This window comes from Peromyscus eremicus, chromosome 5 (assembly GCF_949786415.1).
Source record: "Peromyscus eremicus chromosome 5, PerEre_H2_v1, whole genome shotgun sequence".
NCBI classification, from domain to species: Eukaryota; Metazoa; Chordata; class Mammalia; order Rodentia; family Cricetidae; genus Peromyscus; species Peromyscus eremicus.
In genome coordinates, this window is record NC_081420.1 from 48,026,617 (window position 1) to 48,163,543 (window position 136,927).

The following is a 136,927-nucleotide window of genomic DNA, read 5'->3' on the forward strand; positions in this document are numbered from 1 at the left end:
AACATAGAAGTCTATATATTATATTATACATATGAACAATAGTATACATATACTATAGGAACAATAGCATATATATGAACAATAGTAGTTGGTTTTCTCCTAGTTCCCTGGCCTATCTAGTCTCAGGTTCTTGGCCACCTGAGCAGTGTCAGCCATGGGACCCATCTCATTTTTTTTATTTCATTTGTCCATTGGCAGACATCTAGTCTATTTTCAATTTCTGGTTCTTATGAATAGAGCAGCAATGAATATGAATGAGCAAGTGTCTCTAGTAGGATGTAGAGTCCTTTGGGTATATGTCCAAAAGTGGTATCTTACTTAGGATTTCTATTGCTGTGAAGTGACACCATGACCACGGCAACTTTTATAAAGGAAACATTGAACTGGGGATGGCTTACAGCTCAGAGGTTTAATCCATTATCATCATAGCATGGCAGCATGCAGATAGACATGGTGCTGGAGAGGTAGCTGAGTGTTCCACATCTGGATCCACAGGGAGAAGAAAACGACAGTGACATACTGGGTGTAGCTTGAGCATCTGAGACCCCAAAGCCTACCCCAGTGAGCACTTTCTTCACCAAGGCCACACCTACTCCAACGAGGCCACACTTTCTAATAGTGCCACTCCTATGAGCCTGTGGGGGCCATATTTTTTCAAACCATCACAAGTGGTGCAGCTGGATCTTGAGATAGATCTATTCCCAGCTTCCTGGAGAACTTGTCACACTGATTTCATAGTGACTGTACAAGTTTGCACTCCCACCAGCAATGGATGAATGTCCCCCTCACTCCACATCCTTATCAGCCTGAGCTGCCATTTGTTTTATTGCTCTAGGTCATTCTGAGGGATGTAAGATAAAATCTCAAAGTAGTTTTGATTTTCATTTCCCTGATGGCTAAGGATGTTGAACATCTCTTTAAGTGCTTCTCGGCCATTTATGTTTTTACTTTTGAGAATTCTCTCTTTGTATCTATACTCCATTTTTTAATTGGGTTGTTTTCTTGATGTCCAGAGTTCTTAGTTCTTTATATATTTTAGATATTAGTGCTCTATCAGATGTGTAGTTGGTAAAAATCTTTTCCCATTCTATAGCCTCCCACTTTGTCCGATTGATGGTATCCTTTGACATACAGAAGCTTTTGAGTTTCATGAGGTCTCATTGTTTTTCTTAGTGCCTGAGCTATCAGTGTTCTGTTCAGAAAGTCTTCCTGTGTCAATGAGTTCAAGACTACTCCCTACCATCTCTTCTATCAGATTCAGTATATCTGGCTTTATATTGAGGTCTATGATCCTTTCGAGTTGAGTTTTGTACCAGGTGATAAATATGGATCTATTTGCATTCTTCTACATTCAGTCATCCAGTTTGACCAGCACCATTTGTTGAAGATGCTCTTTATTTCCATTGTGTATTTCTGGCTTCTTTACCAAAACCCAGGTGTCCATAGGTGTGTGGATATATATCTGAGTCTTCAGTTCAATTCCGTTGATCAATGCGTCTGTTTTGTGTGCCAATACCATGCTGTTTTTATTACTATGGCTCTGTAGTACAATTTGAGGTTAGGGATGGTGAGACCTCTAGCAGTTCTTTTTTTATTCATGAGTATTTTAGCTATCATGGGGTTTTGGTGTTTCCACATGAAGCTGAAAATAGCCCTTTCAAGTTCTGGGAAGAATTGTGTTGGAATTTTGATGGAGATTGCATTGAATTTGTAGATTACTTTTTGTAGGATGGCCCTTTTTACTATTTTAATCCTACCGATCCATGAGGATGGGAGATCTTTCCATATTCTGATATCTTCTTCAATTTCTTTCTTCAGTGCCTTAAAGTTTTTATTATACAAGTCTTTCACTTAATTGGTTAGAGTTACTCTGAGATATTATATGTTTTTGAGGCTATTGTGAAAAGTATTGTTTACCTGATTCCTTTCTCAGTTCATTTGGCATTTGTATATAGGAAAGCTATTGATTTTTGTATATTAATTTTGTATCCTGCTACTTTGCTGAAGGTATTTATTAGCTGTATGAGTTTCCTGGTAAGATTTTTAAGGTCTCTTAAGTATACTATCATAGCATCTGCAAATAAAGATACTTTGACTTCTTCCCTTCCTATTTGTGTGCTCTTGTTCTTCTTCAGTTGTCTTATTGCTGTAGCTAAGACTTCAAGTGCTATATTGAATAGGTATGGAGAGAGTGGACAACCTTGTCTTGTTCCTGATTTTAGTGGAATTGCTTTGAGTTTCTCTCCATTTAAGTTGATATTGACTGTGGGCTTGGTGTAAACTGCTTTTATTATGTTGGATTACATTTGTTGATTTATATGTGTTGAAGCATCCCTGAATCTTTGGGAGGAAGCCTGCTTGATCATGGTGTTCTTACATTAATTTGCCTACTTGATTCACTGGCGTGATCAGCTAGTTTCCAGGGAGATGGTGTCTTGGGTCAGACAAAGGGATGGTGGGGGGCGGAGGGTAAAGAAGGCTGCAGAAGAAATACACAGTACGCTGAGAATCATATTTTTCTTTTAAACCATACCTAGGTCAGAGAATTGGTTCAGTGGGTAAAAGCACTTCCTGCTAAGCCTGACGACTTTAGTTCAATCCCTGGGATCCACGTGGTGGAAGGAGAGAACCAATTCACACAAGTTCTCTGACCTCCGTATGCCCACGCACACACACATAAATAGTAAATTTCTAAAAAATAAAGCCTAGTTGAGGCACAATTTACAAACAAAAATGCACCCATTTCAGTGAAATTGTTTGGCAACTTTAACAAATGAACATGCAGGTATGACAAACAGAATGTCAGCAACCCTAAAATATTTCCCTGCAGCCTCTGCAATGATATCAGCATATCCTAGCCCCAGGTACCAGGTCACCATACAGCAAAGCTGCATATGTTGAACAGTGTGGACTAGATGGGTGAGGCTGGATGCTCTGCCTGTCTTTTCTGGAAGCATCCATTTCTCTCCAGAGATGGGGCTCACGGATACAACAGTGTCAGGTTTTCTGCACCCCTCTTTGACTGGAAATGAGGGCAACCCAGCTGCCCTTTGGAAGGAATGCTTGGCAAAATTCCTGCGTTTTTCTTCTTTTGATTAACATAATTTTTCACTGTTGTTTTAACGTGTTTAAAGCAAAAAATAAAAAATAAAAAACGTCTCATGTATTTCTGCAGACATGTAATAATCGGCATCTATGTGAGGTATTCATTTCCTTGAAGAGAACAACAAGAAAGTGCTGGCAGGGCCTGTTCCTTCCTTATAAAATCCTTCAAAAATTATTCTTCTTTCCTGACTATCCCAGAAAACTGACCTTTCTAAAAGCAATTAGCTTTGAATATTTAGTAAAGAATAAAGTCAGTCTTATTTTAATCCATAAGATATTTTTGCTTTGAATATTTTGTGGAAAAATTCTCTTCTCTTACATATAAATAGTCATATTTTTGCATAAGCCATATGTACATGTGCTTTTTTTTTAAGAAGTAGAGTCTGTGTAGCCCAGGCTGGACTGGAACTCTTGGGACTCTTGACTTACCCCCAAGTGCTATAATTACAGGTATGTATGCCATGATGCTGGACTCCTCTGCATGCTTTTAAAAGCATTATCAAAATGGAAGTTTACAATGTGATACTGACATTTGGTTCAGTCTGTTTCTGCAGCTTCAGGGGTATATAGTACAGTGCCACTTTTACTTGTAAGTAAGCTAGTACTAGCAAGAAGAACATTAATTCAGATCATATACATATATACATATTATACATATGCATTATATATACATATTATATATTACATTTTATATATATTTAAAAGGATCTCACTATGCAGCCTTGGCTAGCCTGGAACTCACTGTATAGACCAGGCTGGCCTTGGACTCACAGAGATCTACGAGCTTCTACTCTCTAAATGATGGACTTAAAGGCATATGCCACTACACTAGGTGAGGCTCCAGGTTTGATCCCCCAGCACCAGCACCCACCAAATAATCTTCATATCAAATGATTATTTATATTTAAAGTATCTAAATTTGAATGCCTATATAAAATTAAAGCTATTTTTCACTTGTTTATAAAATAAATCTTCCTACTGGACAGATGGCTCAGGGATTCAGAGCATGTACTGCTTTTGCAGAGGACTTGAGTTCAGTAACCAGCACCCATCTTGCAGGGATTCTACCCACCAGCTCCAGGACATTCAGCACCCTCCTCTGGCCTCCAAGGCACCTGCACTCATGTTCACAAACACACAGTCACATAATTGAAATAAAAAAAGTTCTCTTTCTCCTAAGAATCAAATGCAGATGATAAGGACAACATTTTAAGTAAAATTATTTAAGTAAGCCTAAAGTTTTAGTCCTTGATAAATAATACCTTAGGAAATATATCACAATAATAATTATAATTTTATTATTTAGTATTGAGTCATATAAGCTGTTGAATATTGCTAACTATTCTTTAGCTGCTGCATTCCATTGTTGGGAATGCTACTCTAATGTCTGAGTACACCCACAACCATAAGCTGGAAATACATAGGGAGACTAGAAACTGGATCTTTGCGACTTCTTAGAAATCATTTCCACTATTCTAGAATATGTTATGTTATGAGAGGAAGGGTGACTAGTTCCCCAGTCCCTTCTCACTAAGAGCTACTAATTGAGACCCCCCTCCATGTAGCCTGAACCCGTGTCCAGAAAAGCACAAGCCTAGGAGCATCCAGCCTGCTGTCTGTTGTGAGGACACGGGAAAAGAGCTGGTTCCAAAAACTTCAACACATGCATATTTATTTTTAATTTTTTATTTATGTGTATGTGTGGGTGAGTGCACATATGTGTAAGAGTATATGTGTGTGAGTGCATGCATATGTGTGTGTGTATTTGTGTAAGTGTATTGTTGTGGGATATTCACCAGAGAAGACTGCTCGGACATAGGCTTATGCCAATAGAAAATCTTTATTAGCTGGCTGGCGACTATGCTAGACGTTCAGGATCCCAGTGTAGACCCAAGCCTTTCTCAGGATGAGCTTTTAAGCACAAAAACCATGTTCTGGATTGACACACTTCAGTTGACAAGAACAGTTAGCCAGGAGTGGAACTAGAAGCCAAAAAGTAAGGTTAGTACATTTAGAGACTTTCCCAGAATGATGGACTTTGATGGATCAGGTCTTTGTTTTAGTTTTGGCAGGTGGTGCTGTCTACCTGCTGAGCTTTACAATCTGAATGGTACTTCCATCAATTGTGCTAAGATCTGGGGGCCCACTAAGGTCTGGGGCCCTGTTACATGTGTGTGTGTGTGTGTGTGTGTGTGTGTGTTTGTGTCTGTGTGTCTGTGTGAGTATATGTGTGTGTATGTCTGTGTGTGTGTGTGTGTGTGTATGTATGCGTGTGCACACGCGCACATTTTTGCACGCACCAGTGTTTGCAAGTGCTGAGGAGACAGAATGCAGGCTGTCAGGCTTGGCCTCAGACACATTTTTTTTTAACCTACCCAAGTTTATCTGTTGTTGACAAAAAGAAACGAGATTAGCTGGGCACATCGACACGTGCCAGTGATCGCAGACGTGGAGGCAGAGGGATCAGGAGTTCAAGGTCATCTTCAACTACACAGCAGGTTTAAGGCCAGCCTGGGCTACATGAGATTGTTTTTTAAAAAGAAAGGAAAGGAAAAGAAATAGAAAGGGAGGGAAGAGGGAAAGAGAAGGGAAGAGAGGGGAGAGGAGGAGGAAAAGAGAAGAAGGAAGGGGAAGCAGGAGAGGGGAGAAGAGGAAAAGAGAAGGAGAAGGAAGGGGAAGGGGGAGGGGGAGAGAGAGGGAGGAATATCATTAGCAAAGTAAACCCAAAGTGTAAAGTCTACGCTTTGTCCAAGTGCTAAACATGTGTAACTAAAAGATTGAGGAGTTATTCATGTTACTGTGAATTTGAGCACCTAAATAGTCTTATCACTAAAAATTATTTTTTAGACTGTTTTAAAACTAGCTGAGAGGGAGATAGAAGTTGAAAAAAAGTATTTTAAAATGGTAAAAATAATTTAATAGTTAATATTTCAAAATAAATAATAGTATTAGAAGCAATAGAAAAAACAAGATCTTAACAATAAAACCCGCAGTATCAGTTTTAATAGTTCTGATCACTTATTATTGTGGGACAGTCTTAATATCAATAAAATGAATTAAAAATGGAAAAGCCAAAGAAAATTCTTTCCCAGCTTTCGGAATATTTTACTTAAAGCAAAATAAATAAATCAAACAAACAAACCCCCCTGAGACTTATGTAGCCCAGGCTGGCTTTGAATTCCTGATCTTCTTGCCTCCTCTTCCCAAGCTCTAAGATGAAAGGCATTTTTCACAACACCCACATAATATTTTACTTTTAAAATAAATATTTTAAGTTTTGAGTTTGAGTTTGGTGTGTGTGTGTGTGTGTGTGTGTGTGTTTGTGTGTGTGTGTGTGTGTGTGTGTGTGTGTGTGTGTGTGTGTGTGTGTGTGTGTTTGGTTTTTTTTAAGAAAAAGATTTGGAAATACACATTAGCAAGAAGTGCCGGTTATACCTCTGGAGACCAGCAGGTGGCACTAAAGCCCCTTTCATGGACCTTCCGGTGGTCAGTAGCCTCCCCAGCTGCCTTATTGAAAGCAGCCTCTTTCAAATTAGAAATGTATATACTGTTGTCTAAATATTGATTCATTAACCCTGCACATGTTGTAAAATTCAGTAAAACAATGTTTAAATGCCATTTAGGGAGCTACAGATCTTAAAAATGTCTAGCTGTTCTTAGCTCGTGAGAACCATTCAGTCATCTGCTTAATAAACCCATTAAATTATAGGTGTGTAAAGCCCTAGTCCCTTTCTTTCCTTCTCTCTGCCTCTTACTATGCTAACTTTTGCTGGCTACTTGCCACCACAAATATTGATTATTGATTAATTGAAAAAGACCAGAACTGACATAGATTTTAGAAATGCCAGCTAATGATAATAAATGGTTTATTATATTTATGTTCCACATCTTTAAAAAGTTAAATACAGGCCAGGTGGTGGTGGCCCATGCCTTTAATCTCAGCACTTAAGAGGCAGAGGCAGGCGAATCTCTGAGTTTGAGGCCAGCCTGGTCTTTAGCGTGAGTTCCTGGACAACCAGGGCTACACAGAGAAACCCTGTCTCGAAAAACAAACAAACAAACAAACAAACAAACAAACACAAAAAGTTAAATACAGGGGCCAAGGGGATGGCTTGGTGGGTTAAGAGCACTTGCTGTGTATGCATGAGGACCTGAGTCTAAATTCCCAGAACCTTTGTGAAGAAAAAAAAAAAAACAAAAAACCAAACCAAAACAAAACAAAACAAAAGCTGGGTATGCTTGTAACCACAGCACAGAGTCAATGGAGACAGGAGGATTGCTGGGGCTTGCTGGCTGCCAGCCTAGTCTAGATTCAATGGGAGACCCTGTCTCAAGGGAAAAAGGCAGAGTGACAGAACAGGACACCTGACGTCCTCCTCTGCGCCCCCCCCCATACACACTAACAGGTGTGAAAGATATGCATCTTATGTACATCATGTATACTAAACTAGTAAACGTTTAAGTAGCTGGGCAGTTGTGGCACACACCTTTAATCCCAGAACTTGGGAGGCAGAAGCAGGCAGATCTCTGAGCTGGAAGCCAGCCTGGTCTACAGAGTGAGTTCCGGGATAGCTAAGCATACACAGAGAAACCCTGTCTTGAAAAGCCAGAAGAAGAAAAAAAGAAAAGTAGAAAAAGTTGAAGTAATAAAATATATAGAGTAATATTTATTAATTTATTATCATTTAATATTTAATAACATTATTCAAAGTGATATTACTTGTTCCTGACAAAGACATATTTTAACACATTACCAGTAATATGGTAAGGAATTACCACTCTTTAGGAAGCAATTTGGAAACATGTGTCTGGAACTCGACATATGTGCATTCCAATTAATGCACTAATTCTATTTCTGGAAGTCTTTAACAAGCCAACATTCCGGAGCCAGGAACAGACCATTATCATCCTATTGTGTGGGATGTCGGATTTTTTCAATTATAGGGACTAGAGAGAGGGCTCAGTGGTTAAGAGCACTGGTTGCCTTGTCACAGAACCAGGGTTTGTTTCCCGGCATCCACATGGCAGTTCACAACCTTCTGTAACTCCAGTTCCAGGGCATCCGACACTCTCTTCTGTTCTTTTGGGGCACCAGGCATACAAGTGAACATATATTTAGGCAAGATGCTCATACACGTAAAATAAAATTAAAAATTAAAAATATAAGTTGTATATCATTAAATATAAATATAGTTAATAGAAATACATAATCTTCTCTTTCTTTTTGAGACTGAATCTCACTATGTAGTCCTGATTATCCTGGAACTCACTATGTAGACCAGGCTGGCCTTGAACTCACAGAGACCCACCTGCCTCTGCCTCCCCCAGTGCTGAGATTAAAGGTGTGTGCCACCACACCCACCATAAGTATAAATATTTAAATATAGTCTTCAAAAACTATAGTTTGATAACTTTAAACAAAAGCAACCAAAGATATTTTTCTAGTTTATCCATGCATATCAATAACTTTTTGTATAGTGTCATATTTTTGTCTTAAATCAACCTCTAAGGTTTTAAAGCTTAATATGCATGATTTTTTCCTATAAATAACTTCATGTAAATAACTTAGTGGAGACAATATACCAGGACTTCAATAGGGCATATTTTGGGTCACACTATTTTAATGGCATTCCTTAGATGGAAAATAATTGTACCCTCTAAAGAAGGCTTTTAGTGCTGGGGTCAGTTTTCTAGAGAAAAGGAGCCAGGGACTGGATGCAGTCCTGTTAAAGACACTGGGGGCTGGGAAAACCACAGTAGCCGAGTGCCTGCCTAGCATGTGCAAAGCTAGGGGTTTAGGGGTGTGTGTGTGTGTGTGTGTGTGTGTGTGTGTGTGTGTGTGTGTGTTAAACATTGGGAAATTTTGAATTCAGTATCTCAGAGGAGCTTTCTGGAAAAAAAACAGTATTGTACAGGCAAAACTTTCAAACTTGTTTCTGTTTATTTATTTTGTATGTATAGGTGTTTTGCCTGTATATATATTTGTATATCATGTAAAGTATCTGGTGTCCTCAGAGGCCGGAGGAAGGCATCAGATACCCTAGTTTGGAGTTAGAGTTGTGAGCTACCTTGTAGGTGCTGAGAATTGAACCTGGGTCCTCTTGGAAGAACAACCAGTACTCTTAACTGCTAGCCATCTTTCTAGCCCTCACTATTTTTAATTATGTGCATGCACATGGTACATGTTACATGCATGTGAGTGCTGGTGCCCAAGGTCAGGGACAGCAGACCGTACACTCAGGGAGCTGGAGTTCTAGCAATTGCAAGCTGCTCCATGTCGTGCTGGGAGTTAATCCTCTGCAAGAGCAATGATTGCTCATAACCTCCGAGCTATCTCTCCAGTCCTCAAATAACCTTTTTTTGTAAATTGCCACTTAAGCTGGATGAGGTGATACATGGCTTTAGTCCCAGCACACAGGAGGCAGAGACAGAGGCAGACAGATCTCTGTGAATTCAAGGCCAGCCTAGGGTATATAATGAGACTCTGCCTCAAAAAAAAAAAAAAAATCAGAAAAGGAAGTGAATATTGGTTCTATGGCTTCTTAGAGAATACTAACAAAACATTGTCGTCATCGTCGTCGTCATCATCATCTGTGTGTGTCCTGGGATCTGAACCTTGGTCCTCATGATAGAGGAGCAGGCATTTTTAACGACTGACACATCTCTCCAAACACAATTTCTTTTTTCTTTTCTTCTTATTCTTTTCTTTTGAGACAGAGCTTCATTTTCCAGGCTGGCCTTGAACTCACTGTGCAGCTGACCCTGGCCTTGAACTCTTGGCCTTCCTTGCTCTACCTCCTAAGTATTGGTACCACAAGCACAGGTCTGGGCATTTGTTTATTTTTAGTTGAACTCTTCCAGTATCCTGGCCCCTTTCCTTGAATCTTCTTTTGTCTACGGACCCAGTGTCTCAGAGCTCTTGTGTCACAGCCACACCCTTGGCCTAGGAGTGTGACTGCAGCCCACTCCTCCGATGGCTGTGCTGGGCTGTTCTTTCAGCTGTGGTGTCCTGTCCTTAATGATGATTTTACTTCTTGTTGCTGTTTAGTGACAGTGTCTTTTTATGTATCCTAGGCTAGCCTTAAACTCACCATGTAAGCCTAGGCTATCCTTGAACTCATAATCCTCCTATCTCAGCCACCCAAGTGCTAGGATTACAAGCATGTACCATCACTGCCACCAAAAGTAAGCCTTTATTAGGACATCATTTACATATAAAATTGTGACAAAAAATCCAGATTGATATTTTGCAGTATGCTCTTCTTAACAGCTCCTAAGTTATATCTGTTCTCTTCATGTATACATATGGTGAACTTGGCCTCTGGGTATCACTAGTGAATTAGTGTAGCTTTACATCACACTGTATGTGGGTCAATGACCCTTGGTGCATCTCTGACCTCTTTTGCATTTCTCCTGCCTCTCTCCCTTAACGTGAGCCATTCTAAACACGAGATATACTTCCACTTGAAGACCTTTGCAGTTATTGTCCCTTCTCTTAGTTCTGTAGGTATTGCCCCTGTCCTGGTTAGCCTCAACTGTCAACTTGACATAACCTAGAATTATCTGGGAAGGGAACCTCAGTAGAAAAACTGCCTGTGGGCATGTTTCTCGGGGGATTCTCTTGATTGCTGATTGATAAACGAGGGCCCAGCCCACTATGGATGGCATCATTCCCTAGACAAGTGGTCCTCAACTGTATAAGTAAGTTAGTTGAGTCTGCTTGCTAGCCAGAAAGCAGACTTCTCTATAGTCCCTGCTGTACTCCTTCAGCTATGAAGAGAGTTCCTTGGTTGGATATAATGCTGTGTGCACCACCAAACAGGCTTGCCTTCAGGTTCCTACCTTGAATTCACTCCTTGATATATACCTCAGTAATGGACTGTGACCTGGAAGTGTAAACCAAATCAACCTTAAGTTGCTTTTGGTCAGATTCTTTTTTTTTTTTTTTTTTGGTTTTTCGAGACAGGGTTTCTCTGTGTAGCTTTGCGCCTTTCCTGGAACTCACTTGGTAGCCCAGGCTGGCCTCGAACGCACAGAGATCCACCTGGCTCTGCCTCCCGAGTGCTGGGATTAAAGGCGTGCGCCACCACTGCCCGGCGGTCAGATTCTTTTAGCACAGCCACAGGAGGGAACGTAGGGCGGCCTCTCTGTAGGTCACTGTTTGAGTACCCCAACCTGTTTTTGTTGAGTCCTTGCCTGAAGACTGCACAAGAAGCTCCAGGCCATCATCACTGGCATGGCACCTCTTCTCCTTTCTTTAGCACATACTGCTCAGCGTGCCACATGTATCTATCAGGCTCGTTTACCTCCTGCCTCTCAGTCTGAACTGGAAGTGCTCTGCATGCAGAGATCGATATCTGGAACACTGGCTGACACAGATCAGGTACTCAATAATTATTCTTTGAACTTCTTATCAATTTGACAAAAGCGTTTCATTTTTCCATAGTACAATCCCCCATGCCCTGCCCAGATTGACAAGATGATACTAAACTGCAGGGGTGACTCACAATTCTGCTTTAATGCTTCAGCCCTTTTTGGCTAGAAGTTCTTGATGCTAGATGAGTGAGACAGAAAGAGCTAGAACACAAGGGATCCGATGCCTAGCCAAAGATTCCAAAAGTTCACTTGGAAGTCAGTTGATTGGACCTCCTAAACTTACTTTCAGAACACCATGGGCACAAAGGGACAACTTCAGAGAAGCCTGAGAAGATTGAAAGGTGCCAGAACTGGAAACCAGATCTGCCCTCTGGGAAAGGCTGGCCCTGGAAGGACAGGAACAGGTACATTGAATGCCAAGGGCATTTGGTGCATTTGAGGAGATGTTGTCCTGAAGACAGGGGCATCAGGGAGCATTATAGAGGGCCCAGAGGAAATGACAACTCTGTTGGGAAGGAGACATCAACGACTCACAGTCTAAGAGTGATGGTACTTAGAAGATAAGCTTGTCAAAACCACCAAGAGAAGATATACAGAGGGGGTGCTGAGGATGAGCTCAGTGGGTGAAGGGCTTGCCCATCGTGCATGAGACTCTGGGTTCAATCCCCATCTCTGCATAAACCGGCATGATAGTGCATGCCCCAAATCCAACACTTGGGAGGTAAAGGCAGGAGGATCCGAAGTTCAAGAACATCTTTTTGGCTACATAGTGAGCTTAAGGCCAGCTTGTGATACATGAGACCCTGTCTCAAAAACAAAAACAAACAAAGAAACAACGACAACAAAACAGCAAGAACAAAAGTATATGAGGGTAGCCGGGCGGTGGTGGCGCACGCCTTTAATCCCAGCACTCGAGAGGCAAAGCCAGGCAGATCTCTGTGAGTTCGAGGCCAGCCTGGGCTACCAAGTGAGTTCCAGGAAAAGGCGCAAAGCTACACAGAGAAACCCTGTCTCGAAAAACCAAAAAAAAAAAAAAAGTATATGAGGGTAAACTATAGGATATGGAAAATCATTGTAATTCATATACCTAACAAATGGCTCATAGTGAGAATATTTAAGAAATTATTCCAAATTATATACATATATTCATATGTGCAAATTTGTGTATGTATGTATGTATGCAAGGGGATGCAGTAAAGAAATTACTGAAATGGCCACTCCATTATTAGGGGAGAAGGTTTTTATTGTAGGTAAGAGAGAGAAAATATCCAGAGGCTTCTGGAAGAGTCCAGAGCAGAGAGAATAAAAAAACAGACCGGACATGGCCAGGGCTAGGAAAGTAGAAAAATCATGCAGGGATGAATAGCTAGGGGAAGGGAAGCTTGTGAGCTGGAGCAGGCCTGGGGGTTTATGGTAGAAGTGGAGGTGAGTGAGAGATGCCAGCAAGCTAGCATGGATTAGAAATGTGTAATACATACTTGGGACTAGAGACTGCAGGAGCCTGGAGGCCAGCATGGACTTTGATATGCTGATAGGTACCACAGGTATATGATCCATATGTTTCTTCTGCAGGGGAAATGACTCCTTCTGTCGGACAGAAAACAAGTTCCTGAGGGACTCCGGCTTTTCTTTAATCACAAAAGGTCCTTCTATAGTCCATCTTGAGCACATTTCTAGATACATGCATCTCCCCAGACCTATCCAAACACACACACACACACACACACACACACACACACACACACACACATAGAGTAGGAAAATGAGAAAGATACCTGAACAGTCAATAAAACAACAGTGATGTTCTCCACGTTAGGTGTAGCCCATCAATCAAAGCCACAGTAGGGTTTCACTTCACATGACGAGCATGGCTGATACAAGAGAGATTGTCAGGGTCTGGGAGTGAAACTCTGTACTTGTCTAGCATGCATGAAGCCCCAGGTTTCATCCCCATGGGGGAAAAAGAAAGAAGAGAGGAGAGAGGGAAAAAGAAGAGAGAGATAGAGAGAGGAAGGAGAAAGGGAGAGACAGATAGACTAGCATATAGGAGCTGGGCGTGGTGGCGCACACCTTTAATCACAGCACTCAGGAGGTAGAGGCAGGCAGATCTCTGTGAGTCTCAGGCCAGTCTGGTCTACATAGAAGGTTCCAGGTCAGCCAGGACTTACATAGTGAGGCCCTGTTTCAAAAAAAAAAAAAATCTAGCCAGGAGGTGGTGGTGCACGCCTTTAATCCCAGCACTCGGGAGGCAGAGCCAGGCGGATCTCTGTGAGTTCGAGGCCAGCCTGGACTACCAAGTGAGTCCCAGGAAAGGCGCAAAGCTACACAGAGAAACCCTGTCTCGAAAAACAAAAAACAAAAAACAAACAAACAAACAAAAATCTAATGTACTGCTGGTACAAATGCAAATTGGTACAGATACTTTGTTAAATTATTATTTCACAATTAATTAAATCTTAGGTGTGCTGTTCAGAGCAGAAATATGGATGTATATGACCAGAAGACATGCCTAAGAAGACCCACAACAGTATCATTTGTAACATCTTGACCCAGGGCCAAGCCAGACATCCAGCAGAAGAATGGACACATGTGCTTGGAATGCCACACGTGGGAATCCTGCTCAGCAATGAACCAACACTCCATTGCTCTGCGCTGTAATTAGACTTTCACAAGCATCCTGGTGAGCAACAGGCATCAGATATGGAAGGATGCACATGACATAATTGTACACATATGAGAAAGTCAATGGCTGCTTGTGCCTCTTAAAGAACTAAACTGTGCAGCAGGGATAGGAAGTTAATGGGCAGGGTGAGGGGTTTCTGGGCTCCCGTGATGGTCTCTTTCTTGATGTGGGTGATAAAATGTGCTCACATTGTGAAAAAAAAAAATCTTCAAGCTATACATTCTACTTTTCAATATACAAGGTATATACTAATAGAGTACTTTTTTTTTTTTTTTTTTTTTTTTTTTGGTTTTTCGAGACAGGGTTTCTCTGTGTAGTATTGCGACTTTCCTGGAACTCACTTTGTAGACCAGGCTGGCCTTGAACTCACAGAGATTCACCTGCCTCTGCCTCCCGAGTGCTGGGATTAAAGGCATGTGCCACCACCATCTGGCTAATAGAGTACTTTTAAAAAAATTATTTAAAGAGGAAAGACAGAACTGGCCTTAGGCAACACTCAGTATGTAGCAAGGCCCAGATGCCAGGCAGAAGGCCCAGGCATGAGAAGTAGCCTCAGGCAAAGGCGAACAATGGGAGTTACACAGTCCCACAGCCAGGAAGAACGAAGTCACTCTGGAGAGCAGAGCTGAGCTACACAGACGCCTTTAGCACAGACAGTCAGCTCAGGGCACAGAGCTGCCACTGACTGCTTCCCTTGCCCCCCAGTGGCATATCTGGATCTCAGCTACTGTGGTTGCAAAATAGAAATATTACAGAGCTCCCAAGATTTCTATGATATGGAGAATGAGTTTACCAAGTATTCGCTATGGTAATAGTCTCTTTACTTCAACAGGGACAAGAGGTCAAGTTTAGGTCCCATGAACAATGTGGAAACCCACAAACACAGAACAGGGGTCAAAGGTAAAGCTGAAGACACACTGAGAGAGACTCAGGTGTGTTTCTGAATCCTGGGCTTATGATGCTCCAAGTTCAGAATGTAGACTCTGCAAGGTTGGGATCAGGTTGGGAAGAGGATGAGGAAAGAGAGGGACCTGGACCTGGCAGGGTATTTTGTCCATAAATGTGACACGTGATAGTTTTTCCTGCCCTGGTATGCTTCTTCCATCATGTATAATGGAGTCTGTTTTAAATGAACTAATTTTATTTTATATATGTGAGTGTTTTATCTGTGTGTATGTATGTGCAGCACATGTGTGCTTGCAGAGGTTAGAACAGGGTGTTAGATACCCTGGAACTGGAGTTTAGGGATGCTTGTGAACTACTTATTCTCCTAGTGCAGGAATCCAAATGGTGGTCTTCTGTAAAGACAAGAAATGATCTTTTTTTTGTTGTTGTTTTTTTGTTTTTTTTGTTTTTTTTGTTTTTTTCGAGACAGGGTTTCTCTGTGTAGCTTTGTGCCTTTCCTGGAACTCGCTTTGGAGACCAGGCTGGCCTTGAACTCACAGAGATCTGCCTGCCTCTGCCTCCCGAGTGCTGGGATTAAAGGCGTGCACCACCACCGCCCGGCCCAAGAAATGATCTTAACCACTGAACCATCTCTGCACCTCTCCCTACTTACTCCGTTTTCCCTCCTGAGCCAGCACTGGCCCTGGGACTTGCTTTGACCAATACAGTTAAAACAGCCATGATATTCTTCCTTGCCATTTTCGGTTTGCTTTCTTGGAGCCCAGCTGGCAACTATAGGGAAGGGCAGGATCCTCTCCTGGAAAGAGAGACTACATGGAGAAGCTAAGGTGACAAGGAGAGCCAAGTTCTCCAGCCAAGGGTCAGAGCCAAGACCCTCAGCAGGTGAGAGAAGATTTCCTTCTAGGAAAGCTCAGTGACCCACACAACCCAGATGGATCAGCAGGTCCTGGCTAACATCTTAGAGAGCAGAATCGTCCATTCAACTCATGGAAGCATAAGAAATAAAAAATACTTGCTGTGTTAGGTTTGGAATTGGCTCAACATGTTAGGTAGGATGGTTAATGTTACATTGTCAACTTGACAGAATTGCCTGGAAGATGGGCCTCTGGGTGTGCTTGTGGGGACTGTCTTGATGGTACTAACTGAGGTGAAGGAATGTGCCCACTCTGGGTGGCACCATTCCCTGGCTGAGAACCTGGATCACACAGATGGAGAAGAGAAGCTGAGCAGCAGCGTGCATTTGCTGCTCTTCCTTCTGACTGTGGACATCATGTGACCAGCTGCTTCCCGCTCCTGCTGCTTTGACATGCTTGCCATGATGAGCTGGACCCCGAAAATGTCAGCTAAAGTAAACCCTGTCTTCCTTAAGTTGCTTTTTTGTCAGGCTACTTTATCAAAGCACCAGAAAAGCAGATGGCTTCCATATATAACTGCCATCAAAACGAGTGTCTCACAGTGAACAACTGCTAAGGAAAACACAGCCCATGTGCAGTGGCGTGGGGTCAGGGAGGAGGAAGCTGGAAAGGATGTGCAGAGCTGATAGAGCGGTGAAGAGGAGCTGAGAGCACAATGCCAGGACCACATTAGAAGCTGGAAGAAGGGTAGCAAGGGCTGTTGGTGACCACAAGTCCTGTACCGCGTTAGACTCCTGCCTGATAGTCTTGTGAACTTTGCAAGGAGATTTTCCGACACAACGTGGAAAGTACCAGTTGCCACGTTTTAACTGCCTGTGATAAGACAAAGGAGCAAGATGAGATGAAGAAAGAACTGCCATGCTACTGTGATCAACAGTTGACAAAGATTACCTGAAGCAAGGGAGGGTTTGGGTTCATTATATCTGAAGGGATACAGCCCACCATGTGGGGAAGGACATGGTGGCAGGTGGCGCCATGGTGGCAGTAGTGTGCATCTGGGACTCTTTACCTCCTCACATCTTGTCAGAACAGGAAGTAGAAAGTGGACAGGAAGTGAGGCTGAGCCAAAAACAATCTCAAAGACCACCCCCAGTAACCCATTTCCTCCAGAGAGCCTCCACATCATAAGAAGTCTTCCAAAACTGCATCACTTGTTGGGGTACAAGTGCCCAAACACTTGAGCCTATGGGAGACATTTCGGGATACTGTGAAATTCAAACTATGACACTGTGCTAAAGTGTTAATCTAATTAATCTTATCAATAAAAAATCAGGAGTTAGAAACCTGAAAGATCAGAGAAGCTGGGGAGCAGCCGCCAGTTGCTTCCTACCTTTCCTGTTCCTCAGTCTAAAAGGCCAAGATCCTCTCTCAGCCCTCTCTCTATAGTCCTCCAAACCTCTATGGTCGGCTAGTTGCTAGCTCCACCTTTGGACTCCAAGCTAGCTTTATTTATCAGAACACAACCAAAACATCACACATTTCCCCCTTTTTGTCTAAATAAAAAGCAAAGGCTTTAGCTAGCATAGTAAAACTATATACAATAAGTATGATAACTACATTCAAATATATACAGGCAATAATTACACTAACAATGTCTAGTACATTTGCATTTGACAAATTCAGAGAAAATATTCCATTATCTATCCTATCTTTGGTGAGTCCAAAATGTTGTACCTAGTTCACTTTCTACCCTAACTTGCATTACCAACCCAAAATTATTGGTGTCTCTCAACCTTATACACTTTATACCTCTTTGGTGAGTTTCTTTTCTGAATTTGTTAACAAGGAATACTATAACTATCTAGTCTTCAACTCCATCAGAGACCTGAGAAGGAAATAATATTATCTGAGTAAACAGGAATTACAGAGCAAACAAATTCCCAAATTTAAGAAATGACAGAAACAGCTGGCTGCCTGGACAGTCACCCAAGATTCCTCTGCAATGTTGGGGCATCCATCTTCGGCCTACAGGCCTGGAATATCTGATTGACTTTTCTATGAAGCAGGATTTCTGAAGGACTGTCCCACCTTGTCTTGGCAAGGTTCAGCAGTCACTTCCTTTTGTGTCCTGCTTGTCCAGTTTGTACAGTGTACTGTCAGCAGTTGATAGAAATAGCGTGAACACAAATATAAGTGGTGTGATAGCTTAAATGCAGGGAGGGTGCTGGGATGAGAAAGGGTCACAGACATTGCTGATGAGAAAACGGACCCAGATTATAAAAGGGTGTGTGTCACAGTGAAATGTGCACTATGCATTGTAGAAGCAAGAGAAAGACCCCCAGGAACAGCTGCAACGCGGGAAATCAAAAGCCCATGTCTCTATTTCTGCCATCCTCTGGGTAGGACTGCAGCCTTCTACACAGCCCGCTTGACTTTTCCATCAGTAACAGACTACCTGACAGAGGCAACTTAAGAGAAAAAGGACTTTGTTTTGACTCACAGTGTGAGAGGATGTGGTTCACCGTGGTGGGAGAGGCATGCTGGAATTCGGGGTGGCGGGAATGTGCACCCACTTCTCCTCACACCTCAGCAAAGCGAGAGAGCACGATGGCCAGACCGTGAGTATCACCGCCGATGCAGGACTCCTAGCTGTCCCACCAGGTCAGCCCCAATGTCCCGAAGCAGCAGCAGCAGCCGGAGACCAAGTATCCTGACACACGGGACATTCCTAGTGAAGCCTGTCTGACTGTGAGCCAGAGTGAGTCCTTCCCAGAGCCGCCTCTGCGAGGTGTCGGCTCTTAGTGGTGAGAAGAGTTGCCACACACTTTCTTCTCCAGCAGTTCTCATGGCAACCCGTGTTTCACTGTCCTTTAGTAGCTAGTGTCAATCCTGCACTGTACTCTGGCTGCCTGTGGTTTGCCTTTAGCTTCCCTACCCAGACCCAGGTAGACCTGGAGAGGGTGGGGAGAAAGCTAAGCCATCCGGGGCAAAGAGTCACAAATGATTAATTCTTAAAGGGCAGCCTTCTTCTCTCTGTTATCCTTGTGGAATTTACCGTGAAACAAAACAGCACTGCCTGCTGACCTTATGCGAACATCCGATAAAAATGTCATCCATGGGCGGGGGAGATGGCTCATTGGGTAAAGGTGCTTGCTGCCAAGCTTAATGGCCTGAGTTTGATTTCAGGGACCCATATTGTGGGTCTCTTGAAAGTTGTCTTCTGATCTCCACAGGTACTCACACAAAATAGAAAAATGAATGAATGAATGAAAATGTTAAAAAATGTAAATATATCAGCCATGGCCAGAGGACATGGCTCCATGAGTAAAGATGTTTGTTACCAAACTTGACAGCCTGAGTTCAATCCTGGGACTGGACCCACATGGTGGAAGGAGAGAATGGACTACCACAATTTATCTTCTGACCTATACACCGTGGTGTACCTGCACACACACAAATACACACATACATAAATAATATAATTTTAAGTCATTCCTTTAGTTCCATAAGAATCTACAAACCAGCTTACAGAATTTATTAATTTTTTACATATTTCACTGGGTTTTGGTGTGTGTATATATATTATTTTATTTTATGTGTTTGGATATTTTGCCTGCATTTATGTCTGTGTACCACATGGGTGCTTGGTGCCTACATAGATCAGGAGAGGGCATAGGATCTCCTGGAAATAGATTTACAGACAGTTGTGAGGCACCATGTGGGTGATGGGAATCTAACCTGGGTCCTTCAGAAGAGCAGCTAGTGCTCTTAACCACTGAGCCATCTTTCCAGCCCCTAGTTTTGTTATATTAACAACTAATGTCTGCCTACTAAAAAGAAGGTGTTGCCAGGCAATGGTGGCACATACCTTTAACCCCAGCACTCAGGAGGCAGAGGCAAGCTTAATTTACAGAGTGAGTTCCAGGATAGCCATGGCTGCTATACAGAGAAATCTCAAAAAACCAAGTAAATAAATAAAAAGAAGGTGCTAGAATCCTGCCTTGGTTTGCAGAATTCTGGGGGGAAATGGTGCTAGTAGAATGCTATTGTGTATCTTCTGTAAGAATAGTTCATATAGGTATCCCTTAATGTGTTCCCTCTTCTGCAAGACAAGCCTGTAAATACTCATGTATGTTTCTGCATGAGATGACTCTTCACATGCTTTCTTCTCACTAGCTTATGAACCATCTTTGGAAAGGTTCCAGGCCTGTTGTTATGTACTTGTCTGATCCTGAGTCAGTGCCTTCATCATACATAGTAAGTATGACAATGGGCATATGTTGGCTGGTCTGCCGTGTGCAAATGTTCAAGATGAGCACATAGGCGGCTGTGCTGGGCTGAACAAATTTTGCCAAAACAAATTCACCCTTTAAGTGCGTAAGCATTTTCTTCCAAAGCATATTTCCCGCATCAAATGTTGATACAAGCTTTACTTCACCTTCTCCATGATGAGTAGGCTTGCTAGGGAGGACACCCAAGGCAGAGAATCACACTAGCATCCTCAAATCACGACGTCATCGTATGCATTCAGCCCTGTTCTCTTCAGCTTATATAGCCCTGGCCAGCGGCATCATCTGAGGTTACAATGCCACTCAGGTGGCTCACGTCACCACTTTCCATTCCCCCCCACTGCTGGAGTCTCATTTTAGCCTCGGGGATCACGAGGCACGGAGTGTCCCGAATGTCACTTGTAGAGATAACATTACTGTTTGCCCCTACTGTCTAATGACCCTGCGCTAGCACCTAGCATCACGTGCTGTGCGTGTGACTTAAGAGGAGGGTGTAAGCAGAGGGCTTTGCTTGGGGCTGATGTGGCCAACAGAAAATGCAAACAAGGCAGTTTCTTGGTGCTCAGTTACAAACTTGGCGTCAGTCCCCATGTGGCTGTAGCCCACATCCCACTTTCCCTGCAGCAAGTGACAATAGTATTTAAATACTCCATTTCCAAGCGTTAGGAGTCCTCCCTGTGTTCTGGAGTTCCCACCGTCTGTGTGGTGGAAGCAGGCATGGCAACCCCCACTCTCCCACCCGCGAACATCTCTTTGGGACCACCACTTCCATTTTATGGCTTTTCAGTTTCAGCCCCATAAACATCCCCTCAAAGGGAAATACAGAAATAGAATCAGAGAGACAAGGAGAGAAGGCGGGGCGACGGAGAGCTTCTTCAGAGCCCCATGGACTGTTTGGAATTTCCTTTCTCAATAGTCCGCAGATCATCAAAAATAGGGTCTGTCTGCCTTCTGTGGCCATGCAAAGTTTTAGGTCTGGACCCCTCCTAACTCAGACATGCCACTGGTGTGGTGGGGAGGGCCCATGGGGCAGGGGTCGCTTAAAAGCACAGCTGCTTCTGAGCTCGGGAGCTTACCCTTGCCAGCCAGGAGCCGTTGCCAGGTTTCTGGAGTGTTAGAATAGTAAACAGTTGTTTCTCAGAAACAGAGATAGGGTGATCCACAGCCTCACATGCTAAATTTAAATTTCATTGCGCTCTTTCCTAACAACAGGGATCAGAGATTTTTCCAGCAGGGTGGGGTGGAGGGAGACGTAGCTCTAGGGGGGTTGGAGGAAGGAACCACTAGGAGATTTGGTATGTCCAAATCCCAAAGGATGCTCTGCTCATGTGCTCACAGTGTTCCTGATGTTTTCAGATGAGCCTAGAGGCTCTCAGGGAAAATTAGACTGGGAGGTGTCATAAGTTCTCGGCCACTGGGCCCAGGGCTGCCCCTGTGAACTTTCTCACAGTTAGCAGGAAGCAGCTAAAGGCAAATGATGTGGACCTAATTAAATGCTGACAACAGTCCACTGAGAACCTCAGGGCTGACTGAGCCTTGGGGCTGTCGAAGACATAGAGGGTAAACTTGGGTGTCATCAACCATGTCATCAGAACAGGGATGGCTAAGCAGATGAAAGGCAGTGGAGGGACTGAGGACATGGCTCAGCCAGTCTGCCTTATGAGCACAAAGTCCTGAGTTCAATCTCTCCAACCTACATAGAAGTCAGACATGGAATACGTCTGTAACCCTAGCCATGGAGAGGGTGGAGACAAGTGGATCCCTGGAGCCTATTGTCCAGCCAGTCTAGCTAATTGGGGAACTCCAGGTTCAGGGAGAGACCCTGTTGAAAAAAATAACATGGAGAGCAACCAAGGAAGACAACAGAGGTCAACCTTGGCCTCCATATGCACATGCATACACATCTGTGTGCTCAAACACATATGTATGTATACACACAAACACCACACACACATACAGACAAAAATAAAGTGATAGATAAACAAATAACAATGTTTATAAAGCCTGGAGCTTGGAGCAAGGCTTGATAGAAGAAGCAGAGGCATCCTCCCAACCACCCACATCTCAGCTCACCATTATGCTCCACGCCCTCCCTTACCTGTGCAGTTGGGATAGACTTGAAGAGAAGGGGAAGCACAAAATGCAGACATTTGTTTGAGCCATGACCTTTGAACTCTTAAAGCAGAGAAGGAAAAAAATCTCACAGAGAAGGACAGAAACTGCCAGGAAGAACAGAGACAACATTTCATCTGGCTATTTAGTTACATAAATACAAAGTCAAACCCAAAAGTGGAAATGGGAACACAGCAGGCACTCTTTTCTTTTTATTACACTTAATTGATCAATGGCTGGCTGGCTGAAGTGTGTGTGTGTGTGTGTGTGTGTGTGTGTGTGTGTGTGTGTGTGCGAGGGGAGTGAGAAAGAACAGGATCCATGGTGAGAATGTGGATGTCAAAGGACAACTTGAGGGAGTCCTTCCACTATATGGGTCCCAGGGTCTGAACTGTCTGTCTGTCTGTCTGTCTATCATCTATCTATCAATCTATCAGTCTAGCTAGCTATCATCTATCTGTCTATCTTTTTTGAGTAAAAATCTCATGTAGTCAAGCTAGCCTTGACTATGTAGCCAAGGATGACCTTACATTTCTAATCTTCTTGTTCCCACCTCTGAAGTGTTGGGATTACAGGTATGCATCACCACACCATTTTATACACTGCCGAAGAGGGAACCCAGGCCTCTTGTATGCTGGAGAAAGAACTGAGCTCCAGCCCCAGCCCTTCTGAACTCTCTTGGTATAAATACTGGGACATATTTGCCTTTCCTCATGTGTTACTTCACTTATCACTGTGACAAATGATTGACAAAAATGACCTAAGGGAGGAATGGTTTTGTTCAGCCTGTGGTTTCCGGGGAACCATCGTGGGGAAAGCATTCATGGAGGAGTTCATGCCAGCTGGAGTGTGGAAGATCAGGTAGCTTAGAGCTAGACGAGAACTAGAGGCTGCTCTAATCTCAGTTTATAAGACTCAGTTTAGCAACCCTTCGGCTAGCTAGGCCACATCTCCCAAAGGTCCCACAACCTCCCAAAACAGCGACACCAGCTGGGGACCGAGACATTTCAAGATGCAGCAGTAACAGCCACTCTTCTGTTCTTGTGAGGAAGCCAGCACCAGGTTTCTAGAATGTTTGAATAGTAAAGAGTTCACCCCCACACAGGAAGTGAAATGAGAGAACAGAAAGTAAGGTCAGCAATAAAACCTCAAAACCCGATTTCCAGTGATGTACTTCCTCCAGGCTCTACCCCCTAAAGGCTCTATAACCCTCACAAACGGCACAAGTGACTGGGAACCAAGTTTTCAAATACATGAGCCTATGGGGGACTGTTATTATTCAAACCACCACAATCTCCAGATGAACACCTATCTTCAGATATCAATTACTATTGGTGGCAAAGAATTAAGAAATATTTGTTTAATCCTTATAACCCATTAAGTATGACCTACCAAAGCAATGTGTTTTTAGGGTTTATGTTCTTGTTTCAATTATTTTTAAAATAGTTGATATCACTTTGTTCTAAACCAAGCATGGCCATTTTTGGAAAGAGCAGAGTTTGTGAGAATTCTCATTTTAGCTTAATATAAACAATAGTATTTTCCTTGTGTACAGAGACTGGGTGTTGACCTTGCTTGGCACCTGCCTCAACTTGAGCATCAATAGACAAACACTCCTCCCCCTTACTATTACATAGAACACTTCTGCTATCCAACATACAGGGTTTGACACCCTACACTCAAACAATTCTCCAAGACCTTGTTCATAGCAATTGGATGCTAATAATAGTTAATATTGATGGTGAACTCAACAGAATCTAGATGTACTTAGACGATAAGCCCCTGCTGGGCGGTGGTGGTACACACCTTTAATCCCAGCACTCGGGAGGCAGAGCCAGGTGGATCTCTGTGAGTTTGAGGCCAGCCTGGTCTACAAAGCGAGATCCAGGACAGGCACCAAAACACCACAGAGAAACCCTGTCTCGAAAAAACCAAAACAGAAAAAAAAAAAAGAAGAAGAAGATAAGCCTCTAGGAAAGGCCATGAAGGATTATCTAAATGAGGTTAACCAAGGTGGGCAGACCCATCATATCTGTGACTGGCATCTTCCCATGGGCAAGGGGTCTGGACTAAAGACAAAAAGAAGGCAAGTGGAGCACCAGCATCCATCTCTGTCTGCTTCCTGCTGCAGGGGCAATGTGACCAGCTGCCTCAGGCTCCTGCACCATGACTCCCTTGCTGTGATGGACTGTATGAGTCAAAATAAGCCCGGCTTTCCCAAGTTGCTTTTCCCAAGGGTTTTGTCACAGCAATAAGAACAGCAAAGAATATAGTGCCCTGCAACTCCATGCTGTTTTGACACCAACCAAAGCTAGCACAGACCCAGTGATTAAGTGCTCAGTCCCACAAGCCTGTGGCCCTCTTCAGATGTCAGCTGCAAGCTTCCACTTGTGACTCCTACTTCTACCTAGTTGTACCCATAGATTTCAGATGGTATCTGGTTGAATTCTTAGTTTTAAGATTGGTGGAAGTTAGATTGGTTGAAGTTAGATTGATGTAGTGATGCATGCCTTTAATCCTAGCACTTGGGAAGCAGCTGGAAGATCTCTGTGAATTCGAGGCAAGCCTGGTCTACATAGTGAGTTCCAGGTCAGACAGAGCTACATAGAGAAATCCTATCTCAAAACAAACAAACAAACAAACAAAAAACAAAATAAATAAAACCAAAAAAATTGGTGGAAGTTAGTGGTCTGCTAAGTCATACAATCCAAAAGTGTTTCCTCATAGTCATAAAAACATTAATTTAGTCGTGGATGTTGAGGATAAGTGACTACTAAGGGAACTAAAGACAGCTAAGGTAATTTTGGTTCTAGATCTTCGTGATGGTTAATTTTCATTGTGAACTTGACTAGGTTTGGAGTCACCTAGGAGACACACCTGTACCAGCCCGTGAGCTGGAATCTTAGACTGAATAAAAACAGAAGAAAAGAGAAAATGAGCTGAGCACAGCATTTATCTCTCTGCTTCCTAACTCTGGGGCCACCTCATGCTTCTGGTGCCATGTCTTCCCCACCATGATGGACAGTCTCTTCAAATTGAGCAAAAATGAACCCTCTTTTCCTTAAGTGACTTTTGCCAGGCAGTTAGTCACAATAACATAACAAATACAATCTGCAGCATTCCATCCCTTTATAACCTCACAAGTTCTGGTCAGTATCGGCAGGATCTTCAACACAGACATCTGTGACTCAGAAAATTTCAGTTGACAGTTCAGAGAAATGGCAATAAATATCAGTTCTTTGCTCATTGAGTCCTTCCATAGTCTTGCCAAGGTGATCATGCAACATGTGTTAAGTGTGTGTGTGTGTGAGAGAGAGAGAGACAGAGACAGAGACAGAGACAGAGAGACAGAGATAGAGACAGAGAACAGAGACAGAGAGAGCACTTTACTTGCATATATGTGTGTGTACTACATACACGCTTGTTGCCCACAGAGGCCAGAATAGGGTGAGTTACAGATGATTGTGAGCCACCAGGTGGTTACTGGGGATTAAACCCAGGTCCTTTGGAAGAGTAACAAGTGCTCTTAAACAGCTGAACCATCTCTCCAGCCCCAACATGTGTTAATTCTTGACAGTGATCTGTAGCAGCTTTCAGAAAGGAGACAGCAGCTACGTGACAGATCTGCCTAAGATCCCTCCAACTGTGGGTCCTTAGGGACTGCAGCCTCTCTTTAAAGGCTGCACAGCCCCAGGGTACACCATCTGCTTCAGGGACAGGGATGATGACAACTTTCTGGCTTGTGACTGTGAAGCATCCCAAGGAAGGGGTTTCCTACTCTAGTTACACTGACTCCTGGATACAAACTTTGGAACTGTGCGGAAAGAGGGTTTCATCACTTGTTTCTTTTCTAGTGGTTTCTCCATGGTGGATGAAAGATTACATCCTTCCCTCTCTTGTCTGCTGACACCACATCATTCTGGCAGTCTTGACTAGAATCAGAAGCCCACACACCAGCAGACTCACTAGCTCTCAGTGAGTGTGTCCTGGTGACCCTTGGCTATCATATTGGATTCTTCCTCATTCCATCTAATAAATGTTGCCTTGGGTAATAACTTATGCATTTCCTGCCCCTTCTATCCTTATGGGAAAACTTGTCTAGGTTGCCTGTTCCATATGTGAAATGACAGTCGCTGGGGAGAAGCAATATACATGGATTTTGCCTTTATATTTCTGTACACTGTCAACACTCACAACCATGGGGCTATATAAAACCAAGCGCTATTATCAGCTCTGACTGAAGGGAAAACAAGCCAGAGAGGTGTGCCAGGGTAGGAAAACCCATCCTAAAAAAAGATATGGATGTCTTCAGTTTGTTGGTAAGAGTCTCCAATCTTGACTGCTCACGTCAGCTTAGCCATGCTGCGAGAGTCTTCCTTGGTGTGTTTCCAGGTTAAGCACTGAGGCTCTTAAAGGACAGCATTGGGACAGGGCAAGAGAGCAGCTGGGTGAGTGTTCTATATTCAGTGAGTTAGAGGGTGAAGCCCTCCACTTCAAGTATAATGCTGTGGCTTCCTTCCCGGGAGTATTCTGTTTTTTGTTTGTTTGTTTGTTTGTTTTTGTTTTTTTGTTTTTTGTTTGTTTGTTTGTTTTGTTTTTTCGAGACAGGGTTTCTCTGTGTAGCTTTGCGCCTTTCCTGGGACTCACTTGGTAGTCCAGGCTGGCCTCGAACTCACAGAGATCCTCCTGGCTCTGCCTCCCGAGTGCTGGGATTAAAGGCGTGCGCCACCACCACCCGGCAGTATTCTGTTTTAAAGTGGACATCTCTGCTAGAAATCCTGGGAGCATTGTTGGCTGAGGACATGAAGGAAGATAGGCCCATTAGATATTTGGGGGTTGGGGGAGAGCTAGATCACACTCTGTCCTGTTTTCATCCAGGGTTTTGCCTGGTGGATTAGCAGATAGATAAGACACTGGTGACTGAAAGAACAATTTCCAAGGAAATTGGTTTCTTTGGGTGTAGAAGTAGCTTGAAGCTTCTTAGTCATGTTTAAGGATCCTTTTGAAAATAAAATTTGTTCATTGCTTTTGTTGTTGTTTGTGTTGTTTTAATGGTTAAAACTACCAATAGGACCAGCTACCCGATTGTCAGGGCTCAATGCAAACTAAAAATATAGAATGTCTTGCTTTAAGGGATTTAGTGATTAAGGATTTTAAGGGTGAGATGGAGGAGGATGCATTCAGGAGGGTAAGGCAGGAAGGTATAACCTGGGATAAAGTGAGTTCCAGAGAAGCCTGGCTATAAAGGAAGGCCCTGGGTGTGGAGGGGAGAATGGGTTGTTGGTTATAGCAGGGTGTCCTGTGTCACTGGGAAGGAGGGAGGGAACGGTGGTCTTGCATCATTTGCACACACAAGGGATGCCTGGAACAGGAGTAAGTACCCTAAGCCCACCCTCCTTGGATTCTCTCAAACTCCATATTGGCTCTCAAGGCAGATTCCAGGGCAGGAGTACGGACCATATTAGGAACTTGACAGAAGTGCTCGATTTGGGGCTGGGAGATGGTTCAGTTGGTAAGGTGTTTGCCATACAAACACGAGGACCCAAAAGTTTGACTCTCCAGCTTCCACATATATGAAAGCCAGGTGTGGACATGGCCAGCAAGTTGACTCAGTGGGGCCTTCTGTGCAAGCCTGGTGACCCAAGTTCAATCCCAGGAACCCACGCAAAGGTGGAAGGAGAGAACCAACCTCACAAGGTTTCCCCTGACCTTCACCTGCCCACACCATACACACGAACACTAATAAAAATAAATAAATCGCAAAACCGTGGACAGCTCCTGAGGAACAAGAGGTTGACTCTGGCCTCCACAGGTGTGTGCACTGCCATGCGTGTGTACCCACTCACACATGTGGTCCTGTACACAGATGCAGACATACACAGGAAGATCTCCACCTATGTTTTAACAAGCTTGCTTCCTCTTCCTCACGCGATTCTACCTTGTGCTCGGGTCTGACAATCCCTGCCATAGGCAACAATGAATGAAATGGATTTCAGAATAGAATCAGGCTTTGGTATCACGTGGTCTCACCACATAAGGACGCCCTTAGCTATGAGAAAACTAGAGCATGGCGAGGCAGGAGGAGCGATGGGTCTTCTTCCTACTGAGGAGACCGTCCCAAATGTTTCATTTTCATCACCCATGGTCACCCTGCCTGTAAAGCCAGATCATACCCCAGTTTTAAAAATGAGGAAATCCAGATGCCAGAAGAGTTTGATGAGTCAAGTGGCCCTGGGATTTAAGCCCAGGGCTCCTGAATCCCCTCTCCGTGCCCCTCACCCAGCCTTCAGGTAACATGAGCTGGCTGACAGGTGGGCCAAGTTGTTCTCCCCTGGGGCCTAGGGCCTCAGATTGCAGCTCCAGGCAGCCAGGCTGGTTATCCCAGGAAATGTCCTGTTCCAAGTGTCTCATTTAGGGATGGGGAAGAGACACAGTAGATCTAAGTACTTGTCTTGCAAGCCTGAGGACCTGAGTCATCCCCAAAACCGATGTTTTGAAAAAAAATTGGTGGGACTGGCACTTGCCACCAAGCCTGACCACCTGAGCTTGACCCCTGGAACCCACGTGGTAGAAGAAGAGAACTTCCACAAGTTGTTGTCAGACCCCTCCACATGGGTATGTGTGAACACACACACACACACACACACACACACACACACACACAGAGAGAGAGCGCCACATACCCACACCCACATCCATGCCCCAAATAAACAAACAAACAAATAAATGGACAAAACAAAACACAAGACTACATGTGCTTGTAATCCCAGAGTTGAGGAGGAAGGTATAGATGGATCCCCAGGTCTCACTAGCCTGTCAATGTAGCCTAATATGTGAGCTCTAACAGTAAAAGACTGTCTCAAAAAAGAAAAAGAAAGACGGCATCTGAGGAGCAGTATGCACGAATGCCCGCCCACACACAGGCGTGGTCCCCCTCCCCACATACAAAGTGGACAATTTTAGTGGAACCGCAAGGACTTAGGAACCTGTTGCTTTGAAGAAGTCTATTCATGAGACACACTGAACTCAACACCCCATAACTCACATCTTGGGATTTTCTAGCCCAATGCAGGGAGGCCTGAGGGTGGGTGCAGGGACTCTGTGCTCCACGGGACGCCTGCTGCTCTGCAGCCCCATGTCTGCCTCCTGCATTCCTGTCATGAAGTCACTTTGAAGGCCTTGGCCATGGCTTATCATTTTTTCCATTCTCAGGCCAAGGCTATTTGCAGTCCCTCCACCTGTCACCATATGTGTTAGTCTGAAGAAGGCCGAGGGCAGCTTCATTAATAGCGTAAGACCGGCGCAAACTCGCCAGGAACACCATGCTTTCTTTGAGGGCAGCATCCCAGGGACCCGGGATGAGTCTTCACAGCGTCTCAGCTGCGCTGGCTTCCTTGAGTCAGATGCACATGGAGTGAGTGTGTTTCTCTCAGGGCCTGAGCTATTCCCATTTGTGAATGAGGAAAGTGTAATCACTTACTAATTGTACACTATGCTAATGACTACAGAAGTCACCACCAGTGGCCGACAATGCGGATGCTATAGTAGCTTGCTACTCAGGAAATAGTTGTGGGAAAGTCATGAAAAAGCATGCCAGACTAAAAGTGAGAGGAAAAGCCTGATTTTCAGAGAGCAACACGGAAGTGTAAAATGCTAAAAAAAAAAAAAAAAAAAAAAAAAAAAAAAAACAGCAAAACAATTAATATGGGAACTTGTGGTGAATGTTAGTCAGCAAAAATGAAATGTAGCAAATACTTAAGAATAAAACATTAAACTGTAAAACTTTACAGTAGGAGAAAATCTAGTTTATATTGGCTTTTTAGATAGATCACCACAATTGTAAACAACTGAAGAAAAAAAATAAGTTGGGCTTCATTAAAATTAAATTAAAACCTTTGTTCTGTGACAGGCGGAGAGGCTGAGCCAGCAAACAGGAGGAAATATTTGCAAAGTGTGAATCTCAAAAGTAGGTGGGGGCTGTGGCGATGGCTCAGTCTGTAAAGGTCCTTGCCGCCAAGCCTGCTAGACGTGAGTTTGATTCCCAGGACCCACCTGATAGGAAGAGAGAATCTGTTCCCACAATTGTCCTCCGACGTCCATCTCTCTCTCTCTCTCTCTCTCTCTCTCTCTCTCTCTCTCTCTCTCTCTCTCTCTCTCTCTCACACACACACACACACACACACAATGGATGAATGAATGAATGAAATTATTTCTAGAAAAGGTCAGATAACATTAATCCTCACAAAACACTTCAGGATGCTAGAACTTCAAGCAGCATTACAGATTTTCAAGCCTGGATTTTTCATTTTCTACATATATGGATGTCTAGTCCAGAGTGGTACCGAAGAGCTGCCTGAAATCTCACCACCAGAAGGACCAGAGCCTGAGTCAGCCTGTCTCTGATGCCAGTTCTCTTCTGCCACCACACCCTGCCTCTCCCACCCCCGGTGATGGTTAGAGCTGAGGAGGAGGCGCCTTAACCACTCAGCCTCAGGATTCTTATCCTCACAGTGAGAGAGCTGGGTGTGTCCCGAAGATTCCTGATAGAACCTAAAAGTTCCAGCTCTGCGTGCTTTGAATATGAAGCATCCCCCACAGGCTCGCTTGGCCCCTGGGTAGTGCTGTCTGGAGGGGCAGTGGAACCATTGAGAAGAAAGTCTAGCTGAAGGAAGTTGGTTATTGAGGTGGTAGGTGAGCCTGGAGGCTTATCGCTTGGCCCCAGTTACAGCTGGGTCTTTCTCTTCTTCCTGGTCCCTGGGAGTGGGACTAGCTGCCTCCAGGTTCCTATTGCTTACCTACTGAACCGCCATGAATACCGCTAACATCTTCCCTGCTTTGAAACTGTGAACTAAAACAAATCTTTTCCCTACACTCTTCCTGTCAGGTGTTTTGTCCCAGAGACAGGAAAAGTGGTAAATATTTTGCTTTCTAACACTGAACATTAGTGGATGGCAAAAATAGACAGCTCGGCTGTTAGAGAGCTTCGGACCCAAGGCAGTTAGTAACCCAGGCACAAAGTGCTTTTTCGGTGAAGTGCAAGGTGACCCAGACTCGGGAAGAAAATCACCGCATGTTCTCCCTCGTGTGTGGATCCTAGCCTATGTTGTACATAAACGCTATAAATGTGGATAAAGTACAATTTAGAAAGGAGTCTGCGAGAGGGTGATAGTGGGTGGTGGGAAGGGCAGGGTATGGGGAAGAGTACACGCGGTCATGGGAAAGGACACTGGGTGAGTATTTTCCTAGTTTTGATTCTGTCATTGCTTCCCCCTCCCCCCTCCCCCCTCCTCCCCCTCTCCTCCTCTTCCCCTCCCCTAAGCTGGGGCTATGAATTCAACTTTCTGTGTATTAAAGTACTTAGAACCATTTTTGAATTTCCAAAGGAGCCTGACAAGTGATATCCTTTGCAACAATGACTACAAGAGTTGGCTGTTCTTTTTAATTCCATCAGCCGTTAATGCAACAGGAATTAGACATGACTAGTCACTGGATATATTTGTCACAGTGACCCACTTAGAAACAGGGATTTAAAAAATCTGTTATTAGGGGAAGAGTTTTGTAACCTTATTTTTCCCCTTTTTCCTATCATCCTGTTACAGTATTATTTAGTATATAAATTACACTGCCATACACAAAGTAAAGTATGACTTTATTCTTAAAAATAAAGTAAGATTTCGAAGGGAAACGTGTCCTGTCCATTGCTAGAAGAGTCCCCAGAGTCTCTCAAGCCTTTTACTGCTGAGCTCTGGTCATATTTTCAGTTGAACTGTCTTAAGGATTAAATTATAGGGGGGACTTGGAACACGGCTTTCTGTCAGTAGGACAACCACTGCAAACCTGAATCATCTTATCTATCCCTTTGTTGTTGCCAGATCTCCCCCAGAGGGGAGTTTAATAGCCCTTCAGTGTTGCTCAGACTTCCTCTACCGCCTGGCTTCTTTCCATTTAGAATATCAGATTCTTAAGGAGAGATTCGGAAAGTGACACATAGTGTAACTGGTATCTGAAAGATGTGTTTGAGGATTTCTCTTGGAAAAAGGAAATAAAAGCTGCTAACAATTTTGTCCTTTTTCCAGAGAGCCAGCATATCTGTATACAAGTGAAATGGGGACAACGAAAGTGTATCACTCAATACCGCAGTTCAAAAAAAGATAGAGAAGAAGACTAAGCAGAGGGATGGGGTATGGCTAGGAGAGGAGTGCAGTGCTTGCCCGGTAGGCAGAAAGCCCTGGGTTTGATTCCTAGCACTTCAGAACTGGATGTGGTGACATATGCCTGTAATCCCAGCACTTAGGAGGTGGAGGCAGGGGGATCAAGAATTCAAGGTTGTTCTCAGCTACATTTGTATTTTGAAGCTAGTTTTGTATAGCTAAGATCCTCTGCCAAGCAACCAGAAAGAGGGCTGGAGAGACGGCTCAGTAGTTAAGAGCACTTGCTGCTTTTGCATAGGACCTAGGTTCTGTTCTCAGCATCCAACCATCTGTACCTCCAGTTCTAGGGGATCTAACACCTGCTTCCTATCTCTGAGGACACTAGGCACATCTGTAGCATACACATACACATGCATGCATACATACATACATGCAGTTACTCACACAGAAAAGTAAAATTTCAGACCTGCCGAAGAGAAGCAGCTAGCCTTCCTGTCCACTCAGTAGATCTATATATTTCATTTATAAATGGAAGAAGTAATGGCGGTTTTTAATCTCCACCAGTGACAAGTGTTCCCTGAACATGCGATTTCATGTATGTGGGCATACCTGAACAGCCTGTACTCAATGACCAATCTCGTTTCCACCAGGCCAGATCCTCCCTGAACCAATCCTTCTCTCTAGCCCAGTTGCTCTCCTGGTTAAAGCTGAGTTGGTCACGGTTTGGATGTGAAATGCCCCCAGAGGTTCATGTTTGAACACTTGGTCCTCAGACGACGGTGCTGGTTTGGGGAGATTGTAGAATCTTTCGTAGGTTGGGCTTATCAGGAGGAAGTGGATCTATAGATGTGGACCTTGAGGTTTATAGGTTGGTTGTGCTTCTGGTCCACTTTCTGTGTTCTGGTCTGCTAAGGTGTGAACAGGTAGCCTTACGTCCCTGCTGCCGCCAGCATGAGTCACACTGTCACGCCTTCTCTGTGATAAACTGCACTTTAAAAAAAAAAAAAAAGATTTATTTATTTATTATGTATACAATGTTCTGTTTGCATGTATCCTTGCAGGCCAGAAGAGGGAGCCAGATCTCATTATAGACGGTTGTGAGCCACCATATGGGTGCTGGGAATTGAACTCAGGACCTCTGGAAGAACAGCCAGTGCCCTTAACTTCTGAGCCATCTCTCCAGCCCCGATGAACTGCACTTTTAAACTGTGAGCCCCAATACATCCTTCTTCCCTTCAGTTGCTCTTCTCAGGCGTTGTGTCCCGGATGAGAAGATACCTCTCCATGTGGTTGCTCATTGAGAGTGAACAGGCCCCTCAATACAGGGGACAACTACTGACGATGTCTACATTCTGCATTCTCTACCTCTCCCAACCCTCTTGCATACCTCTGTGTGAGCTCTTTTCCCTGTGTCTTCTCAAGGAGTGATGCATCCACCCACTATGCATGTCAAGAATTTAGAAGGACGCCTAGGGACCTTCCTCTGTCTTCCTACGCCTCCATAGAATCAATCAAGACATCCTTTTCTTCTACCAAACGTCACTCAGGCCCACTCCCTTCCCTCCATCCTCTTCTCCATCCTCCTAGGATGTTTTGAAGGAATTATTCTAGTTACTACCCATGTTCTAGTCAAAATTACAAAATACAGGTATGTACTAGTTAATGACAGTCCAGCCAACAATGGGTCATATATCCTATGGCGGCCCAATGAGATCAGTAGCAGAGCTAAAAAGATTCCTATATCCTAATAATACGATAGCCATTGTAGCATCTTAGCCTAACACATTATTGGTGTGTTGTAGTGATTCTGTTGTAAATGACATAACTGTACTATCAATAATGTCAAGAATAGAACATACCACAAAGAAACCCTGTCTCGGAAAAAAAAAAGAATAGAACATACAATTACATACTGAATATAATACTTGATAGTAAATGACAATTTTGTGGTTTATGTATTCCTATTCTATGATTTTTGTTGTTGTTATTTTAGAGTGTACTTCTACTTATAGGAAAAATGGTTCGCTGTGAAACATCATACCATGTTACATCACAGCAGACTCATGCATCTTATGTTCCCTGGGTCTTTTGGCTGCACAAAGAGACCCTGCTGAGCAATTGACCTTGGCCGTGTGGGCTTGTGCGAGTGCACTCTGTGACATCCACACAGCCCCAGAAGTCACATGCAGATGCTGTGCTTAGGAACTCCCCTCTAAGCACAGGTCTTCAGCTTCTTCCCTTTCTTCCTCCTTCTTTCCTGGCATTATGCTTAGTCCTTCCCATCTGACTTCCTGCATTTCACCTACCTATATTTTTCCCCTTTAAAAAAGCCTAAATAAAATCTCATCATCTAAGAACTAAAGTAAAGAAAAAAATCTATCATGCCTATCTCAGACATTGTCCAAACAAAGCAATTGGCACAAACGGATGGAGTGGTGGTTTTAATGAGAGGTAACCCCCATAGTCTCAGGAATTTGAAAACTTGGTGGTAAGCTGGTGACACTGTTGGGAAAGGTTTAGGAGGTACAGTCCTGCTGCAGAACGCCTGTCGCTAGGAGCTTTGAGATGAAAAGCCTCATGTCGTTTCTAGCTGCTCTCAGCTTTGTCTGTTCCTGCTACCCGTGCCGGCTGCTTGCTGCCATAATGGACTCTTAGCCCTCTGGAACCGTATTCCCAAATAAGCCGCCTTCTGTACGTTGCCTTGGTCATGGTATTTAACACGGCAACAGAACAGTAGTGAATACAGACCGTTTTGAATGGGCAAGTTTAACAGTGCATGCCATCTAGCCCCAAGCCCATAGGAACAGGCGTACTCTCCTAGTTACCTGGCCAGGGTGGATCTTGGACAACTCCAGCAAGGACAAGGTCTCCTCTACAGATATTCAAGTTTGCCAAAATGGAAAACCAAGGAAATAGGATCAGATGGAGATGATGAGTCCAAAAGCTTTGGTGGACTAATGCAGATACTGAAATGGGGGTAGTTAGGGAATACAAAAAAATGCAGGAACCCAGGATATGGAGTTATTACTGGATGGGCTGAGCAATGGCATAGTGCCTTGCTCAAATGCTAGGGTCATCTGTAGAAACAATGGCAACATTCTTTGTATAGAATCTCTTGGTTCAAATGGCTATCTAGGCATAGGAGACTGGTGGCTGATCTTTGTTGTCAAGTTGACACAACTTGTGAAGAGAGAAACTCAGTTGGTGGACTGCCTATATCACTTGACCTGTAGGCATATCTGTGGAGCATTTTCTTGATTGCTAATTGGTGCAGGAGGGCCCAGTCCACTGAGGGTGGTGCCATTCCTAGGCAGATCGGCCTGAGCTATGTAAAGAGGCTAGACAACATGAGTCAGGGAACAAGTCAGTATACAGCGTTCCTCCATAGTTCCTGCCCTGGCTTCCCTTAGTGACTCAGTGATGGACTTGAAGGTCCAGGAATATAGGAATAAAAAAATTATAAGCTTAAGGGATGGAAACCGACAGCCATCAGCTTGGCCAGAATAAAGGGATTAACCTTTAACTGGGCCCTTCATGTTTTATGATGGGCATCTCTGTCAATAACCCAAATGTTAGTTTTCTTTTACCCCTTTTCAGTCCTGGGGTTAGCTATTCTTTGATAACCACCTTCCACTCACTACCGAAACCAAAGTTAACTTTCAGTGAGTTCTATGTGACAACCTGCCTTGCATTGTTTTGTACCCCGCCCCCCACTATGGGAACCCAGTTATGTCAGAAGTTGAAGGTTTGGGCAAACATCAATTAACCGAGTCAGGAAGGGCTGCAGGAATATGCAAATATTGTTTAGCTGAAACCCCCTAAAACCTTGTTAATGGAAAATTGTAAAAACCTAAAAACAATTTGTCTCTAAAAGTTTAACTTTGCTGGGTGAGTGGTGGCGCTCTCCTTTAATCCCAGCACTTGGGAAGCAAAGGCAGGCGGATCTCTGTGAGTTCGAGGCCAGCTTGGTCTACAAAGCGAGTCCCAGGACAGCCAGGACTGTTAAACAGAGGAACCCTGTCTCGAAAAACAAAAACAAAAACAAAAAACAAACAAACAAACAAAAATTTAACTTCAAAATTGTAAAAATTCCTTTGTCCATGTCTAATGCTTTCCCCTTACTATAAAAAGGGGCTCATAATCCCCCTTGAACTGCCACAGCCTCAGAATCTCCAGCATTGGCTGTGGTCTCAGCCAGCTGATAAACTTTTGTGCTCCGCGGTAATTTGATTTTTTTTCTCTTTCTTTTTTCTTTCTTGTTGTTGCTTTGTTTTTTTGAGACAGGGTTTCTCTGTGTAGCTTTGGAGCCTGTCCTGGAACTCACTCTGTAGCCTAGGCTGGCCTTGAACTCATAGAGATCCTCCTGCCTCTGCCTCCCAAGTGCTGGGATTAAAGGTGTACGCTACCACCACCCGGCTCTGTGTGCCATTATTGAATGACCCTGGGCCCAACAGACTCTGATCAGAAGTGTATGCCAAGTAAACCATTTCTTCCATAGTTTCTTCTTGTTGTGGAGCTTAACACAGCAACAGAAGAGCAAACCAGAACAGAGACTTCGGAATACAGCTTTTGACCAGATGGACTTCGGAAATTCCCTGTCTTGTGAAACTTCAGGAGAAACTGTAATTCCTTCCTTTCTCCTCTCTGTCACCACTGTTCTTACCCCTTTCTCTATCCACACAAGGGCCAGTGGTCAAGGAGGCAACCAACAGGGCTGAGACAGTGTTGCTTGCAGAAAGAGTGACCTGTGTGTTAGCTCCTCTGCCCATCTCGGTGACCAAGTATGCAGCAGAAGCGACCGAAGGGAGAAAGGATTTATTCTGCTCTGTGGGCTCTTGGAATACCGATCCATCCTGGTGGGGAAGGCATGGTGGCAGTGGCTTGTATCTGGCTTTTGGGCAGCAGAGCCACAGGGCGGGAGAGAAGTAGAGCTGCACTATAGCCTTCAAGGCCTGCCCCCTCGGTGACTCACTTCCTCCAGTGAGACTCCACCACCTAAGTTTTCTGCAAATGGCGTCAGTGAGGGACCAAGTGCTCAAACGCATGAGCCCATGGGGTGCATTTCACAAGCCATAACGACCTGTGTGGGATGACGTAGAGTGATACCCAATACACAGTCACATCAGAAAAGGAAACTGCACAATAGTGACTATTGTGTAACCTCAATTTAAGTTTTACAAAAATGATATTTATGCCTGAATATTCATGGAAAAATTCCGGAAGCATTCACAAGTCTCTGTTAACGTTGAATGTTTGTAAGATTAGGGAAAGTATGTATACAATTATTTAAAAAAAAAAACAAACAGACAAATCAAAGCACCTCTAAGCACAATGGAAATTGGGTCTGCATGCCACCCACCTATATTTTCTCACCTTTTTAAGAGGGGACTGTGAACCCAGAAGCAACTTGAGAAAAATCATAAACATCATCAACAGAAAAGGGAAGGTGGGTTGACATAGCAAAGGCTGAGGAAATGTCAAGGATTTCCTGTTGGTTTAAAGTTGTTCTCAGCAGTAAGTAACAATAATTGGATTGGTTTTAGCTTTTGTTACCTTACCCACGCTCTTTCTGGGTTTGGGAAAGGGACCCAGGTGTCTTAACTGATGGAAAGTTCAATAGAAGTCTCTGTGGGAGGATGAAATTCGAACGCAAACTTGAGCTACTCAGAGAGATGCTGTGTTCCGTTCTTGATGAAGCATTGTTCGCTGAGCTGGCAGGGACACAGATGGAGTAGGAGATGTCGTCATTTGTTACAATGCAACCTGTGCTCACCACAGGAAAAAACAAATGGTAAAGATTGTTCGAAATCAATGGCAAAAACCCCACATCTGTGCACCCCCTACCAAATCCCCATGGTTTGTTGAAGAGTTTGGGATGTTTTCTTCCAAATACAGACTTTTTATAGTCGGATATAATTTTATTACCTCTCCTTTCCTTCCTTCTTTCCTTACTCCCTCTTTCTCTCCCTCCCTCCTCTTCTTTACTCCATCCTAGCCTCCCTCTTCTTTCTCTTTCTTAAGACAAGGTCTCATTCTGCGGCTCAGGCTGGTCTAGAACTCACTATGTAGACCAGGTTGGTCTTGAACTTATGGCAATCCTCCAGTATCAGCTTTCCAAGTGCTAAGTTTACCGACGTGAGCTAATATGCCAGACTTGATGGATCTAATCAAGTGATTATATGAGTGATATACGTGTTCATGTGTGAACATACACACAAAATAACTTTTGTAATTTGCTTTTCATTTCTTTGCTTTTCATTCGTGTCTAGGCTTAGACATTTTCTATAAATTCCTTTATTGTCCCCATATACATGGACATTTGATGTATTTGTTGGGTAGGTTTAACAAACCTTGGAATTTCTGAGCCAAAGAAGACAATTGAAATTTGGAGACAGTAATAAAAAAACTTTTTCAAAAGTTGTGTGAGAGGACCTGGCAGATGAAGGACACTCACACACCTGCCCCAGGGTCACTTGCTCTGAGTGGGGAAGAAAAACCACAGTGCCATTATGGTGAGCCAATATATGATGGAGCCTGGGAGAGACAGAGAGGCCAAATAGTTCATGTTCTGTGGAGGGAGGCAGACCTGAAGCGGTGCTAGCAGTAAGGAACAGGCTGATGTGGGAGGCCTGCTTGCCACTTGAGGCCATGGTGACATCCAGGCTAGGGATGCCACCAAGGGCCATGTCTGGGTCCATGGCCCTGCCACAATCGCAGTCTGTGTTGATGTCTGTGGCTCCTGCTATCACCAAAGACCTTGAGGTCACCCAGAGTCTGAACCGCCACACATGCCACGTTGGTGCTCAAGGGTTATGCCACTACAGGGGACACCTTGATTTGAGCAGCCTGTGCCGACACCTAGGGCCATGGAGATGTCTGAGCCTAGGCTGCAGCCAAGGGTCATGTCTGGGTCCGGGGCGTTTACTGCAGTTGGGGTCCGTGTTAATATCCATGGCGTGTGTTGCCATCGAGGGCTGTGCAGATGCCCAGGGTGTGCGCCACCACTTGGGGTCATGTTGGTGTCCAAGGGCCACCCTGCATTGGGTGATGCTGATCTGGGGGGAGCTGCGCTGCTACCAAGAGCCATGTTGTCATCTGGACCTGAGCTGCTCCCAAGGACCATGTCTGTGTCTGTGGCCCTACCACAAGCAAGGTCTGCGTTGATGTCAGTGGCTCCGGTGGGCGTGGCTTGACACCTAAGAGCATGTTGGTGCCTAAGGGTCAGGCTGCTGCCAGGGTCATACAGATCTGGTTGCCTGCACTGTCACCCAGGGCCATGGTGACAACAGGGCCTGAGCTGTGGCCCGGGGTCATGTCTGGGTCCTTGGTCCTACCAGCTAGGGTCTGTGTTGATGTCCATGGCCCCTGTTACCATGGAAGGCCATGTGACCGCCCAGGTCCATGTTGGAGTCTGGGGATCCCACTACAGATGGGCTCATTCTGATCTGAGAGGCCTGCACTGCTACCCGGGGCATGGTGACAACTGGGTCCAAGCTGCTGCTGCTGGCCATGTCTGGGTCCATGGTCCTGGTGCAACTGGGGTATGTTGATGTCTGTTGCCACAGGGGCCCACTCGAACCATGTGTTGAGCCAAACTTTGAAATACAGGGCCGGGCTGAGCTGGCCTTCCCCTTCACTGGCCCAGGGAGAACTGCTCCCCGCCCCCCCCCTCCCCCCTCCCCCCACCCCCCCCTCCCGCCCCTCCACCCCCTGACACCCCCCCCCCCATCAGAGAGCCAACCCTGCCTCCTGCTGGCCCCGCCTCTCATAGGAGAGCTGGCCCCACCCTCACCACAGCCGTTGGTGAGCTGGCTCTGCCCCTCACCTGAGGGGGTGGTTTCAGCAGCCTGACTGATCAATTTAGGTACCACCCAGGCACACATCCAGGGCTTTGAGTTGGCCCACCCCAACAACTACCCCATCTATGACCTGCTGGAGTGTATGAAGGGACTGGCTCTGTGAAACCGTAGCCACAAGATCTCCATGACTTAGGGCAACAGCAGGATATCCAAGAGGAGTCTCGGTGAGGGTCCATTATTGATGATGAACTAGAAGCCAGGGCCTTGAACCAGACCAACAACTCATTGCAATGAACATTTGCAAGTCAAGCTGTTTGGACAAAAGAATATACTGTGTGACACAGGGCAGCTCCTAATGCCACTAAGACGAATAAAGAGATGATGGAGAGGCAGGAAAGATGGAGTGAAGTTTTAATATTCTTATTTGTTTGTTTTAATATTCTTATTTGTATTTTTTTAAGTTTTCCTTTGTGTGTGTGTGGGAATGCTACAAGGGTAAAAGGCAGATACGGAGGGACTGGGAAACAAGTTGGATTGGTATGCATGATGTGAAATTCCTAAAGAATCAATAAAAATTATGTTTAAATTTTTTTTAAAAAGCTGTATGGAAACCACATTACAGAAAAATTAGCTTCCCCCCTCAAGAAAAAACAACAACAACACTTAGCCAGGTGATGGTAACACACATGCACACCTTTAATTCCAGCCCTTGGGAGGCAGAGGCAGGTGGATCTCTGAGTTTGAGGCCAGCCAGGTCTACAGAGTGAGTTCCAGGACAGTCAGGACACAGAGAAACCCTGACTCAAAAAAGCAAGCAAGCAAACAAACAAACAAACAAATAAAATATGCACAAAGGAAGTGTGTCTAGAAGAAAAGGAGACAGTAGTGCGACATGGCTCTTGACTGTGGACGTGGGTTTTATAATTGTCTACTTCATGTTTGATCAGAGTGACTGGGCATGACATGTCAGCTTACTGCATTACAAGCTGGAAGTCATAGCTCCTTCCTCCTGGGTGGCCACAGTTGTTAAATGAGGTAATGCTCATACCCCCGTACTCTGGTGTTCAGCACACAGGGAGTCGCCATGTGAGGGCTGGGAACTGAACTCAGGTCCTCTGCAGAGAGAGCAAGTCCTCTTAGCTTCTGAGCATATCCTCAGCCCTACCTTAAAAACATTTATTTTCTTTGTGTGTGTGTGTGGGGGGGGCACACAAATATACATGAAGCTGCCCACAGGGGCTATTGGATTCCCTGGACCTAGAATTATAGCTGCTTGTGAGTTATCTGACCTGGGTGCTGGGAACTGATCTGGAGTTCTATAGAAGAACAGTAAGTGTTCCTAAGCACTGGACCATCTCACTACGCCTGGTTCATCTGTTTTTTGTTTTTTGTTTTATTTTAATGAAGCACACAGTTCAAGGTATAGTCATTCATGTGTGTGTGTGTGTGGGGGGGAGTCAAGACAGCAGAAGCTTGAAGCATCTGCTTACATTATTGCACCACAGCTAGAAGAAGAGAGTAATGTATGCATATAGATAACCTTCAATAAATCTTTTTTTAAAAGATTTATTTATTTATTTATTATGTATACAGGGTTCTGCCTACATTCGAGAAGAGAACACCAGATAATATTATAGATGGTTGTAAACCACCTTGTGGTTGCTGGGAATTGAACTCAGGACCTCTGGAAGAGCAGCTAATGCTCTTAACATCTGAGCCGTCTCTCCAGCCCTCAATAACTCTTAAATTCCTCAATTTCCCTGGATCTGAAAGCTGTTAGTATGTATCAAAATGTCCTAAATATGTGCATCCCAAAGAAGAAAGAATAAGTCAGTTACAACAAGAATTATTATTCCTTAAATAGTCAGTAGCTCCTAAAACTAAAGTTTCTCTTAGGAAGGAGAACTGGAAAATGGCAGTGCAGAGGAAGTGGAGAAAGGGGGCTGGGAGGACCCAGGGGAGACACAAGGGAGGCTCAAGACCCTGGAGGAAGGAAGGAAGGCTACTGGGAACACTTGAGGCTGAAATTAGGATTTGTGCACATGTTAAAGAGTATTTCAGAAGAGTAGAGACATTGAAATTCTTCAATCATGGAATTTTAAAAAAATTCTTTCTTTCTTTCTCTTTCTTTCTTTCTTTCTTTCTTTCTTTCTTTCTTTTTCTTTCTTTCTTTCTTTCTTTCTCCTTTCTCTTTCTTTCTTCCTTCCTTCCTTCCTTCCTTCCTTCCTTCCTTCCTTCCTTCCTTCCTTTCTTTCTTTCTTTCTTTCTTTCTTTCTTTCTTTCTTTCTTTCTTTAGCTCTCTGTTGAGGTCAAAGGACAACATGTGAAAGTTGGTTCTCCTTTTTCCATGTGGATCCTGGGGACCCCTCCTTCCCTCTCAGCCATCTTGCCAACCCAATCATGGGATTTTTTTCACCACCCTAAGTGTTAGCTTGGCAGTTGACCTGAATAAAAATGACTTGGAGATATTCCTGTGGAAATGCAGATGTGACTTCCATTTCTCTGTCCCAAGTTGACCTAACTAGGCCCTCTGGCTCCTTAGCAGCGACTACAACAGCCCTCAGGTCAAGTTCTTGGTTTACCACCTGTACCTGTCAGGCTTCTCCAGAGAAATAGTCAATAAAACATCTCCTACTGAGAGTGAAGTCTGTAGGGTCAGACGCTGAATGGCTTGCAGGATCCTGGGCAAGGGAAATCAGCACTCAACTGAAGGAACCCAGAACTAGGGGGACCAATAGTGCAGTTCTAGTCAGAGGCTAAGTTCTGGAAGGCCCCTCGAGAGCCACTGATATGAGGAGTCCATGTTTCAAGGTTGGAGAACCTGGAGTCTGACAACCACGTGTGAAAATCTCAAAAAACAAAAAAGAAAACAAAGCAAAACCCACATTAGCTCAAGGATCAAGTGTGCACATACACAGGCCCCTCCTCCCAATCTCGTCCTTTTCCCTTCCACTCCGGCCCCAGCCTATTGGGTGATGCAGCTTCTCTGCTCGCTTTTGGGACCACATGTTAATCTGTGCACACAGCAGAAATGGGCTTTCCAGATTGTCTAGGTTCCCTGTATCTGGTCAAGATTAAACGTATCAGCAACTATTAGTTGGACGATGGTGGGGAAACTGCTTAATTCATGTTTGATTTCTCTCCTGTGTAACTGGAGGTGGTTATCTTACTGCAAATATAAGGTTGTTGTGAAATTAAATTAGCTAACATCCAAAACACTCCCAGGGGCACATGGCACAAAATTAGTGTTCAACATGTGTCAACTATAGTTATTAGTTAAAAACAAACAAACAGAAACAAAAAACATTGTGTTCTGAGACTAGAGAGACGACTCGGCAGTTAAGAACACTTGCTGCTCTTCTAGAACTCCATGAGTTCAATTCCCAGCACCCATATCAGGTGGTTTACAACTGCCTGTAACTCCAGCTCCAGGGCATCCAATGCCGTTGGCTTAAGCCTGGCTTTGGGCTGGCAGGTTGGAGCCCAGGCTTTTGCCCTAAAATCTCTGATTGATTACAGATATCAAATGTTTTTGGAATATGGAGGCGAGTGACGTCATCAGGAGTCATATTAGAGGGGAAGGCTTTAGAAGCGTTAAACATGGGCAGAATGTCAAACATTGGAATTTGTAAGACATACTGAAAGAACCACCATCTGTGGGTGCTGAGCCCATCCAAATTGCTAGAGGAACAGAGAAATACAGAGTTTTTCAACAGCTTTGTTGAGATATAATCAGTGTAAAATGAACTCCGCATATCTAAAATGTACGATCTGTTAAATTTTGATATGCATATGCACCTGTGAAACTATCAATATGACAAGATAATGAACAAATCTGTCACCTCAAACATTTTCTTTAATTTTTTTATTATATCTATTTATTTGTGTGTGTGTGTGTGTGTGTGTGTGTGTGTGTGTGTGTGTGTGTGTCTTACCATGCATACACATGAAGCGGTAAGACACATTTTCAGGAATTCTCTTCTTCCACCTGTTTGGGGCACAGGGTCTCTCTTGTTTTTGCTGAGATGCATATCTGAACTTCCATCTCACTGTGGGACTGTTGGAATTGCAGGTGGACACTACTGTATCTGGCTTTTTGTGTGGTTTCTTTGGACTTGAACTTGAGTCATCAGGCTTGGGTGGCAAAGGCTTCTATGTGCTGAGCCATCTCATGCCCCTGTTGTTATCATTTTAAATTCCTACCATAGGCTGGGCAGTGGTGGTGCATGCCTTTAATCCCAGCACTCGGGAGGCAGAGCCAGGCGAATCTCTGTGAGTTTGAGGCCAGCCTGGGCTACCAAGTGAGTTCCAGGAGAGGCGCAAAGCTACACAGAGAAACCCTGTCTTGAAAAAAAAAAAAATCCTACCATAGTGTGTGAGAATTTGCATTTTCCTGATGACTGCTGCCACTGAACACCTGTTGGAGTGTTAGATTGCTGTCTTTTTGGGACCTGTATATTAGACCTATTGTTTCTCTACTGTTGTATTTAAAGAATTTCTTACATATTTTTACAGTCTCTGTATGTAGCCCTGGCTGTCCCAGAACTCATTTGGTAGATAGATTGGCCTCAGACTTACAGCTGTCCCCCTGCCTCTGCCTCCTAAGTGCTTGATCACAAGCATGTGCACTATACTCATCTATATGTTAGATATAAGTCTTCTGTTCGAAATACAATTTGCAAGATTTAAAATTCTTATTACACATTACTGGGTTCAGTTTGCTCACATCTCTTTGTGGATTTCTGCATGTCTGTTGATGAGGGAACTTGGTCTACAAACTTCCTTTCTTGACACTGTTCTTGGGTTAGGTGCAAAGGTGTTGTTGGTCTCGTAAAACAAGCTGGAAAGCTGTATTCTGAAAGAAATTGCATAGGATTATAGGTATTTTTGGTTTTATTTTTTATTTTTTTTAAAATTGTTTTGTGGATCTTGCTGGGGAAGCCATCTGAGCTGGAAATGTAATACAATTGGTTTTTGTATATTGACCTTGTTTGCATCCTATATCTTTGAGAAGCCAGCTTAGTTAATTCCAGTGGATTCTTTGAAGGTTCCAACAGCTTTCCTACATAAAAGACCACACTATCACAGTTTCATTGCTCCTTTCCACCGTAAATGACTGCTTTTTCTTCTGCCTGGCTAGAGCCTCTAGTGTAAGATTGACTAGAAGCTGGCAAAAGGCAAGCCTGTGAGTGTTATGGGTTGTTTGTTGTTGTTCTTGGTAGGAGTCTCTTGGTTGTGCTCAGAAAGCAGAAAATTTCTTCCTCGTTTCCTAGGAGCTGCTGTGTCTATAGTAATACTGAGTTCTGTCAAATGTGGGTTTTCTTGTTTGTTTTTTCTATCTATAGAGATGATCATATGCTTTTTCTTTATTAATCTGCTAACATAGCAGATTAAATTTATTGATTTTTAAGATATTAAACTCGTATTTCACTTATGGAATAAGCCCATTTGATGATCATGGATCCAGTTTACAAAAATTGTGTTAAATGTCTTTGCAACTGATTTTCCTGAAGAACCTTGGAGGTATATATATATATATATGTGTGTGTGTGTGTGTGTGTGTGTGTGTGTGTTATATAAGGGCATATACGTGCATTACTGAGGAGCACAACCAACAACAGGCAGAAATCCAAGCTTGCCTAGGGTGAGAGTGTTTTTTCAAACACTAATGCAACACATTTGTTGATTGCTTAAGTTTTTCTGCAGAAAGGTAGATGTCAAATGTCTAAGGAACTTGAGAGTTCCAGGCACACATATTTTCTCTTGCAACGTGGCAGCAAATTGGCAGCCTTGAGACACAAACAGTCCTGTAGCACCTGCTGGCAACGTTTACCAAATTGGGATATAAACTTAACTAGAGGTACCTACCCTCTCAGATGGCCTGTGTTACTGGGCGCCTAATGCTGTATGCAGCTTATAGCAGTGGTTAATACATGATTGATTTGAAACGTCAACCTTCTTGTCCCATGGCTCTTGGCTTTGCTTCCTTGGGTGGCATAATTCACGGGGCACGGCTAAGCAGGACTAGTAGATGAGAGGGCACAAGTGCAGCACTGCAGAGAGAAACTGGCCACCAGTCTGTCATTGTCAGTTCTTAATTTATGGCTGGCAGATGAGTACTGGACACTTCCTGCTTTGGCATGGTTCCTGACGTTTTGATATAGTTGGTCCAAGTTTTTTGCCTTGAGCCCTTCAGGTGACTCAAGGGAAGGCAAGAAACAGGGTATTCCGGAGCTTTTAAATGAGGAAGAAAGGATAGAATGAGGAGGAGAGAGGGCTGGGGGTTAGCAGAGGGAAAGATGAAGACAGAAAGGAGAAAGGAGAGGGGAGCGTTGGAGGAAGAGGAAGAGGGAGAACAGGGAGGAAGGAGGGGAACAGGGCGTGCAGGAGAGGCAGAGAGGCAGAAAGAGAACTAAATCAGAGGAGGAAAAGAGAAGGGAGAGACACAAATAGAGGGAAATGAAAGGGAGGAGAGAGAGAGAGAGAGAGAGAGAGAGGGAGAGAGAGAGAGAGAGAGGGAGAGAGAGAGAGAGAGAGAAAGAGAGAGAGAGAGAGAGAGAGAGAGAGAGAGAGAGAGAGAGAGAGAGAGAGAGAGAGAGAGAGGTGGGAGAGGGGGAGGAAGAGGAGGGGTGAGGGAGATTTTTCAGCTAACTCTTGGAGACACGGTAAACACGACTTTGCAGCGGGTCTTTGGAACCCGTGGGTGCGCTGCAGGAGGTGGGGCTAGGTCCACAGGTGTCAGCTCCCCAGTTGTCGCCCTCCTTCCCCCTCGGTCCCCCCTTCCCTCCAGGTAGCTGTCCGAGGTGCCCCTAGGTCATCCCTGGGAGCCAACCCGGAACAGGGGTGGGCGGAGTCAAGGCGGTGGGACCCAGAGCGGGACGATCCTGCCAGCCAACCGCACGTGGTGGAAGCGGGGGAGTGGGCGGAGCCTGGGTGTGGGCGGGGCCTTCCACACGTGACTCTCAGTGGGCTATTAATCCGCTGGTCGCTGCTTGCCGGCGTGCTGGTGCTTCGCCGGAGACTCTGCGCCCAGGCGTGCCGCCCCAGGAACTGCACAAAGGTCACCGCAGCCTGCTGCCTATCCATCCATCATCCGCCCATCCATTCATCCATCCATCTTCCGTCCGTCTGTCCATCCCTCTCGCCGCGCTCTCTTCCCAGCCGCCCAGCGCCATGAACCAGATAGAACCCGGAGTGCAGTACAACTACGTCTACGACGAAGATGAGTACATGATCCAGGAAGAGGAGTGGGACCGAGACCTGCTCCTCGACCCGGCCTGGGAGAAACAGCAGAGGAAGGTGAGCAGGGTCCCTCACGCATGTCTGTGTTCCAGTCCCTATGGGGCGGGGGTGTCGCCGGTTGTGGCCACTGGAAGAGGCCCCCTGGTGGAGGCGCTGTGGTCCTCCCAGCTTCCCACCACACCCGCTCCATCAGAAAGGACAGCAGATCCAGGGACAGGCAGGACACCCGGTGTGTGTGTGTGTGTGTGTGTGTGTGTGAGAAGTTAACATAAGTCAGAAAACAAATGATGTTCAAAAGATTTTGTTAGCCTAAAATCTGAGAGTCTCAGGTCTGCTCTCCTTCATGACCTTGGCCTAAAGTTGTTCTGTGACAGGTCCTGCTGTCTTCATTTGCCCCAAGCCTGTCTCCCCACTAAGACACAAAATGAAAACCCGCTCTTTGCAAACTTTCATAGGTCTGGCCCAAAGAGTGGTTGAAGACCATTTGTTAAACATGTTGGGCTCTTTAGAGAGGGATTCTGTAGAACCCTAGACATTCACCCACAAAGTAATAATCATTTCACACTCTATTTATAGTTCATTGAGGTAAGCACACTGGGATGAAGGAGGCAGCCAGCTCCCAAGAGCTCCCTCCCCATCCTGGTTGGTGCTCTCTGGGGCCTAATGGAACATTCCACTATTTCAAGGTTTCTTCTTGATCCTCTTGGCTAAGCCAAATAGGGGACACTCACCAGGAGGCTAAGTTCCACCTTGATTTGACTGGGCACAGAGCCTGGATGGCAAGGCAAGACAGCAGACTAACCCAGCATTGTGACAAAAGCCAGTGTCCCAAGCCAGTGCCTCAAGCCTATTCTTATTTCTTCTGGGCATGAGGAAGGTGGATTTCCCTCCTAAGAGCCTACTTTTAAGTCAATACTTAGTGCGACTTGTAGGGTGCCTGAGGGTTTCTATAGCTGCTCCTGTGGATGATTGTGTGACAGGGTGTGGGCAGTAAGTGTTAATGTTGGAAATCTGTGTGCCATCTCACCCAGTGGTGTGGGCAAGAAGGAAAAAGGCCTCGTGCTTGGGTAGTGATCAAGTAACCAAGCGCTACTTTTTACACCATTATTTCTCTTTTCTTGTCTACTCTCTCTTAAATTCCCAGTAACAGTCCTGTTCTTTAACCTTTCCACTCTGCCTCATTTCCTGAGGTGTCTGTCATCACCCCCTTTCTTGGGAACAAGGGGTTGACCGATACATTTAGAACTGGAGTCTTGTTAAAGGGCTTACCGAGAGGGAGGCTCATGGCCCTGAGACTTACACCATCTGGATGTGTCGGTGTGGAATCACTTGGTAAGAAGTTGAAAAGTGACTTTAATTCTAGCAATGAACATCTCATTTCCTTTTTTAATTTTCTCAACAAGTTCGATTACATTTTTCATAGCTTAAAACAGAACTTAGCTTCTATGTTTTTGTTTTGAAGATTGGTCATTTCTTAGGAGGAACAATAAATACCACAGCTTAGGTATGGAACAAGAAGAATGCCCATCATTTTTGAAAGCCAGAGTCTATTCCAGAACTTTCTGTTGATTCTAAGAAAATACAATACAAAGCAGGTGGAGACATTGTCAGTTTCTGGGGTTGTGTCGTTATGCTTCCTGACCTATTTAATTTAAAAATATATTCACAATATTTTTACATAAGTAGTATTGTCCATTTTTTTTTTTAGTTTTAGGATTCCTGCGTGACCTGTTATTACAATTGTAATAGCACTTGAAGTATGTTATTCAAAAGCTGAAATATCACCTGACCCAGTTCAAAAAAATTCCAAAAAGTGTAATACAATCATTATTTCCCCCCTTAAGATATATTGAGCTGAATGTGGCATCACATGCCCACAATCCCAGCACACAAGAGGCTGAGCCAGGGGGATTGCTGCAAGTTGGAGGCCAGCCTGGAATACATATTGGAAAAAAGGGGGCGGGGGGAAGATAGCTTAGGTGTTGGAGATGCTAGGGGAAGCAAAGTCCTGACTTGCTCAGAACATAGACCTGAACGGATGTGCACACAGCTCTTTCCACTTTTGGTAGAGAACCTGCTGCACTCAGTGAAATTGTGTGGAGCCATGAGCTCAGTGCAGCCAGGGCAGTGGCCTCTATATTTGTCCTATGAGCCACTGTTGGAACCGGGAGCGGACAAGATGCCATTGTTTCTATTGTGGGCCACCTTCTCTGCACTTGCCATTTCAGTGATATGCCGGGTATGTGATCTGTCAACAGATGCTGGTGGCTCTCAATGACGTTGGTGGCACACTAATGGATGGGGTGCCTAATTATACCCACAGTTCAGAGGCTTGGGACTGCGGTAATCCCTGCCCCCTGGTGTGGAATGCCTTGCTGCAGAAGGCCTCAGGAACAGTAGAGTGCTTTTTTTAAAAGGTCACTCGAGATGTTGGACTTAGAATGTGTGTGCTGGCATGCCCACCTTATCTGTGAGGGGATATTGGGACCATGGAGTAGACGCTACACGGTCTATAAGGAAGATTGTGTTTTAAATTTAACTACGACTCAAGGAGAGGAGAACAGTTCCTGTAGTGCTGAGATGGAACATTTAAAATAGTATTGAAGGCTAGGAATGTAGCTCATTTGGTAGTGTCTGTCTCGTATCCAGTGGGTCCCAAGTCCAATACCCTACATAAACAGGGTGTGGTGGTATATGTCTATAATCCCAGCACATGGGAGGTAGAGACAAGAGGATCAGAAGTTCAAGGTCATCCTCAGCTACATAGTTGGATTTGAGGCCAACCTGGGATGCAGGAGATTGTCTCAAAAAACAAACAAACAAACAAACAAACAAACAGGAAACAGGAATGTCAGCAGAAAGTATCAGGTTTTAGCCGGGGTGAGAGAGAAAAACTATCATTCAGGACAGTTTAGGGATTCTCGTTTCCAGGTAAGTCAGGCTGCCCTCCAGGGCTTGTCAAAACCTTTAACACTGATCTTCTCCCACACACGTGGGAGTCTAGAAACAGGCTTCCTCTAGATCAAGCAGTATGCTCAGCCTTAACCTCCAGGGAAGCCTGGGCAGATGGAAACCTGTCACAGCAACAGTCCTGAATGTGCGCTGTCCCTGAAAGTACAGGACAGCTCTCTTTAACCTCATGGGAGGTGAGAGCAGGTCTTTAAAGAAAACTTGAGTGTTTCCATACCTAAAGGGTTCTTCCGTCTTTAATGTGTACCTGATGCCATGATCATGACTTTTCTAACCTGTGGACATTCTGGTGTTGCTGTATTCTTTCCAGTTTAGTTGGCTTTGTTCTTCATGGAGCGGTCTCCTGTCAGCCTGGCCACCCCAATAACATGTGGCCATGTTGGATCAGGCAGCCTGGAATGATAGGTGTGTGGGAGCAGCTGGACACAGGGTGGGGATTAGACTGAGAGGTCAGGATCTTTTGGACTGCCCCTTCTGTGTTCTGTGTGGGCTAAGGGCACTTAAGGGCATGAAGTCCAGGCCCTCAATATTGGGGATTGAACCTGTGGCTTCATAATACTAGGCAAGTGCTCTACCACTGAGCCACATCCCCAGCTGTGACATGAACTCTTGTGTGAAGTTTTTATCAGGAGAAAAGGAACTAATTGGCCAAATGAACAAGCTTGTGGAATTTCTCAGATTCAGGAGGCCCTGATGGTTCTCAGCTCTACTTGGTTCTTTCTGTTGAACTGCAGTTGAGTCCACACATCTTTCAAGCCTCAATTTGTTTATTTATGAAACAAAGATAAAATTCTTTCATACATCACCAGATTGTCCCTCAGTCAAGTGTTTAAACTGAGTTAGTTTGAAGGGGCTTTATATACTGTAAAGGGATCCATATGTATTAAACAGTACTGTCAGCCTTATAAGGCAGTACTTGTTAATTTGACCAATTGGTCTGACAGTCATCGGCACTATGCTTGGACTTGGGAGAGAGAATGAAGTGTAAAATTCAATCCTTGGTGATTGAGATGTACTATTTGATAGTAGTAAAATGTATACAGCAGGAGCTGGGCATGTAACTCAGTGGTAGGACACTCGCCTAGTATGAGCTAAGCTCTAGATTCCATTCCCAGCACCACACACATCCACATCCACTCATCCACATACACACACACACACACACACACACACACACACATCCACAACATATACATACACACGCATACACATACACACACACACACACACACATCCACAACATACACACACACACATACACATACACACACACACACACATACACACAAACTCAATAAAAATATACACTATAATATACCACTTTATTTTAATATTTATTTTTTTAAAAACATACCACTTTAGCTATTTATTCTAAAAAATTTAACATTTGGCCAGGTGGTGGTGGCGCATGCCTTTAATCCCAGCATTTGGGAGGCAGAGCCAGGAGGATCTCTGTGAGTTTGAGGCCAGCCTGGTCTACAGAGCAAGATCCAGGACAGGCACCAAAACTACACAGAGAAACTCTGTCTCAAAAAAAAAGTTTAACATTTGTTTGTTTGTGTCTAGGTGCACGCATGCTATAACTATGCATGCCATGGATGCTAGAGGATAACTCGTGGGAGTCAGTTTTCTTCTTTCATGATATAGATTATGAGGGTCCAACTCAGGTTATCAGGCTTGGAGACAAACACTTTTACCCACTGAACCATCTCACTGGCCCCCAACTTTAACCATTTTAAGGGCACAGTTCATAGGCATTTGCCAGATCTCTTCTATCATCCCATCCAGAAACTCTACCTCTTTCTATGCCCCTTCCCTGGTGTACTTTTAAAGATAAGATTTGCATGTGTGAATATTTAGATCACAGGAATGTTTAACAGCAAATGCTGGATGCTCATCTAAAGCTTAAAACTTCTGGGAGGTGGAATAAGGAGAATCATTGTGGGTGGAGAATGATGGGAGAGGGTTTACAAGAGGGTAGAAGTTGAACTGGGTTTGCACCGAAGTAATTGTTAGCTGAGCGGAAAGGGGAGAGAAACAGCCTTCTTGAGTCGAGAAATGGTGTGAAGCCCTGTTGCAGGTTTGGCGGAGAGATAAGGAGGGATGATTGCTGGATGAATCTAATTAAACAGATGTGATCTTCCCAGTGAGTGTCCCTGCACCTAAGACTGGAGACAGGCACTGACAATAGCAGTGTCTAATGAAGAGCATCCCTTTATCATCCAGAAGACTGGATGGGAAGCTGTTTACAGGATGTATCATCATTCTGCACAGGGCATGAACGGCTGTGTCCAAAGTGGCTAGCTCCCATGTCTAGGGAGGAGAGACTAGAGTTCTAGATAGTCTTACAGGCCAGAGAAAGCTTTTAAGAGTGGAAGGATAAAGGAAGAGGTGAGGACAGACTCTTATGTGAGTTTTAGGAAGCCTATACATCCGACCCAAGGAAATAGTTCTTACAAATACATGCTTAGTTTGCCTGAGAGGTTCTAAGATGCCCCAAATCACTGTTTTTGTCTTCTGTTGTTGGGAATAGGATGTGCCCTGTCCTTTCAGGCAGATTCACAAAGTAAGAAACGTGAGACCAAAATACGATTTTCTATGCACGGGGGAGGAGGAAGAGAGTCTTAACTGGGAACCTTAATTAACGCAGTCAGTGTCAGAGAGCTGTCAGAAGGCCCTGCAGTTGGTTGCTGCAGCTAGGAGACGCCCACGGAAAAGGCGCAGGCTGGAGTGGGCGGGGAGCCGCGCAGAGGAGTTGGTATAGAATCCGTTCGTTGGAGGACAGTCAGAACTCTGCCTCCGTTTCCCTGGGAACGGGACTAGTTCTTCCAGAAGGAAGAGAAAGCAAATGGTGGGGAAGTAAACTTAAATGCCGCTTTCAAAGGAAGGGAACTCTTAAGTGCAGGAACGTGGCCTCCTGTGTGTTCAGTGTGTGCAGGTGCACTTGGGTGTGTGTGGGGGCGGCGGCAGAGGTTGATATTAGGTGTCTCACTCGGTTTCTTCCCACCTTATTATTTTGAGACAGGGTCTTTCATCAATGAGAGACCCGGAGCTCACTGATTCAGCTAGATTGCCTGGCCTGCACCAGAGAACCTCCTGTCTCAGCCTCCCCAGCACTGGTTTTACAGACACGTGCCTTTGCAACTGACTCTTTATGTGTGTGCTGGGGATCTGAACTCAGATCCTCATGTTTAAGCAGCAAGCTCTTTATTGACTGTGCCCTCTTGCCAGCCCTAGATGTGGGTCTTTCTGTAGAAGTCCCAGGAATGTTTTAGTGTAGTTTTATGTTGTGTTCTGCACCAGCACACATCTGAACACAGGCTCACCCAGGCATCACCACACACTCTTTCTCCAGTGTTCTAAACTAGAAAGTGGCAAGTATGGGCACCTAACCCTGGTGATGAGGAGGTGATGAGTGGACACAATGTGAATGTCACTCTGTCATTCTCTTCCCACAGTCATTGATTACTGTATCAAGATGCCGTTCTGACTCCTACACGTGCGGTCCATCAGTTCCCGGTTCCCGTGGTGTCACTTTCTAGACCTACCCCTTCTTCCTCTTGTCTCATTTCTAAGTCTTTCATGCTTTCCAAATTCCCTAACTTGGCTAAAGGTGGTGGCTTCGTGTGCAGTTCTTCCCCTGTGCTCTGGCTTGTTACCAGCTTTTGTCCATGGCTCTGGCAAGAATGATCTTGGAAAGACACGAGCCGAGCTGAGGTGTCTGTGGCTGCTACTACCACCTTCTCCTCCCCCTCCCCCTCATTCTCTCCTCCTTTTTTGTCAGTATTGGAAACTGAACCCAAGCCTTATGCATCTCAGGAAAGGACTCGACCACAGAGCCTCTGGTTGCCCCTCACTGTGTTTCACCTGCTCCTTTATGTTATGTGCACCCCCCTCTCCTCCCTCCACTTCTAAGAGTCATACTCCCCCATCTCCCATCCCAGCATCCCCACTCTGGGAGGCCTGCCTGCTGGGATAGGAGTGTCTTGATGCCCTGTCTCCTAACCAGGGCTCAGAAGTGTCACTTCTCTGCAGCCCCAGGCCCCTAATTGAGCTTGCAGAGAGAGCTTACTCATACTTACTGAATGGGTAGATTATGAACCATCTTTCTGAAAACAGTGAATCTAATTAGCTTTTTAATTAAAAATTTAATTTTAAAAAGTTTAATAGTTTTTAAAAAGTTGTATATATATGTGGGTGGGATATATATATGTATATGTGTGTGTTTGTGTGTATGTGTGTGTACAGGGTTTTTTTTTTTGGATGCCAGAAGGCATTTGACCCTTGGAGCTGGGGTTACAGGTGGTTGTGAGATGTTTCCAGCCCTCCCCACTCCTTGTTTTTTTGTTTGTTTGTTTGTTTTACAGTTTTATAACTCTTTGAATTCCTACTAACCTTGTTTTGTAGTGCTTTTAAATATAGAATGGGGCCAGTGAGATGACTTGGTGGGTAAAAGCACTTCCTGTACAAGCCTGATGACCTGACTTTGGCCCCCAGAATCCACATGGGTGAAAGAGAGAACTTCCCTCTGCAAAGTTGTCCTCTGACCTCCACTTGTGGCACACAAGCGCGTATTCACAGATACATCACACACACACACACACACACACACTCACACACACACACACACACACACGCACGCACACGCGTGCCGCGGGACGGGGTGGGGAAGAAGGGGGACTTGTTGGGACAAGGAATGGGATCAGCAAGAGTGGGAATGGGATAGAAGAAGGTAATAGAAGGTGAGCATGGTGAAAATACATTGTGCTGGAGAGATGGCTCAGCCATTAAGAGCACTTGTTCTTGAAGAGGCCCCAGGTTCAAATCCCAGCACCCACATGGTGACTCACAACTGTCTATAACTCGAGTTCCAGGGGATTCAACAGCTTCTGATCTCTGTCAGCACTGCACACATGCATGTGGTGCATAGAATGCATGCAGGCAAAAATACTTATATGCATAAAATTAAAAAATATTTTAAAAGTGCTTGTATGTATTTGCACATGTCATAATAAAAACCATTATTGAATAACTAATATATGCAAATAAAAAGAAGAAGAAATAAGAAATGTATTTTGTATAAAAGAAAATGAAGAATAGATAGAAGTGATGTCACATAGTATGTGGGACCCTGTAGCCGCCCTGGCCTGTGCAGCATTAGTGTGTATCATGTTTTAGGCCATGAAGTTAACATGACTGAGTTGTCATGATTCATTTGTTTTGCCAAGGGGGAAAATAAATTTGTTCATCGTTGTCTGTACAGATTGCTGTCTACTTTGAAAATAGATCCTTTGTGGTGTTTGGTATAGTAGTAAGTGTGTGGTGGGGTGGAAGGTGAGGAGCCTGTAGCTTGGAACAGACTCTCAGTGGTTGTTAAAACATGGTTCAGTGGAGGAGTATGAGGTTGTTTGGGGCAAGTGGGAACTGTATGTAGAAAGAGGCTACAGTTGAGTTCTGTGCAGGTAATTGTAACTGAGACCACAGGGGCGCACAAGAAACCTCATCTTTGAAAGTCACAAGGAATCTTCAGACTAGGGAAGTAGAGGAAGGAGGATGGAGTCCAAAATCACCCTGAGCTCCTCACTGCATTCAAGGCCAGGCCAGGGTACTGGGAGATGCTGACTTTGAACAGCAACAAAAAGTTTTCAAGTGACTTTGTAACAGTGAGACAGATGTGAAGACAGTAATCGCTGGGGAGGGGGATCTCGTTTCTCTCTCGAGATACTGTGTATGTCTCGGGCGGAACCGATGATCCTGACTCCCCCAAACTGCTTGTTGTTCAACCCCATGAAGCTACTTTACCCATATTGTCACTCAGACTCTATTCCAAGTTCACTGCCAGGACCACGAGACAGCCGGGCTGTAGAACGGTGACCATGCTACCTTGATTTCCAGTGGCTTTAGTGTGTGTTTCAGGGAGTGAGGGAAGTGTTGGGGGTCTAGGGGAAGCTAACCTGTGGGATGTGGATTGAGGAAAGATGAGGCAGAGGTGGAGACCAGGGAGGGGCACAGGGGACGCAGTAGAATGAACTAAGAATGGAGGACTCCAGAGGAAGAGGTCACAACAACTGAGTGTGGAAGCCATGCTTTTCTGGATGAAAACGTGCATGAGTTACACAGCTTGGGACTGTGCAAATTTGTCAAGCTGTCTTTGGTTTTTCCTTCTGGAGAAATTGCACCTGGTACCCTGATAGAAGATCAACAGTGATCCCAGATCTTCTACTTCCTGGAATGGAATATCTCTTACTTCATGAGACAGTTTACACCTTCAAAGCAAACTAAAGCTGTGAGGGATTATTTGAGGGTACATGCTCAAGTCTGTGGCATAACCCCGAGTATGGCCACTGGTAGGCTTTATTGAGGGTGACATCATTGAAAATTTGTAAGGATTACTGAAGAAACTAGATTTTTGTTTCATCTTAACATACCAGGTGTAGAATTAAACTTCAACATTAATCATTAATTTACACACACACACACACACACACACACACACACACACACACACACACACTTTTCCCCCTTCTTTCCGAGGCAAAGTTCCAGTTCATCTGTGGTGACCTTGAACTCTTGCTACTTCCTGCCCTGTCTTCCAAGTGCCAGAATTACAGGCACAAGTCACCCCTTCAAGCTCCCTATTTCATCATTTGAAAAATTACAGACGGGTTGTCCTTACACAGGTATTTTATCTTAGGATTAAAAGACAGAACTATTTTGTTTATTGGATAATTTCAGTCATGAAAATGGTAAATGACACATAGGATTTTGCCAGCTTAGAGATTCCCCTGTAGAGAATACTTTTTTGTTTGCTTGTTTGAAAACACATTGGGTCAGTAAATGGCTCAGGAGTAAAGGCACTCTCCACTGAGAATGACAACTTGAGTTTGAATCCTGGGACCTACATATAGGAGAGAACCAACTCCTGAAAGTTGTCCTCTGACTCCCACGTATGTACTGCAGCACACACACATACACATAAATAAGTAAATGTAATCTTAGGATTGTTTTTAAAAGGAAACAGATACACTGATGAGAGACAGGTGAGTTGGAGAGATATAAGCTGTGGGTTTGCATTTACACACTGACTCTTCCGTTCTACTATTTCACGTTTATGCAATCTGAGGTGATTGATGATTCTGTTGACTATTTTGGCCATGTATTTAGATTTTTGGAGAAGGACCTCTTTTTTCTTTTGATATAACACTAATCCCCAAATTAAAAGCAAAACCCAAGCAGACAGTAAAAGTGATATTTTAATGTATGGATTTTCTTCTCTTTTTGCCAGTGGGTTTTTTAAAAGGTGTGTGTAGGAAGGGATTTTGGCACATCATTCCTGGTACCCTAAACTCTTCACTGTATGGAGCGAAGGCACAACTGTTTTGAGAATTTCTAGACATCATTTTAACCATATATGTATCACTGTTCGATTTCACAAAAATCGTGCAAGACACACATTTTTATCTTCAGTTTTTGCTCAGAGATGTTGAGTCACCTGCCGAATGGCTGCCGAAGATGGGGAAATGGTAGCTAGAAAATGCACATAGAATTTTGTCTGGGTGAAAAATATGCATTTTATCTTACAATTAAAATTTTGTGAAAGGATAGAGTTGCCAGTTACTCTGTTGCATATTTTTTGGGTTATAAGTGGTAAAACTAGATTTCAGGTCCAAGCTTCTTAACTATAAGGGTAGATTAAAAGCGGGAGCGGGGAGGGAGGGTAGCCTAGAGGTGACTTGGTGGTTAAGAGCACTGGCTGCGCTTACAAAATACCCAGGTTTGGTTCCTAGCACCCACGTGGCAGGTTACAACCATCTGTAACTCCGGTTTCAGGGAACGTGAAGCCCTCTTCTGGTCTCTCTGGGCATTAGGCACTCTCAAGGGGTGCACAGATAGACATGTCGGCAAGATACTCATACAAATAAAATGAAAAAAAAAAAAAAGATATTAAACTAGTTCTGTTTGTGTTGCTGTCTGCTCAGATCTATAACCAACAACCCAGAGCAAGTTGTTGAATTTTGGCTGGGATGAAAATTGAATTAAAAGTCTAGAATTTTGCGCCGGGCGGTGGTGGCGCACACCTTTAATCCCAGCACTCGGGAGGCAGAGCCAGGCGGATCTCTGTGAGTTCGAGGCCAGCCTGGGCTACCAAGTGAGTCCCAGGAAAGGCGCAAAGCTACACAGAGAAACCCTGTCTCGAAAAACCAAAAAAAAAAAAAAAAGTCTAGAATTTTAGCTAGGGCTATAGCAGAGTTGGTGTAGTGCCTGCCCCAGTGCACAAAGCCCCGGGTTTGATCTCCAACACTGTATACACCCTCTGTGGTGGCACCTACAATCCAGCACTTAGCAGGTGAAGGCAGGAGAATCAGAAGTTCAAAGTCACCCTCAGCTACATAGAGAGGTCAAGGCCAGCCTGAGTTACATGACACCCTGTCAAAAATGTCTAGCATTCAGTCCACCTGGTTTTTCACTCATTGGAAACCTCCCGCCCCTGTGGGAATGTCTGTGCATCTGTGCATTTTTAATTTCAAACCTTACTAACTGGGAATGTCTGATGAGAGTGGAGATCCTGCATTTTAAGCTCTGAGTACACTATCATGCTCAGGCTCTCTTCAAGCAGAACTCTAGTGGTTTCTTCATCCAAGAGAAATGCCATGGTAGGAGGAAGGGACCCCAGGAAAAGGCAACCAGCCTCTCTCACAGTTTTCAAGGACATCCCACACATAGCTCATGTGTGGGGGTAACTGCTTGTATGTTTGACTGAGTTCCTGAAGCAGAGCCAGGGGCCTAAGTATTCGAGCATGCGTATGCATCGCGTGAAACCATAGGAAGTTCAGGGCCAGCAAGATGGCTCAGAGGTAAAGGCGCTTGCACTTGAGTTTAATCCTGGGAACCCAAATAGTGAAAGGAGAGAACCGACTCCTGAGTGTTGTCCTGTGACTTCCACAGTTAAATTGTGGTATGTGTACAGCCACGCCCTTCCCCCACAACACAAAATAAATATATGTGATAGAAAAAATTAAAACATGAAATTCTTAATGCTGACTCCCAAAACTACATTGTGTGTGTGTGTGTGTGTGTGTGTGTGTGTGTGTGTGTGTGTGTGAGAGAGAGAGAGAGAGAGAGAGAGAGAGAGAGAGAAAGAGAGAGAGAGAGAGAGAATGGTCCCAGATGTCTGTCTGCGTACAGGAAAACATTCCGAGGTCAGAGCCCCCTGGAGAGTCAGCCTAAAGTGTTAGAAAATCATAGTGCAGAGAATCACATTATGTTTAGATACATTCTGCTTTTATTTATTTGACTTCTTGTTATGAAAAATTTCAAAAATGTGCAGAAACAGGGAATAAAATACATCCATCCCTCTCTTCATGGGGAAGAGCCAAGTTTCACAAGTAGGGGCTGTTCAATTTTAAAAGGAAGAGGGATATTTATGGTTACAAACACTTTTTAGGAAAGCAGCTAGGCACTGGGTAATGGGCACTGGTGGCCTACTCAGTATTTACTATTCATTTTGTATTTACTCTGTCTTTTTTGCAGTGTAGGAATTGAATCAAGAGCTTCACTCACTGAGCTACATTCCCAGCCTCCTTGATATGTTAACACAGGATCCCAATAAATTGTCCAGGCTAGTCTGGAGCTCACTCTGTACTTAGGCTGGCCTTAAACTCATGATTCTCCAGCCTCAGCTTTCCAAGGAGATGAGACAATAGGCATGTGCCACTAGGTCCTGCTGTTTCTCCTTGTTTGGAAGTCTTCCTTCCTCCCCAAGGTCCTGTACTGCCTGCTGGGCTTCCTCTGTGATCCATCCATACCCCACAACCCCTAAGTCCAAACTAATCTCTGATGCTCTTTACATGATGTTTTAATCATGGGGAAAAAAGGTTCCTAAGACCTGCCTTTCTGGAATAACCAGTATTTTATTTTATTTTTAAAGATTACTATTTTATATGTAGAGATATTTTGTCTATATGCATGCCTGTGCGCTATGTGGGTGCCTGGTGCCCGTGGAGGCCAAAAGAGGGAGGTGGATCCCCTGGAACTGGAGTTACAGACCATTAGGAACTGCCATGTGGATGCTGGGAACTGAACCTGGGTTCTCTACAGGAGCAGACAGTGTTCTTAATGGCTGAGCATCTCTCCTGCTGGGGACCAGCTCAACTCTGTGTGTCTTTATTGCTTTTTGTTCATGTTATGTGCTGTGTACCTGGTTTCATAAGCATTTATTCTCATGCTTCATACAATTTGATATTAATCTGTGCCAGACATTAAGGATACTTACTTGTACATTTGAAGAGCTAAAAGTTAAATATTATTTAAATACATGAACCAGGAAGCTGAAGAGAAGACCCAGTGGTTAAGGGCATGTTGCTGCCCCTCCTGAGGACCTGAGTTCAATTCTGAATACCCATTTTGGGTGGCTTTCAGTCATATATAACTCCAGCTCCAGGGATCAGATGCCCTCTTCTGGCCTTCTTAGGCAACTGCACACACATGGCACACACACACACACACACACACACACAAATAAAAACAAATCTTTAAATATCTGAATCAATAGCAAAGACAGACATCTTGCTTTGTTTTTCTAATGGTTTTAGACTTTTCTCAGAATTACAGGAATTTGTTTCTAAGTTTGGATGCTTGAAAATTTAAGGATAAAGTGGGAATAAGTTTATTTACTGTAGTCTAAAATCATCTTGAAGGAGGCATTTCCCCTTAATTCCCTAATGAGACACGGGTGGTATGTCACTGTTTGAGCCCTTTAAGGACTTGGTCAGGAAGCAGGAAAAACCGTGTCAGAGATGCCTGATGTGTGACAGTGGCCTCTATTGCTGGAGCTGGCATCTGGTAACTGGATCTGCAGGATTCCAAAGGATTTATCTTCCTCAGTACCAAAGCCCAGACAGGGGTGTACCTTCGTCCTTAGGACTATAGCGTGTGGTGTTGAAGTACAGGGGCTTTCACATGAATATGAAAACTCTTGAAGTAACACCTTAGTAAGAGATGAACTTCATCTGGCCTGGTAGCACATGCCTGTAGGCTCAGGAGCTCAAGGTTACCCTCTGCTACACAGCAAGTCCAGGGTGAGCCTGGGCTGGTTAAGACTCTATTTCACAAAGAAAGGAAGAAGAAAGGAAGGAAGGAAGGAAGAAAGAAAGGAAGAAAGAAAGAAAAAAAGAAGGAAAGAAAGAAAGAAAAGGTAGACTTCAGAAAACTAAGGTTTCTGGATTGTAACTAGTTTGGGAATATGGGAAATTAGTACAGTAAAATAATTAACATAATTACAGATAAACAGGGAAGAGGAAAAATTGTGAATCTGGGCTAACAAAATATAACAAAAATATATAATTTTGGGGTTGGCGTTAAAGCTCAATTGATAGAAAACTTGCCAGTTGTACATGATGCCCTGGGTTCCATTTACACCTCACACAACCAAGCTTGGAGATACATGCTTGTAACCTTGCACTGGGAATAGAAGTAAAAAGATCAGCGAGTGATTCGAGGCCAGCCTCAGCTACATAAGGAGTTTAAGGCCAGCCTCAGCTACACAGGGAGTTTAAGGCTAGCCTCAGCTACACAGGGTGTTTAAGACTAGCCTCAGCTACACAGGGAGTTTAAGGCCAGCTTGGGAGATAAGAGACCCTCAAAATTTTTGGTTTTTCCAATTCTTTTTTTTTTTTTTAACTTTTTTTCCATTTTTGCTGCTGACTTTGAACCAACCCAGGGCCTGATATATTCAAGGCAAGTGCTGTACCACTAAGCTACATCCCAGCACTCCAAATTACTTACATTTTTAAAAAACCTTTTGTATTTATTTTGCATTTGTGTGTATGTGCACACCCATGTACTATGGAGATCAGAGGACAGCTTTCAGGAGCCTTTCTCCTCACCATGTGAGTTCTAAGGACTGAACTCAGGTCATCAGGCTTGAGGTAAGTGCCTATACCTACTGAGCCCAGTGACTTGCTGGCCCTCCAAATTACTTCTCTAAGCTGTGTTTCAAAGTAGTTGCATAAGTGACATGTGTTCATTGTGAAACACAAAGGTGAGAAAAAGTTAAAGGCACACGTCAGAGAAGAACAGAAAACATTTTGTCTCAGTGCCTCCTGGCCGACGATGAGCAGTGGTGTAGGAGCATGTGCTTATCTTTAAACCACAGCGTGCAATTGTCTGAAATGATTCAAAAAACAAAGACTTCATCCTGCACTTTTGTGAGCATTTCTGGGAACCTTGCCTTAAAATTAAACACCAAAATATTTCATGTGTGTGGGTGTTTTGCCTACATGTATGCCTGTGTACCAAGTGCATGCCTGGTGCCTGTGAATGCCAGAAGAGGGCTTCAAGGTCATCTGGAACGAGAACAAATGTTGTGAGTACTGGGGACTCAGGTCGCCAGGAGGAGTAAGTAGTCAGTACTCTCATTCTCTGAGCCATCTCTCCAGTCCTTAGGGAACCTTCCGAATGAAGATATCCCAGCCTGACTACCTGCTGGGTGGAGTCAGCAGGATGCTGGAAATGCCCGACTTCCCCGTGTTTTTGCCATATGGTAAGCATTCCCCGCATATGTAAGGAAAGCTGTGCCCGTACCTGACTGCGGTCTGGGGCAGCAATGCAGACAGTATGGTGTATTCCAGAAAGCTGCTTCCTCCCAAATGAATGCTTTCATCCCTCTGTGTAGGCAGCCATTTATTTGGGTCCCCCAAAATAGTAACAGTATGGATGGTGAACTTGAATTAAAGAATATTTTGCTGTCTGTGTGGTACAAGCTGCTCCCCCAGTTGCTGGATGGGCTGAGGGGAGAAGCATCAATGTGCTTTTCTTTAAGCTTTGACTTCACCCTCAGGAAGAGAATGAGCAAAGTATAATAAACTAAGCAACAGTTGGGCTGCCCGGACAGGGAGCTTCGTGTCCTGCATGGTTCCCTGGCTCTGAGGGAGCAAGTTATTTCAGGAAGCATAGCTCAGATCGATCAGATGTAGCCTTAATATGGTTGCTCACCAGTAAGTCCTTGGAGGAATTCTCCACCCATCTCATGCCAGAGTTGGGAGGCAGGTGTGACCCTACAGAACACCAGGCTAGTGGCTGAGTTTGGCTCTGGGCCTAGCACAGCGTTAAAGCTTGCATGATCAGGCCCCAGTAGCTTTCATGTGATCCTCAGTGTTTACTCCACCCCTTCATCTTTTACAGAGAAAATGGATTAGACTTTCATTATGAAGATGTTTGCAGAGTTTAACATAATGTGTCTAGCCTTAAAATAGTTGGGGAAGAATCACACAGTTCTTGTCAGTTAAAAGGAAGGGCTTCCCCAAGATCAGCTGTGACCCTTTGTTAGAAGAGAAGATGCATGGGCCTAGGTGTGGCTCAGTGATAGAGCACTTACCTAGCCTGTGCCAGAGCCCTGGGTTCCACTCCCAACAGTGAAAAAAATAGCAGAAGAGATCATATATATCAGCTTAAAGCTTTTGTAGCGCGCACACACACACACACACACACACACTTGTAAGCAGGTGAACTTGTACCAAGGCGTGTTTATGGAGGTCCGGGGACAGTTTTCAGGAGTCAGTTCTTTCCTTCTATCATGTGGGTCCTGGGTGTCAAACTCAGGCTTGGTGGCCAGCCCTTTTGCCTGATAAGCTATGTCACCAAACTCAGGGTTTTTTGTTTTGTTTTGTTTTTTAAATTTTGTTTTAAAGCCAGGTGTGGTGGCACATGGGCAGGAAGATCTCTGTGAATCCCAGGCCAGCAAGGACTACATAATGAGACCCTGTCTAAAAACCAAAAACAAACAGAATTTTGTTTTGAGAGGCTGGAAAGATAGCTCAGCTGTTTAGTGTATCAGATGCTCTTCCAGAGGACCCAGGTTCGAATCCCAGCACCCGCATAGTAGTTCACCGCTACATGTAACTCCCTCTTCTGACCTCTATGGGCATCAGGCACATACATGGTGCACAGACATACACACAGGCAAAACACCCATATGCATAAAATAAAAATAAATAAATAAAATTTTAAAAAGTTGTTTTGAGAATTTTGCAATGTTCCTTGAGTGAGCTTGCATTATCAGCTAGCCTTGGGACTCTGAGCCTCAGAGTATTTGTTCTCATTAGAAAGCTTAACTCCAAGGTAAGGGCGGCAGAGGTGGGGATGAGTAATCGCAGCTGAAAGACAAGAATCAGGAGCATGAGTAATGGACTTCTGTAAGCTGTGCTGAAGTGTTGTGGAGGCTTCTCCTGAACAGGAGGAAATCAACAGATGGAAGCTGCTTGGCTTCTTGATAAATGTAAGATCTTTGTGAGGCAGAAAAAATGCTAAATAAGTCAACCTAAATCCAGCATCAATTAATGAGTTCAGTGTCAGAGGGAATGTGAGGATACCCATTGGGTTTCATTTATTTTTGACATTTTGAGACTGTCCTCACTGTACAGCTAGAGCTCATTGTGTAGCCCAGGCTAGCCTGGAAATCACTGTGTAGTCCAGCTCGGCCTCAAACTCCTGATTCTCCTGCCTCTTTGTCCTTTATTTTAGGATGTCAGGTGTGTACCACCATGCCTGGCTATGTTGTGCTTTAAGGGAAAATTTGACATGGAAAAAGGATGTAGAAAACCATGATTTAGGACAGTTACTGGTTTTGTGGGGCAGAAGAGGTGGACTGTGATATAAGATCAACAAGTGATAGATGCCTTGCTCCTGTATGAACTGCTGCTTACCTTCATCAAAATCAATCAAGTTTCCATTGAGGGAAGAAGTAGATCATTGGGTAAAAGCACTTGCTGTGCAAGCATGAGGATCCAAGTTCAAATCCTCAGCACTCATGTAAAAGTTGGGTGTGACTGTGCACACCTGTAACCCCAGCAATGTGTGGGAGCGGAGAGGGGACTTGTTGGCTGCCAGCCTCGCTCCAAGTTAGTGAGAGACCTTGTCTGAAAGGAACAAGGAAAAGAGTGATAGGGACACCCAGCATTCTCCTCTGACAGGCACCCCTCCAAACACATATAAACTGTACACATTCATCTCATGAAGTATATATATGTGCATATATATATATACATATATATAGTGTATGTGTGTATGTGTGTGTGTGTGTGTGTGTGTGTGTGTATGGTAAAGAACACTGTTGCTCTTGCAGAGCGCTAAGTTCAGCTCTCAGCACCCACATTGGTTGGCTCACACTACCTGTCATTCCAGCTCCATATGTATATACCCACACACAGATACATACACACAATTAAATAATAAAATAAATCTTTAAAAAAAATTACATTTTAGCTGGGCGATGGTGATGAATGCCTTTAATTCCAGCACTTGGGAGGCAGAGGCAGGTGGATCTCTGAGTTTGAGGCCAACCTAGTCTACAAAGTGAATTCCAGGACAGCCAGGGCTACACAGAGAAACCCTGTCTTGAAAAACAAACAAAACAGAATGAAAGATTATACTGTAGACTGGAGTAGTGAGTATTTAGCCTGTCTGCACATCTTTAGAAGGGCTCTATTAATAAAGATAGTTCTTAAATAAACCTATGTAATGGTAAATCCATGTTAAAGATGTTCATTGGACTTGAGCTAGTGGCAGTCCCCTGCCTCAGCCTCTTAAGTTCTTCCATTACAGGTGTGAATCACCATACCCAGATTAAATAGGCGATTTAATTAAATTGATGTCATGTATATGACTGTAGACCACAGATGAGCATATAAGGTAATTGATGTCATGTGTATGACTGTTGACCACAGATAAGCGTATAAAGTCATTGATGTCATATATATGACTATAGACCACAGATGAGCATATAGGTCATTGATGTCATATGTATGACTATAGACCACAGATGAGCATATAAGGTCATTGATGACATGTGTATGACTATAGACCACAGATGAGCATATAAGGTCATTGATGTCATGTGTATGACTGTAGACCACAGATGAGCATATAAGGTCATTGATGTCATATGTATGACTGTAGACCACAGATGAGCATGTAAGGGGCTTAGAAGCCCAGCTCTCTCCCTGTGGAACTCCACCTTGCCAGCCATTTCCCACCTCTATGTTCCATAGCTATGATTTCTTTCATCCTTTCTGGAGGTTATTTTATTTGTTTACTTTTGTGTGTGTGTTGGGAGTGGGTGGGGTATATGCATGTGTATGTGAAAGTCAGAGGTCACCCTTAGAGGTCTTCCCTATCACCACTCTTCATCTTAGTTTTTGAGGTGGAGTCTTACTGGACCTGGGCTCACCGTTTTTATTTTGGCTGGCTAATGAGCCCCCAGAAGTGGGTACTGGGGATCCAAACACAGGCCCTCATGCTTGGACAGCAAGCATTTTAACCACTGAACCTTCTCCCCTCTCCCTTTTTTCTGGATGTTTTGAGGAAGATTCCCACATATCAGAGAGATCACTCCTCAAACCCCAGGTCATCCAGGCTAGGTTCAGCTTTGTTGAAAAACCCAGAAAGCATTACTTCTTGCTACACAACTTCTTAGCACTTGTGTTTCTGAATTCTGAGCAGCCTGTGGTTTAGACGGAAGGCAGACTCTTGAGTTTGGCAGTTGAAGCCTGAAGTTCCCAGTTCGGAATTTCTGATTAAGGCCAGATCTGGATAAGACTGCCTTTCTAAGTGCTGGAGGAGCCATGCTTAGCCTGCCCACTTGGTCACCCATGAGTGGATTCTATTTTTATAAACATCCTGTCCAGTAAAGTTGCCTGTTATTTTTGCCCCCTCCCTTCTCTCTCAGCTTACAGAGTCTTTCTTGATGTTTGAGAATTCTACAGTTAAGTTTGGCATGATAATTTTTTTAAATGTAGAATTTGAACAGATACATGTTCTGAGCATTTTTGGTTTTTTAAAAAGAACTTGGTTACAATTTGAAAGCTTTGGTAAGTAAGATCATATTCAGCAACAGACTTCCAGGCATGGTGGTAGCTCATGCCTGTGATGCTGGGAAGCTGAGGCAGGAGGATTGCAAATGTGAGGCTAGCCTGGGCTACAGAATGAAACCCTGTCTCAAAGAAAAAAACATGGGCTAGGGATGTATCTCAGGTGGTAGAATGCTTGCTTAGCATGGATAAAGCCCTGGGCTCCACACCCAGAATACCATACATTAGATTTACTGTAATCCCAACACTTGCTCCAGAGGTGGAGGCGATAGGGGCAGAAGTCTGGTTTGCACCACTTAGGGAGTTTGAGGCTAGCCCGAGACACACGAAAGAGACCCTGTCACAAACAACCCTCAAATAAGAAATGGTTATGATATGCCACTGGACTCCAAGGACTGCTCCCATTGAGGTCAGAGAACCCTGGTTTTCTGCATCATTGGCTTCACCAGCTTCTCCTGAGTGTTCAATGAAGATGGCAGGGCTTCGGGAAGCCCTGGAGATGTTTGCTGGCATTCCTACCGTGAAGACTTCGGGGTGCATCAGCTTTAGATAGAAAGCATCCAGAGTGAGTCCCTCCAACTAGGGTGTGCTGGACTGACTCCACAAAGGTCTTCTTCTCTTTTCCCTCTCTCATCATTTCCACATCATTAAATATGCTGCCAGTGCTAGCCTTGACCCCCACTTTTGCTAATGAAATCCAATGTATTTGTGGCCGAGACTGTGGAAGTTGGGATGGACAGGCCCTGGTCCTCTGGGTGATATGAAGGCAGTATTGGAGGTGTATCCAGTGTATTACAAACCATGTCCTGATTTAAATGTAACTTTATTATTTTAATTGTCCCTTGGCAATAAGGCTCTTCTTTTAAAAAAAAATTACATAGGCAAAGATAACTCTTATCAGAAAAAACTAATGATCTGAATACTTTTTATCAGATTAAGTTAAGATATGCTAATATTGACCAGAAAATTGGTAAAGGCTCTTGCCAGCGAGCCTGACAACCTGTTTGATTCCTAGGACCATGTGGCAGGAGAGAACCAACTCCCACAAGCTGTCTTCTGATCTCCATATGCACACACACACACACACACACACACACACACACACACACACTAAATGCAGTTTTCAAGGATATGTGCTAATGACAGGACTGAGGGTGTGACTCAGTTGGTAGACTGTCCACTTAGCCATGCATGAACCCGGAGTTGGAGTTCCATCCCCAGCATGGTATAAACTAGACAAGGCAGTGTAGTGCATACCTATTCCCAGCACCTTTGGCTACTGGAGCCTGTCTTGAAAAAACAAAGATACAGTAACAATGCTGTTAGTTTTCTGAACAGTGGTGTCAGTGCTCTTTATAAATCTGGGAAAGATGAAGACTTGGCAGCCATCCAGGTGCTGGGACAGAGACCTTGTATCCCTTTTAACCTGGTAGCAACATCCTGTGAACTGTGCTAAGCAACTGTGTGTTTATTTTCAGATATCAGAGGTGGGATAGCTCATAGGCTCAAGCAGGCTTAAATCACAGCTAGGGGTTGGTTGTCTCTGAGAAACCTATCCCTACCTGAGCAAGACTCTAAAGTGGCTTGATTCATTTTCATTCATTCATTCATTCATTCATTCATTCATTCATTTTTCTCTCCCCTTCTCCTCTCCCTTTCCTTCCTCCCTCCCTTTCCAATCCCTCTCTCTGGTTTTCTTTCTTCTCTCTCTCTCTTTTATAAGACAGGGTCTCACCGTAGATTAGGCTGGCCATGAACTCACTCTGTAGTCAGGGGTGGCTGACCTGTGCTTCCCCATGTCACAGTGTCTAACATGATCTTGGAGATTAAGCAGAGGTTTGTTAGCAGAGAATGAAAGAACTTCCTACTGTGTAGCTTGATACCTGGCCATGTAAATTATGAGAACACTGGAGTTCTGAACGAACTTCAAGGCATCCTGGAGATTGATGGTAACCGGCTTGCAGGATCCTTAGGGTTAATGTTCCTGATGTTGTATACTGTTTGCTTTAATTTACTTATTTTCAGCCTGGGGATGGAACCCAGGACCCTGTGCATACTAAACTAAACAAAAACTGTATCACTAAGCTGCATCCCAGTCCTGCTTTGGTGAAGTTTTTAAGATTCTATGAATAGTTGAAATGTGCACAACCTTGAAGGTGTGAGTTGTTTATTTTTTCCTGTTGGATGATTATTGAGTCTCATGGTTAATGTTTTGTCACTCCTGTGAGTGCTTTCTGAGTCCAGAGACTTCCTGAATGAAGTAGAGGCCTGCAAAACACTTTCCTTGATCTTTTCCAAGATGGTGAAGTGTCTGAATATTTAATTTTGTTTGTTTGAGAGAGAGTCTCTCTCTGTAGACTTGCTTGCCCTGGAACTGGCTATGTAGACCAAGCTGGCCTTAAACTTGAAGATATCTCCACTTCTGCCTCCCAAATGCTGCGATTAAAGGCATGTGCCACCACACTCAGCTGGATATTTAAATTTAAGGCCACACTGTTGGCTTTTTGGTGTGTGTGTGTGTGTGTGTGTGTATGTGTGTGTGTGTGTGTGTGTGTGTGTGTGTGTGTGTGTGTTGCTACACTTCTATGCATGCATGTGTGTCTAGAGGCCAGAGTCAATCTCAGATGTCTCTTCAGGAGCCACCCACCTTGTTTGTTGAAAGATCTCTCGCTGGCTTGCAACTCTTCAGGTGGCCTAGGCCAGTGTGCCCCAAGGATCCTCTTGTCTCTGCCTCCTCAGCCCTGGGATTACAAGCATGTGCCACCATGCCTGGCACTTTATTAAACATATTTTTTGGAGGGTTTACATGGTTTTTATATGGGTTCTGGGTGACTAAACTCAGTCCCTCAGGCTTGCAAGGCAAGCTCTTCACCAGCTAAGATGTCCTTCAAGCTGCTATCAAGCTTCTGATACGGCTTTCCAGGTACTTATTGGCTGGGGTTGGCACTGTTGCATTCATATGGACGACACAGTGTCACTCTTTGTGTGGTGTATACACTATCAAGGCTTTTCTATTTGGGGGTGTTCAGGGAGGTTCATAGTGAGGCAGTTACTTCTTGTGGCAGCTGCATGGATGAGTGGCAGGGATTTCCACCCTCAGGGTTAGACCACCTACTCCCTGAGAGAGCAGAGTGTCCTTTCTCAGTGGCAGTGCTGAAAACCATCCCCTTCAGAGAATGAGCTCTGTCCTCCTTCCTCTACCTCCACCAAAGATGCTGAACACATGGGCAGCTCTCTAGAACTCCCTTTCCTTCTGCAATAGTGATCAAGAACCAGGAAGGTGATCAGTGATTGTGGCAAATTAGGAATTCATGAAGTAGAAAAGAAGACACTGTGAAAGCAATTGTTATAAATAGAATAGTAAATAGAGCATCAAAAAAATCAACTTAAAACAAAATTGTGTTTTTAATATATAGGTTTAAATTAATTCAGTTTTTCTTTTTTGGTCAGAGCGTATTCAGAATCATCTCTCCAGGTAACACTGGCCAGCCCACTCCTTTATTTCTCCTCCTAATAACCATTTGAACTATTTCAATGCTGATCATGGCAGTTATTGTACCTATTTTATAGCTGAGCAACCATCAAAATGTGAAGGACAAATAATTGCACAATGTCACAGTCAGAAATAGAATGTGAGTTCTGAGCCATGATTTCAGGCTGGATTCGGCTCCCTGCCCATCCTCCCTGTTCCTTTTTGGGAAATTTTGGCTGTCTCACCTGAAGGTTTCAGGCCAGGGCAAGTGTCAGGGCAGGCTTAGAACACACGGTGTGTGCTTCTTGACTCCCTGAGGAAAGGTAATGATAAGTAACTTCAGAGTCACGGCATGCTTTCATGGTTCCTGACCTTGCCCTTGTAGACCATTCTGTCTTATTGCTAGTGAACTGACAAGACCTCCCTGCCCTTGACCTTCATTCTGTGGAGCCCGGTCCATTGCATTCAGAAAACACTAAGGAGTTTCCATTTTAGAGAATGTGTCTGAAATGGGTGTTATATGTAGTAGTTACTGACAGAAAAGGTGAGCAAAGGAAAGCAAAGAAATGTGTTAGTATATTGCCCACATTTGTCTGGAGAACAGGCCGTGGTGAGGGTTGAAAGACAGAGCGGGAGCGGACTTGGAACCTTTTTACTGAGAGTAACCAGCCAGGTCTGGTGACACAGGCCTATGATCCCAGCTGCTTAGAAGTCTGAGGCAGGAGAATCACAAATTCAAGACTTGCCTGAGCTACAGCGTGAGTCAAAGTCAGCTTGAGTAACTTAGACCCTGTTTTTACCGAGGAGGTAGCTCAATGGCAGAGCACCTGCCTAGCATTTATGGAGTCCTGCATTCAGTCCCAAGTACCATAGCAAAGGCAGGGGAAGGGGGAGAGAAGAAGAGGAAGAAGAGGAAGAGATGAAACAGACTCTTCTAGGTCATTGATTAGTCTTTGTGTCCCCAGCAACAATCTTTTCAGGTACACATGTGACCAAAGAAGAATGATAAAAATAATTACATAATAAAAGAAAACAAGCCAAAAAAACTACATGAGGCTGGAGAGTCAATGGTTAGGAACAATGGCTGTTCTTCGAGAGGACCTAAGTTCTGTTCACATGAGGACACACATGGTGACTCACAACCAACTGTCACTCCAGTTCCAGGGGACCTGACACCTTCCTCTGGTCTCTATGGGCACAAGGCATGCACATGGTGCACAGATGTGCCTGCAGGCAAAACACCCATATACATAAAATAACATTTTAAAAAATTTAGCTGGGCAGTGGTGGCGCAGGCCTTTAATCCCAGCACTCGGGAGGCAGAGGCAGGTGGATCTCTGTGAATTTGAGGCCAGCCTGGTCTACAGAGTGAGATCCAGGACAGGCACCAAAACTACACAGAAAAACCCTGTCTCAAAAAAACAAACAAACAAAAAAATTCCAGTTCCAGGGGATCTGATGCTGCCTAGGGCTGGAGAGACGGCTTAGAGGTTCAGAGCACTGACTGCTCTTCCAGAGGACCTGGGTTCAATTCCCAGCATGCACATGGCAGCTCATACCTGTCTGTAACTCCAGTTCCAGGGGATAGATCCAACATCTTAACACAGACATACATGCAGGCAAAACACCAATGCACATAAAATAAAAGTAAATTTATAAAAAAAAATTAAATTACAGATGAAACTACTTTTCCTTAAACCATTCCTCATAAAAAATTTAATAAAATATTTTATGAATGGATGGAATGTTAATCCGTGTATTTGACTAAAAAGTGAAGGCAAGTACCAAGCAGAGCAGCTGAACAGCACATGTTTCTCTCCTCGGTTAAGCGAGGACCTAAGTTATGTTCACCATTAAGCACACACGTTGTTCTGTGTTATAATTTCCCTCTGGGAAAATCAGTGGATTGAAGTCGTCGTTTGTGAAAGATGGAATGGCCCCTCCTGTTCTCACACGTGCTCCTGGAAAGCCTCTTCAGCTGATCCTTGGCTGCCGTGTTTCAAGGTTTGAGGAGCATTTTTTCCCGGAGCCTCTGGGTTGTATTCAGGACTATGGCAGAAATGGAGACTGTTGGTGGTTTGAGTGTCCCACAGTCTTACCAAATGGAAGCAGGTGACTGACATGTTACCAGAACAGGACCAGAATCTTGGCCCTACTCTGCTGCTTCCTGGGCCTGGAGAGCTCCTCTATGGTCCAGGGATGAGCACCACTGGAAGGGGAAGCCAGCTTGTGCCTGTAGACTGCCCACAAAGCACCTTGGCGGTTGTGATTCTCTGTGTTCCGGGAAGGGATTCTGTACTTACTCCAGTAGTCTAAGGACCACACAGCATCTTTTCCTTTACTTACTCCAGTAGTCTAAGGACCACACACAGCATCTCTTTCCTTTACTTACTCCAGTAGTCTAAGGACCACACACAGCATCTCTTTCCTTTACTTACTCCGGTAGTCTAAGGACCACACAGCATCTTTTCCTTTACTTACTCCAGTAGTCTAAGGACCACACACAGCATCTCTTTCCTTTACTTACTTCAGTAGTCTAAGGACCACACAGCATCTTTTCCTTTACTTACTCCAGTAGTCTAAGGACCGCACAGCATCTCTTTCCTTTACTTACTCCAGTAGTCTAAGGACCACACACAGCATCTCTTTCCTTTACTTACTCCAGTAGTCTAAGGACCACACAGCATCTCTTTCCTTTACTTCCTCCAGTAGTCTAAGGACCGCACAGCATCTCTTTCCTTTTGCTGTGACAAAGCCCCTGGGGTGGTGCTGCTCACAGACAGGGTGTATCTTTCTTCCTCCCTCTCTTCCTCAGACAGGCCCAGCAGTGTCTCCTAGGTGATTCCAAATCCAGTCAAGTTGACTGTTCATCTTCACACCCAGAGCAGCAGTGCCTGTCACTGCACTTCTATCTGTTATCTCTGGGACTTTGAGCTTAGTTTATTTGTCTTCCTTTCTGGCTTGTGGTTCTCTGAATTCTCGATCTCTCTCTCTCTCTCTCTCTCTCTCTTTCTTTCTTGTTTTTTGTTTTTTGTTTTCGAGACAGGGTTTCTCTGTGTAGTTTTAGTGCCTGCCCTGGCTGGATCTCACTCTGTAGAACAGGCTGGCCTTGAACTCACAGAGATCTGCCTGGCTCTGCCTCCTGAGTGTTGGGATGAAAGGCATGTGCCATGGCCGCCCGGCTTGGTTGTTTTTAATATTTTTTATTACCTTTATTTATTTATTGTGTGTGTGTGTGTTTGTATACATAACTGTGTGTGTGTGTGTGTGTGTGTGTGTGTGTGTGTGTGTGTGTGTGTAAGTTGGAGGACAACTTTTAAGAGTCAGTTTTCTCCTTCCACCATGTGGGTTCGTCAGGCTTGACAGCAACTGCCTTTATTCCCTGAGCCATCTTGCTGACCCTCCCTCTAACATGTTTTTATGTTTGCCTCACTCCCTTGTTTTTGACACTGGTTCTTGGTATGTAACCCAGACTGACCTTGAACTCATGAGTCTCCTGCCTCAGCCTTACAAGTGACTAGGATTACATTCACATGCCACTGTGCTTAGCTATGTCCCTATTTCTGAGATATCTAAAACACTTGGATTTATCACTAGGTGCAGAGGAATGGGGATAGTGAGGTGGAAGAGGGTTTGAGCTGGAGGGAAGATGGTGGAGGGTCTCAGACTGGCTAGGCAGCTTCTGGGGAGAGCTGTGGGGTGGGAGATTTTTGTGTCTTTCCTCCATGGCCTATCTTTAGTTCTCAGAGTGCCACTTTTCTTTAATATGGGGCATCTGACTAGGGGATCTAGTTCTGAGGTCCCTCCTGGAGTAATGTGGTCCTACCTTTGTGGCTACTTGAGTTCTCCAAGGCTCAGTTCCCATGGACCTTAAATATATAAATATATGCATGTATATTGCTGTATATTTATATATCACTAAGCAAGAACACCTACAAAGGAAGTTTCAGAAGGTTGTAGAGTTTTGTTGCTGTCTTGTGTATCCTAAGGATCCAAATACTTTTCCCAGAAGCCCCTGTGATGGCAAAGGTATAGGAACAATGTCCCTAGGCTGTGGCAATTAAAACTGTAAATAGAATCCACGTTAAACATTCTAAGAAGCCGTATAATTCCATTTCAGTGTGCATTGGCCTCTTTGCCAGTAATTGTCATGGAGCCATCTGAGCTCCCTTCCCATGGTACTCAGCCACATCCTTTGTTGGTGCTTTGGAGAACTCATTTAAAGATAGGATGCTTCCTGGGGCTGCACCCTGCTGAACACATTGGCTGTTTAGATTACACTCATTCTCTGGACTTGCACAACCTTGTAATATGTTATATGTAATAACAGAAAGCCTCCACTGTAGTTGTGCCCAAGAAAAGACATTATCAGTGTGATTTTCACAGCACTCCATGGGGTGTTAGAAGCCTGTGCTGATGTCATGAGCAGCTTTGGGGATATGTACAGAAGTGCCTCTGATACCCTGACTTCGAAAGGATTTAAATGATAAGACACGAAGTACCACAGCTAGTCCTTTTTTAAGTAAAGCCTAAATAAAAGCAACTCTATAAATGTTTACATTGTTATGTTTTCCTCTCTGTCAATTTTTAGGTGATCTGGTATTCTGTATCTTCCCTGCAGGATCACATACATATGTAATTAATCTTGATGTTGTCAGTTAAACAAATAAGAGCACCTTTCAGGTAGTTCTGTAGTTGTGTAATGTTAGTTCTTAAAAATTCTTTAAATTTATAAGTGTGTGTGTGTGTGTGTGTGTGTGTGTGTGTGTGTGTGTGTCTAGGTCAAAGGACATCTTTCAGGAGTTGATTCTCTCCTTCTACCCTGTGGATCCCAGAAATCTAATTTAAGTCATCAGGCTTGGTGGCAAACTCCTTTACCTGCTGAGCCATGTTGCTGGCCCTGTTTTTTGTTTGTTTGCTTTTTGTTTGTTTTATTTGTTTGTTTTGACAGAGTCTCATATAGCCCAGGCTGACTTCAAACTGTATGTAGTCAGGAATGACCTTGAACTCCTAATTCTCCTGCTTCTACCTCCCAGTGCTGGGATGAAACCTTGTTTTTATTTGGTACTAGAGACCAAACCCAGGGCTAATACATATATACCATGCAAGTACTCTGCCAATTGAGCTAGTTCCCAGCCCCTAAGTACGTACAGTGAAGTTACACTTAAGTAACATTCTTGTAGCCATCTTACCTCCAGATAGCAAGTCTGATATCTAGAGTGATGCTGGGAATGCTCCGTGGCTGCACCACCTCACACTGAGCCCTTGAACGATGACTGGTGTAACTTTGAGGCTACATAAGTCTCAATAGCCACTTGGAACTAGACACTGCCCCATTGATAGGATCTAGGTCTATTGGGGCTTCCATGTTTATGCGTAAAGCTCAAGTGTGTTTAGGAGAAGCAATTATTCATTTAGACTCTCAGGGCAAATTTGATTTCTGTAAATCTGAGAAAATGCTTACACATTTTGCCATTGAATTTGTATCAGCTTCATGTAGTTCATGAAACAAATGACTGATAAATTCAAACGTCCCCTTTATTACCTGGGAAAGTTGGTTTGTATGGGCACCGTGCTTTTTCCTGGGCCTGCTTGGAAGCAGCCTGTTTGGGAGAGGCTGATTTTTCTCATCATGAGTACAGACCCTCTCTCTTTATGTGTCCTCTGCCTGCCCCTCCCCCTTTTATATGCTGGGCACTTTGTTCCTGAGCCCAGCAGCTGTTGTGACAGGGGGACAGTTTGCATTCTTAGCCAGCAGCTGCCTGAAGCATTTATAATCTGGTTTTGGCAGGAAATAGCACACAAGTGGAAGCCAAGTTAAAAGAAGCTTGAAAAATAGCAGAGTAACTTAGGGTGCCACTAATGTGGGGTCCGTTTTCCTCTGCAAATTGTGCTAGTGACTTGTTAATGTGATAGGACCTAGAGGCATTCCGGGTGGGGCCGTGTTTAGTCAAGTTTAAAATCCAGAATCTAGGCGCTGGAGACATGACTTAGTGATTAAGCCCGTGTACTACTCTTCCAGAGGACCCAAGTTCAGTTCCCAACACCCCTATCAGGTGACTCACAACCAGCTGTAACTCCAGCTCCAGGTGATCTGACACCTTCTTCTGAGCTCCTGGGACTCTGCTCTCTTTCTCTCTCTCTCTCTGAGCTTGTGGGACCCTTCTCTCTCTCTCTCTCTCTCTCTCTCTCTCTCTCTCTCTCTCTCTCTCTCTCTCTCTCTCACACACACACACACACACACACACACACACACACTTTAAAATAAAATAAACCTTTAAAAAATACAGAATCTGAGCTCAAGACATAGAATAAGCTCCTAGGAGGTTATTACTATTTTTATTTTTTAAATAATATACTACGTTTGTTTTAATTGATTAAGCTAGGAACTTGAAATTATTGTTCTTTCAAGATAAACTGATAATTGGTAGTTAGGGGTCCCTCCCCTCCTCTGTGCTCTAACAGTGTCAGCCACCCTCTACAGAGAGCGGTTTCAACATTCCTTCGGCATTATTTACGTCTCTCTTCAGCAGGCAAGCTTACTTCTGCTGAATTCAAGGACTAAAAGCATGCCCTTACTGTCTCTTTCCTTCAAAGTAAGCGTTCATCCGAAGGCTCAGGGACTGGGTGTCCGTGTGGAGCCACTTCTCACTGAAGGTGAGAACCCCTCAGAGGCAGAGCGAGGGCTCAGCAGGCAGAAGCACTGGTTGCCAAGTCTGCCACCCTTAGCTCTGTTCCTGAGGCCTGAGGTGGAAGGAAAGAACGGACTCCTGCAGGTTGTCCTCTGACTTCCACGTGTGCATCCTGTCACTCATGTACCCCTCTCCCCCACAAAGTAACTAAACAGATACGTAAGTAAATACATGTAAACATTTTTAAATTCCTCAAGTTGTAGTTGCAAACAAATGAATTTTGTCCCTGAGGAGATTTTACTGAGTGTTCACCTCTGTGTGTCCGATTCTTCTCTACATTGAATTCTGTTTCCTGTAGAAGGCCAGGTGGCCCTAGCCTCTGACAGACCCTTTCAGCGGTTCTCAGCCTTCCTAATGCTGAGATACTTTTAATACAGTTCCTCATGTTGTAGTGACCACCAACCATAAAATGACTTTGATGCTACTTCATAACTGTAATGTTGTTACTGTTATGAATTGTAACGTACGTATTCGATATGCAGGACATCTGATACATAGCCCCTGTGAAAGAGCCATCTGACCACAAGGGGTCGCGACCCACAGGTTGAGAACCACTGCTTTCAAAGGAGCCAGGTGCTGTCCATGAAGAAGAGGTCTGCCAGCTGCCTGGCCTGTGCTCACTGAGTCTGGTTTTCTTTGCAGACCTTCACTGCCTGGTGCAACTCGCACTTACGGAAAGCTGGCACCCAGATCGAGAACATCGAGGAGGATTTCAGAAATGGCCTCAAGCTCATGCTTCTTCTGGAAGTCATCTCAGGTGGGTGTGCAGGCTCTGCACTATGTCTAACATGGTCATCTCAGGTGGGTGTGCAAACTCTGGACCGTGTCTAACATGGTCATCTCAGGTGGGTGTGCAGACTCTGCACCATGTCTAACATGGTCATCTCAGGTGGGTGTGCAGACTCTGGACCATGTCTAACATGTTCATCTCAGGTGGGTGTGCAGGCTCTGCACTGTGTCTAACATGCTCATCTCAGGTGGGTGTGCAGACTCTGGACCGTGTCTAACATGGTCATCTCAGGTGGGTGTGCAGACTCTGCACTGTGTCTAACATGGTCATCTCAGGTGGGTGTGCAGACTCTGCACTGTGTCTAACATGCTCATCTCAGGTGGGTGTGCAGGCTCTGCACTGTGTCTAACATGGTCATCTCAGGTGGGTGTGCAAACTCTAGACCGTGGCTAACATGGTCATCTCAGGTGGGTGTGCAAACTCTAGACCGTGGCTAACATGGTCATCTCAGGTGGGTGTGCAGACTCTAGACCGTGGCTAACGTGGTCATCTCAGGTGGGTGTGCAGACTCTGGACCGTGTCTAACATGCTCATCTCAGGTGGGTGTGCAGGCTCTGGACCGTGTCTAACATGGTCATCTCAGGTGGGTGTGCAGACTCTGCACTGTGTCTAACATGGTCATCTCAGGTGGGTGTGCAGACTCTGCACCGTGTCTAACATGCTCATCTCAGGTGGGTGTGCAGGCTCTGGACCGTGTCTAACATGGTCATCTCAGGTGGGTGTGCAGACTCTGCACCGTGTCTAACATGCTCATCTCAGGTGGGTGTGCAGGCTCTGCACCGTGTCTAACATGTAACCTACAGGGCAGGGTCTGTGAAGATGAACATGTTCTTTGAAGTTGGCTGGCTACAACATGGCAAAAAGCTGGGTGCAGTTAATTCTAGCACTGGGTAGGCAGAGGCAGATGGATTTCTGTGAGTTCCAGACCAGCCTGGTCTACACAGCAAGTTCCAGGCAAGCCAGGGCTACATAGTAAGACCCTGTCTAGAACAAGGCCAAGGCCAAGAAAAACTTTTTCAAAGAGCAATCTGCCTGGGTTGTTTGTTTGTTTTTGTTTTTTGTTTGTTTGTTGGTCCCCCCCACCCCCCCACCCCGTTCTAAATGAATGGATTCTGTGTATAATAGACTTTAAAAATGTTTAAGGCTTGATGTGACAGTGTAGCTCTATAATTCCAGTCTGAATCAAAAGGATCACCATGAGTTTGAAGCCATAGGAAGTTGCAGGCCAGCCTAGGATACATGATGAAATCCAGACCCAAAAAACAAAAGAAGATAAAACAAACAAACAAAAAACCCAGTAAAACAAAATAATATACTGAACATCTCAAAACAAGAGAAAAAATGGACACTTGTATGCTCCCTGCCACGCTATCTGCTTCATCTCTAGTCCACCTAGTATAAATTACAGAAATAAATGACCTCTGGTCCAGGCCAGTGCACGTGTTTCACATGACTGGACTTGTGCAAAGATCACCCTGGGCTTGTCATCGGGTACAGACCGGGCAGGATGAGTGGGTGGCCCTTAAGATGTGACTAAGAAGGAGAATGGCGAGCCCACTCTGGTCCAGATAGCCTCATAACCAGATGTCTAGGAAGCCCTGGCAACTACTCCTGTGACTTCAATTAGGCTACCTGACTTCCTCTAACAGCTAGCCAGCAACTTTGAATGCTCTAGGGTCACTAACTGGCTTTTCTCTTTGTGAATGTGAAGCCTGGCTCATGGCCAGACCTGACATACTGATATGTCTGCAAAGAGTGCAATGTCCTTAATGCCATAGCTCTCTTGGTCACATTGGCCTTGAATGTGTTCCCTCTTTGTCATTTGGGGAAACCAGGAAGATGTCAGAAGCAGCGGGGTGATCATTTCCTCTTTAAAAAAAAAAGCCTAGATTCTAGTATTTAACCCCTTGATTCAGAACCAAGGCAGTACTCTGAATGATTCTCTTTTCTTCCTTCAGGGGAAAGGCTGCCCAAACCTGACCGGGGCAAAATGCGGTTCCACAAGATTGCAAATGTCAACAAGGCTTTGGACTACATAGCCAGCAAGGGGGTGAAACTGGTGTCTATTGGGGCTGAAGGTAGGTGAGAGGCGACCTCCTAAGGAGGAGGTGGCCTCTGCCTTCTGTTTCCTCCTCCCTCCCACCATGCTCCATGCCTGTACCATGCTCCCTACTAGGCACGGCCTATAGACCTGAGAACCAGGAGTGGGTACCAGAGTCTAGACTCACTGGTAAAGAACAACAACAAGTATCACACCTTGTCTTCTTCAGACCTGTTACTGGAATGAGAAAGAAGATTCATGTCTGAAGGACTCTAGGTTAGGAACTGATCACTAGGACCAGGTGTGGTATTGAGACATGTCTGTCATTCCAGAACCTGAGAGGCTAAGATCCATTTAAATTTGAGCGCAGTCTGGCTTCATAGGGACTTCAAGGCCAGCCCTGGCTGCATAGTAAGACCTTGTCTCAAAAGAAAACAAAGCAAAACTGAATAAAACTCCCAATTTCTAGGAAGGGAGCGGCCTCCCCATTGTCTGTGGAAGACTGGGCATGAGGGGAGGCCAGGAGCTGGATCAGCTGCATGTCACCGTGCATGCTGAGTCCTGCAACTGCCATTTAGGGAAGACTGCAAGGTGGGGCAGGACAGAGATGAGAGAAGAGTGTCTTCTCTCTGATGGAGTCCTAGAACTCCTAGGTGGTCTGCAGCAACAGAGCATATACAAAATTGGTGCTTATTATTAACTCAGAATTCATTTAAACTAGAACCATTTGCAATAAATGCCACACAAGCAGACACTCTGCAACACTTGTTTAAACAGACGGGTCTGCTCATGTGTATCCTTGCCAACGAGTTGTGTACTGATTATGTCATCTGTCCACTAACTTGTTTTTCTCACCCCAGAAATAGTCGATGGCAATGTGAAAATGACCCTGGGTATGATCTGGACCATCATCCTCCGCTTTGCCATTCAGGACATCTCAGTGGAAGGTAAAAGTCTTGAATGGTGATCCAGTTGTCTATTTGGAAACTGTGCTTGTAAATTAAAATTTGAGTAGGATATTGTGACATTGAGTAGTCATTATCAAATGAGAGGCATCTAAGTTGAGTTTTCAGAAATGTTATATTTCTGTGGGAAAAGCCCCTGGTGGTGCTGTTCTATTCTTGAGGTGGAATCACTTTGCAAAAGATGAGCACATGTTCAGAACAGACGTTATTTTTAACACGGGTCTCTGTACTGCATATTGCACTAGGAAGTTCACAAATTAACTAACAAAATAGGCAGAGGGTTTTCCTTTCTTCTTTGTTTTCTTTATCCTTCCCTCTCTCCTCCTTCCCTCCCTTACTCCCTCTCTACTCCTTCTCTCTGTCTCCCTTCACTAGGGATTGAAACTGGAGCCTTGCACATGTGAAGCACATGTTTTGCCACAGAGCAAAATTCTTCAGGCTTATAGCTAGAATACCTTGTTAATAATAATAACAACAACAACAACAACAACAACAATAATAATAATACTGAAAGTTGGGTATGGTGGTTGACACCTATAAACCTAGCTCTGAAGAAGGTATGGCAGGAAGATCACAAGTTTGAAAACACCTTAGACTTCATAGTACCAGGGCTACGTAATGAGATACTGTCTCACCCCCAAAACATTGTCTACATTCCTCCAAATAAAGAAGAAAAAGAAAGCAGGAGATGCTCCTAGCTCAGCTAATGCAATGGTGTGAATCAGTCTTCAAAATAGTATCTACTCCATAAAGTGGGTTTGACTTTAAATATTTAAATTTAGTGTGTAAAGCTGACACAATTATGACAAATTACTGTGTTTTTAATAAAGTGGGAACCTTTAGGAAGCATCTTGTTATTTTCATTAGCATAAAGAAATACACTTTTATAGAACCACATTTGCAGGAGTTTTTAAATGCAGACTGTGCGTTCTTCAAACTAGCTGTCATTTCTGAGCCTGAACTGAGGTTTGAATGTCATTATATCTTAGTTTGATGTTTTGGATGACATAAGTGGGTTTGGGGTTCTAAAAAGAGAATCCCAAGTGAATTAGAAGTTCTCTATGGGCACATACTGCGGGCTCCTTGTCAGCTAGTACAAAAGCAGGCAAGTGGAATTTTTAAAGATTTATTTTAGTTTCAATTATGTATATGTATGTGGGGAGTGGTGTGTGAGTGTGAGTGCAGGTGTTCTTGGAGGCCAGAAGGGAAGTCAGAAGGAAGTCAGCTCAGCATGGGGGCTGGGAACCGAACTCAGGTCCTCTGGAAGAGCAGTATGAGCACTTGACTGCCAAGCCTTCTCTCCAGCCCCAGTGGGTGGTTTTTTAGTGATTGCTGACTGATGATGAGTCACTAACAGCACCAGAAAGACCAACATCAGAGCCTCTTCTAGCCTGGGAAGAACACTCCACCTCTTCCAACTGAGGCTTGGTTAGCTGTTAGTTACCAAGCTAAAGGAGGCTGAGTACTCGGCAGTCCCGCTTGCCCTTAACCTGTTCTGCAGGTACACATGCTGTACTTTGAGAGTTAAGTAGGCAGTTCTAATTCTCGGAATGTCAAGTTGACATTTGTCAACAGCACTGAATTCAGATTTAATTACAAGAGGTGCTGATGAGATGACTTAGCAGGCAGTCTGAGCCTGACAACCTGAGTTTTCCTTCCTGGAAGAACCCACAAGGTGGAAAAAGAGTACCGACGCCTGAAACTGGCTTCCACATGTCCACCATGGGGCGCGCACGCACACACACACACACACACACACACACACAATTTAGTTTTAAAAAATTTTAAAGAAATAAACGTTTAAGAAAAAGATTTAATTACAGTAATCAAACACTTGTTAGGCTAAAAGGCACAGTAATAAATTTTGTTAAAAGTGAAAAAAAAAAAAAAAGAGCAGTAATAATGACATGCAGGGCCAGGGAAGGAGAGAGGTAGCAAGCACATCAGACCGGCACGTGCTGGTAGGTATGAGTGCTCTGTTTAGAGATGGCCTTGGTCTAGAACTCCTCCTGCCATCTCCAGCAAATCCTTCTCCAGTCAGCATTACAGACGTGAAGGGTTTGTTTGTTTGTTTGTTTGCTGAATGGTTGTTTTGGTTTTTCTTCTTCGTATTTTTGTTGTTGTTTGGGTTTTGGTTGCTGGATATTGCACTCAGGGGCATGGGAACACTAACCACTCAGGTATTCTACTCCTGAGCTACATCCCATAGCCTTGGTTACAATTTTGTAATCAGTGATAAAGCAAATTTAAAAATTTCCAGGTGTAGCTGTGAGAATGGCATGTCTGAGTTTCCCCTAAATGATTGTTTTGTATGTCTAAAAGAAAATGGCCTTTTTCCGAGTGCTTTTCCTTCCAGACGCCTTTTCTTGGTGTCATTACAGAAACCTCTGCCAAAGAGGGTCTGCTGCTGTGGTGTCAGAGGAAGACGGCCCCCTACAGGAATGTCAACATCCAGAACTTCCACACCAGGTGCGTGCCAGGGCTGTCAATCCCTGTCTGTCCCCGCAGAGCCCAGGGAGGCCAGGAGAAGCACATGGCTTTCACTAGGATCTCTCCTGTCCAGGGGGTAGTTTCCACCGCAGAAGTGAAGTTATCTTTTCCCAGTACTTAAGGTCTCCCAGAGGAAACAGTCCTTTAGGGTTTGCAAGCAAGGGGGTGTGTTTATAAGTGGAGGCTGTGCTGTGCCAGGGTCCTTCCTAGTCTGATTTGGGGCTCCTTGTGGCAGGAGTGGTGGACTCTTATCTGTGACAATGGGACCCCAGCAGACTCTGCAACCACTCCGGGCGCTCTGCCAACCTGGTGCCTCCTGCTAAGTCCCTCAGCTTTAATCACTAAAATTGAGAACAAATAGGAAAATCACATTTTAAAAATGGCAGGGAACAGGACAGATGCAACCCAGACTTGGCATGGGAGTGCAGCGTGGCTCTGGCTGCAGGCTTAGCTCCCAGGAGGTTTTCTAGTACTGTCACATGTGAGCAGAGGCTTGGTCATATTTTCATCCTTTGGATGGTGAGTTCCCATGGGTCTGTGGGTAGTGAGAGAAAGGAAGGACAAGGTCACATCACAGTGACAGACGGGGAGGTACTTCTAGCTAGAAAATTATTAGATTAATGGCTATGGAGAGGGAGGGTCATTTTCCTTGAAGGGTATGACCCTTGATAGGTCAATCATACTCCAGTGGCTGGTCCTCCATGAGTATATGGACAGCCCAGTTGGACTTGATGGATTATTTTTTAAAAAAGAAAGAAGAAGGAAGAGGATTAGGAAGATGGGGATAGATCTAGGAAGAATTAGGGAAGAGTAGGGAATGAGGATTAAACTGTATACCTGTGTGATTCACTCAAAGAAATACTTTAAAAATTATATTTAAAAATACGTTAGAATATCTCCAGGATGGTAGCACCAAGCTAGGCCTTCAAGCAGAGGAGAAAGAAAGCATTCCCTGTCCCAAAGAAGCCAGGGAGAGCTGAAATGGCCAGCCAGGGTGGAAGTCAGGCTTCCGTGTTTGCCTGTATGTAGTTGTCTCCTCTTCTCACCCTGAAGCCTTTCCAAGTGATGTTTCCATCAGGGTCTTCCTCCATTTCTAACTCCCTGAGGGATCCCTTCCATGCCCGCTCTTGCTGACTCTGCTGTCCGCAGTACACTCAGAGCTGAGCATCCAAGGGCCATTAATAGTGGTGTCTGTCCCTGCTGACATCCAGGTTTGTGACCTTCTCACCTACAATCTTTGGCCTTTAAAAAAAAATAAAAGTAAGCTCAGAATGGTACCATCCATCTGCATTCCCAGCACTTAGGAGGCTGAGGCTGGAAGGGTGAGAGTTTGAGGCCAGCCTGAGCCATGCTGAAGAATCCCGTCTCAAAATAAACAGATAAATCAATGAAAGCAATCCCCCAAGGAAAGACAGAGTAGCTGGGGGACAGTGTTGGCTTTGAAAAGTACCATAAGAACTTTCAGAGGGGTGCATCTCCCACATGGGGTCAGTATCCTCGGGGAAGGGGGTTACTGGGCAGTACCAGGTATGGACCAGAGTGAAGACTGGGTAAAAAAATGAGTAGGAAACCCCAGGATTAAAAGGGTAGGGACAGTGGTAGACTTATCTCATTTCCCATTGCTGTCTGTGCCAGCACAGAGTGGATGGGGCCAGGGTCCCTGGCAAGGCTGAGCCTGCTCAAAATGGAAAGGAGAGGGAAGGGAATGGAGATGTGTATGGGAAAGTACAAGGCGGGACCATCTGGGGCCATTGGTGTCACTCATTGGGGAGGTCCCTTTGGTACGTGACATCAGATGGGAACAGCTGGTGTCTCACCCAGGGGAACCCCAGGTCTCTTCATTAACCCACGTTCTTCTCCTCTGTGCTGTGAAGCTGGAAAGATGGCCTTGGACTCTGTGCCCTCATCCACAGACACCGGCCTGACCTCATTGACTACTCAAAGCTTAACAAGGTCACTCATTTGGGGTGGTTTTCCGTGTCACCCACCCATCACGCTCGGCATGTCACCCTGAGAATGAGCACATCAGCACTGACTAGCATGGATGTGGGCTGCCCAGAAGGCTTTACATGGTAAAGGTTTTACAGGCCTAGATTACAAAGATGGACAGTGGCTAGGGTTGGGGGAAAGGTTCAGTTGCTCTCCTCCTTTTTAATGGCACCAGGAGACTGCATATGTTAGGGGAGAGCTTACTAGTGAGCCGTATTCCTTGCCCTTAAAAATTCACTTTACCTTTCTGGAGGATTCTTATGTATCTGTTGAGAACTGATTAATTTGTTTCTCACACAGGATCATCACAACTATGCCATTGTTGATGGCAAGAATTAGTTTTTTGTCTTACAAAAGAAGCTTTGGAAATTTGGGGTGGGGTGCGGGGGTTAACCTTAGAAAAAATTCAATGTTCTAGGTCTCAGATGAGGTTGGAGTTCAGTGGAGTAGTGTGGGAAACGGGGCTCTTGTAGCTGAGGCTGGCTTTGTTTTTGTTTTTGTTTTTGTTTTTCGAGACAGGGTTTCTCTGTGTAGCTTTGCGCCTTTCCTGGAACTCACTTGGTAGCCCAGGCTGGCCTCGAACTCACAGAGATCCGCCTGGCTCTGCCTCCCGAGTGCTGGGATTAAAGACGTGAGCCACCACCGCCCGGCTGAGGCTGGCTTTGAACTCTTCAACTTCCTGCCTCTACATCTTAAGTACCGTGACTGCAGGAGTGCTCCTCTCACAATTCCATCTTTAAAAGTAATTCTAGAGTGAGGTATGGTGCCCAGCACTTGGGAGGGTGAGGCAGGAGAGTTGTGAATTTGAGGGCAGCCAACCCGGACTATCCAGCAAGAGTCAAGGTCATTTTAAAACATAGGTTGTGGAACAAAGAGAAACCAGGCCCTCCTCTGGAATTGCCATGCTTCAGAAATAATAACGCAGGAAGATTTAGGGCTGAGAGTATGGCAGTCTCAGACATGCTTGCCTTGGGTTGTAGCCACAGATTTCCTGCTGGTGTGCTGAGCTGGCCGTTCATGTGTGCTGTGTATTTTGGGTTGGAAACTGGCTCTCTTGCATGCTGCCCTCACGTGTGTGGCATGTACAGTTGTGGGGCAAGTGCCCTCTGGCTTCCCTCAATCTCGTTAGTTATCACTTGCCCCACCTTCAACCCCACTCCCACCCCGGCCTGTCCCAAAAGATGAGGACGGAGGTACCATGGTAGAAAGTAGCTTTTCAGGCTAGCCAATGCTCATAAGCATATATACATTTTCCCTATGAATGTTTATTGCATTTATAAAATGAAGAACTTGTTCTAAATAGACTGTTTCACTACCAATTTAGAGTGATCAGTTTTTGGTTTGGAAATGAATAGACTTGTGGAATTAGTCATCCTTAGTGGGTAGAAAATTAGTAATATATAATGACAACAATATAATGTAGTGCTTTACATTCTTTATATCAGAATCTATTCTGAATAAATGTATGTATGCATATATTCTCAATATATGTAAGCATGTGCATAAAATCATGCATACATATTCATTGAAGTTTCACACTAAAGTCAGTGCTTTAGTTTTTGTTAGTTTGTTTGACACAGGGTCTGGCTGTGTAGCCCAGACTCCCCTTAAACTCAGGGCAGTTCTCCTGCTCAGCCTCTAGAGTGCTTGGATTATGGACATGAGCCATCACACCTGGTTCCAGTACTTACTAGTCCAGCGTTGTAGACCTAGAAAGTGGGAGAGCCAGGGCTTGCCCAGGGTCACATGACTTCCTGTGCTAGGAAGTACTGAATTGCCACATTTCATCTCTTTAAATAACAATCTAAACCAAATGGTTGCCACAAAGTCTCACTTAGTTTTGGGCTCTGGAATCTTGCTTACATATTTTTTGAAAAAAAATTTTTTTTCATCTAACTAGTAAGGTTCATAAACATAGCCATAAAACAGGCAAGTAAGATTTGCTTAACAAGATTAATCAAATGAATATATGCTTTATTGAAACAATACTTGGTTAAAAACCATTTTTGCCTGATATAATCAGATACTCTGTGAAGTAAAGGACATGACAGTGGTGTTCTCTGTGGGCACATCTGGAATGTGTTTTTGAAGCCTGAGGCTTTCAGGTGGTCCCTTGTAGTAAAGGGGCCTGAGAACACTGCAAAGCAGTGCAGTTTCTAAGATGTTCAAATGGGCAGACGAGATGGCTCAGCAGGCAGAGGTACTTGCTGGCCAAACCTCACAACCTGAGTTCAACCCCTAGACCCGTGATGGAAGGAGAGAACCAACTGGAAGTTGTCCCCTGACCTGCACACATACTCTGTGATACATATGTGCCTGCCCGTGCGTGAGAGACAGACAGACAGACAGACAGACAGACACACACACACACACACACACACACACACACACACTAATAAATTTAAAGAAATTTGAAATATTTAAATGACACTAAAAGTTGGTTGAAGTTGTCCCTGAACTAGCACTGTTGATCATTTGGATTTTTCTCTCTTACCTTCATCCATTTCAGATTTATCATAGTTCATCTCTTTAAGAGATTAAAACAGTTTATGTCAAGTCTTTAGTTTTTCAGTTACACATCTCTAGTTAACCTTGTTATGCATGTTTAGCCAATTCCACAAGGTGAAAAAACATAATTTCCTGTAAAAAGAACATGACCATTGTGAATTCACTTGAGTTTTTAATACTGTCATTTTCTTACCTTTAACATAATAGAAGAATCATTTCTGCTCTTCATAGCCACCTAGGACCTCTCCAGTGAGCTAAGCATTCACCCAGGATCACCTGCCTTTCATCTTCCTGTGCCCCAGCTCGCTTATATTCTAAACCAGCGTATCAAGCTGAGTGTGGTGGTGCATACCTGTAATCCTGGCACTTGGGGAGTAGAAGCAGGAGGATCAGTTCAAGGGAGGACTTGTGAGGTGTGTCAAACAAACAGACATCACAGTATGATTGGGGTAAACATCCTCAAGGTCACCTTCCACATCTGGAAAATGGCTTTCATGATTTAGAATGGTTGAGGCTTTTTCCATAGCCCTAATGCATATCAGGGTGTCCTTTCTGACTGATGACAAAATATCTGACCCCCCACCTCCTAATCCAGCATTTGCCCTCTTACACCCTGTGAGGTGGAGCTGCATGGGTCCTGTGGTTTCTGTGACTTCTGATGTTTCTCTCGGTGTCTCATAAGAAGGAACGTTGTGTAATTCTAGTCCTGTGTGAGCGGGAAGGTACCCTTGCTGCAGTGACATGTGTGTCTTGTTCATTGCTTTGGTATTTTAAAAACCTGGTTGTCTTGTTTTCTACACAGGATGACCCCATAGGAAACATTAACCTGGCCATGGAAATAGCAGAGAAGCACTTGGATATTCCTAAAATGTTGGATGCTGAAGGTGAGATGAAAGAATGCCTACCGAGTTACACAAAAACAAAAGCAAAAAAATCCTATAGGTTGTAAAAGCTGTGGCTGTGGATGGGAGCTTTGTAAAGCTATAGCCGTGTTACATCTGAAGTACTTAGGATTCCAACAAAGCTCTGCCCCTCAACGCATGAGTATTAGAGTTTTGTGTCTATCTTGCTCATACATGATCTTGCTAAAAATGGGCCAGCAGAACTGTAGAAGCAGGATTTGACAAAAATTTCAGCTTTAGATAAGAACTAGAATGTAAGCCAGGCGGTGGTGGCACACACCTTTAATCCCCACACTCAGGAGGCAGAGGAAATGGATCTCTGTGACTCTGAGGCCAGTCTGGTCTACAGAGTGAGTTCCAGGACAGCCAGAGCTACACAGAGAAACCTTGTCTCAAAAACAAACAAATGAACAAACAAACAAAAAACAAAAACAGAATGCTTTGGTAAATAGATTGAGATCTAGAGAGGTGTGTGTGTGTGTACAGATACATACATATACACACTCTCAAAAATATGTATACATATCCCAGGTGTGTATAAATATGTAGTATGCATGTACTGTAGTGTTTATACATACCACATATTTATACACATCACACAGATAGTGCTACAGTACTGGAGATTGAGTTCAGGGCCCTGTGTTTCTATGCAAGCACTCTACCACTGAGCTGTATTCCCAGCCCTCTTTTTACTTTCTAGTTTTGAGTCAGGGTCTCAAGTCTCGTTAGGTTACCCCGGCTGTCCTTGAACTCACCCCACAGTCCAGCCAGGTCTTTTGATCCTCCTGTCTCAGGCTTTCCAGTAACTGAGATTGTAAGTCCACACAGCAGGCTTTATTGGTTTGCTGTGTTTTAAAAAGACTTTCTGTGTTTTGTTTTGTTTTGAGTAGCAGATGCTTTTCTCTTCCCTGTGGAGAGATACATTTAGCAGATAAATCCCTTTGTGAGATTTAGCACTTAAGAGAAAACAAGTCTTCCCAGCTAAAAGCTGTGGAACAGAATTTAAAATATGGAACATTTGGCCCTCAGTGTACTAACCAAACTTTTACGTTTTGTTTTGAATTTATCTAAATGAAATTTAATGTTGACAGACCTTTTGTATAGTTTGCAGTTTGCCAGTTCCCCTTCTGGGGGCTTGTTTCATATACTTCTTGTGTCCCTTTGGAGTGGCAAATTCATGCGGGTTGTACCTGCGGCCCACTGTTCAAAGGCATTTGGAGAGGATGCATTCATTTCATTTATCCGTGAGCAGTTATCCCTTAGCAGACGAGTACTGAACACTTACTGTGAGCCAATTTCTGTCTGCTGGGAACTGTGGGATCCTGAGCTGTGTAAGTTTCTGCTCTCTGTGGCTCTGACTTTGCTTTTGCTTTGTTGTTGTTCGTGCCATTATTCCGTAATGGGAATTCTAATTAGTCATCAGTCAGTTCTCTTCGTGCTGAACAACCACAAGCTGGGTGGCTTAAAGCACCAGAGCTCCTTTCTCCCCACAGCTCTGTCTGGACTCAGAGTGTTGGTCAGGCCAGAGGCTGAGGGGAAAAGATCTTTCTCTACCTTTGGGGGCTTGAGAGCCCCAGACTCCTCACCCTGTGGCAGCATTGGCCCAGGACTGCCTTCTCTTGGAGTCTGCCACCACCTGTCCTTGTGGTATAAGGACACCTGCTGGGCTAAGGGATCTGTGTACTCCAGCCTCAGTTCCTCTTCACTCCCTCCCCTCTGGGGTGATCCTTCTGCATGAGGTCCAGGCACAGTTGCTGGCTCAGCCGTTCAGTCCATGGCAGCAGCTTCTCAGTTAGCAATACTCTATTCCACACCCCATGTGGGTGCTAACACTTGAACTCTTTGGTGTTCTCACAAGTACTCAGAACACAGACAGAAGGAAGCCCTCCTGTGCTTCCTGCCAGGCTCTCTAGAGGGAGAATGCAGAACAGGAGCATAGAAATGCCCCTTCCAGTTGTCCTCTCCCCACCAAGAGCTCTTGAATTAATATCCAACGTGGATTAATATGTTCATCTCTCTGCTCATTAGTGCCTCTTGAATGCCTATCCTGAGTGGAAGGGCCAGGGTTGCTTTCATTGCACACTGATGGTGGTAGCAGGATCACCATTACCGCCCTGCCACTACTCACCTCCTCCTCTGTTCTGGTTCCCCTTAGTCTCTGGGTCCTGGCTGGGAATGCAGTTATCCTTCACTTTGTCATCTGGCTGCAGGCATGCTTTAGCACTTGTATCATTTCTTCCTCCCTTTCTCCCCCTACCTTCTCCTTTTCTTCTCCCCTCCTTTCCTTGGCTCCCTCCCTCCTTTACTTCCAGTTCTCTGAGCAAGATCTTTCTATACATTCCAAGTTGACCTTGAATCCACTATATAACCCAGGCTAGCCCAGAACCAGAGGCCAACACCCCGCCTTAGCCTCCCAAGTCCTGGGGTGTCTTAGGGTTCCTATTGCTGTGAAGAGACACCACAACCACGGCAACTCTTGTAAAGGAAAACATTTAATTGAGGTGGCGGCTTACAGTTGCAGAGGTTCAGTCCATTATCATCATGGTGGGGAGCATGGTGGTGTGCAGGCAGACAGGGTGCTGGCTACATCTTGATCAGAAGGCAACAGGAATCCCACCGTGACACTGGGAGTGGCTTGAACATGGAACTCGAAGCCCACCCCTACAGTGACACACGTCCTCTAACAAAGCCACACCTACTTCAACAAAGCCACACCTCCTAATTGTGCTGCTCCCTTTGGGAGCCATTTCCTTTCAAACACCACATGGGGTTACAGGCATGTGCTGTTCTGCCTGACTATTCCTTTTCTTTGTCGTCTCCTTTAATGATCCATAATGTTTATACACTGCCTTAACTATAGCTGTAGGAGAGCTGTGCAGGAATCTTGTGACGGTTAAGATTGTGATGGTCTTGGGTGCAGAGCGAGCCGGGATGTAACCACTGCGGATCATCATGTATTACCAGAGGGGTGTTGTGGTCTGCTCTCAGCCCAGCTCTCACCATGGCGTTCAGTAGCCTTTCCTCCGCTCATTCGCTGTGCTGACGGGCCCCCATCTCCTGCTGTCAGCTTAGCCCTGACACCCGGCAAGTCCTTGATTTCCACCTGCTATTGTCGCTCTCATCCTGGGATATTTGTGTTGGTCTCTGAATCCACGTGTGGGCTATCATGAGGCTAACTGACCTCCTGAGCCATGAACTTCCCTCGAAGTGGAAACTGGGGGCATTCTTCTCATCCTGTCTACCATACTTTCTACCATTGGTAAAAATTGTATCCACCTTGAACCTGTTTGAAGGTGAGCTCTGAGTTTAGATCTGTGGGCACACATGCTTCTTGTAGACCTGTAGACGGGATCTTGTTGACCTCAGCCCTCCAGATCACAGAAAGCCTGTGAATGTGCTAGAATTCTAGGAGCCTCGTGTGCTTTCTTATAACTTAGGCTTTTCTGGATCTACCGTACTCTCCTCTCTGCAATCTTTTTCTTTCCCTTGGCGGTTCTCACAAGCTCTCAGAACAGAGACTGCAAGTGTGACTTCTGTGATTTGAGCCAGACTCAGACAGCAACTGCATGGTGGGGGCAGGCTCTCTTTGAGACTCCCAGAGGAAGTGCTTATCAGAAGCCTGTTGTTGGAGCATCCAAGCACTTAGCCCTCTTTTCTCCACATAGATTTAGTACACACTGGCAGACCTTCCCGGATGACAGAGCGGCAGTAACTCACGTGTCCTGTTACTATCATACCTTTGCTGGTGCACAGAGGGGAGGTCGTGGAGCACGTCACCACTCACCCATCACCTTCTGTGTCTCATTTTATTTTCTATCATTCCCCTCACCCTTCCTGGCCCCCTCTCCTTAACAGGGAGACCGTCTGGTTCTGAGGAAGCAGTCCTTGGTCTTTTTTTTGTTTGTTTGTTTTTGTTTTTCGAGACAGGGTTTCTCTGTATAGCTTTGCACCTCTCCTGGAACTCACTTGGTAGCCCAGGCTGGCCTCGAACTCACAAAGATCTGCCTGGCTCTGCCTCCCGAGTGCTGGGATTAAAGGTGTGTGCCACCACCGCCCGGCCCAGTCCTTGGTCTTTTATAGTCTAGTTTTCTTTGAAACTTTCTGCTCGAATGCTGGTCATGTTGTTTTCCAGAAGGTTCCATATGCTTACAGGATCCCACATTCATTTACTCACAGCTTCAGAAAACCCAAGGTCAGAGTTTCACTGTAAAGAATGACAGGGTATCATTTTATCTCCCTGTGTGCATTGGCCCAACCACGTCTATGGACAGGTAAAAAAGCACTCACCAAAAATGATATCATAGGAGGAAAGCATGTGTGGTCAGCAGGTTCTGTTTCTCTTCTATATGGTCTGCAGCAGCTAATACAAATGGTAGCAATAAGCACAGCCATGTTTGCCCCCTTCTTTAGATGTTTCCTTACTCTTTGTGGGAAGGTAAGTATGTTTTGAAGGTGTTAAAGACAACCCACCCCCACAACCACACACACATAATGAGTTTCGCTTCTCTCTCAGGGTGGTTTCCAGAGCAGAGAGCTCCCAGGCATGTGAGGGTGGGACTGGGAAGTAGGACAGCCCTGCTGTGGCTCTAGCATCTTTCAAAGTAACCTGTCTTCCTCAGAATCAAGGTTTTGAGAGTCACAAACAAGACTAACAAAAATGGGATAATGATCCTGATAGATGCCATATGAATCCCCATGTTAACATGCTATATATACTTTCAAAAGCCCATTGAAGGGATGCAGGGCACAAGCCCTCAGTTGGACCATTAAAATATCCAGTTTCCAGGACTGGCAAGATGACTGAGTAGATAAAGGCATTTACCAACAAGCCTGATAACCTGAATTTGGTCCCCGGGCTCCACCTGGTGGAAGGAGAGAACTGACTCTCAAGAGTTGTCCTCTGACCTCAATATGCGTTCCATAGAATGTGTGTGGGGGCACACATTCCACGGAATATGTGTGTGGACACACACACACACACATTCATATACTGAACAAATGGGTTAAAAAAAATGTAATTCCCAAATTCCTATTCTGGGATCATTTCAATGCTGTCCGGCTGCCCTGAGGTTCCGGGTCGTGGGCCCATGAAATGCGAAGCAAAGTGGTCGTGTAAGCTGATCAGTTCCTCCCTCCGTTCACCGTGGTTTCTCCTCTTCGCCTGTGTGTGTCTGTGTCCCGTGTTATTTTTGCCCCCTCAGACATTGTCAACACTCCCAAACCCGATGAAAGAGCCATCATGACTTACGTTTCCTGCTTCTACCATGCTTTCGCGGGAGCGGAGCAGGTACTCGTCCCTTGTGCACGCAGCGGGCTGCGCTGCGCTTCTGTGTGCGCGCGTGTGTTTCTGGGTGTGTGTCTGTGTGCTTCACATCTGACCTCGGAATCTCAGTGTTTCATAACGACCTAACACAGCAAGTTCCAAACTACAAGTCATTTTTTTTTTAACTTTAGACAATAACCAAAGTGTTTTTCTCTACTCTTTCCCCTCCTAAGATATTTCTTCTACTTTGTTAGAAAATTGTTAGAAACATTTGTACATTCTGGGGCGCGGAGTGCCTCGAAGAGTGCGCTGCATGCATCGAGTGGCAAGGGAAGGTGACTAGGAGACATGAAGACTTCTCCCATGCTACTTGTTCTCATTGGCCTGGAAATGACCTCTATTTAGTGGTTTGCTCCATCACTCAAGACTAATTGTATTTTTAGTCAAAGGGATAAAAAGGTTACAACCTCAGAAGCATTCACATACCTCAGAACAGTCTGAGGGACACTGTGAGAGAACAGTCATCCACCTTCTGCAGATTCACCTGTCCCCTTTACCTGGGCAACCCGTAAGGTCTGGATGGGCAAAGTGTGCCTTGTGTCTCTCCTCTGTAAAGGCCACCGTGGAGAGATGAGGGTAATTGGAATCAGCGTGGCCAGGAGAATCAGGGCTTTAGAAGCCAGGCTTTGGGAAAGTGTCCAGTTGGTTAGCTTCTCTGGGCCACATTGGACAAAGATGGATTGTCTTGGGCAGCACAGGGGTGTCCAGCCTGTAGCCCAAAGGTTGCAAAAGCATGCATATATTTACTTTGCCTGACATTGCAACATTATGTTGTCACCTACAAAGTCCACACTCAAGAACCATGCAATTGAGCTACACACACACAATTTTTTTCAAGTAGGATTGATGAGATGGCTCCATGGTAAAGGTATTTGCTGCCAAGCCTGACAACCTGAGTTCAATCCCTGGGACCCACATGGCAGAAAGAGAGAAGACACTGCAAGTTGTCCTCTGATATCCACATATGTGCCTTGGTACACATATATCTGTACTTACTTGTGCACAGTCTCTGTACATGTACACACACACACACACACACACACACACACACACACACAGAGTAAAATGTAACAACAAACAACAATAAATATGGGGGTACACTCCTTTAATTTCACCACTTAGGAGGCAGAGGCAGGCAGATTTCTGTAAGTTTGAGGCCAGCCTGATCTACATATTGAGTTCTAGGGCAGCCAGAGCTGCATAGTAAAACTGTCTAAAAACAAAGAATCTGAAGAGTTTACAACGTGATGTTGGGATACTATCATTGCTGTCCTGGTTACATGTGGCACATGGGCCATGAGTTGGACACCCCTGCTTTAGGACAGACAGGCACATACCTTTTCTTGATCTATTGGAGGAGCATATTATGAAACACGTGACCCAAGTTCCCTTCAAGATGATGACAGAAAACTATTTATTGCTTCGATGATTCCTCTTGTAGATTAAACAATGGATCAAACAACATCTTAAGGCAAACTTGTCTCTAGTATCCTATCTAGAAAGTTCTACCTGTTCCTGAAAAGAGCTGAGGTCTTTCCATGGATTCAAGGTCAATGACATGGTAACAGGACCCAATCACTTCAGCTTTGAGTTCTGAAGCCAGTGTCATTCCACCCCGTAGTGACAGGGTCAGTGTTCAGGAGCATTTAGGTGGACAGTCAGGGACCTGAGATCTTGGTGTCCTTTGACCCACATATTTCTGTTACTAACTTGCTCAATGTTTTATAAAGCTTGTGCTTTAGACTAATGATATCTCCCCGTTATTCCCTACAGTGTATTCAGCCTGCCCTGTAAGTCTGTGTGAAAACTAAAAAAGGTGTGAACTGATTCATCCCCTCTATCTCACCCGACCCTGACCCAGACTGCACCATTTTCAACACACCATCTCCTTCAACCTGCCTTGCCCGACCATGTCTTGCTTTCTGTGTGTTTGCACGCATACCCTTGTCGACCAGCCATCCTGTTTACCTATTGTGTTTTGCAGGCCGAGACAGCAGCTAACAGGATATGTAAGGTTCTTGCTGTGAATCAAGAGAATGAGAGACTGATGGAAGAATATGAGAGGCTAGCGAGTGAGGTAAAGGAAATGGGTGGCCCCAGCTCTGTCCACCTGCAGCCAGGGGTGAGGCAGAGACTGCCAATGGATTGTCCATGTTTATTTTTGTACTTTTCATCTCAGACAGAGTGAAAGCAGAAAACACACCTGGGCTCAGAGGTTGTTTATCCTGTAGCAACATGCCTAGTGCCAATGCGCCCCCCACACCCCCATGGTCTTTGCAAAGACTGCAAAGCTTAGTCATAGTCTGCATGTTTGGAGGTGGTAGGAAGGGGACTCTAGTCTTAGCTCTGCCCCTGCAAGGTCAGACCCTCAAGGCAACATCATGCACCTTGTTTTTTTTTCCCCCTGGCTTGTGGGCTACTGACATCATGTAGGATGCTCTTTGTGTCAAGAGCCCTGTTCAGCACTGTGACCCCATGTGAAAGGAGTTTGCATAATCTTTTTGGAGGAGGAGGTGTGTACACAGGCCCAGAGTGGGATCTGGGCTCACCTTCCAAAACCTTGGAGCCTCGGGGATGCATTTCTGTGGCTCTTTATCCTGATTTTTGATTTGAGCAATGCTTTTACAGTTCTTTTTCTTTTCTTTTTTCTTTCTTTTTTTTTTTTTTTTTTTTTTTTTTTTTTTTTTTTTTTGGTCCTTATCATAGCAGAGAGGGTACCAAGACATCTTTGTTGTGCTTCTGTGTTCCTTTTGTGACACAAGCCAAGGCCGAGGGACCCCAAAGCTGTGTCCTCAGAGACAGAACTCAAGTAAAGAGCCATATTTAAGACCAGATAACTTAAACTACATTTTAAAAATAGTTTAAAAGGTTAAAAAAAGAAAACAAAAATAAATACAAGACTAAATAATTTTTGCCTTAATTTGATTGACCTGATATTTGGTCTGTGCTATGAAAATTATCAGCCTAAGTGGGTTTAATCTTCCCAAATAGGTATTTGGTGATGATTCAATCAAAGTAAATGAAATGTATACCTTCATGCTGCTGATACAAGGAAATTTTAGTTGTTTGAGTCCTACCACTCTTTTTTCTTTTGTAATTGTTATTATTGCTGTGGGAAAAAAATCAAATTTGTTGGCAGTAAGGCCAGTCTCAAACTTCAAGAGTTTAGTATGTTCATCACAGGAAGATGGTTAATTGTCAGGATTTTTCTTACTCATCACGCCATTAACTTAATTTCGCTCTCATTGGTGTGAAAAAAAAAACAAACCCACCTTACAAAAGTAACTTACAGGAGAAATGGTTTATTCTGACTCTAAGTTCCAAGAGGACAATAGTCCCCTTGGAAAAGGAGGCATGGCAACAGAATCCTGAGGTGAGCTGGTCACATTGCATCCACAGTCAAGAAACAGAGAGCCAGGCGGTGGTGGCGCACGTCTTTAATCCTAGCATCTGGGAGGCAGAGCCAAGTGGATCTCTGTGAGTTCGAGGCCAGCCTGGTCTATAGACCAGGACAGGCACCAAAACTACACAGAGAATCCCTGTCTCGAAAAAACAAAAACAAACAAAAACAAACAAACAAACAAAAAAACAACAGCAACAAAAAAAAGAAAGCAGAGAGAGAGAGAGAGAGAGAGAGAGAGAGAGAGAGAGAGAGAGAGCAAGCAGGAAGGAAGGCCAAACTGTGAAAACCACAGAGTCTGCTTCCAGTGATTCACTTCTTCCAGTGAGCTGCTTCCTCCTAACACTTTCCTGAACAGCGCCACCTGCTGGGCAGGAAGTGTTCAGACACATGAGCCTGTGAGGGACATTCATATTCAATCTGCAAGTTTTTCGTTTACTCTTGTGAGAGTGGGGGCATCATCACTGTAACTAGTTTTCATTCTAGTCTGCTGACACTTTCCAAGGGATCAGTACACATATGAGTAAATTAAATAAATAAGTAAATGAAATGAAAGGGGGGCTGGAGAGACGGTTCAGCAGTTAAGAACCTGGCTGTTCTTCCTCAGGATCTGGGTTTGAATGCAGTTTGAACTGTCTGTAGCTCCAGTTCCAGGGGCACCTGAACCCACTTCTGGCCTTTAAAGGCACTTCATGCATGTGATGCACAGATACACCTGCAGGCAAAACACCCATACACATAAAATAAAAAGTAAAATCTCAAATTAAAGAAAAAAATATATACGTGACTAGGTGTCCAACAGGTCATCTCTGAGACCTGGGTGGTGACTCAGGAGAAGGGCAGATACTAGTTTTGGGGAATTCACTACCCTTTTTACTCATAGCTTGTGGATTTTCATGAAAACTAGATGATAAATCCTCCTCTGCCCCAGAGTCTGTCTTAGGCTTATAGTACATTCTCTAGGAGTAAACTCATTAGAGACCTGAGCTTGTTTTTTTTCAATGAAACCTTTGACATGCCACCCAGTTCTTGCTGAGTGTATCAACACCATTCTTTGCTTTGCTTTGTTTTTCTTTTTAGAATTTGAAAGCTCCATCAGCATTTGTCTGCTAGTGTCTGGTTGCTGTGTTTCTTGTACATGTCACATTTTTGTCAAACACGACTTCGTGTGCTGACCTGAAGTTCAAGTTAAACCTGTGTGTGGTCTCATTGGGGTGGTCACTGTGGCCCTGGGTGGACACTGCTATTCATTGTACCATGCACAGAGCTGTCTCCCCCCTTGAAGTCAGTGCAGTTGTGACCATGTTCAGTCATTTGGGAGCCTGAGGGGAACTGGTTCCAGTCATTGGGCCCCTTTATTTTTGAACTGGGAGCAGTTTGCTAGTATTTTCAGCTCCACTTTTATGTTTGGAAACAGCTCTTGGAATGGATTCGGCGCACAATCCCCTGGCTAGAGAACAGGACACCTGAGAAGACCATGCAGGCCATGCAGAAGAAGCTGGAGGACTTCCGGGACTACCGTCGTAAACACAAGCCCCCCAAGGTGCAGGAGAAGTGCCAGCTGGAAATCAACTTCAACACGCTGCAGACCAAGCTTCGGATCAGCAACCGGCCAGCTTTCATGCCCTCCGAGGGCAAGATGGTGTCGGTGAGTGGCCACAGTTCAGCCCCCACTGCCTTTGGTCTACTGAGGAGGCCTTTACTTCCTGAGTGTGACTGTTAGTGAACGGCCCTGTAATCACTCCGTTTTTTGTGGGTTGAGAGATTACTGAGGTTGGACCCCAAGACTTTGCATGTACAGGGCAAGCACACCAACTCTCAGCTACCTCACCAGCCCTTTTCAGATCTTTCTTTCTTTCTTTTTTTAATCTTACAGCCCAAGTCACTAGCAGCCAGAGTGCTTTATTTATACAAAATTAGGTAAGCAGGGATAGATTCACGTTGTTCCAAAACATAGATCATATCATTTTTGGTTTTGGACGTGTGTTTCACTTTCTCTTGTTCATCTTTTAGGCATCGTTGGTAAATTATGATAGACCAGATTTATCATTTCTAATCATTTTCTCTCAAGTTTTGATGGACTCTGGACTGTCAGCTGGGGATCAAATCTTACTTTTGAGAAATGGTCTTACAAAGTTGGTAGGCTGACCTCGAGTTCATTAAGTTCCCCAGGCTAGACTCAAACTTACATCCCTCCTGCCTCGGCCTCCTGAGTAGCTGGGATTATCAGTGTGCGCCACCAAACTTGGCCTTCGTTACTGATACTCTACCCTCTCCCATCATGCAGTTCTTGGTGTCCTGAGATGGTGCCCTGCAGGCTTTCAGCAAAGCCTCTGCTCCTCCCCGCCTCCCAGACTTGTGACCTTGCCCTTGCCTGGGTTTCTCTATAATTTACATCATCTAGCTCTTCCCGGGCACTCCCCTTCCTGCCGTTACCACCGACCCTCTCCACCCTGTGGGACTTGGTCCACATTTGGAGGGGTGTCTGGGTAACTGATAAGAACAGCTGTGCTAATTTAAAAGGCCACCCTGGTGATTTAGACATTTGGAAACCAAACCAGCAGGATGGTTAGTTGTGCAGAAGAAGCAAGGAAAGATGCAACCAGAGGACATCACTGTCAGACACGTGTCGGGGGATTCATGGGAGCCCTAGAAGCCCACATGTGATACTTGTGGCCTCAGACATTTTCTGTTCCTCAGGACATTGCTGGTGCCTGGCAGAGGTTGGAGCAGGCTGAGAAGGGCTACGAGGAGTGGCTATTGAATGAGATTCGGAGACTGGAGCGCTTGGAGCACCTGGCTGAGAAGTTCAGGCAGAAGGCCTCCACGCACGAGACGTGGGCCTATGGTAAGCGCATGAGATTCCCGGTCCGATTTTACAGCATCTGAGTGTGGGCCGGGGAGATGGCTCAGTGGATAGAGATGCTTGCCGCCAAGCCTGACACTCTGAGTTAGAACCAGTTCCTGCAAATTGTCCTCCGTCCTCCATAGACACACTGTGGCATGTGTGTGCACACCCCACACACAACAAACACACACATACAACATACATATAAATAAATAAATGTAAAAAATGTAATCCAAGTTTTGCTGGGCTTGGTGGTGTGTATTCCTCTAATTTCAGCACTCAGGAAGCTAAATCAGGAGGATCTCAAGAGTTCCAGCTCAGCCTGGACTACACATTGAGTTCAAAGCTAGACAGGTCTCTAGGAAAAGATCTTGTTTCACAACAACAGCCAGGGGTTTGGAGAGATGGTTCAGCAGTTACAGCTGTGCTCTTTCCCGGCAGCACCCACAGCAGGGAGCTCATAACCCTTGTCACTCCAGCTGTAGGGCATCTGGTGACCTTTCCTGGCATCCACAAGCACCTGCACGTACATGCACACACCCACACAGAGACACGTACATACCTGAACACATAATTAAAAATAAAAATAAGCTGGGTGGTGGTGGCGGTGGTGCACTCCTTTAGTCCCGGCACTCAGGAGGCAGAGGCAGGCAGATTTCTGTGAGTTCAAGGCCCGCCTGGTCTACGGAGCGAGTTCCAGGACAGCCAGGGCTACACAGAGAAACTCTGTCTTGAAAAACCAATAAATAAATAAAAATAAAAATAAATCTTAGAAACAAACAACCAAGAATGGACATACTGTAACTGTTGCCCTGCTAAGGCTTCTGTGAAGCATCAGTGAGTTCATATGATAAATATTTCAGTCGGTGTCTGACACACCCTAACTGCAGTGTTGTCATTGTTGACGTGCACATTTGCTTTCCATTTCCTGCTTTACAGAATTAAATTGTCACTAGTCAGAGAGTAAATGTAGATCTGGGTACCCGGTCGTAGCAGTACTAGATTTAAGAAATACTTACAGAGAGGGCTGGAAATATGGCTCAGTTGGTGGGATGCTGGCTTAGCATGCACTAACAAAGCCCTGGATTCAATCCCCAGTAGCACATAAATTGGGCGTAGTGGTACATGCCTATAATTCCAGCACCAAGGATGTAGAAGCAAAAAGATCAGAAGTTCGAGGTCATCCTTGGCTAAATACTGAGATCAAGGCCAACCTGCACTAGGGACTCCTTGTTCAAACAAACATTAATAAAGAAAGTCTTATGGAGGAATTAGTGGAGGTTCCAAGAAGGAAATCTCTAGTGTTTAGAGTCAGAATAAGCAAAACAGGGCCACATTTCACCCCAGAGTGTAGCTTTCAAATATAAAACCTGGGGCAAGAAAAACCGGCTGACAGGCCGTTTTTTGAGACCGGGTCCCGCTGTGTCACTCATACTCAACATGAATTCACAATGCTCTTGTCTCAGGCTCCTGGGTGCTGGGATTACAGGTGTGCACCACCATGCCCAGCTAGCTGAATAAGGGTTTTACTCAGTCGTCCCCTGTGGCTCATGGAATAATTTCCAACTGAACTGTGTGTTGTTGTAGGAAAGGAGACATTTGTGACTTAGAATGATGCAGAATATACTTTGTAAAATGCATGCTTCTCCCACCCCACCACCTTTCTTGCTGGGCACCTCCCCTGTGAGCACCTAGGGGGCTAGCTGTTGCTTGCAGACTGGTCCCTATCCTTCCTTGAAATCTCAGTATTCTCTGAGCACATCCTGGTGTGGGAAAGCTGCTGTGTGACTTTGACTTTTCATGCTTATTTAATTGATTAATATATTTAGGCAATACTGGGACTTGAACTTATGGCCTTTGCATATCCTAGGCAAGCGCTCTACCACTGAGCTGCAGTCTTCTGTTTCTTTTTTATTTTGAGACAAAGTCTGACGGAGTTGCCCAGGCTGGCCTTGAACTTGTGATCCTGCTGCCTCAGCCTCCAGATTAGTTGGTGTAACAGACCTGGCCTCATGCTTCTTGCTGTCCCCTTTGCAGGCAAAGAACAGATCTTGTTGCAGAAGGATTATGAGTCAGCATCCCTGACGGAAGTGCGGGCCCTACTTCGGAAGCATGAGGCCTTTGAGAGTGACCTGGCTGCACACCAGGACCGTGTGGAACAGATCGCTGCCATTGCACAGGAGCTCAAGTGTGTGCTGGTACCCAGAGTGAAGGCCATAGTGGGCTATGGGCACTATACAGGGCCTCCAGGGAGCAGGCACTCTTCCCTGCTGAGTTCTAAGGGTCAGGCTGGAGCCCCCAGGGATGGTGATTTTGGTATTTAGAAATGTAAAAACAGGTTCATCCTTGCTGTGTGCCAGAGTCCTTGGGTCCTCCCATCCCTCACACTTGACCCTCATATAAACTATTCTGCTTCCTAGCAGCCTGGCTCACACTGGGGCAGGCGGTAGGCCCCATGGCTCATACAGAAAGAAAGGCCGAAGAGAAGTCACTACCTCAGCCCTGATGAAACCATCTGACTCACTTTTCTAAGTTTTGTTCCGTGGGAACAGATGTCGTGGTGCTTTTAGTAATCATTGTGCAGATGTTTTCTGCCTCTACTTTATGCCTGTGATTCCTGGGATGTGTACAGTGTGTGTGGAGGGCAGAAGAGAGTGTCAGATCCCCTGAAGCTGGAGTTCCAGATGGTTATAAAACTCTGGGTTCTGGGAAATGAACCCAGGTCCTCTGCAAGAGTAACCAATACTCTTAACTGCTGAGCCATCTCTCTGGCTCCACATCTGCAGAATTTTTATTGCCTATCACTTAATAATAAAAACAAAGTAATTAAAATGTACTTCAGTACGTTGCTCCCTGGTTCCTCACTTTTGAGGAGCATGAACCCCTTAATTAACAAGTAGGGCTTCATAACACACCACATCTCAGATTGGCCCATATAAATCCTTCATCTTTTCAGCCTCACATCATGTCTGGACCTTCTATCATGGTTTTATGCTGCTTGAATGTTGGCTCTTTGCTAATTAACAGCCACTCACTAATAAAATGAGGTCTTGAAAAGGACTCAAATTATTTAGTGTACTATAATGGCTCCCGTGAGTAATTGGAGCAGTCTTAAGTGTTGCCCATAAACTTTAAGCAATCATTTTTATATTATTATGACTGTTCTTCCTGGCATCTTTGCTGCTGTTTGCTCCACAGAGCTGAGGTGAAACCAGGCATGAGATTTAGGTTGTGTTCATCTGACTGTCAATAACATTCTTTTCCTTCCTGTCCATCCTAAAAATAAGTCAGAGATTTTGTGCAGTTCTCAAAAGTACATAAAAATAGTCATTAAGAGCCCCAACTCCCCAAATGTAGGTGTCTATGGAGCCATTGTATAAGAGTCAGGGAAAACGGGGAGACTCTAGAAATAATCTCAGAGGGACGGCATTGGTGCTTCCATTGTGGTTTAGCAGGAAGTTCCTGCAGTGTTCACTCTTGCTTTTTGAGACGGGGTCTCTCTGTGTAGTCCTAGGTGTTCTGGAACTCTCTGTGTAGACCAGGCTGGCCTCAAACTCAGAGATCCCCCTGCCTCTACATCCCGAGTGCTGAGATACTTTTTCTTAATAATAATTTTTAAAAATAATGGTCTGTGAATGGGAAGATGCATACATGTATACCATCGTGTGTGTGTGTGTGTGTGTGTGTGTGTGTGTGTGTGTGTGTGTGTGCGTGCGCGCGCACAGATCAGAGGGGAACTCCCAGGGGTTGGTCTTTGCCACCCACCTTACTGAGGCAGGGGCTTTCTTGTTTCTGCTGCTGTACTGTGTATTGTAGGCCTCTAGTTTTCTCCTGTCTCTCTCCCACCATGCCATATGAGTTCTGGGATTACAGGCATGTGCCATTTAGCTTTTTATGTGGGTTCTGGGGACTGAACTTGGGTTGTCAGACTTACATAGCCAGCGTTTTTACCTGGGGAGCTATATCCCCAGACTCCTTAGTTACTTTTTCATGTATGTTGTCAAAATGCCTGACAGAAACAACTTGAAGGGGGAAAAAGTTTATTTTTGCTCACAGTTTCATAAGGACTTCAGTCAATCAGGACAGAAAAGACCAGGAAATTGGGAGATCTAGTGGATTTCTTTTCTTTTTCTTTTCTGCCTCTGCCTCCAGAGGATGGGATTGAAGGCATGTGCCACCATGACCTAGCGTATCTTAGATTTCTATTGCTGTGATGAAACATCAGGACCAAAAGCAACTTGGGAAGGAAACGATTTATTTCAGCTTACATGTTCTGATCACATGTCCTGAAATCATAGGCCATCATGAAGCGAAGTCAGGGCAGAAACTTAAGCAGGGGAGGAACCTGGAGACAGAAACTGATGCAGAGGCCGTGGGGGAATGCTGCTACTGTCTGCTCCTCCTAACATGCTCAGTTTGTTTTCTTTCTTTCTTTTTAAATTGTTTCTTTTTATTAGATTTATCTTTTATTTTATGTTTGAGTGTTTTATCTGTGTGTATGAATGTGTACTACTTGTGTGGTTGGTGACCATGAAGATTAGATGAGGGCATTGGACCCCTGGAATATGGAGTTAGGAATGGTTGTAAAACTACCGTATGGGTGCTAGGATTCGAACCCATGTCCTTTGAAAGAGCAACAAGTGCTCTTAACCACTGAGCCACCTCTCCAGCCCCTCAATTTTTTTAATGTATCCCGGAACGACCACCCACAATGGGCCTGGCCCTCCCACATCAATTATCGATCAAGAAAATGCTCTACAAGCTTGCCTGCAGGCCAATCTTATGGAGCCATTTATTCAACTGAGGTCCCCCTTCCCCGCCCCCTCTCAGATTACTGTAGCTTGACATGAAACTAGCCAACACATCTAGAGTGGAACCAGAGATGAGTATGACCTTCTAAGGCCCACTCTTGGTGGCTCACTAATGCCACCAGTCTCCACCTTCTTCAAATTCATGCAACTAGCCAGGGACTAGGCATTCAAAACATGAAACCATAATGGACATTTCAGATTGAATTATTCAGAAACTTCTGAGAAAGACTTGTCTCTTTAATGTTTACTCTTGAACGAACTACTGCCTTTCTATTTCATATCAGTGTTGTATAGCTGCTCGGAGACATTTACTAGATTTGTCTTTTGATTTATAACCCAAAGTAGACACAAGAATCAGCCTTGGTGTATTTGTAGCTAGCTGGTGCTTGCTCTTAAGAACTGGACAAGCTTTAATGAGGTGACAGGGAGCTTCTGTTCCTACCAGAATATTCTGGAAGAACACTCAGATAACAATCGTATGCATTTCCTCTGTGCAGCAACACAAACAGCAAAGTCAATAAACATGAGCTAGTGTATGAAAAAAGAAAAGGCAGTGTGTGTGAGACAGAGGGTAAAAGTGCTTGTGGCCAGTCCTGATGACCCGAGTTCAATGCCAGGACCCACGTGGCACAAAGAGAGAGCTGACACTTGCAGGCCGACCTCTGACCTCCATGTACTTGTGTCGTGTGTGTGCGTGTGTGTGTGTGTGTGTGTGTGCGCACACACACACATTTATTTATAAATAAATAAATAAATAAATAAATAAATAAATAAATAAATAAATAAATAAATAAACAATAAAAATTGTTTAGAGTAGTGGACAACAACTGCTTTAACTCAAAGTTGAATAAGCAGAGAAACAAACTGGAGCCTCATGGGCATGGTTTATGGGGAGCAGGGCACTTCTCTGGCTGTTTTTAAAGAAGCCACCTGCAAATGCCTTCTGGTCTTTACATTCTAGCTCTCTTCTTAGCCTAGGAGGGTGGTTGGGTTTTATGCAGGACTCAGACGTTTATCCCTGAGATGAGGGTAACTTTCACCCAAGCAAGCTTTTCCTTTTGTTCTGTTCTTTCTACCACACTGGAGGCATCCAACAGTCCAGAGTCATTGTCCCTAAATGGAAGAGATCCATACTGCCCAGTTTTAGAAGTCTCTCTGTGCTCGGTCATGTCCCCACACCCTCCTGGACTGGTCACTCAGTAGACAGCAAGCTGCGTGCCCTTCTAGAGGAGCCAAGGACACAGAACCCTGCAAGCGGACACCTCCTTCCCTGTGACTCATTTCTATGTTCCAGTCACCATGGCTGCAGCTTGCTCTCTGGACTGACCTGGGTCAGATAGTTGGCTTTCCTTCTAGTTTCCATTTAAAAGTCATGCTCTCAGGAGGCCTCAGAGAGGACACAGGGAAAGAAAGCCAGCCGGAGGCATTGAGAAGACAGTGGTGCCTGTTTTAAGAACTGTTGACTAGCATGATTTTTAGTAATTTTTGTAATTTATTCCAAGTGATAATACTTCCAACAGGGATAGTTCACAAAACCCTGAAATTCCCTACCAGTTTTCCATACCTTTGTATTTTGCATATGTGTATGTGTGAGGTGGGGACCAGGGGTCCCTGAGAGATGTGGAGAGTCAGTCTCAGATGTTTTCACCAGTCACTATCCACATTTTTTAAAGACAATTTCTGAACAGCCAGAGGGCTTGTGTGATTCAGCTGTGTCAGCTGCCTAGTGAGCCCCAGGGATCCCCTTCTCTGTGTTAAGTGGTAATCACAGCAGCACATTTGTAGAGGTCAGGGGACAACATAGGCATGAAACTCAGGTTGTCAAACTTGGTGGCAGGTGCCTTTAGTGGCTGAGCCATCTCACCAGCCTCCCCACCAGCTTTCTATTAGGTCTTTTTAAAAAGGCGTGGGGGTCAGTGGAGTGCCTGCTGTGTACGCATGAGGACCTGGGGTGGGGGTGGGGGGGAGACAGTGGGAGATGGAGGCCAGTGGAGTGCCTGCTGTGTACACATGAGGACCTGAGTTTGATCACGCTGAACCCATTTCAAAATCCTGGCACAGGGGCTAGAGAGATGACTCAGTGGCTGAGTGCTCCATGACCTGCTCTTCTGGCCTCCACAGGTGCGCGCGCGCACACACACACACACACACACACACACACACACACACACACATCTCTTCCCTGTTTATCTCCCTCACACCATTAATCTTTCTTGCTTGCTTTTCCTAGTGAACTGGACTATCATGATGCTGTGAATGTCAATGATCGTTGCCAGAAGATTTGTGACCAGTGGGACAGATTGGGGACGCTCACCCAGAAGAGGAGGGAGGCCTTGGAGGTGAAAAGCTTGATCTATTGACTTGAAAACTCCTACCTGAGGCGCCATAATGAAACCGATGGTGTTAATTGTTTCTCCATGGCCTCGTGCAGAGAAAACCAAACATTCTCCAGTAAAGGGAGTCTTAAAAAGAAAGTGGGAGTCAGAGGACCGAGGGAGGCTGGTGGCTTTGTGCTGGAATGTATCAAGTCAGCAGCAAAACATATTTTTCAATTTTAAAATGTTTGAGTGGATTATGGTTGAGGCCCTGTTTGTTAAGTAGCAAGCACTACAGATTTCCCAAAGTTCTTTTTGAAAAATTTTAAAGACTTATACATTATTTTTAATTTATGTGCATGAGCATTTTGCCTACATGTATGCCTGTGTACCACTTGTGTGCCTGGCACCTTTGGAGACCAGAAGGGGGCATCATATCTTCTGGATTTGGAGTTACAGATGGTTATGAGCCATCATGTGGGTGCTGGGAATTAAACTCAGGTCCTCTGCAAGAGCAGTATAAGCTCTTAACCACTGAGCCATCTCTCTAGCTTCACCAAAGTTCTGCTGTGCCAACAACTGACTCAGGATATCAGCCCATCTTGAGATATGTACCTGGAAAGTGGCAACAGATATGGAAGGGAAAAAATGCTAGAAAATAAGTCAGGGGATATAGCTCAGTTGGTAAAGTGCTCGTCTCGTACACACCAAGGCCTGGGACCACTTCCTCGCATCCCATAAAACTATATTGTGGTTAACAGTGACTAATCAAAACTCAGGAGGTAGATGTAGAAGCATCAGAAGTCCAAGGTTATCCTTAGCAGGATGGAAAGTTCAAGGCAAAGCTGGGCAGTGGCACATGCCTTCAATTCCAGCACTCAGAAGGCAGAGACAGGCAGATCTCTGTGAGTTCAAGGCCAGCCTGGTCTACATAGTGAGCTCCAGGATAGCCAGAGCTACCAAATGAGACCCTGTCTCAAAACAAAACAAACAAACAATAACACTCACTTCTACTTAATCTTCAGAGAACTGAGAAATTGCTAGAAACAATTGACCAGTTGCACCTGGAGTTTGCCAAGAGAGCTGCGCCGTTCAACAACTGGATGGAGGGCGCCATGGAGGACCTGCAGGACATGTTTATTGTCCACAGCATTGAGGAGATCCAGGTGAGGGGACTCGAACCCAGTATTCTTTCAGTTAGTGTATATTTGTTGTATAAAGTGATGTGTTTGTTCAAGTATTTCCTGTACCAAGTCTTTATTCTACATTACTCTCTCTTTACCCCACTTCTGCCTGTCTCCTTCCTTTTCTCAAATAGTCTCTCTTCTGTTTTCATATCACATGTATGCATGTGTGTATGTGCCTCGATATGTGTATGACACCTAGGTTCTGGGATGGTAAGATGGCTTAGTTGGCAAAGGCACTTGGCCTCAGTCCTGACAGTCTGAGTACAATCAGCAGAATCCACATGGTGGAAGGAGAGAACTGACTCCCACAAGTGTCCTCTGACTTCCACACACATTCTATATCATGCATGAACCCGAAATCACACCACACACACACACACACACACACACACACACACACACACACACACAGAGACAGAGAGACAGAGAGAGAGACAGAGACAAAGACAGAGACAGAGAGAGACAGAGAGAGAAAATCTGTAAAAAGGGAAAATAAAAGCCGAGCAGTGGTGGTGCACACCTTTAATCCCACCACTCAAGAAGCAGAGGCAGGTGAATCTCTGAGTTCAGGCCAGCCTGGTCTACAGAGTGAGTTCCAGGACAGCCAGGGCTACACAGAGAAACCCTGTCTCAATAAAATAAAATAAACAAAACAAAAAGGAAAATAATAAGGATATAGATTGAGGAAGACACCTGATGTTGACCTCTGGTTCCCACAGTGTGCACACAAACATTCATGTAACCACATATGCACACATACAAAAGAACCTCCCAAACAGCACCCCTGCTTCCTGCCAACTTAAAGCGTCTTACTCTTATATTTCTCCAGAGCATTCAATTAAGTCTATAAATAAGACCTGCTGGCTTTGATGTTAAGAAGAACAGCTACTGTCAAGTACCCAGGACCCAGTTTATTCATAATCCATTTATGGTGAATTTGAGATATAATAGAATATAAAGAAAACACACATTTGTAATTCTCTTTCCAGTAAAATTGATATGTCATGAGGGCTGGCTTTAGTCAGTAAAGTATTGCTTTGTGGGTATAAATTTGTGAGTTCATTCCCTAGAATCTACATTAAAAAAAATTAACAAATTGGGCATGATATTACTTGCTGGTAATCCCAGTGCTGGGGAAGTGGAGATAGGCTAGGACTAGGTGGTCAGCCAGACTAGTCTAATCAGAGAGCTTCCAGGCCAGTGAGACCTCCGGTCTCTACATACATATGAACACACATACCAAGTTCACACTAAAAGTCTGGATGTGGTGGTACATGCCTGTAATCCCAGAAGCTGGGAGTAGAGAAGGAGAATCAGGAGTTCAGGGTCATACGTGACGACATAGCAAGTCAAAGCCAGTCTGGCTACATGAAACCTTGCCTAAAAATAAATAAGTGTACAGTTGACACTCCTGTCAGATTGGTTCTCTGCCCTGTTCCCTGGCCTAGAGTCTGATCACTGCACATGAGCAGTTCAAGGCTACGCTGCCTGAGGCTGATGGGGAGCGGCAGTCCATCCTGGCCATCCAGAATGAGGTGGAGAAGGTGATCCAGAGCTACAGCATCCGGATTAGCTCCAGCAACCCCTACAGCACCGTCACCATGGATGAGCTGCGAAACAAGTGGGACAAGGTGGGCAGCTGGGGGCTGGATGTGGGTTGAGGGAAGGACAAGATGAGCAGCCATGGGTTGGGTATGAGATTAGGGCAGGATTAGGTGAACAGCTGGCTGTAGACTGGATGTGTGATGGGAGAAAGGGTTGGGGGAAGAAGAAAGACCTAATTCATCATCACCCTCAGACTTTCTTTCCTTCTGGGTTTTATAAATGTGTTAAATTGTCCTGTTGTTTAGCAGCTTCTGTGATTTGTGGAGAAAGAAAATAGAAGTTATTTTCCTTAAAGAAAATACTATAAATTTTGGCAAAGAACATGTTGGTTATGATATTAATACTGTCAGGGAAACATTTTCAAACCCTGGCCTGAGATGGCTCAGTGGGTGAAGGCTCTTGCTGTGCAAGCCTGGGGACCCAATGCCCAGATCCCACTTAAAGGGAGGAGAGAACCAACTCCACAAAGTTCTCCTCTGACTTGCACATGTGTGCGGTAGCATGTGTGTGTGCGTGGAACACACGCATGCATGCTCACACACTCACTTGCACATGCACACACACTGTTGTGATAGTGACCGTAACTGGTTCTACTGAATCCTGTGTGCATCTGATGCTCACATTCATAGATAAAGGAAATGCTGACTTTCAGTCAGGGAAAGTGAAGGCTTTCTCACATTCAAGTTCATGATTCTGTGCTGTGGTCCCAGCCCCCATGGGCTTGGTGCTGTCCTTTCAGTAGTCCCTTGGTGTCACAAGGTAACTGTCAGAACTAGTCCCTTGAGCAGGGACTCCCATTTCCCTCTGTTCCCAAAGCCTCTTTTCTTTTCTTCCCGCTTGCCCCTTCCTCCCTCTCCAAACCCTAGAGTCCTAATATCTGGTGGTGAGCTCATCCTGTGGTCACTCCTGTGAGACCAGAGCTGGCCTCTCACCCTGCTATCCTTGGGCTCTGACAGGTGAAGCAGCTGGTGCCCATCCGGGATCAGTCCCTGCAGGAGGAGCTGGCTCGCCAGCATGCTAATGAGCGTCTGCGGCGCCAGTTTGCTGCCCAGGCCAATGCCATTGGGCCCTGGATCCAGAACAAGATGGAGGTAGGTGGCACCCTTCCTGGAGCCTTCCGGAGCCTGGAATTGGTACTGAGCTTCAGAACAGCACATCCCTGCCTTGTTTTCTGTCTGCCCCACATTGTCTGTGACCTTTGTCTCTCCATGCCAAGGGCTGGTAGAGAGGTCAGAGTGTAGGGAGAGGCACACTGAGAGAGGGGGCATTCCCACTGCCATCTCTGATCAATGACAAAGCCCTTTCTCAGGTTTGGTCTCACCAGGAGCTAGATTTTTAAACTATCCCTCTCTAAAGAGAGCAGGTGAAGACTCACACGCACTTTGTGTTTCTAGAACATTCAAGGCACAACAGCGTTGGAGTGGCTCTGAGGGTCTGGCTTCATTTTATAGCTTTTCAACAATAGCTAGGAGATATTTTCTGTCTCCCCTTCGGGATAAAATGTTAACTTTTAGAGGTATAAACACCTAAAATTGTAAGAAATTCTCCCCAGTGGTCTGATACCTGTCTGGCAGTTCTGCCGATGTCTGTCAGTCCTAGGGCCCCCAGCACCAGAGCACAGTCGCTGTGCTCAGAACACGTCTCCACCCTTCAAGAGTGCCAGCGGGACTTTCCTTACTCCTGCTTTGGATCATGGTGGTTGATTTTCTTTCCCCGTTCTCTAGACAGACATGAACTCCACCTAATTTCATCTTGTGATCTTGTCACCAATCTGTCTGGGAACATCTAGTGCCTTGGGCTGCCTGGTGTGGATATGGCCACTGGCACAAAGCCAGAGGCCCTCTCTGTCTGTCTCCATGCTCACTGTCTGCCTCCAAGCGCCCTCTATCCACCCACCCGCCCCCAAGAGTGCCCCCTCACTTTCCTCTACCTGCCTCCTGCCTACCCCTGGGAGACTGTCCTCGTCACTGAGTGCCCCTCTTACCCCACACATAGGAGATCGCACGAAGCTCCATCCAGATCACAGGGGCCCTGGAGGACCAGATGAACCAGCTGAAGCAGTATGAGCACAACATCATCAACTACAAGAACAACATCGACAAGCTGGAGGGTGACCACCAGCTCATCCAGGAGGCCCTGGTCTTCGACAACAAGCACACCAACTACACCATGGAGGTATGACGGGCGGACGGGCAGGCTGCGCTTTGCCACCGACCTTGACACCTTCTCAGCTTGTTTCCTCATACACATCTCCCTCTCTGTTTGTGGAAAATGCTGTATATGTGAACACTAGAGAGATTTATGTCTTCCTGCTTACTGGGTATGGAAGAGCACTGTGAACTGTTACCAGTGCCAAATAATAGTTAATTGTCAACCTTCTATATTACTGCCACAGTGAAGTCATTACACTTCTTTGGAGGGGTTACCAGAACTTAAATTGTCCTCATTTCTTCCCATTGTGTTTTGATTAGGTTTTTTGTTTGTTTTTTGGTTTTTTGTTTTCGTTGTTCTTGCTATTTTTTTTTTTTTTTTTTTTTTTTTTTTTTTTTTTTTTGGTTTTTCGAGACAGGGTTTCTCTGTGTAGCTTTGCGCCTTTCCTGGAACTCACTTGGTAGCCCAGGCTGGCCTCGAACTCACAGAGATCCGCCTGGCTCTGCCTCCCGAGTGCTGGGATTAAAGGCGTGCGCCACCACCGCCCGGCTCTTGCTATTGTTTTTGAGACGTGGTATTATATGCCCCAAACCCTCCTGGATCTGACTGTGTAACTGAGAATTATCTTGAATTTCTGAGCCTCCTGCCTCCACCTCCTATGTGTGGTGATTATAGGCCTGTGCCACCATGCCCATTTTTTATTAGTTATTTTAAAAATTAGCATATAAAGTCAAGACTGTCCCCATTTCTGCCAGTATGGTTCAGTTTGATGTCCCTGGGAGCCATTGGGTATAACCCAGTGCCCATCCAGATATTTAGTAAGTGGGAAGATGTCTTTAGTGACAAATAGACCACATGTTGAATATTTAATCTCCATAGTGTGGGCTGGAGATACAGTTTAGTCATAGAGTACTGGCCTAGCATGTGCAAGGTTCTAGCTTTAACCCCTAGTTCCAAATATATGAAATATAAATAAATCTGTCCTATTATGCAAAGGGCCATTTTGTAGATTGTCATTTGTAGAATTCTGGTCTCACTTCTCAACATTTCCCACACTGTACAGAATCTTGCAAAAATTGAAAAAGTGGCAATGTTTCTAAGTCTGGGAAAGTCAGGCTGGTGAGATGGCTCAGCAGGTAAAGGCACTTACCGTAAAGCCTGACAATCTGAGTTGAGTCCCAGGAATCCATGGAAAGGTAGAGGGAGAGAGCTGACTCCCAATTTTCCCTGTGGTCGCTGCACATGTACCCTCACCACACTGATAATAATAATAATAATTAATAAGTATAGAAAACCTATACCAAGCTGTGCTTACTTCCTGCTTGTTTGAGTCACCCTCCTTCTGTGTCAGTGGTGCACTAGAACCTCCTTGACCTAGTGACTGTTGGTTCTTCTCCTTGGTAGCATATCCGCGTTGGATGGGAGTTGCTGCTGACAACCATTGCCAGAACCATCAACGAGGTGGAGACCCAGATCCTGACAAGAGATGCAAAGGGCATCACCCAGGAGCAGATGAATGAGTTCAGAGCCTCCTTCAACCACTTCGACAGGGTACTGCTCGCTCTCCCTCTCTATCTCTCTCTATCTCTCTCTCTCTCTCTCTCTCTCTCTCTCTCTCTCTCTCTCTCTAGTTGTGTGAATGTCACTTTGAGTCCTTAAAGTCTCATGTATCCCAGGCTGGCTTTAAGCTCTCTATGTGGCTGGGGATGACCTTGAACTCCTGGTCCTCCTGCCTCCACTTCCCAAGTACTGAGATGACGGCAGGAGTGTGCCATCATGCCTGGCTAGTCACTTCAAGTCTTGCTGCTCCAAAAACTTCACAAGGAAACTGAGTGACACCAAGGGAACTAGCTATCAAACAAGCAGTGGTAACTCCTGATGCTGTGCCAAGTGACAGTACATCAGGGCTTTTGCTTTGTTTCCCGGGGCTAGGGATTAGCAAGCACAAGGCCCTGGGTTCAGCCCTCGGCTTGGGAGAAAGGGGGGAAAAAAGTCAAAATCTACCAAAAAAGATCAAACAAACAAATAAATGAACCAAAACAACAATGTAGCTTGCTTTGTTTCCTGGGACATTATAGTCAATATCAAAGTTTAACTACCCTCAGTGCAAGTACCTGCTTGGGCTGGAGACATGGCTCGGTGGTGAAGACGTCTCCTGTTCTTGCAGAGGACCTGGATTCAGTTACTAGCACCCACACAGTGGCTCACAACCAGCTGTAACTGAGGCTTCTGACCTTTGAGGGCCCATGCATACATGTGGTACACACATGTACACAGAGGCACACAAACATAAACATTAAGTAAATAAATAAATATAAAATGTTTTTTAAACGTAGAAAAGGTTTATTTACATTAAACATTGGAAACAAAGTTTTCTTGGAGTGTGTTGGGGTAAGAGATCAGATGTTTAGATTACTTCATGTTCTCATTAGACAGCAAGATGGGACCTGGTGTGATGGTACACGTCTTGATACTCAGCATGAGGGAGCAGAGGCTGGAGGATCTCTGTGAGTTCCAGGCCAGCCTGGTCTACATAGTAAGTCCCAGCACAGCCAGGACTACATAGTGAGACCCTGTCTCAAGAAATAAAAAAAAGAAAAGAGAAAGGAAAGAGAAAAACAACAAGAACAATCAAATGGGATAGCAGGGCCATAGAAGCTGTGGATGGAGAGCTTCCTCCAATGGACATCTGAGTTGCTGAATGTCATAAAGAGCAGGAGTGATATTACCAGAGTTGTGTTTCTGGAGAGGCTCATCAAGATGCTAGATGGGAATGTGTGTGTGTGTGTGTTGGAGTGAAGGTCTGAAACGAAGCAGAAGTCTGCAGAGCTTAATGACAAGATTTGAAGGCTGTGTGAGGGAAAAGTGATAGGTGACATAGTCATTCCAAACTCTGAGGGCAAGAGGGGAGTGCTCATGTGCCATGTCCAGTAAGCCAACCCTTCTACCCCAGCAGTGGGAGGCCAGTTTCAGAGCAAAGCCATGGAGTCTGCACATAACGATCTTCTCCAGCAAGTGACCATTTGAGACGAAGAGAGAGAGGTTCCCACCTACAGAGCTATTGCTCTAAAGCGGGTGCAAGAGCCAGAGCAGGGCACCAAGGGAAGTAGACAGAGGAGTGATAAGACAGAGTGCAGGGCTGCAGAGTGGCTGACACTGGGGAGGGAGGGCTAGACCCACAGGCCTGAGCACCAACACAGGTTCCATTCGCAGAAGACAGAACTTCTACTATTAGGTCTCCAAACTGGCCATTTCCTGAGTGAACAAATCAACCTAATTACCAATAAAGTCATGTAGGTGTTTGAATGTTAGCTGTCCCCCTCAGCTAACATTCCTGAGACATGTACAAAGGAACACTTTCCATCCTGCTCAGGATTTTGCATCAGCTACGACCTACAGAACTGAGACCACTGTACCATTGGGTTTGGGGGAAAAGCTGAGCTTGCCACACAGATGAGGCCACTACACCTGGTCCTGGGTTCCATTCCCAGCATGCATCTGGACACTAGGTCCCAAGGCTGGGTGAGCAGCAAGTTTCCAGCTCTAGAAATGTTTGTAGTATGTGCTGTTATCAGTAGGTGGCAGTGGTAAGCTCCTGACTGGCTCCTTTTGCTGCCTTTAATGTGGGTTCTCTTAATTTTTAATTAGTCTTTCCAGCACCTGCCTCCTTCTCCTTTCCTTTCATTTTATTTTTGCAGCTCTGAGGATCAAACCTAGGTTCTCATGAACGTTAGGCTAGCACTATTCCACTGACTTACAGCCTAGGCTCCTCTTCCCTGCTAAAAAGGCTATTTTATAATGTTCTTGTACCGGTGGCTTTGTCCTCCTATAAGTCAGGGGTGACCTCTGATCTTGGCTGGGCCACAGGTCAGTGGGCACTGGGTCAAGCAGACCTATTCATCTTGTCCTTAACTGCCCTCTCTCTGTTCTTTGCATTTGCACAGAGGAAGAACGGCCTGATGGATCATGAGGATTTCAGAGCCTGCCTGATTTCCATGGGCTATGACTTGGTAAGACACAAGCTGAGATTTTATCGAGGTCTGATACTGTATCAAGCCTAGATTGTGGGAAACAAATGATATAATACTTTTGGAATGGTTCATTTTCATATCACAGGGCTATGTTTTTTTGAAGATCTGCCTGTCATTATAGGAAAACAATGCTACAGAGTTAAAAATTCATTTTTGTCCAGTAACCAGCAAGGTTTCCTTATGGTGAAAGCATCAAGGATATGGGTTTTCCTGGCAATTCTTAAAAGCTTTATTAATATAATTTGCATAGTCCACTGAAACCACTTAACATGTACAATGGCATCCAGTATCCTGAGTCTTAAAGTGTGTTTTCCTTTAATATTTTAGAAGATAGAAGAGAGATTCTTAAGGGGTGGACATGATGGTATAAGCCTTTAATTCCAGCTCTTTGGAGGCAAAGGCAGGTGGATCTCTTCGAATTCTAGACCAGCTTACTGTACATTGAGAGTTCCAGGCCAGCTAGAGCTAAACAGTGAGGTCCCTGTCTTTTTTAAAAAGGAGAAGGAGGAGGAGGAGGAGGAGGAGGAGGAGGAGGAGGAGGAGGAGGAGAGGAAGAAAATACATCAGCTAAGAAAAACATGCTTGCTGTGAGCTGTGACAATCATAGTGTGCTCAATTACCTTTGAGGAGCTACATATTTATCTATTTTGAAACAGTATCTTGTTAGATAGCTCAGGGTAGCCTTGAACTTGCTGAGATCCTCCTGCCTCTGCCTCTAACCTGGGGGTTAGAGTCCCAGCACTGCAAGAATAAATTAAATATATAAAATTTCAAAAGAAGCCAGAAAACCAGGTGGGTGACATATGCCTGTAGTCCCAGCACTTGGGGTATCTTGCTGTGTAGCCCAGGTGATGATAGCTTGGAACTTACTGTGTACTCCAGGATGGCCTCAAACTTACCATCCTTCTGCCTCAACCTCCTGAATAAAACACTGGTTTTTTAAAACTTTTTTTTTTCAGTGCTGGGGACATACTAGTCAAATGCTCCGATACCGAGCTGTACTCCCAGTTTTTAATGAGTATTTTAAAGATGACCTGCTTTGATTCCTCTGGTAATTTAAACTAAGGAACAAGCACTATCTTACTTAATTACTCTTCCTAATTGTGTAATGTAAATTAGAAGAGCATCGTGGGCTACCCGATGGACAGACTTCTGACGTGCAGGGGCTTCTGGCTTGATGCTACAGCAGCTTTTGAAACTGATGAAAATGAGACTATGTCACCCAGCAGGGAAGCCCTTTTCAGAGAGTGAAGAGAACCATGTGGAGGATCCTTTGAGTTTTCAAAGCTCTCACTGTCTCTGTACCTCCTCGCCTTAGGGTGAAGCTGAGTTTGCCCGGATTATGACCCTAGTTGACCCCAATGGACAAGGCACTGTCACCTTCCAGTCCTTCATTGACTTCATGACCAGAGAGACTGCAGACACGGACACCGCAGAGCAGGTCATCGCCTCCTTCCGAATCCTGGCTTCTGATAAGGTCCGCTTGGATAGATTTTCTTTGGTTTTAAAACTTCTTAAATTATCTTTGGGTCTCTGGGGGCAGTAAGTACACACAAACATGGGCCTTGGCATGTGTGGAGGTCAGAGGACAACCTCAGATGCCAGTCTTGCCCTCACCTTGTTTCAGATATGGTCTCTCTTGCTCCATTATGCAAGGCTAGCTTGCCTGCAAGTTTTCAGGGATTCTCCTGTCTCCACCTCATATCTCAGCATAGGAGTGCTGGGATCATAGATGCATAGTGCTATGTCCAGGCTTTAAAAAAGCGATATGCCCGTGTGTGTGTGTGTGTGTGTGTGTGTGTGTGTGTGTGTGTGTGTGTGGACAGTTCTCTCCTTCTGCCCTTACGTGGTTCCAGGGACAAGCAGCGTTCTCCAGGATTGTGCAGCTTTTACCTTCAGAGCCAATTCACCAGCTGGACATTTCTAATATGAAATAAGCAGGGGTTTATAGTCAGACAGACGTTCAGGGAAAGAGTAAAGTTCATCTCAGAACATGAGTAGGTGAGGGCTTCTCAAAGGAGAATTGCTATATGTGTGCTTTTAAAAGCTCTATCCTCAGATGTCAATCTTACTTTTTCCTTTTTTTTTTTTTTTTTTTTTTTTGGTTTTTCGAGACAGGGTTTCTCTGTGTAGCTTTGCGCCTTTCCTGGAACTCACTTGGTAGCCCAGGCTGGCCTCGAACTCACAGAGATCCGCCTGCCTCTGCCTCCCGAGTGCTGGGATTAAAGGCGTGCGCCACCACCGCCCGGCTCCTTTTTTTTTTTTTTTAATTCTTCAACTGAGACAGCAAGAAAGATGGTTTATTGTACACGAGTTACACTTGGCCAAAAGTGAGAGCAGAACTAGTCCAGAATGCCATAGGTCCAGGGCAGAGGGCCAGGGAGGCTGTTTTGGTTATAACAAAGGCAGTCAGGTCTTTCATGTGGTCTCTGCGAGCAGATGGTGATGTTCCAGGTCCACTGAGACTTAGAGCGACAGCAGCACACTGTCCCAACAATTTGTACCATCGCCCTGGCCTTCGGCATCCCTTATTTCTGCTCCTTCAGCCTTCGTGGGTGCACAGGCTGGTTTACTTGGACCTCTGCCTCAGCTTTCTTCTCCTGCACTTCAGCCTGCACATCCTTTTCTTCCTCCACTTGGCTCTCATGGCCCAGGAGTTTCCAGGAAGATGGCGCTAAGGCCAAGAGCAATCTTACCTTTTCTTTAAGAGACTTTTTTTTATATCAGTTTTTTTCCATATTTTTAATAGACAAAGCTTGAAAGGGTCTCTGTTTTCTAAAATCACCAGTTATGTGAAGTCAAATGACTCCTGTGTTCTCCTCAGTGTATGATGTAAACCAGCTCTACCTGTGAGGTGGTAATGTAGATCAGAATGTTTATCACTCACATTTGGCCCAGTGTGACAGAAATATTGGTGGTAACTCTTCATGTGCTTCTAAGAAGCATACTGAATTTCCTGCTGGCCACCTTGTAGACTCACCCTATACAAACCCAGCTTTTGTTCATCAGTTGGTACAATGGGTGGTAGAGGCCCTACCTGTAAGCCTTGCCAACGTAAGAAATGTGTAACTACTAAGATGGCTTATAGTCTAGTGTTCTCTGCATTTAATTTGCGCCGGTTGTGTGTTTTTCTTCCAGCCCTACATCTTGGCAGAGGAGCTTCGCAGAGAGCTGCCCCCAGATCAGGCCCAGTACTGCATCAAGAGAATGCCCCCGTACTCAGGTCCTGGCAGTGTTCCTGGTGCCCTGGATTACACAGCCTTCTCCTCTGCCCTCTACGGGGAAAGCGACCTGTGATGCTGTTTCTGTAATCCCTGACCCTATCAGAATGCAATAAAGGCTGAAGTATAGGTTGTTTCCTGGAAACCTTGATAAATTTTATTAAGAGGTGTGGTGAGCTGGATGCGGTGGTACACGCCATTACTCCCTGCACTTGGGAAGCAGAGCCAGGTAGATCTCTGTAAGTTCAAGGACAGGTCTGGTCTACCTAGCCAATTCCAGGCCTACCAGGCATACATAGTGAGACCCTGTCTCAAAAACAAATAAACAACAACCACCACAAAGAGAGATTAGAGTGAGGGAGGGGCTAAGAAGAAAGGTAGTCTGTAAAGTGCTTGCCGTGAGCACAAAACCTCAGTCTGATCCTCAGAACTTACACTTAAAAAAGAAGAAGAAGAAAAGAAAAAAAAAAGATGGCTCAGCAGGTAAAGGCGCTTGCTGAAAAGTCTTAACAATCTGAATTTGATCCTTGGATCCCAAGTGGTGGAAAAAGAGAACCACAAGTTTTCCCTGTGGCTTTCACACACATATACACACATGTACCTGTACGTATAGGATCATGCACATGCTCAGATAGTTCTCTGTAATGAGTCTTTCTCTTTCCTGCCCACCAGCTCCCAAATAATGACACGGAGACTTACTGTTAATTATGAAAGCTCAGCCTATAGCTTAGGCTTGTTCCTAAGTAGCTCTTGCAACTTAAATTAACCCATTTCTATTAATCTGTGTTTTACCATATGGCTTTTTACCTTTCTTTCATTCTGTATGTCCAACTCCCTCCGTATTTCATTGGCATCTCCCCTGTGCCTCAATTATCTCTTCCTACTTCTCTCTGCCCAAAAGTCCTGCCTATACCTCCTGCCTAGCTATTGGCCGTTCAGCTATTTGTTAAACCAGTCACAGCAGGATATCTTCACACAGAGTATAAATACCCCACAATATACTCCTTGCAGCTTGTCCTTTCCCAGTCTACATCAGGCAGAAGCAGTTTCAGTGCCGTGTGATATAATGGTACTTTACCCGTGGGTTTCTCTCTGAATTTTTAGCTACATGAAATGAAAGGGTAGGTAGGTTTGTTTCTTTGATTAAGTGAACCAGATCCTACTCAAATACTATGAAAATAGGGTGCTCTCAGTACAGAAGTGAGTGAGGGTGTGAAAACCAAAACATTCAGGATTCATGACTGGGAGAAGCAATCACAAACTGATACTCTGAAGGTCTGGTGAAGGTTATGGTGTTTAAAATAAATCTTCGTGCCGTTTATGTGGTTATCCTTGGGAGGACATGTTTGGGATTCTAGCTTTGGATTTTCTTATCCAAAGATCAGCTGGACTTAAATCTAAGTGATTCTGTCATGTTGTCAGTGGAATGAAGCATTAGGAGATGGGCCTGGCAGTGGGAAAAACGATTGCTCAAAAGATCTTTAGTATTAAAAACTTTTTTTTTCTTGAGACAGTGTTTCTCTGTAACTCAGGCTGGCTTCAAATTGGCAATCTTCCGCCTCAATTTCCAAATTACAGAGAGATCACAGGTATATGTCAATATGGCCCCCATTTAATAATTAAAACAAACAAAACTTTTTGTTTTTTTGAGTCTCATGTAGCCCAAGTCAACCTTGAACTCAGTATGTTCCTGAGAATGACCTTGAACTCCTGATCCTCCTGCCTCTGCCTCCAAAGTACTGGGATTAAAGTGTGTCACTAAGTCAGGCTCATTAGATTTTAACATTTTATTTATTCTATTATTACAGTTTAGTCTATTGTGTGTGCATGTGGCCATGTGCATGTGGTAACGTGTATGGAGGTGAGAGGACAACTTCTGGGATTTGTTTCTGTCCTTTTACCATGTGGGTCCCAAGGATTCAGCTCCAGTTGTCAGGCTTGGTGGCGGGCACCTTTACCTCCTGAGCCATCCTGTTGGCCTTCATATTTTTGAATAATTAACTTTTATTATGTAATATATGTGTTTGTGTAGGTAAGTGTACATGGGTGCAGGTGCATGAGAAGGCCAAAAGTGTTGGGTCCTCTGGAGGTGGATTTACAGGCAGTTGTGGGCCACCAGACATGGGTGCTGGGAACTGAACTCTGGTCTTCTGGAAGGGCAGTGAGTCTCCTTAACTACTGAGTCATCTCTTGGGCCCTTTCCCATTAACGTCTTTGAGGCAGAGTTTACAGTCTCCTTTCACTGTGTAGGACAAGACAGTCTGACTTGGGGGGGGGGGAATCTTCCTTGGGACAGGAGGTGATTGCTGGAGATGGAGGTGGAGTCAAGAAGGAAAATGAGGTGTCTGTTGCTGTCTCGATTCCAGATGCCCAGAGCCTTTTGTGTCTAATGCTCTGTTCTTAAATAAGGAGCTGGCAACAGCAGTTCCCAATGGCACAAGAAGGCTGCAGTCTGGGGACACCAGGTGGAGCTCTCATGCCTTAGCAGGAGAGGGCTGCCATTCTCAGTTGTAGGAGGTAAGGTTTCCCCTCTGGCCCTTTGCGCTCCTTTGCTACATTCCTCCTGGGAGTTAATATCACTACAGGTCAGGGCTTCACCTCTTGGATAGGACAGTGATTCATAGCATGGCTCTGTCTGGGTCAAGCCCCACCCCCTCAAGGACATAGGACATCATCTGTGCTCCCCACTGGGTGTTTGGTCTAGTCAGTGTGCATTCAGTTTTCCGATCCTGGTGTCTAAAGCTATATGACTTCCCAGAATTTCCATCATGCTGACAGCTTGCAGCCAACAAAGTGGGAACTCCTGTGAAATGTTGGTCCTTAATGATCAGGAAATGAGCTATAAACAACCCAAAACAATTGCTAATTGCAATTAAAGTGTGAATAGAGAGGCAGCAATGTGCCTACTAACTATGTCTGTTTCCTCAGCTTTGATAGGTTGCCACAGCCAACTGGAAATTTGTTCTTTTCTACTTACCAGTGTGTGCTGATAATCTTACTGACCTTTCACCTTGGTCCATTTTCTTCGTTTGCTTCATAATTAAGTAGTTGACAGTTTGAAAATCTCTGAAATACTTGAACCTTTGAGTTTAATATCAGATGCTTTTGGGGTGGTGTATAGGTAAGCTTTTGACCACTGTATTTGAAGCAGGTGCTACACTCCAGCTGGAAAGGTGAAGGAGAACCCTGGGAAGTTATTCCTTTTCACTAGGTACTTCTGTTTTAAGGTGGCCATGGGTAACTCATCTCCCTAATTTTTTTATCCTTTCTACAATATTCAGTAAGAGATTGGATCGGTACTATCTAGTAATAAATGAGAAAGGGAACTAAGCCATGAAAAACAATAAAATGTTTATACTGTCATCCTAGAAGTTATTTTTATTTCTGATCATGAGTTATCAATTAAACTTGTCAAAGAAAAAAAAAGCATCTCTGTTTTTATCATTTTAAAGGGTACGCAGGCAATTTGGTTAGCTGTAAACAAACTTCTCATACTTGAAACATTCATTTGGTGTTTGTTGTGTTTGCCTCTTTTAAGGAGTCAAGACTGGTGAAACATTCATTTGGTGTTGTGCTTGCTTCCTTTAAGGAGTCAAGACTGGTTGGGGATGTGGCTCAGTTGGTAGAGTGCTTACCTAGCATACATATAGTCCTGGGTTCCCAGCCCCAGCACTGCATAAACCAAATCTGGTGGCACATGCCTATAATCCTAGGGAAAGAGGAGGATCAGAAGTTCAAGTTCATCCTTACCTACATAACTTGGAGTTCCAGGATAACTTGGGTTACAGGAATGAGACTCTACCTTTAAAAAAAAAAAAGGAGGAATGGGGGGAACTTGTATGTAGTGTGGAGTAAACTTGAAATGGGGGAATTGGGACAGACCCACTGTGGGGTGAGTGGTGCATGAGTAGGAGTAATGTTTAAACAGTAGGTCAGTTCAGAATTCTCAGGAGATTACATATTTGTTAATTGTCCATACACCCAGTTCTTACTTCCGAGTTTCACAGTATGAAGGTCTGGGCTGTGACTTGGACGTCTGTGTTTTTATAAACTCCACAGGAATTCTGCTTAATTCCCAACTGAGAGCCTGTGGCTTAGAGGAAAGATCATTTAGTCATCAAAACCCCTAGAAATTAGAAAAGCCCTCACTGGAAAGGTTAATAAGGAGTTGGACAGCAAGAGTGGCCAGGCCAAATCATTGTGTTGTCTGTTTGGCAGAATAAAAATGCTTGAACATAGCCAGACATGGTGACACATACCTCTAAGGCCAGCGCTTGGGAAGTAGCGTCATGAGAATTAGAAGTCCAAGCTCATCTTTAGGGCGTCAGGTCATTTGGGTCTATATGGGGTCCTGTTTCAAAACAAGTTCCCACGGCAGCAGTCTAGGCTTCTCTACTGAGAAAACCAAGGGAAGAGAATGCTTGTGAGATCATCAAGGGACAGGCACCACTCCTCTTGCATGGTTAGGAACTTCTGGGAAGGGAAGCCAAGCTGGCAGGTGGGTAGGAAGTGGGTTGCATGGGCCTTTGGAAGACACGACCAGAGAAAGAGGAAGATTCACTCTGTAAACAGTGGTTATGCAGGAAGGCAGAAAGTCTCTGTGAATACAGCACATGAGCCAGGAAATGGTATTATGGTCAGAACTTAATTAAAAAGGATTGAAATGAGGATAGGTATTACTAGGAATGAGGTGCAGAGGCTAAGACCTTGACCAGGAGCAGGCCATGGGCTCCACTGGAAAGAAAACAAGGACAGATCCAACTGGGTGCACTAAAGTTGCAGAAGCAGGCTAAAATCTGTGCCAGAAGTGGACTTTTTAGTTATTTATATTTGGTTTTTTGAGACGGGGTTTCACTCTAATGAAAGGTAGCTTCTGATTCAGGGTGGTCTACCTGACTCAGCCTCCTAGGTACAGAAATGGATTTGTGTGTGAGTGTCTCTGTGTTGTGTGGCAGTTTCCTCCAAGAGTAAAACCTTTCATCTTGGAGGGAAACTTCTTAAGACATAAGACACAAAGGGAGAGCAAAACAAAAGGATATTTTCTTAAGATTTATTTTTTTATTTATATAATGTATGTGAATGTTTTGCCTGCTTGTGTGTATGTCTACCACATTCCATGGAAGTCAGAAGGTATTGGCTCCCTTGGAACTAGAGTTATAGACGGTTGTGAGCCACCATGTGGGTTCCGGGAATTGAACTCAGGTCTTTCTCAAGAGCAACCAGTGCCCTTAACCACTGAACTATCTCTTCAACCTCACATCAAGGTGTTTTTACACTGGATGTTTACAAGCAGGTGAAACAGCAGGGTATTCTAGGGGAGGTTGAAACACTCAGTCCTGCAGGGAGGCTTCATAAGGAAAGGAAGTAAACAACTCAAAATAGCTTCAGGAAGTTCCTAAAACTGACCAGATTCACCAGGTCCCTCCCTCCCCAAGAGTACGTAAGCATTAAAGACTGACAGGAGTTACTCTTAAAGGAGCCAAACTGCCGAGAAGACTCAGACTGCCAACCAGCCTGGAAGAGGCTCAGCCCAACTGAATGAACCATTTGGAAAGGACAGTCTACAACCTGTTGAGCTGCCTGCAGGTTGTGCAGTGGGCTCCAGATTTCCAGTTTTCATGAGCTGTCTCTCATGCTGGGGTGGACATTGGTGATGCAGTTGTCTTTAAGTCATTTCTGTTCCTGTAAGTAACCCCTCATTCCTATAGGTAACCCCAATAAAATTCATCAGTTCACCAAGTTGAACTTTGGTGTTATCCCTTCTAGGGTGAGTAGGCGCGCGCACGTGTGTGTGTGTGTGTGTGTGTGTGTGTGTGTGTGTGTGCGCGTGCGCGTGCGCGTGTGCGTGTGTGTGTGCGTGTGTGTGTGTGTGTGTTGTGTTTCCCTAAGAAAAGTCTTATCTCAAAACTGAAAGGATTGGTATCTCTCAGGACACCCCAAGACCAAGTTATCAGCACAAAGGAGATTTATTTGTCCCAGAGGGACAAAGGGCGGGAAATAAGAGACAAAGACAGGAGATAGAGGATGATGGAGAAGGAGAAGGGAACAAGGGAGAAGGGGAAGGGGTATTTGTCCCAGAGGGGACAAAGGGCTGGCTCTGGATAGAGAGGAGACAGACTTGGCCCATAGGTAAAATGGCAGTTTATAAAGGTAAAAAGGAAACCTTTTGTTAGAATGAAGTGTTTAGTTTTAATTGGGCGTGTTAATTAGGTGAGCCAAAGGGGGCTTTTGATTTCTGGACTTCAATACTTTGATAGCTGGACCTTGGTAGTCAGCCTCAGGAGGAGGAAGTGGCCAAATAAGGGAATGGCCCTTGGCTAGCTTTGGGAATGTAATCTAACAGTTTTTAGCAAGGCAGAGAGAATGGGGGAGAAGGACAAGACTTGCCAGAGCCATCTTAGTCGTGCTTGAGCTGGCTAGAGGCCCTTCAACAACAGTGTGTCTGTATCTGTGTATGTTGTATGTGTGTGGTGCATGCAGGTGTGTGTACCTGTGTGTATACATATGGAGGCCAGAGAAGGACACTGGGTATCTTCATTTATCACTCTCAGCCTTATGGTCTTGTGTAGCATGAATCTTAACAGTTCTTATTAATAAGATCAAACCCGAGGCCAGTTATTGGGGTGAAATGCTGGTAGATCAGAGAGACAGAACAAGCCACAGCTAACCTCACCTGGCCAATTCCTCAGCTGGTCCTGTTTCCTCAGACTGGAAGCTTCTGTGTCCTCATCCCAATGGCTCTCAGCTGAACTGCTGCTCGAAATCCTGAACGCTTAACTAGCCAAATGCTTCTAGTTTCTGGTCCTCACGCCTTATAAACCTTTCTGCCTTCTACCACCACTCCCTGGGATTAAAGGCTGCTTTCTGGGATTAAAGGCATGAGTCACCATGCCTGGCTGTTTCCAATGCGGCCTTGAACTCACCGAGAGCCAGAGGGATTTCTGTCTCTGGAATGCTAGGATTAAAGGCGTGTGCTAACATTTTCTAGCCTAAGTATCTTGTGGCTTTTCTGTTCTCTGACCCCAGATAAGTTTATTAAGGTACACAATATTTTGGGGAACACAATACCACCACAGTCTTGAGTCAGGGTCTCTCACTGAACAGGAACATTTCCACTTTGGCCGTGCTGCCTGGTCAGCAAACTCTTCTGATCTACCTGTCTCTGTCCCCCAGTGCTGGTGTCCCCCAGTGCTGGTGTTACAAGCATGTGCATCCGTTCCTAGATTATTACATGAGTGCTGGCGTCTTCATGGGAACTAGGGTCTTCATGATTGCACAGCAAGTGTTAGTCACTCAGCCCATCCTCCAGTGTGGGAGCCTGCTCCCACCTTTTGAAGGATTCTTAGGTAGAGGAGAAAGGAATTAAGAAGTGATAGATAGAAAGAGAGACCTGAGAAGAAAGACAGAAACACAGGATAGCTTTGGGAGGGCTTGGGTCAATACCCAACAGCCATTTCATTTACTCAAAAGGGCTTTTTATAACAAATCCAAGGGGAGAGGCAAAAGACCTCCCCCTTGCAAGATCAGAGCACATCGTACAGCCAAGTGTAGACCCTTCCAAACACCTGGTAAACACGCCCATGGTCAAACCATCCCATTAATGCAGCCCTGTTGGGTAAAGCAAGCTCAGATTCTCTGACCTTGAGTTAGTTTTCACTAGGAAGCCTCTGTGGGATCCTACACTCTAGCCCCTAGAAAGTATTTTTAAAATAGAACATCATTGGGGGGGGTAAGAAATAGAAAATGGAGAGCTGGTATGGTGCTGCACACCTGTAATACCAGTACTAGATGGGGTGGAGGCAGGAGCATCAAGAGTTCAAAGTCATCTTTATCTACATAGGGAGTTTGAAGCTGAACTGTAATAGGCTCTGTCTCAAAAAACAAAACAAAACAAAATAAAAACTCCAACAACAATAAACAAAACAAAGTGGAGATGTAACCTTAATTTAAAAATCCAATTCTTGAGGAAATCACAGAAGAGTTGGGAGCAGAAATGTGAGATGCCATAACAAAAAAAAAGCTCCTCTTGCTCTTTTTCTCTGCCTTTGGGTGAGAGGAGGAGAAGTGAACAACTCCTCTGCCTACATGACTGCTGCCAGGGTGTCCTGATCAAGCCTGTGGCTGAGTACTGAGACTAGAACAGGGAATGTCACCTGACTTTCCTTGGTCTTCATAAAGAGCAGGGACACATCCCTGGCAACTGCTGAAATGTCACATCTTGTTCCTTTTCCCGGGTCATCAAAACAGGGCTGTGGTTTGCTTTCCAGTCTGCTTTCCACATTGCTTCCCTCTTTATAGTTGTGTCTGAAACCAGTCTAAAACTTAATCAGGAAAGCTGATGCTCAGACGCAGTCCCGCTGAACAGTGAGCATGCTAGAAGGCCGTCCTGTGTGCTATCTCTACTAGGCAAGCTGAGAAGAGTCAATGACCAAGATGCTAAGAACTTTTTTCTAGGGTGGACTGTTCCTTTTTGAGACAGGATCTCCTAGGCTGCCCTTGGAGTCATGGTACAGCTGAGGATGCCCTAGAACTTAAGATTTTCCTGCTTCCATTGCCTGAGTGCTAGGGTTCCAGGCATGTCCCACCACTCCAGGTTATGTCTAGACCTCTTCTGCCTTTGGATTATGTTGCAACTTGATCATTTTAACTGTATATCATCTTCTGTGAAGGGACAGAAGACAGTATTGCTATCTCACTTAATTCTTTTTTTTTTTTTAAGTTTTCTGAGACAGGATTTCTCTGTATAGTTTTGGTGCCTGTCCTGGATCTCACTCTGTAGACCAGGCTGGCCTTGAACTCACAGAGATCCGCCTGGCTCTGCCTCCCAAGTGCTGGGATTGAAGGCGTGCACCACTGCCGCTCATCACTTAATTCTTATAAACTCATCTCTAATGTAATATTTGTTCCTTAAAGCCAAATGGGCAAAATGCTAACTCGGTTTTGATTGTTGAACATTTTTCCACTTGGGATATTAAAAAGTTTCTTTCTTGGGTTATAAGAGATTTTGTTATCAATGCGGCTTCAATTTAAGAATCATTTCTAATTTTCCTTTGTTTAGTATGTAAGTTTTCAGAATTCAATGATAAGCCTTTGAAAAATGTTCTCAGGGTGGCTGAACTCCCAGCATGCTGGAGGCTGGAGGAGGAGGAGGACAGGTCTGAGTTTCACACAGTGAGGTCTGCAATAACCTGACCTACAGAGTAATATCCCATCTCAAATGACCTTATCAGGTACCTTTTCCTCCTTATATCTCCTTTCTAAAGGCAAGAAAAATTAGTAGTTATCAAATTCTGCTCTTAGTTCTATATTTAAGCTGATTAAGTTCCATGAATAATGGTTCCCAGAAGCTGCACCTTCAAACCAAGCCTTCTGTAGGCTGATTAATTCATTAGAACTTCAGTGATTGTGGAGAGCTGGAATGTTGCAGATCCACAGCCTTTTTAAATTTATCTTGGACTACTTTAGCCTTCTTCTTCTTTTTTTTTTCAAGACATGGTGGTTTCAGGATATTTGATCACACTGTGAAACTCCGAGACTGTGTTAATAAAATTAACCTTGGATCAGGAGGCAGAGCCAGCAACTAGTTGACAGGAATTAATCATAGAGTGCAGAGGATCCAGGAAGATGGATGGAGAGACACACAGAAAGGAATAGGGAGGGACTTAGAATCTTGGGTATTTTTGATTTGGGAGAGGTGGAGAGATGCTCTCTTGCTGGGACTATGGCTGTAAAGGAAGGTTAGCTGGTTGCTTCTCGGCTTCTCTGATCTAGCAGGTTTTCACGCCAACATCTGACTCCTGAATCTTTATTGGTAAATAGAACACTTAGACTAAAAACAACATTTGGCATCCAATGTGTGGGCTTCTGCCACTGCTGCTGCTGCTGTTCCGCACCCAGGCCCCTGAGTGACTCACATTGGTGTGGATTTTTGTACATTGATATAAATTTAAGGTTATTTTTGTTACAACATACTATAAGCTCATTTAAAATTGCAATGTGAAGTTCTAGTCCTTGAAAGGTACTATTAGAAACTGTTTAGGATAATTAAGATAACCATCAAACTTGTAGTCATGTTAGGTATATTTTCAAGGTCAAACAGATATATTTTCGATAGATAGGTGGTCTTCAAACACTTCAGAGATCTACAGAATTGGCATTTAAGGTGTTTTAATAACAAGACTTTTCATGACATTGAGATAGGTCTGCTCCTGGAAGCATTAATCTACTTCAGAGAAGATGATGGGCATTGGAGAACCTCCATATGGAGTTTACTTTCATTGTGGCAAAGTTAAACACTGGGAAAAAAAACTGCCCTTGCCTCAAAAGCTGATAATATGCTATCCAAATTGGACAAGCAGGATACAAAGGAAGTCAAAGAAAGTTGACTGCCAAATTTTGCCAAGATAAGGTAGGTCATTCCTTCAAAATCCCTGCTTCACAGAAAACTCTGGGTTTTTTTTTTTCCTTTTACTCTTTATGCTTTGGGGGGCCTACCACCCTGCTCCCAAATAAACCACATGGAGTCTTATTCTTTCTTATGAATGCCCCACCTTAGTTTGGCTTATTTCTAGCCAACTTCTCTTAAATTATTTTGTCTATCTTTTGTCTCTGGGCTTTTGTCTTTCTCTGTTTCTGTGTACCTTTCTTTACTTCTTACTCCATGGCTTGCTGTGTAGCTGGGTAGCTGGCCCCTGATGTACTCCTTCTTTTCTTGTTCCTCGATCTTGTCTTCCCAGATTTTTCCTCCTATTTATTCTCTCTGCCTGCCAGCCCCACCTATCCTTTCTCCTGCCTTGCTATTGGCTCTTCAGCTCTTTATTAGACCAATCAGGTATTCTAGACAGGCAAAGTAACATAGCTTCACAGTTAAACAAATGCAACATAAAATAATGTAACACATCCTTGTATCATTAAACAAATGTTTCACAGCATAAACAAATGTAACACATCTTAAAATAATATTCTACAGTCTGTCAGATATTGTAGGCCTGTAGTCCAAAGAGGAATATCCCACATTGCAGAGGAAATGGGTGACTGTCCAGACAGACAGCTGTCTCTGTCATTCTATAGTTTTGGAAATTATTTACCTTGCACTTCCTGTTTACTTTGGTAATATTTTATCTTTCTCAGGTCACTGATGGGTGTTAAGACTTTAGTTATACCGTTTTCTTTGTTACCAAATTCAGAAAAGAAGCTTAGAAAAGAGATGTAAAGTTTATAAGGTTGAGAGACATAAACGCTTAAGTTGTTATCTAAGAAAAATTTTTTAAGGTCTAAAAAGACATTTTTAGGATGGTAATACAAGTTATAGTGGAAAGTAGAAAACTTTGGTATGAAACTTTGGACTTACCAAGATAGGATAGCTAATAGAGTATTTCCTCAGAATTTGCCAGATACAAATGGACCAGACATTGTGAGTGTAATTCTTACCTGATAATTGTTCTCATTGTAATTAGTTTTACTGTGTTAGAGTTAAACCCTTTCCTTTTCCTTTTTATTGAGATGATACCTAATAATTGTTCTTACTGTATATAGTTCTGCTGTGTTAGAGTTAAAACCTTTCCTTTTTATTTAGATAAAAAGAGGGAAATGTTGCCGGATATTTGATCAAACTGTGAAACTCTGAGACTGTGTTAATAAAATTATCCTTGGATCAGGGGGCAGAGCCAATGACTAGTTGACAAGAATTAGCCGTAGAGGGTACAGAGGAACCAGGAAGACAGATGTAGAGAAGCACAGGATGGAGTAGGGAGGGACTTAGAGATTCATGGGCCTCTTTGTTTTGAGATGGGTGGAAAGGCATGCTCTTGCTGGGTCTCTGACCAAAAAGGAAGGCCAGCTGGTTGCCTTTTGAGTTCTCTGACCTAGCAGGTTTTCACCCCAACATCTGACTCCTGGGTCTTTATTGGTAAATAGAAAAATTTAGATTAAAAACAACACAGGGTTTCTCTGTAGAGCCCTGGCTGTCCTGGAACTTGCTCTGTAGACTAGGTTGGCCTTGAACTCAGAGATCTCCCTGTCTCTGCCTCCAAGTGCTGGGATTAAAGGCATGCTCTACTATTGCTCTGCCTATTTTAGCCTTCTAAATAGCCATTCATAACCATTCTGTGTGTCAGACATAACATCTGTGATTAAAAGGTAAAAACTTTTTAGACTGTATTAACTTAACCAAACACTGGCTTCCATCAACCAAAAGGCCAAGAATGCCATCAGATAGCCCCTGAGTGTTAGACCTGAAAATTTCGAGGAGAAAGACAGAATCTGCCATAGTCTAACTGAAGCAAGCTTTATTTTGGCCAGTCCAGCTTGCTACCTCTCCCTAAACTGGGATTCTAGAGAGCAGCCCCTGCTGACCTCCTGAGGTTCTTTTTATACGAGAAATAAGGTATGCATAGTGGTAAGAGAGTTGGCTGTTATACATTGTTAGAAAGATACAGAAGGGAAGGAAGAAGGGTAAGGATATATATACATCATGTGAATGGGGTTGCAAGTTTATTGTTAGTTGAAAAACATGTTTTGCAGTTTACATCAGATCTAAGAAACAGGATCTTATTCTTAATTATAAATAGAAACCTTAACTTGCAAGGACTTAACAACACAGGACAAACAAGAAGTTATTCTTTAACTTTTGCAAGGATTAAACACAGGACACTCAGGAACGTATTCTGCAACTACAAACAGAAACCTTAACCTGCACAGGACAAACAGGAAGGTATCTGTTAAAACCAAATAGGCCAAACAAAACAAACAAAACAAACAAACAAACAACAAAAACAAACAGATGCAGATCTATCAACAGGTAGAATTATTAGCTGAAATAGTTCTACAATATGATAGGGCACTTGACCTGCTCTATGTAGAACAAGGGGGTATCATATGGTTTTAAGAGAAAATTGTTGTTTCTATACAAACCACACAGGAATCATTAGAGATAATCAAAGAAATGTTGCAAAATAAGGGAGACCTAAGATGAAATAAATGACTGGTACCCATTCTCATTTTCAGGCTCCTCCTAGATAGTAACTGATGTTGTTGTGTCCGTGTTTCAAGACCCCCAAGCAAGACCACCACACAGCTGATATCTGATGCAAGCACACAGAAGTTTATTAATAACAAAGCAAGCCTGGGCTTGGTGCATTCCAAACACTTGATACAGCACGTGGAGGAGGATGGCCTGAGCACTCATTTCAAGTGGTTTATATAGGAAAGGTTTACATGCAGAGGGTTACATATCTCGGGATTGGATGAGGGGGGTAGGGGTGTGGTAGTTCTTTGAAGTTACTGGCTGAACTATAAGCATGAAATTACTAGTGGCTAGCAGGATGCAGGGTATCTACAGAGACATACATTTTTTTTACTCCTTATGTCCTGTTTTTGCTGAGCCCAGGATATATACATTCAGATTTATTGTTCCAGTCCTATTTTTCCATAAGTTAAATTTCTGGTCAGTTGAGTCCATTACTCCCCATATCCTGTTTTGCCAAGTCCAGGATATATAGATTTATTGTTCCAGCCTTATCCTCCCATGAGTTCAACTTCTGGTCAGTTCTAAAACTGCTGGTTAGCAAATACCTTTTGGGGATTTGGGGGGAGGGAGTGTCTCTCAAGATGGCTATTGATTTTTCCCTTTCAATGTCAGCCATCATTGGGTGACCTTGACCTTTCGTTTCTGCTAATTACTGTTGGCCCTTGCACCATGAATACCTTAATTAGAAACATAAATTTCCACTTAGGTGCCAGTAAATTGATAGTTATTAGAGCCCAATATAACCAGGTTCCCCCTGCAGAGTCAAGGATGTAGTGAAACTCTAATGGAGTCATTGTCTCTAGGGTAAACATTAGAATGAAATAGTTGTTTTCGATGTATCTTGGGTAAACTTCAGAAGAATAGTTGTTTTCTAGAAGTACTTTGACCTTGAAGAAATCATTGTGGAAAACAGTGATTGTCTTCTGTTATCTATGGAGTTGTTTTTTCTGAAGGAGCTTTACAGCCTTTGTATGACTTTGGTCACGAGACTATCCTGGGGTACTGCAAACAGTACACAATAAGGACTAAAGTGGCAGGGGTGTGATGTTTTCCTTCAGGAAAAACATATAGATTAGGTCATGGGCTTTGGTATGTGCAACTTGTTTTACCCCAAAAAAACTACTTTTGTGTATCAGTCAATAAATAAGCCTTTGCATGGCTGTTTAAGGTTCAGTTCACAGAAACTTCCTTCCTGTTGCCAGAGAGCCTAAAATGCCTCCTGGAGTGACCCTCTTTCTTCAATTGACCCATGCAACACAGAATATCCACAAATACAAGGATTTGACAAAAGAAACCACTACATTGGGGAATGTGAGACGAAAACAGGAACAATCCACCTTGCAGGTTAAGGTTTCTGTTTGCGGTTAAGACAGTTAAGAAAAAGTTCCGCCGGGCGGTGGTGGCGCACGCCTTTAATCCCAGCACTCGGGAGGCAGAGCCAGGTGGATCTCTGTGAGTTCGAGGCCAGCCTGGGCTACCGAGTGAGTTCCAGGAAAGGCGCAAAGCTACACAGAGAAACCCTGTCTCGAAAAACCAAAAAAAAAAAAAAAAAAAGAATAAGTTCCACTATTGTGGATTCCGTCTTTCTCCTTGCAATTTTCAGGTTTAAAGTGAGGCTGATAGTAGAACTTACCCTACTTTCCTGTAACCCTCCTCTCTGATGTTTCTTCCTATGTATTTGTAAATTGTCAGATCCCCAAGAAACCCAGAACAAGGCTCACTCAGTACCTGTGGCTCCTCCCAGCACTTCTTACCCTGCCCCCACCTCACTTCTCCAGCCCAAGGGCTTCGCTTCCCTTCCCCCCAGCTTCTCATTCCTACATAAACCTGGCATTTAGGCCTGGAGTTCTTTTGGTCCTCCACTCTTGGCTCCTGGTTCTCTCTCTTGTCACTCTCTCTTCCTCTCTTGCTCTCCCCTCCTCCTCTGATGACCTGGTTTATTATAGATTCTTCCAGATGCCTCTGCTGAATTCTCCCTCATATCTACAATAAAACCTCCTCAACTATACCTTGGAGTGGTCATGTCCTCATTTTTCACTCATAAAATATCTTGATTTATGACTTTTTGTCTTATTAACTTGTGGTTGATATATTATGCACCCCAATAAACTTATCTGGAGGTCAGAGAACAGAACAGCCACTATATTAAACATAGGTTTAGGCAGTGGTAGCACACACTTTTAATCCTAGCATTCCGGAGGCAGAGATCTGTCTGGATCTCTGTGAGTTCAAAGTCACACTGGGAACAGCCAGGCATGGTGACACATGCCTTTAATCCCAGGAAGTGATGGCAGGAAGCAGAAAGGTATATAAGGTGTAAGGACCAGGAACTAGAGCCTTGTTAAGCTTTTAGGCATTTAGCAGTAGTTCAGCTGAGATCCATTTGGCTCAGCTTCAGAGGCTTCCAGTTTGAGGAAATAAGATCAGTTGAGGAATTTGCGAGATTAGGTTGGATGTGTCTTGTTCTGTTTCTTTGACTTTCAGCGTTCACGCCAATACTTGGCTCCTGAGTGTTTTTATTAATAAAACCTTTTAAGATTCTTGTTACCGGTTGCTGAGTTCACACATACCTCCTGTCAGTGCTAGCAACTGGCCCATGCTCTCAAGGACCTTCTGGGACCTCCAACAGTGACATCCTCCAGGCCTGCCACAGTTGAAGGACCTCACAGCAAATGCAGATTGAGAAGATTCCTCAGTGGAACCCTGCAGCAGTCTCTGCCTGTCAATCATTCTTGCTTGGCAGGATGTCTGTTGACATGAGATTACTACAACCTTTATTATAGCATGGTATTATAAGGAATGTTTTTGTGAATAAACTGTGCATCTTCAAAAGGCAAAAAAAAAAAAAAGATTCGTGTTACATTAATTATCAACTTATCAACAAACGTTGAATGATAAGTGATAATTGGAGAATTAGTCTTTATACTCTTAGCAAAATCTTCTGTTATCTCCGGTCATCTCTCTCTCTTTCATTCTTTCCTGCCTAATCCACATAATCCCTTCCAAGTATGGCCACCTTTGGTAAGGTGTAAAAAACAGGTCTGAGATCTCAAGAAAATTACCACACAATCCAAAGTATTTTAGCAAGGCAAAAAGTTTTATTTCTGTAGAAGTGTGTGTAGCTGCATTTAAGAAAGCAAGCACAACCAGTGAGTAAGCATCCAGTGAGTTTTTATTCCTAACACTAAGTGGCTTTACATTCCTGTGAGCCTGGTTAATTTAAAGCCACTTGGTTAATAAGAAGAATGCAGTTTTGAGCACAGAGTGTAACCTTGAGCACATGTTTTGATTTCAAGAAGTGCTGACCCTGGAAAAATCTAATTTTCTGCCAAGTAGCTTATTAATACTTTTTAAAAACAGTTTGTCAGCTGGGTGTAGTGGCACATGGTTTCAATTCCAGCACTCAGGGGACAGGGCAGGTCTCTATGGGTTAGATGCCAGTCTATATAGAAAGTTCTATGCAAGGCAGGGTCACATATAATGAGACTATCAACAAACAAACAATGGAGTTTGTCTTACTTAACCCTCTTTGATAGAAAAGATGTTACAGGGACCAGAACTATGGCTCAGTGTTTAAGAACACTTGCTGATATTACAGAGCATCTGGGTTTGGTTCTCCCACCCATTTTCAGCAGCTCATGACCACCTGTACCTCCAGTTCTAGCAGATCTAATACCCTCCTTTGGCCTCCAATGAAATAAATAAAAATAGAAAAGACAGTACATTTTGTTTACATTTCCCACATAAGGATGCTATATATTATACATTTTGATCACAATTCTATATATTATATTCATTATTATATGT

At 44.4% G+C, this 136,927-nt stretch overlaps 1 protein-coding gene across 3 annotated transcripts; it reads left to right on the top strand.

The window, feature by feature from the left end:
- The first annotated feature begins 47,361 nt into the window (after nt 1-47,361).
- On the top strand, nt 47,362-120,238 carry Actn2 (actinin alpha 2). Of its 3 annotated transcripts, none has more exons than XM_059262409.1 (21): nt 47,362-47,574; nt 78,159-78,273; nt 80,265-80,384; nt 81,208-81,294; nt 83,694-83,781; nt 85,677-85,755; nt 89,102-89,183; nt 94,403-94,488; nt 96,509-96,601; nt 99,342-99,572; nt 100,625-100,772; nt 102,810-102,960; nt 107,814-107,922; nt 108,924-109,064; nt 110,534-110,716; nt 111,647-111,781; nt 112,686-112,865; nt 114,246-114,392; nt 116,786-116,851; nt 118,191-118,349; nt 120,011-120,238. In XM_059262409.1, exons 1-21 carry the CDS (start codon nt 47,449-47,451, stop codon nt 120,167-120,169), a joined length of 2,685 nt encoding a protein of 894 aa, XP_059118392.1. In that variant the 5' UTR covers nt 47,362-47,448; the 3' UTR covers nt 120,170-120,238. The 3 variants fall into 3 exon arrangements, with proteins under 3 accessions (XP_059118392.1, XP_059118390.1, XP_059118391.1); XM_059262407.1 differs by having other exon boundaries at nt 47,386-47,574; nt 112,689-112,865; XM_059262408.1 differs by having other exon boundaries at nt 47,389-47,574; nt 111,653-111,781.
- The last annotated feature ends 16,689 nt before the right edge of the window (nt 120,239-136,927 follow it).

Coding starts and splice junctions, on each gene's coding strand:
- Actn2 (XM_059262409.1), top strand. CDS start 47,449: ATGAACCAGATAGAACCCGGAGTGCAGTACAACTACGTCTACGACGAA. Junction 47,575..78,158: donor GGGAGAAACAGCAGAGGAAG/GTGAGCAGGGTC, acceptor TTTTCTTTGCAG/ACCTTCACTGCCTGGTGCAA. Junction 78,274..80,264: donor TCTTCTGGAAGTCATCTCAG/GTGGGTGTGCAG, acceptor TTCTTCCTTCAG/GGGAAAGGCTGCCCAAACCT.